We start from the raw sequence: 118,535 nt of genomic DNA, 5'->3' as shown, positions 1-118,535 counted from the left end.
CTTCATGCATAAGTACTTAATGCTCGTGGCTACCTCGAAATCATACAAAACCGATCGACCTAGGATGACATTGTATGCTAGTGGTAACTTGACTATGAAAAACTGGACATACTGGGTCCAGGTGGTCAGTGGCGTTCCCAGGGTCATTAGCAGCTTAATTTCTCCTTCTACAGGTACGCGCACTCCGCTTATGCCTTTGACTGGTGCTTGGTCTTTGACCATGTTTTCATCTGCTATCTTCATGGTTTTAAAAACTCAATGTGGAAGGAGATTTACCTTTCTCCCATCATCCACCAAAACCTTCTGGACCCTGAAATTATGGATAGTGGCTTCTACCACCAGAGCATCATTATGCGGCATCTCGACCCCTTCTCCATCAGTTGCTGAAAAACTCACTACCTCTGGAATATGTTGAATGACTTCCATGACTTCCACTTCTTTTAGCTTGCCAACCCATCTTCTTTTTTTGTTAGCTCGAAGGGGTGGCTCTGTCTCTTCCCTCACTATCATATTTATGGTCCTACTAGATCCATCATTGATGGGTCTTACTGCCCTTTCCTTGATAGATTCCCTTCTCTCCTCTAACCTATTTTCGGGTGCTCCTTTTTTTTTTATAAACTTCTTCAAATGACCTATTTTAATCAACTTTTCTATTTCATTCCTTAACTAGTACCAGTTATTCATGTCGTGACCATTAGTTTTGTGGAATTGGCAATACTAGTTGGGGTCTTTGGTTTTGGGGTCCGACCACAGAGGTTGTGGCCATGTGATCAGTTTCTTGTCTTGCTGATCAGTCCAAATTTATACCATTTTATCATGAGGTTATTAATGTTAATTTGCACTTTTTCTGCCTAATTTTGTGGTTTTGATCTTATTTTGCATAAAATGGTGTAAAGAGGTAATTTGAAGAAAATACTCTTAAAACTGCCTAAAAGAGGATAAAAGAGAACAAGTAGTTTGCCTAAGCGAAGTTACAGCTGAAGTGAAGCCACTTGCACAGCCACCAATACTTCTGTCATGGAGACATTGAAAGGAGTAATGTCTCGATAGGGAGGGAGCCTAGATCGGTGCTCAACTTCTCTACTATCTCGGTATCTATTTAAGGCCCCGATGCTTTAATCAGGCCTCTGATCTACCTGCTCTTTCCTTCAATCTTTCGATTGGCCTTTCATCTGGTCTCTTTCTTGGGGTTCTCTGGCAAATCGATTGGTCATGAGGGCATCATCCTGCTTGATGTACTTTTCCTCTTTTTACATGAGTTCGGCTAATGTGGATGGTGGTTTTCTGCTCAGGGACCCAGAGAACCCCATCGAGGTAGTCCCCTTCTGCATGGCCTCCACTACTCAAAGTTAGTCCAGGTTAAGAATTTGGAGGGCTTCTGCATTAAAACGGGTAACATACTCCCGTAGAGTCTCGTCCTTCTTTTGTCTAATCATCTTCAAATAACTGGTTTTTCTCTGAGCTGGGATGCTGGCTATGAATCTCCCCATAAACGAGCTAGTAAGGCCATAGAAAGTCTTGATACTTTCTGCTTCTAGGTTATTAAACTAGGTTAGGACTGCGTGGTAAGGGTAGTGGAGAATACTTTGCAGAATAAGGCGTCAGAGTGAGTCTGTAACTCCGTGAAGGTTTTATAGTTGATTACATAGTCCCTGGGGTTACTTGTGCTATTATACGCACCCATGATGGGCATTTGAAACTTCTTGGGAATAGTCTCTTTCCGGATAGGGCTACAAACGGAAAAGTTTTTCTTAGGCTTATGGGGGCTCCTGCTTGGTTCTTTAACTCCACCAACAATTGTTCCTTTAGTTTTTTTAGCTTCTATGCTACTCCTTCATCTTCACTAATCGTGGGAGCTTTCGAACTGGTGCTCTCGTCCTCACTTTTTACTTCATACCCCTCCAACCTGTCGGTTTCTTCCTCTACCTGATTTCTTACCGCACGGCTTCTGGACTTAGCTGGAGGTTCTTTAGCGGGCTCGCCCTCTCTTCTCTTCTGTGTTAAGTATATTAGGGTGATTTGGTCAATGATTTTTGGATTCTGGGACAAAGGTCAGTGTAGATGCTTGATTAGGGATTGTGATGGATGTTAGGTTTGTAGGCATGAGCCGGGTGAGGCCTCTTTGCTGCACTATTTGGTTCATCCACATCATAGTTTGTTGCAGCTGAGCAGACCTCGCTTGCAGGTCCTGGTTGGACATATGTGTTTGCAGGGCGGTGTTTGCTAGAATGGGGTTGCTGTGGATGGTGTGTGTGGTAATGTTTGAGTGGGGGAAAATGGAAACAGCATCATAGAAAAGCTTTAAAGATTTGGGATTTTAAGGGTTGGATTTTTGTCTCCGATGGGTGTTGATGGGTTGTTTTTTTGATTTGACATGGTTTATCTCAGTGGGTTTATGTTTAAAAAACTCCGATTGATTGGATAATCTTCCGTTGATTCCTATAGACGGCACCAATTGATAAATCTGAGATTCGATGGGATAAGGAGATGATGGCACATAGGCAAGGATTTAATTTATAGGGAAGTTAATGGATCTGATTGGGTGATTGAGAAATAGATAAGGGATCGAACTGGTTTTACGGCTTTAAGAATGTTGAGAATTGTTGGAGCCATTTTTTAGCTTCTAGAATCTAGGTTTTGTTTTTTTTGTTTTTTGTTTTAATCTGTTCCTCTGCATAATCGGTTTAGAGGTATTAATACTTTGATCATTCTGGTGCGCTATGATAGATCGTCCTATCTGATGCGACGATAGAGTATTGAGGTAGAAGTGTCATACAGTTCATTTATGGTGGACAGTTGGTTAATAAATATTGAACCGCTTCTGTCATACCCTGTCTTATCATTCACGTCTCGTTTGTCAATTCTACTTACACGTACAATAATAACTCCATTGCAGATCTGCGTGCTTTAATAAAATCGGTTTACCTGCTTCGTGCATGGATGAGGTTGGACTTGCATTTCATAACAGGTAATCCTCGAACGGATACTATTATTTTCTCTTTCATGCACACGAGTCGCGATTTTAAGAGATTCATCGATATTATGTTATCAATTTCTCCATTTCTGTCTTTCTATTCTTCCATTGGTTTTGTTTTTTTGATTTTATTTTTTTTATTTAATTTGCTTTTGCTTTAGTTTGTTGGTGTTGAAGACGGACTTTAATTTCTTTAGTGACCATCATCTTTGTAGTCATCAGCCTTCTGGGCTTTTTAATGCAGCTGTCATATGTATGGATAAAAGGAAAAAATATATATATATTAAGTAATTCATAAATATTTTGAACACTCTTTTTTAAATGAAATAAATTTAATTTAATTTTAATAAATATATCATATTTTAAGTTTTAAATAATATTATAATATGTGAGATAAATTAAGAAATATCTTCTCTGTTACTCAAAACAAGTAAAAAAAATTGGAATATGGTTTTTTAAATAAAAAAAATTAAATATGAACATTGTGGGTTTGATGGCCAAAGTTTATTTTCACATTGGTTATATTTGGTAGGATGAAGATTATTTGTTAAGTTTATGGTGGGGTACACTTCATATATTTCCCACTGGGACAATGTCACATTATTAACTTTATTCTAAGGTTTTCAATCCCATCAAATATAGTTTCTTTCTATTTCAGAACTTCAAAATTCATGTTTTTAGCATTTTTTTTTTTAAAACTTAAATGTTTAGCTATTTTTACATGCTATAGTTAATTCTGTACTTTTATATATTTAAAATTTTCATGTTTTTTATATTTAAAGAATTTATGCTATAGGGTATTGCAAGAATTATTATCAATAAAAGTCACATTATGCCTTAAAGATATTTTGTCAACATATTGGTGTACTTATGACTAATCCCTTTATTGTAAAATATATATTTTTGCTATATTTTGCAATATCGTAAAAAAATTATATAAAAATGATATTATATAAAAATTTAACGTTTGTTGAAAAATATTTTTTTTTTCATTTTTAGACATTTTGAATACTTAATAAATATTATTTTTAAATTAATGAAATTGAAACTATAAAGTCATTTTTTGGACTTAAAAAATTTATTTAAATTACTGTAAATAAATTTATTCATATCTTTTATTTTTAAATGGCAACTAAAGAATAGAAAATAAATTATTTTTAGAAAAATATTTTATATAAAAAATGTTTTACTTATAAAATATTTCTTATGAAAAATATTTTTAAATATATATTTTTTTATAAGCAGTATTAGTGCGGAAAATGAAGGCTCACCTAATATAAATTTAATAGATAATGATCTCAAATAATAATTAGTTAAAGAATGAAGTATCAATAAATAAAATCAAGAAACGAAGAGATTTACAATGAATTTTCCCAAACATAAGCAATGGGTTCAACTGGAAAATTCACGGGCTTGGTCCAGAGTCAGTGTGGCTTGCTTAGTTCTACAAATCAGCCCAACCGCGTGTTACAAGGCACAGGCCCTGGCAGAGGAGCGAGTAGAGTGGTTTGTGGATCGAGCTGATACTGTTCACGGTTCCACGCGACTTGGCCAACTTCTCTTTCACTGGAAACTGGTTTCTCAATAAGCCTCAAAGCTGCTACTGCGTCACGCTCGCGGCAATCCAAACAAGCAATTTCGGATTCCTTTATGCGCCAAGCTCGATCTGTAGAATCATTTCATCCACTAGTGTATATTTTTGTGAGAAGAGAAGTGTTAAGCAGAGATCAAGTGAAAAAATGGGGGTAGATGATGTGCCTTTGGATGACAAGGCGAAGAGAATGAGAGATCTGCTATCGAGTTTTTACTCTCCAGATCATGCAATGTCATCAAGCAATTCTTCGAAATTCGCTTCCTTAGATGCTATCAACACCATCTCCTTTGACGCTGATCAGTACATGAATCTCTTGGCACGCCCTTGTTCATTTTTATCCCACTTAATTGAATTTTATTTAGTTTTGTTTTTGAGGTTTGAAACTTGGAAGCATGGGGAATTACAAGTTTGCTTGTTAATTTCAATTATTTGATGAAGCAGAGTGTTAATAGATAGATTAGTGCAGGTGCGGAAATCAAACTTGGAAGGGCTCTTGCAGAAGCATGTTGAAATGGCGGCCGAGATAAAAAATTTGGACACTGATTTGCAAATGCTAGTATATGAAAATTACAATAAGTTCATCAGTGCGACTGAGACGATCAAGAGGTATTGCTTTCCGTTCTTTGTTTTTTTTTTTTCTTTTTTTTTTTTTGAACCATTGCTGACAATTATATTATTCTTGGACATTTGGATTTGTTCTGTTTGACATTGCCAAATGTGAAGGAACCATATTATCTTTTCAGAACATCTGGTAAGTTGCTAGTATGATTTTGATGTATGTACAGGATGAAAAATAATATTGTGGGCATGGAGGCAAATATGGAGCAGCTCCTTCAGAAAGTATGTAACTTTCATCTCAATCTTGTTTGAGTCTGTGCTCTTTTTTGTGCATGCATATGAAAAAGTAAAATGGCAAGGAATAACATAGACTCCCAACCACTGCAGATAATGTCAGTGCAATCTAGAAGTGATGGTGTAAACACATCTCTTTTTGAAAAGAGGGAACACATAGAGAAATTGCATCGCACACGCAACCTTCTTCGTAAACTTCAGGTACCCAGATTATTGGCATGCCTTTTCATGATTTACATGCACTCTATGACCCTTGCAAACAATACTATGGCGCGAGGTTGAGGAAATGAATCATGAAAATCTTCTTATAATGTTTGGCTAATCACTATTAGAACAACTATGAGCTGCTAAAATAGCTAACAACTGCTAAACAATTAGTATTGTTAACCAGAGCCTACATGTGCATATTTTCTTTCATGTTATTTAGCCAACATTTTTCAGGAGTTGTCAAAGTTGTTTGTCTTGGAACTGTTTTGCAGCTAGTCCTTTTGTTTGAACTCTTAAGTCTCTAAGCTTATTGTAGCTGTTAGTTCTCACTTTCTTGTTGAATCTTGAAAGTGATGTTTATATAGGTCTCATAGTTGAAGATACTGTAGAAATTCGAATTTTACTTGAATTTTGCTGTACTTATTCTCCAAAATTCAAGCGTTGGTTTTTAGCAATGTATCAATCACACAGATTTCTTCTTATATGGAAAAGAGCAGTTCATATATGATCTACCTGCTAGACTTGTTTTTAGCAATGTATTAATCACACAGATTTCTTCTTATATGGAAAAGAGCAGTTCATATATGATCTACCTGCTAGACTTGGGAAGTGTATTAAATCAGATGCATATGCTGATGCAGTCAGGTTCTACACTGGAGCAATGCCAATTTTTAAGGTTACTTATGCTTTTCCTTCTCCACTGATGGGTTGATCAAGAATTTTGCTACTATTTTGTTTTTAGTTGCTTTTGGTGTTATTCATCTTGCTTTTGCTAGTCATATACTTCAAAATTCTAATTGTTTTAGTACTATTATTACTAGGCATATGGGGATTCATCATTTCAGGACTGTAGGCGAGCATCTGAAGAAGCTATGACCACAATTATAAAAAATTTGCAGGTACTTTCTTCTGTTTACCAAGTCAGGTTTGGCCTCAAGTCACAGTACATTTATGGAGGGGGGATTAGTAAATTTTTCTTTTTCTGTTGTTAAAAATTCCACCTCAAAGATTAAAACGTCATGGCAATTTAATGCTTATTGTGAAGAAAGTTCTGTTAACTTGTATCAGTGTTAAGGTTGCAAGACAAGTGTTGTATTTTCGTTTATGCTAAATCTACTGCATGTGTTGGCATTCAGGGAAAGCTCTTTTCAGATACTGAATCCATACAAGCAAGGGCTGAAGCTGCAATGCTTCTTAAACAGTTGGATTTTCCGGTTTGTACTGGTTTTCCATTTGTCATTATCTATTTCCCGCATGCTATAGTTTTATGAAAGCAGGGAGTACATTTCGTAGTTTTGCTTTTGGATTCTTCTTATGCCTACATATTGAGTTGTCCACATTATCATGTAATTGTTAGACATGGTGTGCATTTAATGACAAATGTCCCAATTTTTTGACAGGTGGACAGCTTAAAGGCTAAACTTTTTGAAAAGTTAGAACAATCGCTTCAGGACATTCATCTCAATACAGAAGACATAATCAATGTTTTGGAGGACTCTAATGATACTTCAATTCCTACTACTGCAAATGATGTGAGTAGGAGAAAGAATTATTGCTTCTAATTTATTCTTTATGGTGAATCTCTAGCTCAGTACATGTTCATGTAAGGTGTGTTTATTTTCTGTCTATTTCTCTCTCTAAGAACCTTCCTTTATCTTTAATAATCAAATCTTAGGCTTCTGTTCATGAGTTTGTGAATGCTGTCCAAGCTTATCAAGTAATATTTCCTGACTCGGAAAAGCAACTAGTTAAACTCTCTCAAGACCTGATTACCAAGTAAGTCAGGATCTGCATTAGATCTTGTCAAATGTTCTATAATGCCTTTTGTTTATGTGCCTTCCTTGATTGCAGCTGGCTTGACCTTAAATTCATGACAGCAGTTTTCCTATGTAACTGATTAATACATTTGTTTCTTTAGGCACTTTGAAATCACAGAAAAAAGCATCAAGGAACAGATTTCTGTTGCAAAGTTTTTGGGTATTCTCCGTAAGTACTATCAATCTCTCAACATTTAATCTTGAGATTCATAATTTTTGCTCTACAAAGTACAAATGCTAGTTAGCTATTCAGTTTGTCTTCTATAATCTTTCATCCTGCCGACTTTTTCATTCAAGTCACTTTACTTGTGGACATGCATTTGGGGTATTTTGTTGCCACTAGCTGTTGTAAGATCTGAGCTTAACTTTCTTTATGCAACTAATATGTGTGTAGTATTCTTCTATGTGATGTAAATAACCTGCAATGTAATGGTCTGCTAATGCAAGAAACTTCTTTGACATTGCTTTTACTTATTGTCTTTGTTGCTTGGTTTCACCGTCCTTGCAAGTATCAGGGATCTTTTTTTATCTGATTTCTGTGAAGAGGAGCTTCCTCACCATAAAGTATAGTGGGGGAACTGAAGTTCTTGACTGGTTTGCATCTGGATAAAAATATTTAATAGGCAATGCTGTTATGATGTCAAAAGGATGTCTTCTTAGGGTAGGCCTTATAGTGGATGCCCAAATCATGTTAAACTTATTTTGCATTTGCAGAATTGCATTTAACGTTACTGGTCTGTTCGTCTAATGAATTAAACTTTTTCCATTTGGATTGTTCTTGAAAGTGTTTCTCCTCAAGCTTCCTAAAGATGACTTAATCTTTTGTTTGGTAAATGTTATTTGTTGATCTTTCTTAATTGGTTGCTTCCCATCTTATTTTTTGAAATCCCTTGCCAAAAGCAGGAGTCATATGGAGAGATGTGCTTCTGATGAATGAAGTGTTAAATGAGTCGTTTCTCCCCGATTACTCACTGGAGGTTGTCCTCTAATCTTGTTTTTGTACTCTATAACAATCTCCATCTGCATTTCAGCCTTTATCTGAAATGAGAGAAAATCTATTGTTATGTCCAAGAAAGGAACTTGATATGCTCATAGTCCTAGTTGGTTTCAGGCTGCCCAGCAGGTTGTCAAGCAATTTGTTTCGATCACATTTTCTCACCTTGTGCGTGATATCTCAGGTTACTATTACAATCTTAGTGAAGCTTTATTTCTATATTTACATTTCTATAACTAAAAGTGCACTTTATCAGTGGCTAATTTGTGTTGTTGTGGTAGTTATTTTAGGTGTTTGGAAATGGATAATGGCTGTATAAAGGATCTTGGAGTGGCATAAACACATACTAACTGGATTTTGTGGGATGATGTGTGTTTGTTTTACCAAAAAGCAAAGGCTGTTACCTTTTTATCATTATATAGCCTTAATGGTCTAAGTTGCATTCTGTTCAAACCTGCAGATGCCCTCATTGTCAGCATTCGTACGAAACAAAAGGAGGGAGGGGAAGAGAATGCCTTGCAGGTTGCCCTGGAAACCAGCAAAAATGCTGTGCTTAAAGGAAGCATGGATGTCTTAGTGGTAATATTGGTGTCATATGGGCATTTTAATTTCCTTTATGTACTGAATATGTGTATATACATGTTCATTTTAATGTCTATAATATTTACCTATTGAAAATTTCTGTGTGCTTTGTGCGCATGCTGGCTATTTGGTGAGTTCCTAATTGATATTAGGGATGATACTGTGTAGTATACCTGCGAAAATCACCATATTCGAACTCAAGTCCTTTCTGAAACCAATAAGAATTTATTTGAGTTACCTAAACTTGTCCCAAACCCGATTATTCAAATTCTATTTATTTCATATATGATATGTGTAAAAAGTATAAGTTAATATAAAAATATATAAAATACATTTACTTATTTCTTTATATAAATGAGTTGGGGTAATGGATGGCAAGAACGGTGACCATTTGCTTATTGGCCTGTGACTTGTGACCTTTTGCCCTACTTCATAGTTCTCTTCCTTTTTTCTCTTTGATATTTCCTTTGTATGTGTAATTAATATTCATAGTTTTGCATTTCCATCACTCTTAAGAACTTTTGGTGTTTTAATATAGGTTTTTGATGGTTTATTGGGTTTTATTCATTACAGGACCTGCACCATCTTCTTGATGACAACTTAGGGTTACTTCAAAAATTGAGAGACTCAATTGTTGATTGGGTGCAAGAAGGATTTCAGGAATTCTTCAGGGCTCTGTATAATCGTTTCCTCTTACTTTCTGGAAGAAATAAATCAGTCGGCCAGACACAAGGTTTGACAGAGGGATTGGTAGTTGACAAAGTGCTTGCTGGTCTTGTCTTGGTGTTGGTTCAACTTTCTGCTTTTATTGAACAGACTGCTATCCCAAAAATTACTGAGGCAAGGAACTAGATGATAGATTTATATCATTTTTTATGGAATATCCATAATTATAGCATTCTCCATATTCTCTAGGGCTTGCCTCAAAGTTATGTTCTAATTGCCAGGAAATAGCTACTTCTTTCTCTGGCAGTGGTGTTCGGGGCTATGAAAGTGGGCCTGCTTTTGTTCCTGGTGAAATTTGTCGAATCTTTCGGTCAGCTGGTGAAGAGTTTCTACATCACGTATGAGATCCTTTCTATGTTTTGAATTTTATTTATACACCCTGTATATCATTATTAATTTATTAAAACAATATTAGAAACTTGATCATGTCTGATTGGAGTTGTCATTCAGTTCAAAACACCTGTTGCACTAATGTTGGGGTGATCAAAGCTCAGCCTGTTTGCAACCATTAGTTATTGCTGTATTGTTTACAGAAACTGCCAACAGGATAATATTATCTATTCCACATGCTATCCATACTTCACTGAAACTCCTGATTATGTTGTATCATGAATTTTCCCATTACATTTTATGAATTTATTCTTATAGCTGTGGATCATTGCTGCATCAGACAGATATGATAACCTTAGTGTTAAATTTGGGTCAGGCCTAACTCACCCCAAAAGCTAGCTCAAGGGGGAGGATTGCCTATGTCCCATATAAGGGGCACATTACCCCTTTCTACTACCGATGTGGGATTCAATACACCCCAAAAGTTAGCTCAAGGGGGAGGATTGCCTATGTCCAATATAAGGGCACATTACCCCTTTGTACAACTGATGTGGGATTCAACACGCCCCCTCACGCTTAGAATTTTACTGGTGCGTGACATATTTATAGGAGGCCCAACATCGGATGGGAGGCTCTGATACCATGTTTAATTTGGGTCAGGCCTAACTCACCCCAAAAGCTAGCTCAAGGGGGAGGATTGCCTATGTCCCATATAAGGGGCACATGACCCCCTTCTACAACCGATGTGGGATTCAACACTTAGCAATGGCAAGTCTGTTAAGAAATAAAGAGGAATATCTTTGTAGGGGAACCTCTGCTTGTATGTTACCTTTTGATTTTGGTATCATCAGAAGGAAATAGCTTTCACAAAGTACATGCTGTTTTGGCTTTTGAAGGTTTACCATGCATGTGTACGTTACTGCATTTTGTCAATTTTCCTTCTTGTTCTTTATCAATGCTCGTGGCTTCTGTTAGTTTTAAGGAAATTTGAAACATCAGTCACTGATGTGATATCATTTGCTCTGCATGCTATTTGGCTTTTAAGGTTTAACATGCATGCATACCTTTTTCTTTTGGTTATGTAGCAATGCTGGTGGCCTTCTCTTAGTTGCAGGGAAATTTTAAAAATAATTCACTGTGATATGCATTTGCTCTCTTGGATGAGTCTGCACGTCTAATGATTGCTATATAATTTTTTTGGTAGTAGCTCTGGATCATTTGATCATCTATATCTGAAACTTGGGATAGAACCTAATTCCATGTTTTTGTCCAGTATATAACTATGAGAACTCAGAGAGTATCACTTCTTTTGAAGAAGAGGTTTAAAGCTCCAAACTGGGTCAAGGTTAGTATATGACTACCCATATTCCATAGACTTGAGAGAACATGCTGAAATGGGATATTTTGACATTGATTATCTAATATTTTTGAACTTTTTTACAGCACAAGGAACCAAGAGAAGTTCATATGTTTGTTGATTTATTTCTTCAAGAGGTTTGCCTATTGTTCCTTCCCCTTTCAATTATCTCAATTCTCAAGTAATAACTTAGAGATGGTTTTAAGATGCCAATTTTATTTAAGCTTTTATATTTACAATTATGAAACCTTTATCATGAACACATACCTCTCTTTTTGGGGAAAAGTCCAACTTCGATCTGTTCTTACAGTTGGAAGCAGTAGGTTCTGAAGTGAAGCAGCTTCTACCACAAGGAGTTCTTCGCAAGCATCGTCGCTCTGAAAGCAATGGTAGCACCACGTCCTCTCGCAGCAATCCATTACGAGATGATAAAATGAGTAGGACAAATATAAATACCCAGAGGGCCAGGAGCCAGCTTCTGGAAACCCACCTAGCAAAATTGTTCAAGCAAAAAGTTGAGATTTTTACAAAAACTGAATTTACACAGGTATTGGACTGACTTTGTCAGAGGATTAGCTACCAGTGGTAATGAATTAACATGTCTGCTTGTGGTTGCAGGAATCTGTGGTAACCACTATAGTAAAACTTTGCCTTAAGAGTTTGCTAGAATTTGTCAGACTCAAGACTTTCAATCGGAGTGGGTTTCAGCAAATTCAGTTGGATATTCAGTTCCTAAGAGCACCTGTAAGGGAAACTGTTGAAGATGAAGCAGTCATTGACTTTTTACTTGATGAGGTAGTAAAAGTGAGCTTGATCTAGATTTTTGCCCTTGTCATAGAAGCTACCATCAATTTTCACGGTTAGTTTTGACATTTTTTGTCTAGAAATGATAGGCATGTGTTTTCCATGGAGCAGGTGACTGTTGGTGCTTCAGAACGTTGTCTTGATCCTACTCCTCTGGAGCCTCCCATCTTGGACAAACTAATACAAGCAAAGTTGGCCAAAAAGAGAGAACAGAATGCAATTGCTCCATAATTAGGGAGGTTCAAATTTGTGATTACATTGTTTTTATCATCAAGAAGTGTCAAAAGAATCCGACTGAAATTATAAAAAAGTAAGAAGCTTCACCGGTATCCTTGGTCATCTTTTGTGTATTAAGATGATCTGATTCAATCAAGAGGCTGCTAATAAGTTTGCCAAATCCTGGATATATAGCCGGGAAATTTTGTGTCTAGTGTTTCAAGCCTGTGGTTTGACCCGTTGTAGCTCCTGATCCCGAGAAGTGTGCTCTTGACAGTTCTCTCTCTGGCCCCTGGGGGGCCTGACTTAATTTGCTTCATTTTTGTGTCGTGAAGCGTATACTAGTTTGTATAAAGGTTATTACGTTTAGTAAACAGAAAGGGTTTGTTCTGGTAATTTAATGTTCCAGGAGGATAGTGGGAGCTTGAAATTTGTGGTTCTCGATCTTGCTATTTTAGCCTTTTGTTTCCATTTGAAATCAAACAACCTTTATTTTACTGTTGGTGTTAGAAAGGCATTACTCTGGTAGATTTGTCCCTTTTTTTCCTGGTATGCTTTTCTTGAAGAGAATAACGTGATAGTTCTGAGTGGTCAAATTTGTAATTTTCTTTTTTCGTTTTTTAGGATTTCTTATGGGAAAGAAAAAAGAGGGAAAGGAGAAAAACCCTAGGGCCGAACGCAGCGTGGGCATTTCTGGTGCTTGTGAATTAACTATTTCGGTTAATTAGTATGGACAGATCGCATTTGATTTTAACAAAGAAAACGACAACATAAGTGGCTTGATCCTTTGTATATGATGAAGCAATCGTGTTCCTTGAAGGAAAACTAAATAGGAAGAAATCAGGAGAAATGAAGGGAGAATTATGACAAATATGATCCTGTTGCCAAATGCAACCTGGCATCCGGTAGCTCCAGTCCTTCGAAATTTTTACTTTTAGAGGTGAAAAGGGCTGGTAGGAAAGTGAAATAACTCTAAAATAAGCAAATATAAGATGGAATACGTATTAGAGACCAATAAAATATATAGTTATTATATACTAACACAACGTTACTAAATATCAGTTTCATATAGGAAAATGCAAGATATGATATGTAACTTTTTAATGAAATATAAACAAATATTTGATTTATTTTAATTTTATATGAAAAGAAAATATAATTAATTGAAGAACACATTATGTGTGTCTCCATAATAACTAGTTAGTTTAAAATCATGGAATTACTTAACAGAATTACTTAAAAGAGTTTTATTTTGAAATTATCACGAATATTTCAATTGAAATTTAGAATTATAAATACCAAATGATTAATTTCATTAAGACTCAGAATTTCATAATGATTTTTCATTGATTAAAGCTTACCAAGTGGATTCTTATTTGTTTTGTAATAGATTGTGGGCACTGAGGATCAAATCTTGAGGTGTTCAACTATGGAAGTCAGGATCTAGTATTCGATCCAACTCCAGAAACTCTCATAAAAGAAAAAACCCAGACGAAATATTGTGCTTCTTGTTTATGATTTTTAAAACATAAACGAACAATTATCAACAAGTGGCTGTAGTTTAGTGGTAAGAATTCTACGTTGTGGCCGTAGAGACCTGGGCTCGAATCCCAGCAGCCACACATTCCTCTTTTTAGCTTATCATTCATGCCTTTTGGAGTTCAGATCCTGAACGTACGTCATCAAGTTGCAAGATATTAAAATACACCTACCCGTTTTCTATAAGTTACGCCGTCCTCGTTATTTCCCGCCAAAAAAACATCCTTCCCTCGCATCATTTCGCGCCAAACCCCTGCTCTCATCCTCTTTCAGTCTTCCTCGCCGTCCTACCCCTGCCCCTCTCTCTCTCTCGTACTCCTCGTCGCTGAACCATGAAGGACTTCGACTTCAACGCGGACAAAGGTAGGATCTACTTCTCCGGCTTTATTTCTTTCTTTCTTATAGATTTGTCTAATGATGTTTTCTTTTTCGTTAGTTCTCGCAAAGGATTTCCTTTCCAATTTCGCCGATGCAAATGGCGAAGCCAAATACATCAACATTCTTGTAAGTTTCCTCCAATTTGTTCTCTTAACATTTCCCCATTTTGGTCTCCAAATTTTGATATGCGTGAAGAAACCACTGCGAATCAGCTCTAATTGTTCTTTTCTCTTCTCTTCAGCAAGATGTTGCAAATCATAAGAGTCGTGCAGTCCAGATCGATCTCGAGGACCTCCTTAATGTGAATTCATTTTCTTCCCTTTCTGCATCTTATATCACTATCTTATTTCCAGTTCTCACATTTGGTTTTTAGCTTGGAAACGGAAAACTAACCCTAATTTCATTGATTGACATGTTGCAGTACAAGGACTTGGATGAAGAGTTCTTTAGACGGGTGACTGAGAACACCCGTCGATATATTGGAATTTTTGCATCTGCAATTGATGACGTCATGCCAGAGCCCACCGAGCCTTTTCCAGATGATGACCATGATATATTAATGACTCAAAGAACTGAGGATGCGACTGAGAATACTGATGATTCTGATCCGCAGCAGAAGATGCCTGCTGAGATCAAGCGTTACTAGTGAGTTTCTCCTAGGAAAAACTCATTTGCTTGAAATGCTATTGATTTGTGCTAGACTTGTTGTCTAGGGATGATTTTTTAAATTTAATCTGCGGCTGATTGCTGGATTTTCTTAATTTAAGCATATCTGTATCTTCCAGTGTTATGTTGCTAGATTGTTTTGCAAGCTTGAAAGAATTTGGAGATTCGAATTTTGTGAAATTAAAAATATCAGTTAAATTTAGCATTACAAACTCTGAACAACTCTGGTACTTCTAACCATTATCATCACCAATCCCATTTTTTAACCTGGTTATTTGGCTTGATTGTTTGTAACTGCTTGATTTTCTGAATGCTGGGTGCACATTTTAGCAGTTTTTGCATTGACTATAAAAGGTTAATCCTGGCTGTTCATTTCTGCATGATTTATTGTCAGCTCAAACAGACAAACACTCTTTTATCAGCTATTAGATTTTGGTTTTTGAGTACATCATCCTATGTAAATACAATTTACTATGGCGTTTTTCTGAGTAATTTGTCTGCTTCCTATTATAGTTCTGGGCATGATGTGCTGTGACTTATTGAGATGGACTTACTTTGTTGATCTAAACTCATTCTCCATGGATTCAGTGAAGTTTATATTAGAGCACCTTCAAAGGGACGGCCATTTACTATTAGAGAGGTTAAGGCTTCATATATTGGCCAGCTTGTAAGGATATCTGGTATTGTGACCCGATGCTCGGATGTTAAGCCACTAATGCAGGTAGCTGTGTATACATGTGAAGACTGCGGTTTTGAAATTTACCAGGTAATGAATACTACTATCTAGACATTGCTGAAACTACTGATGTCAGATTTTGCTGGCCAATATATTCTTAGCAGGGATTAGATGAAGATCTTTATTCTCATTGTCAAATATATCTGACTTGAATATTGGCCATTGATGATATTGTCCTAATCCCCCCTCCCCTCTTTCCCACTCAATTGAATGTGAGTTGGAAATTTTGGGAATCTATGCTTAATTCCATTACTGTTGATTCACGTTTTCTCTCCTGCATCAAACAGGAAGTAACTGCTAGAGTGTTCATGCCCTTGTTTGAGTGCCCAAGTAAACGTTGTAAAACAAATAAAGCAAACGGAAACCTTATTCTTCAACTCAGAGCATCAAAATTTCTTAAGTTTCAGGAGGTAATTATGTAATTTAGTTTTCAGTTATAAATAAATTTCAAAAGCAAACAACAGTTCTTTGTGTTTGGATTTTCAAAAAGCTATATAAAGCTGGTTTATGCAGGCGAAGATTCAAGAGTTGGCAGAGCATGTTCCAAAGGGTCATATTCCACGGTCAATGACTGTTCATTTTAGAGGGGAACTCACAAGAAAGGTTTGTGAGTTCATGAATTTTGCAGAGGCAAATTTGCTTATGATAAATTGCATTAGATCTCAGCGGCTTGTTTTATTGAAATGGCATAGCTGAACTGTTTTGGATATCCTTTTTCCTATATAAATACTTGACTACCTTTATTTCAGCCTTATTCAGAAATACCACTCAAAGAAAAGAAAAAAAATGTTGAGATTGTCACGTTTGGTACTTGTACATTTAGTTTGTACCTGATTTTTTCCTTTTTGTTCATCTCAGGTAGCTCCAGGTGATGTTGTTGAATTATCAGGGATCTTTCTCCCAATTCCTTACACTGGTTTCAGAGCACTTCGTGCTGGCTTAGTTGCTGATACATACTTGGAGGCCATGTCTGTCACTCATTTCAAGAAAAAATATGAAGAGTAAGGAAGTTTCTAGTTTTCCATTATCAGAAGGCATTAATGTCACTTTAATTTTCAAAATTACTTGTCTCAACTTTGCCAATATCAAAATCATATTTTCTTATCGATAGTTGTCCTCTTTTAATTACTGAACTCGGAAAGGCAATTTGTTCAGTAACTTGAGTTCCTTCATTCCAAAAATAAAACCATTTTTTGATGTTATTCTTTCAATAGTAAAACTTGTATTCATATCTCATACAGAGCAACAGAATGGTGAAATTTATAGGAAGATGGAAAAGAATTGGGGATATAGAAAGCAATCATAAACTTTATTTGACTATTTGACAATTTGGTCATGATAATATGGGGAAAATTTATTACATGTGGATGTGCAATTGCGAAAATATAAGTGAAGTAAGCACTGAGATTTTCTCATCTTTGCTCCTTTCTGTACTTGTCCTTGTGAATCTAGAATAGAAGTTAACATTTTAGAAATTTCTCATTATCCAAACTTATTAATACTTGTCAGTCTGCTTGCCAATCTTGGGAAATTGACAATCTGTAATGGATAAGTTTATAACTCTACGTACTGGTATATGTTATTTTCCTCTTAGCGGCTTGTTATTGGAGACTGGAAAGTAAAATATCTTTGCATGAGAATTTGTCTTAAATAACTTGCTAGCATCACTATTTGAGGAAACACATTCATCTTGGGTTAATTCACATTTAGGCGAAGGCTCTTTTGTTATTGTTTTGGCAAGCATTACCTGAATGGCACAAAAAAGTCTTTGGCAGATGTACTCAGTTGTGCTTTATTGCAGGTATGAACTCAGAGGTGATGAGGAAGAACAGATTGCACGTCTTGCTGAGGATGGTGATATTTATAATAAGTTGGCGAGATCATTAGCACCTGAAATTTATGGACATGAAGATATTAAAAAGGCATTACTTCTTCTTCTTGTGGGTGCTCCTCACCGGAAGCTGAAGGATGGAATGAAGGTAATGCACATCTTACTGCATGGTGTTTGTATGCTTGTCAGAAGATCTATTTATGCTTATTATTGATTCAAGCGATAAAGTTAAAACAGATGTCTTCTGATCTGCTGTGTGATATAGTGGGTCTCTAGGCTTCTCTATAGGCTTATGCTTCTTATTCAGTTTACTGGAGAGCACTATTGTTCTCAGCCTAATTTTTTGTGTATTTTTTTGTATAATGTTGTTTCGAATAGGTATCCTCTTTGTAAATATTCATTCCTTCTCTATTAATAAAAGTTCTCTTCTAATAAAATAAGTAGTTTAATGAAATGAGTCAGTCTTTGTAGTTTTATCTGCTTTATTCCTGAAGAATGCAACTGCAAACAAATTGCAGTTCTGTATTTTTTCTTTCTTTCCCTTTTTGGTGGTTGTGGGTGGATAGTTGCCTGTTACCAGCTTACCTTTGTGGTTAGCATATACAAGTAGTTTTTGTCAATTCAGAGATTTGCCTCATTTCTGCTATCAATGATAAGGTTTTTGTAGCATTTGTATATGATTGTGATGATACTAGTCAGTGCAATCTGTGTTATAGTTCTTTTCATGATACTGCTAAAGAATATGTAATTCAATGAAATTTCAGATTAGAGGAGATCTGCACTTATGTTTGATGGGTGATCCTGGGGTTGCCAAAAGTCAACTTCTGAAGCACATAATAAATGTAGCGCCCAGGGCAGTGTATACTACTGGCAGAGGAAGCAGTGGGGTTGGCCTGACTGCTGCTGTCCAGAAGGATCCGGTCACAAACGAGATGGTCCTAGAAGGGGGAGCTTTGGTGAGAGTTGTACTTCTTTCTGTTGTGCAATAGTTGAACTTTCTTAAAAAGGATGGTGATCTCTACTTAGATGTCTGAGATGACAGAAAAATTTGGATTCATTTCATGCAGGCATAAAATGATATACAACCAAGCAATCAATTATATTGGCCTTGTTCAGATGAAATGATCTAATCTTTTAATGTTCTGATTATAATTATTTAAGATTTAATAGTGGTCAACTGGTTATCAGGAAATTTGCGATTTGTTTTAAGAACTTTTAATCTGTTTCAGGTTCTAGCTGATATGGGTATATGTGCTATTGATGAGTTCGACAAGATGGATGAATCAGATCGTACAGCGATTCATGAAGTCATGGAGCAGCAGACTGTAAGCATTGCAAAAGCTGGGATCACCACGTCTCTGAATGCAAGAACTGCTGTACTTGCTGCTGCTAATCCAGCCTGGTACAACAACCTTCCTGATGTTACCAATTGTAATTTGACAAGCTGAAATCATGTTGCTTTTGCTACTTGTGGCTTCTGACAACATGCGGCAGTCTCCCTTTCTTTTCCCTTTCCTTTTTTCCATCTAATAAACAAAAGAATCCTTCTGTTTTCTTTGCATGAATCTTTGTAAAACCCTTGTTGACTATAGAGATCACATATATTTTGTTGTAGGGGAAGATATGACCTAAGGAGAACTCCAGCTGAAAATATCAATTTGCCCCCCGCTCTTCTATCGAGATTTGACCTTCTGTGGTTGATCCTTGATCGAGCAGATATGGATAGTGATCTTGAAATGGCTAGGCATGTTGTTTATGTGCACCAGAATAAAGAATCTCCTGCTCTTGGTTTCACTCCACTTGAACCATCTATTCTTCGGTAAATACCAAAATTTCACTGAGACATCAATATTAAATATTCTTCGGCATTTTCTGCTAAATTATCTTTTATTTTTCACACCTTGGATCATTATTTTGTAGCAGGCAACTAATGCCAATAGAAATCATGTGTGTGTATACATATATATATAAGTGTCAAGATACTTGGTCACTGTCTCACTGATCAAGCAATATATCATGCTATATCTTGGATTTTATACTACTGCTTGTATAATCACATGTGCACCGCATTTCAAAGCTTCATTTGTTTTTGCAAATTTACACTGTTACGTTGTGCATCAATAGTGGGGAGTACTTCTCTTTGGTTCTCTGACTTAATTTTATATAAATTATTTCTACTGTTTATTATTTTTTCTGCAAGTGAAAAATTTGGAATGAAATGAACTCGTTCTAAGTGACTATCGTTTAAATGCATTAAATTGACTACTTTTCCTTGTAATGCTTTGCAGAGCATACATTTCAGCTGCTAGGAGATTGTCACCTTACGTCCCCAAGGAGCTGGAGGAGTATATTGCTACTGCATATTCCAGCATTCGACAGGAAGAAGCAAAGTCAAATGCCCCACATTCCTACACAACTGTTAGAACTCTTCTTAGCATCCTTCGCATATCAGCTGTAAGTCCCAATTTTCATTTAATTCTTATTCATAATAGACTATGTAAATTGAGGTGTTTAAGGCAATCAGTTCAGTCCAGGTGAGGCAAAGGGTAGGGCTGCTACCTTGAATGATTGCAGACCGGAAATAGTAGCTCTTGACCCACTTATTCTGGTTAAAGAAGCGTAAGAAGCAAAAGGTTTCAGATGCTGGTCTTATGCTGTCAAATGGATTGGATATAAGATGCCAGTTCAACCCACATATAAAAACAACTATATAAATTCATAATGAATCTTTCCGATTTGATTATGCCGAGACTATGATGAAACTCATCTCATTTGGTTACAGGCTTTAGCAAGACTACATTTGTGATGAAATCGATCTCATATTGTTTCAGGCTTTAGCAAGACTACGATTCTCAGAAACTGTGGCTCAGAGTGATGTGGATGAAGCACTAAGGTTAATGCAGATGTCGAAGTTCTCTTTATATTCTGATGATCGTCAGAGATCTGGTCTGGATGCTATCTCTGATATATATTCAATCTTGAGGGATGAAGCTGCAAGGACCAATACACTGGATGTCAGCTATGCCCATGCGCTCAACTGGATCTCTAGAAAGGTGAGTGAATTTTATTTGTCTTTTCTTCATTATCTGAAAACCTAAAAAATGTACTGGGGCTTGGGGTCTGGGGTCACAACATGCATATGAGCTTTCTTCCAAAAGTAGTAACTTGAGCTGGAAAATTGTCCACAATTCTGGAATTAGGAAATGCCTGTTAGGATTGTCAAATCCGGTTCCTTGGTTTGTTATTCACCACCAATTATGTGGAACATGTGCTACGCTTTATGGCTCCATCAGGAGTGCATTATCGCGAGGTCATATTCCAATACTTGGATCATTTGATCCGAACAAACCTGATGGGATGATAATGTTCTGGAAATGTATAGGATAAAAATAAAATTTTATGAAATCATTATCTCGACGCATAATTATGTTGGGCAGCCTTATTTATTTTTTCTTTCACCTTTAATTTAAGCTTAATGTGCATTAAGTAAGCCATTAGGGGTCGCTGGTGCTCAAATTTGACATTCTTATTTTTATTGTTTATGCTGGGTTGACTTTTGTTTTGAGATTCTTCTACTTCAGACCAAAATTTGCAATTTTGTCCCTCAATTACATGAAGTCTTCTGATTGCATGAGATGGGTGTTTGTGAACAGGGATACAGTGAAGCTCAGTTGAAAGAATGTTTAGAGGAATATGCAGCCTTAAATGTGTGGCAGATACATCCCCACACCTTTGATATCCGGTTTATTGATGCTTGACCTCTTATTGTAAATTATTATGGTAGTTGCTTTTCCTTTTATGAATTTAGTTGTCTGGATTAATCAGCATTGAAAAGATTTAGTGAGAGATCTTTGGTAACATACACTGCTTTAATGTGGATTCTAATTTTCAAATGACAAACGTTAATTATTAGTGTTGTAGCTTGAGCATTTTGGTAATAACTGGCACTGTTGAGATGGAAAGTAAAGATGGTAGGATAATGTATGGAAAAGTTCGTATTTTTTTAAATCAGAAAATTAATAAACATAATTCCATGTACAATAAGTTACTATAGTTGTTTAGTCTTCGAACCGTAAAACCATTGTATACCGAGCAATTCTCTTTCGCGCTATTTTTGGCTGCAAAGGTCAAACTCCATGGCCAAGAAAGAGAAGCAAAAGACGACACAAGAAAGAGAAGCAAAAGACGACACGAGTTATTGAATTTAGTTTGTTTCGCTTCGAATATAAAGATTTATTGGTTGAGAAATTTGCAAATCATCATTTATTTTTCTCAATGAATGGAGAAATTATCATAAATGAAAATTTACAAAAAGTAAAGAGTTTTTGTTTGAAAGTTTTGCTAAGTTTTTGTTGGAATATAAAATTTATTGGATAAGAAATTTGGTTGAATATCTTAATCTCCGTCTTTCACCTGTATTTAGAAATTTATTTTTGCCATTTGCAATTCTGATTTTTTTTAGAATGAAATATTGGTTAAGATTTGTTATGAGTTGGATAATTAATTTTTGAGTGACCGAATCGAATCGAATTGATTTATTTTAATTTGATTCAGTTAAATTAATTTTTATTTTTGGTTTAATTTAATTCTCTAAAATATATATTTTGATTTTTTGAATTCAGTTCAGAATGAATCGACCGACTGTTCGCCGATCAAGGAAGGGACTAGATTTGAGATAAAGGGATTGTCGGATTATATGCATCACTTTTTTAAATTCTTTTACTTTTTGAGAGACTAAACATTTAAGACGAAAGATATCGGTAATGTCACTAGAAATTTTTTATCCCTAAAAATAAATCCGATTTATTTAAAGAAAGAACACTGTCTTATAAACTGCAGATCGACGAGGAGTAGCCAGAAACTAAATCTGAAAAAAAAAAAGTAAACAAAGTAAATATAAGAACAAGCAGTTTTTAAACTCAAAACAAAACTCTCTCACGATTAAAGCTCGCAAATCTAAAGGAAGAAAATAAAAGAAAAAATAAAAATATTTACATCTCACTCAGTGAGAGAAGAGAACAGACTCATCACCGGGCGAGGAGATGAAGCCTCTCCTGTCCGAAGGAGCAGGAAAAGCCACACTGATCGTCAGAGAAAAGGGCTTAGCCTAGAAACCAGAAACATCCAACAAGAGAAAAAACTCTCCTTTTGGAAGAGAGAGGTACAAGCTGCTATACAGATAAAATTGGCGAAATGCATAATTTATCAATTTATTTTCATATGAAAAATCATTTTATTCTTTTAATTTTAATTTAATTTAATTTATTTATTTAACTTTAAATGGTAAAATAATTTAATTTTTATAATTGGCATGTGATATTTATGAACTATTATATCATAGAAATTAAATTATTCAATAATTAAAAGTTAAAAGAGGTAATTCATATATTATTTCAGTTTGTAAGGATTAAATTATTTAAAATTTAAAAATTAAATGTGTAAAATGAAAAAAAATAAAATTTACGGGTAAAATATTTTTTTATGATAAGTTGAGTGTACATTTGGCCAATAAAATTACTGGGTCATGGTTGAAGTTGCTTAAAGTTTAAATATGGCATTTAAGGAAGTTCAGAGAACCTAAGATGAGTGTCCAGTTCTGTTAAGGAGCAATTTTTGAAAAAGTCATGGTGTTTCTTTCCTTTTTATCATTGAATGACGCAGTCTTGTCTTACGAGCACTTTTTGTGGATCAGAATTCGTAAACCCAATTTCGATTCTCTTTCCCAATTTTTGAGTTACTTGTATTTCTCTTATTAAATCCAAAATAAGATTGAGAAAAATTACAAGGTATTTGTGATTTTCATTAAATTCAATTTTTTTTTCTGAGTTTAAAATAATGTTTTAATAAAAAAATTATTTTTTAATTCCATAAAATAACATAATTAATGAATTTATCCTTTTATTTTCAAAACTCTAACACTTTCATTCTCGATATTTAACTTCGTCAAAATTTAAGATATCTCTGTCAAAATTCAAGATCCCTTCGTAAAAAATTTTGTTAAGTCAATGATTTCTACTTGATCAAAGGAAAGAGAATAAATATAATTCTAAAATGTACCTTTATCAATAATAAAATAAAAAATTACTATTTAGTTTTTATAATATGAAAAAACGTGCTATTTAGCCTTTCAATTTTAAAAAATATATTAAAATGTCTCTGAAATTTTAAAAAATCTATTAGTTAGTTTTTCTATTAATTTTATCACTAAATATTTTATTATTTAGTCCCTATAGTTTAGAAAAAATTATTAGTTGATCTCTCAAATTATTAAAAAATTTACTAATTAGTCCCTCTATATCAGAGATATTTTAGATTTTTTTTTATAATATTTAATAACTAAAATTAACGGAAAGACTAACTCATAAATTTTTTAAAATGTCAAAAACGTTTTAATGAATTTTTAAATGGCAAGAGTGATCAACCGCAAACGTCATTACAAAATCAATTTTAGTTTTAATTTTTTATTTTTAATAATTTAAATTTTATATATTTTAATTTTTATTATCTTTGCTAAATTTGAATATTAAATTTATTGAAATTTTTATTTATTTATGGAGATTGAGTTTGAAATTTTTTTTTCTTAAATTTTGTTGAAATTAAATTTCAGGAACTAAAATATTGAATTCAAAATATAGAGAGATAAATCTGTTAATTATGTAATATCTTAAGGATGAAAATATATTTTTTTCTTCAATTATTTGAGAGAATCTATAAATTTGTAGATATTTCAAAGACTAAAGTATTCGACTCTAGAAAGGATAGTTCAATCATTTTTCCAATCACTAACGGTATTTTTGATGGAGACACCTCTAATTTTAATAGAATTAAATTTCAGGGATGAAAGTATTGGATTCTAAAAATAAAGAGACAAATTTATTAAATATACTATATTTCAGAGACTAAAAAATAATTTTTTCTTTAATAAATTATAACAACTCTGTTGGCTTAGTGTAGGCATGATGTATCCGTTCCATATAGAATAAAAGGGGTATATCCTAAAATTGATAAAATAAAATAAAAAAATTAAAGCTCAGTAATTAATATGATTTTCCAGTATTATATATATAATTAAAAATATTCCTAAATCAACTTTCTTATATGAGATTATTTTGCTTTTTAGCTTAAATTAACATCATAAATTTTGAATAACAATAAAAATATATAACTATCTTAAAAAAATAAAAATATATAATACTGAAGGATGAAGTGATGTATAAATATATAAGGTGAGGATTTTAAGTTTTTAAATTTAAGAAGTCATCAACAAACTAATAGTTCTGTTAATAAAATAATTTAATTTAAAATAGTAAAGATGTTTCAAGAATATTCAGGGATTTTTTTGTAATTGCAATGTAAATGAGGGAGGAAAAGAAAATGGAAATAAGTAAAACATCCCGTTGTAATCCGCCGTCCTGCTTCTCAAACACCCAAGTACAGAACCGCAGAACGCCTCAGCCTTGAGCCTGCTTGAGTCCCCGATTATCCCAGGTCAATTCGCTTCCTTTTTTTTTTTTTTGTTTGGAAATCGTTATCCATTCCTCGGTTAGCATGTTGTACGGGGCTCTTCGTCGTAATCATTTGTATATTGCTTTTCTTTCCCCTTTCTAAAGAATGGTGTACGAGGCTTGGAGCTAAGTTTTGTCTTAGCTTAATGATCTTGAAATTTCTTTAATTGATTTGCTGGGCACCGTCAGTTTTTTCTTGGGCTTTATTTCAAGTCTCTACTAGTTGTTTACCGAATTTATTTTGTCTCATTAGATCCTTGTTTTGCTCTCTGTTAATTTTCAATTTAGGTAGCTTTTCCTTTTCTGTATATAAATACCTTGTGGAATTTGAAGATAATCCGGAAACTAGTGTTATTACTGGTAGAGTATAAATTTGTGTGGATTTCATGGTAGATGACAGTCTCTTTTAACTAATTCATTTACAAGACTGGCAATAGGATGTTACATTTAGTTTGAAGCTTTTGGAAGTAAAGATGTAAGCATTTTGGGGAAAAACTGTTCACTTATCTGATATTTCATATGTCAGTTCTATGCCAAATCTCTGCCTTACTGCAAAGGTATAAAGTGTTTTTCTCTTCCCCTATCATTATTATTATTATTATTTTTTGCCATAACTATATTTCATGATCTTCTGACCCACCCTTTTCCTCTGGGAATGTATCTTAACAACCTTATTCCTTCTCTCTGTCTCTTGAGCATTTGAGTTGTTGCATTCTTCATTTTGAAAGCCGTGATCACAATTGTATAGTTCTTTCAAGTTTATGGTGAGTGAAGGTAGTCCAGGATAAATTGGAGCTTGGGCCTCTGATGAAGATATTAAAATCCAGTTATATGGAACAAAGAAATAAGGTTGTACATATCATGACTTATTAAAAGCTGATGTTTTAACTGTTGAAATTTCACAGATTTCCAAAGGCCACAATGGAGGCTCAAGCTCATGATGCAATTACTCGTGGGCCTTATGTTAAAGCCACACTTAAACTTGGGTCGGAAACATACACTGTTGATGCAAGCAAGGGTAGTACCATCTCTGAGGAATTGGTTTCTATGAAAGAAAAAAGCATGAGCATATTGAAGGAATTCATTACCAAACATAATGTTCCTAATGATGTCCCTGATGACCTGGTTGAAAGCTCTTCTGAAGATGAAGAAGAAATCCCTGAGAAGCCTCATGTCAAGTCAAAGAAAACAAAACTTACTTGAGTTTCCTTGTTATCGGCTCAAATTTGGTAATATCCATGGAAAGCTTCTTTATTTTCTAACTGCCTCGAGAAAGATAACAGAGGTACTAAGAGTTGGGTTGTTTCTCCTTTAGTTTTTATATCAATGTGTTTACCAGGCTATGCCTTCATTTTGTTGTGAGTTTGCGGTGTAAAGTTTGGATATTTACTCTCTGGATTCCTAGAATAGACAGTGGCTAGATTTTCTTGTGTTAAGATTGTGTGATTACTGATTTGTCTTTTTAACTTAAATGGGTAAAGTGAAGTTGAATATCGAACAAAAAGAAAATTTCTTAAATATAAATAGTATTGGAGATTACCCCAGTTGTTTATATCATGCCATGGGCTGTTTTTTCTCTTGAAATTAATAAAATATAAGCAGTGAAAGAACAAATTATTGAGCTCATAATAAATAAATTAATCCTTTAAACCTTGGAATGTACGAATTTTGCTTTTAAAAAAATTAGTAACAGGGTAACTTGTATGAACATAAATTTTACAAAGGCTTCTCTTACGAACCTAAAAGAGAAGCATAAAGGAGAAATGCAGCAACAGGTACATCTTCATTTGTTATGAATGTGTCTAATAGCTTCATCCCATATAATTGCTCTTGATATAAGCCTCCTCTGCGACATGGCAAGTCAGATCAGAACTGGGGTCAATGAAGTGGAATAAGTTACATTTCTTTAGGTTGACACTTGGCGCATGCCGTAATCAAGGCGTTTTTAGTGATTGTTTAATAACTATTTTTTCATCATTGCAAAGTTGTGGGACACTGAACAGTGAAGCGAACTCCGTCCTCTGTTTGAAAACTGAGGTAGCAACAACACATTGCTGATATTTTATTTTGGCGATCATGTAATGATGAGGGATAAATTTTGTAGATACCCCATTTAGGATTTGACGTAGCGAATTGCTTTTAAGCTGGTTTAACCAATACCAACTTCTTTGTATAGTAATATCTGTAAGGAAATAGTGGAGGTGTAGTTTTGTCTGAATCAGAAAGTGATGAATGATGATTCTTTCACCACATTACATTACACATATTGTTGAAATGTCAAAGTGGTGGGTTCAGCCAACAAAGTGAAAAGGCTGTTGGTGCCCAAATATTCTGTAAAAATGTCCTAATCATGCAATTTAGACTTGTATTGAAAGTGATTGCAAATTAGTTAGTATGGGTGGTTCATCTCACTAACCATTTTTGATGTCATTTTAGTTATTTGGTGATTGGATGTTTCTTTTTCTTTTCATTTGTGCCCATTAAAAAGGGAAGAATAAAATTTACAGGATGAGAGCACTAATAGAATAGAATGCTCTCATACAATTGGAAATAACGTAAAGTAAGCTCAGGATTAGGAGAGTTTGCATTTATACTAGATGTTGCTCTTCATTTTCATCTCCTTGGATATTTGTTGATGTGTCATTTTCATCTAATCCCTGACAATTAATATAAAACCAAATAAAATAATTAGCCCAAGGAATATTTTCTTTTTCTGTATCTCAAGTTCACAAGGACTTCAGTTACTGAATATTTTCATTTATAAGACAAATCTAAGCTGAATACCTGATATCGTGTCCGAATGCATTTCTGAAAGGCGGCAATTGTTCGAAAGACTATGTACATGGGAAGAAGAATTCCGCTAGTCCTTAAGACAAGTATCTGAAGAAAGTGACAGAAAATCTTAATTTTCACGTACAAGAATTGCAAATACACGGCAAGGTTACGAAACTATAATGACTTACCGTTACAAGCGTAAAGGGGTAATCTTGTGTTCCTCCTGTGAGTGTAGCGCAGAAATGCTTTAAAAGCAACAGTGCCGTAAACTGCTTATGGGGGGGAGAGAAAGAAAGGAAGAAATTTATTTATTTATTTAAGGACAAACTTAAATTATTTACTTCCCAAATTACAATTTTCAAACAATTTGACTATCGGTTGCCATTTATAAACTGGACCCCTGTTAAACAGACGGGTATAATTGACGGATAGGGTAGTTAATAATAGTTATATTCTACATTATTTAGAATACAATAATGTTATTTAACACTTAAACTAATGAAACTATAATAATCAAACATAAATTAGCTATTTATCAAAGAATATCTAAAATAAAAGATTCAGATGATTTTTTATTTTACTCAAAACATTATATAAATAGTAATTATAGTATATAATCTTGATTCCATATAAATAAATAGAATGAAAAATCAATAACATAACTATTTTTACGCCATATCTCTCCTAGTGATACAGAATAATTACTGGGTCAAAAAAAGTAGTAGCTCCCTATCCCTATCTTTGACCAAAACAGAGATTAATGACATTGTCTGTTGATGCATATGATAAGCTACGAAGTTTGATAATAATAAAAATAATAAAAAAATAAAGCTACTAATATTTCAAATACTCTTGATACAGCGGTTCTTTTATAAAAAAATAAAAAAAAAAATGATGAAAAAAAATCTACAAACTGAACTTACTATTATGGCCAGTGACCGGCAGTAAGAGGCGCTTCTATCCGCGGCAGACGTCCACTCAATGTCAGAGTAGGCCGCTTCATCAACTGTTACCATCCCTTGGATTTCAGGCTCATATCCTCTTCTTGGTATTTCCAAGCTTTCTCTATTTTTTTTTTTTTTTATAAAAAAAACACCCACTTGAGCAGACAGAATGTATAATCCTAGGAACTATATAACATCAGCAAACTGCCGCTACTCCATATGTTTAATTAGCCAAAGATGGAGAAACAGTTGTTTTATAATGTTAGCTTTTATGAGTTATCACTTGTACATCTACATTGCTAAAATTTACGAATGTACCTAATTGTCATAGCATCCATTTCCATTTGCTGACACTTCTTTGAAGTTGCGGTGTATCCTGATTCATATTTCTGCATAAATTTCAAGCACCAGGATTATCATCTCCCCTCTTTCAAACCCTCGTCAGAAATTTTCATTAATAAATTAAATTGACTATTTTTCCCTCCTCAACTACAGAAACATAGAAATATATTATACGAAAAAGACGAAGAAAGGGATGAAACTTTAACTTAAAAGAAAATATGACAACAGAAACAACAAAGGAGACGCAGAATTCAAACCCAAAGGCAGAGCCAGAGTCGATGTTTGGGAGTTTGAATGAAACACAAAAATAAACCCAACTCCAACCAGAACAAGATAACGGCATCCAGACTACAGAAGACATAGCTAAATGGATGAATAATATGAGAAGTATCTGAAACGATATAGAACAGGAAAACCAAGATGTAGATTTATAGACCACGCACAACCATACCCTGCAAATTCATACCTGTAGACATATTTCACAAGTTGTATTCCCCTTCTCGTTACACCATCTCTGTATGCAGTCTCTGTGAGCAAACTGAATGAAGAAACCCAGTTTGGAAAAGAAAGAAAACTATTATTAACAGAGATGAAAGTTGAAACCGAGAGACATCATCCACAAGAACAGAACAGAACAGAACTGAACATCCATAATTCTACCTTAACAGTTCCTGAACAAGCACAAGGAGCTTCTAAGCTCTTGCAACTTTCAAATTCTGCTTCGTGACATATTCTACAGTGAGAAACTGCACAACTCGACTGCAAATCATCCACGAACAATACAACGTCTCCCATTTTCTCTAATGCTTCTTTTTTCCTTTCTGCTTTTCAAAATTCCCTGCATCGTCTCTCTTTCTCTCTCTTCTAGACTTTAAAAGAAAATGAATTGGACACGAGTTTCCTAAACTGCCCCTGTAATTTAAAAAAAAATGCCAATATATGAACTGGAAGTCCACTTCATCAGCTTAATCCGATTTTATCAGTTACCTAAACTAGCCTGGATTTTTTTTTTTTTTTTCAAATTAACTAGCCTGGATTTTGATTATTATTGGTCTGTTGATATTTATGATATGTTTGGACTAGTCTTTTGCTTATTAGTATTAAATTATTTTTCTAAACGATTTTTATTTGCATTTATTTTATGCATTTTAAAAATAAATGATTTTAAAATTTTATTATTAATTGTGATTTTTTTTTTTGGATGGACATGGACTCCAATCAAGGACACGGTTTCATTGGAAGCTGGAATTGTTTTAAGAAATTGAAGTGGAATCTGGAATTGGAAGTATTTGACCTGAAAATTTGTAGGGGAGACTTGTGATTGATGGTGAAGCAAGCTGTGATTACTTGGAGAATGATTTGAACCATATGACTTTGTTCCATTTGTAGGATTCTTTGCTTCTCTATATCATTCTTTCCATCTCTATTTTAAATCCCACAAATTATTGATTTCACTCTTAAATTATTAATTAATTTAAATCCAATCTAAATAAATATTCTTTCAATTAATACAATAATAGACGAAGAGCATAAAAGGGCATTATTGTATTTCTGTTTTGTCAGTGTTTTGAGGTTTGAATCAAAAGCGTCCGATCTGCCATTAACGGCTCTAAACCATCTATCTCCGTCTACCTGAAATTTAAAATGTGGGCCCCTACACCACCTTTGCAAAAAAAAAAAAATCCCGAACTAAACGCGTCCACCGAAAATAAAAACATCTGCACCGGTGATTCACTGGGGCCACTTTTCCACGCTCCACGAACCATGATGCGCGCTTTCGGTTTTAAAGATTCTACAATTTACTCGGTAATTAATAAATGAAACATGTTTTAACATAATTTATTTATATAAAATATAAATAAAAAATTATTAAATAAGTGATAAGAAAGAAAATTTGTTAAGAAAAGGAATGGGATGCTGACGTATGTGCTTATCCCGAGTTCGACCTTATCTATTAAAAAAAAAAAAAAAATTCTCTCTCTCTCTAAAATTGAAGTAGGCTATTTTCCAAAAGAATAAAAGAGGGAGGAGGATGTTTGGTGAAATTGGTAAGCCAAACAATTGGGGATAAGAGAAGGCTTAGCAAAAGCAAGTGGTGAGCAAATTGTGGCTTGGTGTTGGTGGTAGGGACAATAACGATGCTTTTGGATGGTCTCCACGTCTCTTCCTATGCTTCAAATTACTCACTAAACACTCTTAACTGCAATATTTATGTCCATTTTTTTTCCTCAAAATTGCTCAAGCTGCGCCTGCGGTGTCACTTTCAAGTTAAGTGCTCACCACTTCTAAATTACAATATTTCATTTTCAGAATTTACCTGCAAACACCTTGTTTAGTTCTATTATTAGCATCCATGCCCATGTGATTGCTTGATGTTAATTATAGCTATAAATAATTATTCTATGAATCTAGTACATATAGTATCTAATATAAAAATGAGTGGTTTTACTGTGGATTTTATCATATCATTGATCTCTTGGTCCACAATGAACTACTCTAGGTAAAAATTTTCTTATAATTAGATAATCAATTGGAGTAAAGCAGATGATTTGGGTGAAAATTAGCCAAACTCGGTTACCACAAGAAACAAATAGGAGAAAGAGAATGGCAGTTGAAGGAATCTTTGCTTCAAATTCAAACGTTATAAGAGACAGTTTGTTGGGTTTTAGATTGTTTTGAGTCTGGCCCATGCCATTGTCTACCTCCTAAATTCAAAATCAGGCACTCCTAAATTCAGAGTAGGAATCAAGCGGGCCCAGGAGTTAAGTCGTCCATAGCAGATAAAAAGGAAATACAGAAAAGCATATAAATTATGAGCTCTTAAATGTCAACTAGAACAAAGAAATAAGCGACTATATTTATTTTTGAAAAAATAATTTATATTTAAAAAATATTTTTTTATAGAAAATAGTTTTTAATAAAATAATTTATTTTTTATTATTTAATTTTAATTTAAAATATAAAATATAATAATAAATTTATATATATATATAGCGGTATTAATAAAATTTTTAAAATATAAAAAATAATTTTTTTTAAAAGAAATTATTTTTATTTTAATAATTTATTTTTTTAATAAAAAATATTTTTTATTAATTAAAATTTTTGATTGATTTAAATATAAAAAATATTTTACTGAAAAATATTTTTTATAAAATAAATTAAATCTAAATACGAATAAATATAGAGTATTAAAAAATTAGACTTATTACTATCCAATTTCACTATTAAGAAATTGAAATTTTTAATTTTTGAATTAAATTAAAACATAACAAATTTAGTGTGTGATTTGATATTCTAAATTTATTCATACCATTAATTGAAAAAAAAGTCATCATATCCGTAGAAATTTTAAGTATTTTGATTAAATATAAAGCTACTTTATTGTATCTTAATAATGAAGGCTGAGGTCATCCAAATGACAGCTAAGAAGCTTCTGTTTATTAAATATCTTGAAAACCTGTGATCAACTGGATAAGCTAATGATTATAACCCCTTTGGTGTCTGAGCTTCCACCTGGCTGCTCAGATATTTAGCTCAATAATCTTAGTACAAATTACTATAATTTTATTTTTATTTTTATTTTTTCTCGCTTGGATTTGGACAGCCGAATTGTCACTTGCTCCTTTTCAATCTCAGCTGGTCCTACCCATGATCCATGCCATGTTATACAAGTTATGTAAAATCCTATCATTATTGATCAGCTAATAGTAACAGCCAAATTCTACTAGTTTTCCCAAGTAATATTGGAATGGCATATGGGTATAATATTTACCTTGATGCAGAATCTACCCAGCCGCCGTTTTCATCATTTCGCAAACCTCAAGTAGTCAAGAATCAACCCAAATGCACAACCCAAACCGGAAAACTAAGAAAACCTCGGCCAGAACCACCTATAAATGCAGTGTATCATTGTTTGTAAATTATCTACATTTTAAGGCCCAGAAATTTCTTGCTTCTGTATATTAGCTAGCAGCAGCAGCCTTTGGACAAGAAGAAGGCAAAAAAATTATTGGGGTTTCAAAAATGGAAGGAGGGAACACCAGTAGAGGCCGAAAGATAGTGGTGGCTGTGGATGAGAGCAGGGAGAGCATGCACGCTCTCTCTTGGTGTCTCGCTAACCTTGTCTCTCCCACTTCTAATGGCACTCTAGTCCTCCTCTACGTTAAGCCCCCAACTCCTATCCACTCTGCCTTTGACGCTGCAGGTTTTTCCATTTCTAGCTCTGTTAGACTGCTCCGTGTACTTGGTTAATTAGCTAGAATCGCAAAAACAAATGTGTGAAAAGTTTATATTTCATTGCAGGGTACATGTTTTCTGGTGATGTTGTTTCTGCCGTGGAAAGTTATAGCAAGAATTTGGTGAACTCCGTGATGGAACGAGCAGAAGCTGTCTACAGTAAATTCAACGTAAAATATCATTTTGCTTCTTTTCTGAATATTTCTTCCATTCCATTTACTTTTGGTCATGGATTTGAGGGTCTGTGCAGGTAAAAGTAGAGAGAGTAGTAGGGAGCGGAGAGGCAAAGGATGTGATCTGTAATACAGTAGAGAAACTTCGAGCTGACATGCTTGTTATGGGAAGCCATGGTTATGGTTTCTTGAAGAGGTAATGGCAAAATTTTCCACTCAGTAATTGAATCAGTTCATTTTTATAAATTCTTTTCTTAAGGATCTCATCCAATTTCGCATTGATTATTGCTGCAGAGCTATCCTTGGAAGTGTAAGCGACCATTGTGCCAAGCATGCAAAATGTCCAGTGGTGATCGTGAAGCATCCAGACGAAAATTGACTTGATTCCTGCCACAAAACTTTCTTGTACCATCATATGTATTGTGTATATGTATTCTCTCTTTATAACACTACTCGGATCATGAAGTGAAAAGTTGGTGCAGCTGTTATGGCTGGGGGCCTGGATGCTGGCTATTGTATAATAAATCCATTTTATTAGTAGCAGGAACGATCAAGAGAGAAACTATTTAGTGCAAATTCTCATTAAAAAATTAGTGCATTGATTTATAATACTCATACCAAATTCAAGTGATTGGAGTACATGATGTTAGCCTTATCATCTACTCTGCCCGTGTGTGTTTTCCAAGAGAAATCTTATGTAGCCATCTCAGTCACCCATCAACATACAATCAAAGGTGTCGGTCCCACCAGTTAACTTTTAACAGAAATGACACATAAAAGCAAATTATCAGTTTCCCTAATCCACTTGGGCTTAACACATTTACTAGCAGGAGATCACTTCATATTATACAAATACAACGGCAAATAGCCAATGGAAACAGAGGATGCATTGTTGAAGTTTTGCAAACAGCTTTTTAACCACAGTGGCTCAGGGTTTCTCATAGCGAAATAACAAAAGAGGAATGGTGGCACCCAAAAGTTCTGCGTTTCAATCACAGTAGGTTCCCTAAAGCCTTCACAACAAATTAAGAAGACCACCTGACAACTTTTGGCAAGCTAAAGTCACAAATGAAACCCTAATATATTCCAGAGAGTAATAGAAGAATTCTACCCAGATTAGAAGCTTAACAATACACCACTTAACTACCGGCAGGACAGCCTCACAAGTTCAGACACAACTGAAGATATTAAGTTCTATATGACAGTACACTGCTGCATTTCACTGACTGAACAGTGTCTTGATCTAAAACTCTTTTCATCAATCAAGATCAAGGAATATGCTTTCTGATCCACTTTCTTTCCTAGTTGAACGAGAAACATGAAAAAGCTTAGTGCATCAAATCATCTCCTAATCTAGACATCAAAGAGGAACATCAACCAAGTAAGCATTCAATCATGAGTATCAGTATAGTAGAAGTGCCAAAATCAAGTCAGTGACTAAACCTTCCAGCAAAAAACCATTGTTACTTTAAGAATCACTAAATTAATGGCAATCAATTTCCAAGACATTTCAATCAGAGTAAAAACCGAACAGATTAGAAAAATAAAAAAAATTACTAGAAACAATCAAAATACAGTCACAACATTTACTCTTCCTCGGTTGCAGATTCGCAACTCTTTTTGCTGTGCTTCCTCGCATATCTCTGATTCCTCAGAAACTTGGGATCCACCTATACGTAAATAAAAAAAAAAAGATCAAATAAAGAAGTAAAGGATCAGCAGCAGTTCATATCAGAAGGATGAAGGGTAAAAATGCACACATAGAAAATGATGAAAATGGGAAAAAATACAAAGCCCTTCAGTGGAGGTGTGCCTCTGTCTTCTGGGTTTATTGATCCCGTTCTTGCGAGCCTTTAACACTGGTTATGAGCTGTGTGGTTCTTTGACTTGGCCATTTCAATCTAACTGTATAATCAAGATATAATAATCATAAAATTTTTGAAATCAATTGCGTGAATTCGAGTATTTTTGGAAATTTATTGAATTAAAAAAAAAGTTAATGAAATGCAGCTTATGTAAGGACCTGAAATGTAAATTACCATTTGTACTTAAAACCGTAATTACAAATTTACGATACTAAAAAGAAAAGCAAAAGAAAAGGCAAAGCAGCGGCGAGTTATTGTCCGTAATTGAGAAATGACGTCATATTTTAGACTTTAGCGGGCCCCACTGGCAAAGCAGGTCCAGCTCATCAAAATGTCCATTTTCTGCCAAAGAAAATTATTCTTCTATGGTGTTGTACTTGTATCTTATTCTCAACGAGACGCCCTGAAATCGAAGTATCTGGTTCCTTCCCAGGCTCGGAAGGGTCCCTTACAGAATCCACCTCTCGCTTAGGGATCTGATATTCTTACCATCATCAGCCATGTTTCTCCTTGATTGGTTCTATGGCATCCTGGCCTCTCTCGGTCTCTGGCAGAAAGAGGCTAAGATCTTGTTTCTAGGGCTCGATAATGCTGGCAAAACAACCTTGCTTCACATGTTGAAAGATGAGGTTCGTTTTTCTTTGTTCCTGCGGTCATTTTTCATTGAATAATTTGGTTGATTACTGTCTTCGATTTTATATTTAAAAAACATTAGGAAACGGAACGCAAGTTTGACATCTGTGATTTGTTTGTTCAGTAAAATCTTTCTTGTAACTCCGAACGCGCGAAAATTTAGCCTAGGCATTTGATTTTCTCTATCTATTGGCATTAGGTAGACATAATTGATAAGACCCCGTTTGGGTTGAGGTTAAGAAGCCAAAAGAAAACAGAATTTTTGAAAATGCTACAGCAATTTGTGTTACATATGTTTAACTTTAATGTCTTATTATTATTATTGTTATTTTAATTTTGGAAAAACTTATGGAACAATTCAGTTGAAATTCTCTGTGTATTTGTGCATGCTGCCGATCTCTTATTAGCTACACTACATACTGGTTTTACTTAACTGAGTAGTACTTATTTCAGAGATTGGCTCAACATCAGCCTACTCAATATCCCACTTCCGAAGAGCTCAGTATTGGGAAAATTAAGTTTAAGGCTTTTGATTTGGGTGGTCATCAGATTGCTCGCAGAGTCTGGAAAGATTACTATGCCAAGGTGAGATATTCATAATAGGCTAGCTAGTTTTCAGCTATATATGTTATGAAGTGCGATAACGACATTTTCTTTAACGCTTTTCCATTGTTTGCTTAGTTGTAATCCTCTGGATGCGAACTGGCTTAACCAGTGAGGTACTTTGACATGGTTCAAGGAGACCATGGATCAAATTCTACTTATGCCTGAGATTTTAATCTTCTGCATGTGTTCTTTTGCTCCATATTTCAATATTTTTGTTTGTTAGCACAACGAATTAGATAAACTGTTAGTATCTTTAGTGCTATATTTACGTTGCTCTCTTCTAACTATATATTTCAATCCTTTTTTATTTTTGATTCTTCCCTTTTAATACATGCTGATTTCCTATTTTTAAGTATTTGGTACTCAGTCATGTGTGTTATGTGTATATTCCTCTTTATCTAACCTTGTTTAGTTCTATATTTGGCCTTATCTCTTGTATTCTGCTTGAGATTATTGCATCTTCATGAATACTCTTATCATAACCACATCATTGCTGTACTGGGCATCTTATGCTTTCCAATCTGTTTTGGTAGTCACAATCCATTTATGTATGTACGTAGTTTCTTGAGCATTGTGGACTAACATTTTTAGTCTTGGTAACTATTTGCATGGTATTGCTAAGGACCTCTAAGGTAGTGCTTCTTCTGAAGCGCATCAGTTAATCACAAGTTGAAGTGACTTAGGATTGGGATTAGTTTGATGTGCCACCATCCGCAGCCTATTGTTGATTTCATCGTCGTGCCTCTGTCCCATGTATGGCCAATCAATATATGAATGGCCAAAATGGGTAATTTCATCGGATTGAATTTCTTGAACATTCTTTATCAGTTTTTGCAAGTGTTTTGCATGCTCATGATATTGACTTCCTCTTCTATTTTCTTTCATGATGAACTTGCATGGTTCGGCTATTCCAATTTTACATTGGAAGACTGGAGCATCAATATGTGAATGCTTGTAAAGAGCAATTCTCTGCCAATTTGAACCACCACTTAAAGCAGAATGCTTTTGGCTTTTTTAGAAAAAAAAAAAAAGAAGTTATTCCTTTCTACACTTGGCAATTCCCATTTATTGATGTGTGGTTCTCCTATTTCTCTTCTGAGGTTGGGAAATTAACAACTATGTCACTGAGTTGTCGTTGTTGTTATAGTGCTGTGGAAATTAATGGTTGAACCTCATCATTATGATTGTGGCATCCAGATTTTTTCTTGCCAAATGGTCTTACATTGGACTTTTTGCGACATATTCTTTTATGAAAATGATTAATAGAAGTTGGTCAATGAATTTCAATCTCTGTATTTCTGGTGTTTATATCTTGCAAAATTTTTAATATTCCATGTATCCATTAGTTATACTTTGAACCTTGATATTGCTGGTACTTACTTTAGTTGCACCTTTTTGTGTTTAGAATTGCATTTCACGAGTTAAATAGCTCTAATGTTTCAATGTAATGTGGTTTTATGTGATAAAGGTGGATGCTGTGGTGTACTTGGTTGATGCCTATGACAAAGAGAGGTTTGCAGAATCGAAAAAGGAACTGGATGGTCTTCTCTCTGATGAGGCTTTGACTGATGTTCCATTTCTCATTTTGGGAAACAAGATTGACATACCTTATGCTGCTTCAGAGGATGAGTTGCGATACCACCTTGGCCTGACTAACTTCACCACAGGAAAAGGAAAGGTAAACCTAGCTGACTCAAATGTGCGTCCTTTGGAGGTTTTCATGTGCAGCATTGTGCGCAAAATGGGATATGGTGATGGATTCAAGTGGCTCTCACAATACATCAAGTAAGGTACTGCTTCGGAAGATGTTTGGCCTAACAATCAAAGCCCCCACCCCAGCACGCCCTGTCCTACCAAAAGAAGGTTGTATTCATCCCCCTGTTTAAATTGGATATATTGTGATCTTGATCTGTGTGGAAGGAGGTATTAATATACTGCTTTGTAAAAATTAGTTGTGGCAGCAAGTTATTTGCTCTTCTAGTTTGTCAATTGACTATGCCATCTCTTGCTGTAGTCTTATTACGGTAGAGCCAGAAAATTGAAATTTCAGTTATAGTTATGTTTTTATCTGCAACGACGTATTTTGGAATGTATTTATTTCTTATGTTTCTGCAATGACACACTGTTGAATGTATTTAATTTAGCTACTTTGTGCTGATTGAAGTTCGTTTACTGTTACAGACAAATTATCTTCACAGGAAATGAGTTCTAATGGTAGAAGAATTTTGGTTACTGGCTGTGGCCGTCACAACAAATTAACAACCCATCTTACGCTTTGCTGCTCAGTGCCACTTAATATTTGCAATATTCAATCCTAAACACCCACTTTATCTATAAATGAAACCGTTGCGCACTCACGTTTTCATTTAGAACTTTAATTAGCTAATTTCTTATCTGTTCCATCTCACTTAATTGGCGGAATAAATAATATATTTCACAAGCACTAATTTTGGTGTTGGATGAATACTGCTCCAAATCATACGTAGCAGCTGCAATTAAAAAAAAAAAGAGAGAGAGAAAGAGATGAATATGAGAACAAGATGCTAATATTATAAAAGAAGAGAAAGTCCTATCAAGTCCATCAACGTGGAATGAGTAATTAACCATTTCATTCTTCATCAACTCAAGAGAACAGTCCATGATTTTGGATTAATTTCGGTGAAAGGAACGCTTATCTCATTTTCTTAAACATGCGCTAATTTCAGGTTCAGTCCATCATGAGAGTAATTATAACATCTTCTCTGGTGATGTCTGAAATTTCAGAATGGATTAAGATCCAGAATGGTTTTAGCCTAAACTTGATTTTTATTTCTCCTTTATATTCTTATATTCTTTCTTTTTGTCCTTTTATGACGTATAACTACCATTATATATATATATTCTTTTATTATATTTACACTGATAGTATGTATGTACGTGTTCATCTGGCGTCATTTGGAGTTAAAATTCCACGGATAGACTAATCTGTAGTCATTTGGAGTTAAAATTCCACGGATAGACTAATCTGTCTAGACAGATTTTGAACTAATACGAGACTTAGAGCTGCATATTGAATCCTTATTGAGTTCAGACTTAGTTGTTCTCGTTTAGGCTGTTCATACTCAAGTTTTTAATAAATTAAAGATGTATTTATGTGCTAATTTCTTACCACTTATTCTATTTGGTGTGTAAAATCTATCTGCAATTTCACTATATACCTTTGAATTCACCTGTAAAGAAAAAAAACAAAAAACAAAAAACAAATGCACTGATGTAAATATAGAGGAAAATAGCCATCTTTATGTCAATGCAACTTGATTCAGCTTCTTTCCACTTCAGGTATATGCTTGCAAAACCCTTTGCAGAGGAGGCTGCTTGGAAATTTGCAAAAGAGAAATTCAATTGACATGATTACTTTGGGTCTCCCCTTACAGCTAACTCTCAATTCCACTTTGGTAATGCTTCTCAACTTATAGTAGTGTAAAATTGTGCCTCTAGTGGAAGATGCAGCAAATATAGTAAAACACTTACTTAACTGAAGAAAGTCTCACTCGAGCATCAATGACTGGAATGCTAGCCGATTAGATAATTACATTTCTCCATATAGATAGAAAACAAAATTGCTTGAAATTAGAAGATTTTGAAATTGAAAGCATTGACCCAAATTACACTCTAATTTATTGGTCACAATAACATAATGAATGTAGGATCATATAACGGGCTAGATATAGACATCCCCATATGTTTGCATAGTGTGGTTGCCCGTGGCCTAGTTTATAAACCCGTGAGACATATAGATGCATGGACGGTCCAATTTTAACTCTTTCATTACGTTATCTCTATAGTTTAAGGATATTAGTGATAGTGAATGCAGTTATAGTTGAACCGTTCCTTGACTTTTCTTTATCATGGTTAGGTGAACGCAAGTACAGGGGCAATGGGGCCCCACAAGTCTTGAATCTTCCACTACCACCGTTGGATTGGAATGGACCGAGTCCAAGATTTGTGTAATCAGACATGCAGCTCAGAGGACCAACGAACTAACCTTTTGTAGAGTTTTTGTTCTAACAAGTCCACTTTTATTTATATCCGTCACATGATGGAGCGGTTTAACAAACACTTGCTACAATTCTCTCAATAAAATGCCTTGATAATTAACGCAAGAATGCATGCGCTCTCTTCTCTGTTAGTGATGGGAAATTATCTCACAAACCCGTCGTCGAAGGCGACTGGAAGAGTAATTCTGTCGGATGGTAGAGTTCATGAATTTGAGAAACCACTGACTGTGGCTGAGCTGATGCTCGAGTACCCACAACAAGTTGTGGTGGAGTTCCGGCCTGATTTGTCTGAAAAGAGGCCAATTCCATTGCCAGCTGATAACAAACTAGACATGAAGAAGGTGTATGTAATGTTGCCCATGAAGAGGGGGAAGCCTGCGTCATTATCTTCAGAGCAAGCTAGGCATGTTGTTTCAGTTTTAGGATCGCGATCTCTTTTGTCTTCGTCGAGGTTTCTGCCTTTGTTTGCTAGAATTTGCCCTGCTGGAGGTATTGAAGAGGGACAGACGACGACCAAGTTTGTTTCAGAAAGGAAGGAAAATGATTCGGAGTTAATGTTGGCGGAGATGTTGGAGAATAGACCACCGGAGTATTTGAGCAGGCAACTTTCAGGGAAAGGGTGGAAACCTAGCTTGGATACCATTAAAGAAAAGAAGGTAGAGAAAAAGATACCTCACTGGTTGTTTAATTTCCAAGCTTAATTGAATAATTAGATAGGCTATATTGTGTGAATTGAGGGGTTTGTTATCCTGTCGATTTTCTGTCGCAATTCGCAATCCCATGTGAAATTATATCTGATCAGTCAGTTGGATAATTAAGAAATCTATCTAATAGTTTGATTTTCTTATTTATTTATTTATTTTTCTTTTTTATTTAACTACTAATATAATTATGAGTAATTATTTGCATGTAAATGGTATTATACAAATGATTTAAGATCATATGCTCAATAGTAGATTAAACCCATGAAATAATTGGTAATTATAATCAAAATAAAATCTTTAAAATGTCGATATTCATAAATTACTAAATATTTTCACCTGTGAATGTAAAAAAACTAAGTTTAAGAATAATATTATAACACCAATTAAATTGGTTGAAATTTAATGGCCAAAATGAGTTTGTGGAAAAATAAGAGGACTTTTTTTTTTTCAATGCAACATGCAAGATCTCTCATATACTTGTAATTAATTACAAAAGGAATATTAGTCAACTCTTTTTTCCTTCCTTCCTTCCTTCCTTCCTTCCTTCCTTCCTTCATTTTAAATTCAAGATTGCATTAAAAGGTCAATTAAAAGAAGATACAAGATCAAATGTAGTGTCAGACTCAATCCAACAGACACAGCCGTCCAAACCCATAAAAATATATTTATTATTTTTAATTATACAATTATTTATTAAAAATAATAATTATGATTAATTATTAAATTATATTTTTTATAAATTTATTCATATATTTTTAATTAAAAAAATATTTACTAATTTTATAAAAAATACTTACAATTTACTCACTTAAATATAAAAAATATATAAATATTATAAAATGTGAAAGGTGTAGCAAGTATTATATAAAGACAATTTAAATTAATTTATTTTTTTTAAATTTGATGTGATTAAAGAAAATTAAAAAGAAATATACGTCTATAAATTTTTTTTAAAAAAATAAAATAAAAAATTATATTAATAAAATTGAGGGGAGTTCAATGGCAATGATTATTATAGCTTCTTTTACTTTAGATAATTTTTATTATTAAGGTAATATTAAAATTATTTAAAATAATTTTAAATGGGTAGTTTTTAGTATTTTTAATGAATTAAATTTTAATTAATAAAAATAAAACTATATTTTAGTTTTTTCGTTAAAAAATAAATAAAAAAATTTAGATTGAATAGTTTAAAAAACAAACAAACAGACTTATTTTTCACATTTTTTATGCTTCATTATTTGAATTTTTTTGAGAAATTTTAATTTTAGTAAGTTTTTTATGATTTTGGATGAATAATCATAAGAGATATGATTTTTAAGTGGCAAAAAAAATATTTATTTCTCCTCGTATTTTATATGGTAAATGATTTTTTTTATTATTTTAAGTTATATAAAATAATCCATATATGTATTTTATCGAAAACCGTACCAAAATCTCACATGAATGACTATTTCAACTTAAATATTAATGATTTATATGAAATAAATTAAAATTTAGTAATTATAAATAAATTAATAATTAAATTTTAATGATTATTAGTAAAAGTTACCTATATATAAAGGCATGAAGAATTTTGAAATAGATTTACCTTGATTAAAAAGATACCGATTTAAAGTCTCTCTGCTAATAAATAATATAAAAAAAATTTATTTCAATAAAGAAAGAGAAAGAGCAAGAGAAAAAATAGAAAGAGACCAGCAAAAGGGCAAGTGGCGTGAGCCATAATTTGTCTCAACTTTAGAAGTTTTTGGATTTTCATTTTTGCCTCTCTTTGCTTTGAGAAGAGATTTTCTTTTTTAGTGCTATATTTTCGAAGTTGGTTTCCTCACCAACATCTGTATGATTTTTTCAGGTTTTTTGTTTCGTTTTACTTTGTCTCCTTCTCATTGTGTTTGTAAAGATGAAAGTTTTTTTATATCAGTTGGATGATGGAGGCATATGGAGTTTGAGAATTTCTTTTGCATCTCTAGGAGGGTCTTGCATGTTGACAGTAGAATATTGGAGAGTCACCGCTATGCCCAGTGATCTAACTCCCTTTGGCTAGTGTTGTTTGAGCTCTTCTTCGATCCTCTTCTTGTTTTGAGTTTTTTTTAGAGATTTACCTGATATTTTGAATCATGGATACTTGCGGCAGATTGAATTTTGAGCTATTGATGTGATATTATTTGATTTAGTTTAATTCAATTCAATTGGTGGTGAATCAATATTTTTTGATATACTCTCGTATAGTGGTGGTGTTTCGGAGGTTTTTTGATTTCTAGATAAAGACACTGTTGTTTGACAGAGTTTTGATTTGATTTTTTTTTAACGAATTGATTACTTATGATTTAAGTTGGATTATATATATTTTTTTGGTTTTGCTTTAACTCTCTTCGGTTTTGCTTTGACTCTCTTCTCTCACGCGGGTGTTTTGCTTTGACTCTTTTCTCTCACGTGGGTTTGCCACTGAACCTCAAATTCATGCTACTTCTTTTCCATTTTTTTAAAAAAATAGATTAATAAATAAATTTGTGAAATTTATATATAAAATATGGCGAAAATTCCTTTAAAATACAAAGGGTTACATCTACAACTTATTAAATAATAAAGATTAGGAGGGTTTTTTTTTGGTAAAATATATGGATGATTTGAAAAGGAAGAGGAAGCCCAAATGAAAGGGTGGAGAAAGAAATGGTGGGCTCCTAAGGCCCAAAAGCACCAATTTTCAATCCTCAAGCGTTTGATTTTTGTGATGAATATGGCAGATTGGCAGGGGACCAGCAGATAGGATAAGAAAGAAAAAAAAGAAGATTGGTTTTAGTTTGAAGGAAAAAACAAGGATGAGTTGATGAAACTGAGGTAGTTAGTTAGATTCATAATGTGCAACTCACCAATGATTCTTAATATAGACCCACCCCCACATCAATGCTGTTTATATCAACCTTTACTCTTTTCTTTCAAAAACCTTTCTTTAATCTCATCAATAATCATTCCGGTAGGTAGGTACATCCCAGTACAGCTTTGCATTCATTATTACTCTTTTCTCTTTACTGCAGCATCCTTCTCATATGGATTTTGAAAATTTCAAAAATAGTATTAATTGATATTTTCATATGTACTCTTATACTAACATATATATAAAAAAAATATGATTATCTAAATTATATAAAAAAATTTTAAAATAAAAATTATTAATTAGTCTTATTGATTCTGGAAATGCATAATCATTATTATGCAAATAAATTCTTTTTGATGGGCTCCAAAAAGAGTTGCTTTTATATTTTTCTGAGAAAATTAAGAAACAAGTAATCTTTATGTTTATCTTCCATCAGCTGGTAATGCAATCATTAATATAAATTTCACCGTCCCCTTTGCATTGTCTTCTCAGTTCATACCAGAGAGATAACCTCTCTTTCAAGCCAAGCTACTTTCAACTCTATGAGGAATCAGGATCCCCGTGATTCTTTTGTGTAATCAAGTATTCTTCAGACCACAAAAGCTCAACTGGGTCCTCTCTGTTACTCCAATCACACTGCTGCGCTCTGCACTCTAGCTCTTCTTAGAATCAATAAATTTATTTTTTAATTTTTACATTTGACATGAATTTTTTTTTATATATATATATAGTTTACAAATTTCATTTTGAAAGAAATAAATATATGTTAAATGATAGTTTACAGATCAAAAACCAATGATTCCTGGAACAATTTACTCCACCTGAGCTGAGCTTAGCTTATCTCCCAAAGAAGTAAACTTTTATGCTTGCCAGCCACTAGAAGAAAGATTTCAGATTAAGCAAATCTGAGAAAATAATATATTATTAGTAGTGCCGCATTTCGTGAATTGGATGATCTAACCTCCAACTGATCGATCGTAGGGACCTACGTTTTTTTGGTTAACGAGTACCCAATAAAAACATGCCACCTTTCACTTCACATTACCCCACTCTGCACATATCCTGGGCCCCAGCGCAGGACAGAGTCTCGCTATTCAAAATGGCAGGTAAGGTCCCTAACAAGTTCATTTGTATAAAATGTACCGAACCTATTGCCCACCATCCAAAAACAAGAAAAAGCTTAATATATTCTTCACTGTATAATTACTCAGCAAATTGGCAACATGGATGTCTAATCATCAAAGTCCTTCTCTTACATCATCACTTGGGGGTGTGCGCCTATATATACTACAATTTCACCTCCCTTATCCTTCATCCTCACCATTTATTGCTTCCGCAGCATGGCCTCCACAACCCTCATTGTTTTCTCGCTTCTCTTCTTGGGTTTTTCGACGGCCCTGGAACCATTTGCCTGCGACCCAAAACATGAAGCGACGAGGAACTTGCCCTTTTGCCAAGTAAAGCTGCCGATACAGGATAGAGTTAAGGACCTTATTGGCAGGTTGACATTGTCAGAGAAGGTTGGATTGCTGGTTAACAATGCTGCTGCAGTTTCCAGGCTTGGGATTAACGGGTATGAATGGTGGTCCGAGGCCCTTCATGGGGTTTCCAATGTGGGTCCAGGGACTAAGTTCGGTGAAGGCTTCCCCGGGGCCACTAGCTTCCCTCAAGTGATCACTACCGCTGCTTCTTTTAATGCTACACTGTGGGAGGCTATAGGACGGGTGAGATTTTGAACTCAATCATATAATAAATATAGTTACTATATATAATATTCTTTTATATATATAAGCTCTCTGCTGTTTTCTTCTTGTTATAATGTGGTGTGAGTTATGGAACAGTTTGTTCCTTAGGAAAGAAAGCTTATTAAACTTTTCTTTTTTGGGTCTTGTAAATCACACTTATCCTCATCCAGCTTTATGCAGCACGTTTATGCTTGGTAGGTCATTTAAAAAATCAAGGGACGAATCTCATCTTACAATAAACAAAAGGAACCCCACTTTTCCTTTTTTTTTTTAAAAAAAAAAAAAAAAAACAACACAATGTTATTGTATTGTGGGCCAAAAACATTATTCCCTAAAAATCGTATTATTTACAGCAAAATTATCTTGCAATCCATAAATTTCTTCCATAATTAAATTATATTATATACTTTAGTAATTAAGGTGCCCAACTTTGTAAATGATATTGTATTTCATAACCACTGCAAATTAAGTCAAGTTATGTCTTTAATTATCTCTTTACAAAGCCTGAAGCTTTTTACTTTATCTAATGGGGTCATTAAACGATATGGGACATAATTATTTTTTATATTAGGATTATTAAAAAAAATATTGATACAAATGACACTGGACAAGTTGCTGATTTGATTTATTATAAGATATATAGATGCTAAAGTAGAGGCATGTGTGTGCAGGTTGTGTCAGATGAAGCAAGAGCAATGTACAACGGAGGAATGGGTGGGCTCACATACTGGAGCCCAAACGTCAACATTTTTAGAGACCCAAGATGGGGCCGTGGACAAGAGACTCCAGGTGAAGATCCTTTAGTAGTGGGTACATATGCAGCTAACTATGTCAAAGGGCTGCAGGGAAACGACGGTGATCGATTGAAGGTAGCTGCTTGTTGTAAGCACTTCACAGCCTACGACCTCGATAATTGGAACGGAGTGGATCGCTTCCACTTTAATGCTCAGGTACATTTTCATGTTGCCTCTACAATTCTTCATTTTGGAGAGTAATTGCTTCAACAGTTTGGACTTTGGGCAATCAGCAGGAATGTGGGTGGAGAATTCAATTTTATATATAGATAGTGCTGACATCATGTGATGCCCTCAACAGGTAAGTAAGCAGGACATCGAGGACACATTTGATGTGCCATTCAGGATGTGTGTAACAGAAGGAAAGGTGGCGAGTGTGATGTGCTCTTATAACCAAGTAAATGGCATCCCCACTTGTGCTGACCCCAATTTGCTGCGGAAAACCGTACGCAGTGAATGGGGCCTCAATGGGTAACTACCATGTGATTCTCATATACGTCATTGTTAATTGGCCATTTTGATCAAATCAGTTATTCCAATGTTACCCCGCAGGTACATCGTTTCAGATTGTGATTCCGTTGGAGTTTATTACGATAAGCAGCATTATACATCTACTCCTGAAGAGGCTGCTGCTGATGCCATCAAAGCAGGCTAGTCATCTTATCTTTAAAAAGTTAGATCTCTGATTGAGTTGGCCACTGATAACTTCGGTTATCTTCTGCAGGTTTGGATTTGGACTGTGGTCCATTCCTTGGGGCACACACGGAGGATGCAGTTAAAAGAGGCCTTGTAAGTGAGGCTGACATAAATGGTGCTTTGGTTAATACGCTAGCCGTTCAGATGAGGCTGGGGATGTTTGATGGTGAGCCATCAGCGCATCCATATGGAAACCTGGGTACGAAAGACGTGTGCACCCCGGCTCATCAAGGGCTAGCCCTCGAAGCCGCCAGACAAGGCATTGTTCTTTTGAATAATCATGGTCCTACATTGCCATTATCCGCTCGCCGTCATCGCACCATTGCCATAATTGGGCCCAATTCTAATGTCACTGTTACTATGATTGGGAATTATGCTGGTAAGTTTTAACTAACCTGGACCCTGGTCCTTGATATATAGAGGCAATACAAAACTAATGAACATTTTTCAATTTTTTTGGGCTCATTAGGCATTGCCTGTGGATATACTACGCCTCTACAAGGAATAGGGAGCTATGCCAGGACAATTTACCAGCAGGGTTGTGAAGATGTAAGCTGTGCAAGTGATCGCCTATTTGGTGGAGCTATTAATGCTGCAAGCCAAGCGGATGCAACAGTTCTCGTGATGGGGCTTGACCAATCCATCGAGGCAGAGTTCAGAGACAGGGCCGGCCTTCTTCTTCCTGGACGCCAACAGGAGCTTGTATCAAAGGTTGCAATGGCTTCTAGGGGTCCAACCATTTTGGTCTTGATGTCTGGTGGGCCTATTGATGTGTCTTTCGCTATGAATGATCCAAAAATCTCTGCCATCTTATGGGCTGGTTATCCTGGTCAATCTGGTGGAGCTGCCATCGCAGATGTGTTGTTTGGAACAACGAACCCAGGTTTGCTTCAAGTCCTATTGACATTGAGCTGACTGAATTGTGGCTGACTAGCTGTGATGTTGAGTGACGTTTACCTGGTGCCTTTTCAGGAGGCAAACTGCCCATGACATGGTATCCACAAGATTATATCACAGATTTGCCAATGACAGAGATGGCCATGAGGTCAAGCCGATCGAAAGGATATCCCGGCAGAAGCTATAGATTCTATAAAGGTAAAGTGGTGTACCCATTTGGGCATGGATTGAGCTACACAGTCTTCGTTCACACCATAGCTACAGCACCCACCACAGTTTCAGTGCCCCTTGATGGTCATCGCCGTGGCTCTGCAAACACAACCATCTCAAGGAAGGCAATTAGAGTGACACATACAAGATGTAACAAGCTCACGCTAGGAATTGAAGTAGACGTGAAAAATGTTGGCTCCAAGGACGGGACTGACACATTGCTAGTCTACTCTAAACCACCGGCAAGACATTGGGCTCCGCACAAGCAATTGGTAGGCTTTGAGAAGGTTCATGTAGCTGCAGGAACACAGCAGAGAGTGAGAATTAATATACATGTGTGCAAGTATCTAAGTGTTGTGGATAAGTCAGGAATTCGAAGGATTCCAATGGGTGAACATAGTCTTCACATTGGTGATATTAAGCACCAAGTTTCACTTCAACCCACAGTTCTTGGGGTGATAAAGTCCTAGTTTCCTCCTGTCTTCTGGTTTTTTGTTGGCTAGAGATGCCACAATCTTTCTAAATCAAAACTATAGGCATACTCCTCCATTTTTAGTATAATTAGTGGAGTATCATAGTACCATTACATGATTTGTTCTTTTTGTTCCGTGAAAATTCAATCTAAGTTTTTTGGTTTTGATGGGAATATGGGTACTATTCACCAACAAACAAAGCATAATTATTACTTAGCACCTATCAAAATGTGAAAATTAGATTATGATTTCTGGAATAACTTACAAATGCAAAAGTAAAAAAGGAAAAGAGAGAAGAATGAAATTAGCTGGACAGCTTTCCACTTAATATTACTGTAATTTTTCATATATATCAATTTGGTTATGCGATAATGATCTTAAATATTATAATGAATTAGTTCTTTTATCTAATTAATAATAAAAAATCACTATATGTAACTCAAATTAATAACTATATATGTACCGATTAAATAGTAAATTTGAACTCATCTGCCCAAGGAAATTATCTTTGCAATTTTTTTTTTTTTTATAGCAAATGGCACGAACACGTGCATTACTTTTTCAACTCTGAACTGCTTAAAAATTTTATAAAAATGGCTTGTATCATCTTGTTCATGGTTTCTAATTCTATAGCAGTTTGTTTTTCTGCAAACCACTTGCGTGCGACCCAAAAGTTGAAACGAGGAAGAATGTGCCGTTTTGCAAAACATTATTGCCAATACAGGCTAGGCTAAAAGAACTCAAAGCCAAAGGGTATATTCTTTTAGATTGTGACTTCCTCAGCGTCTTTAATGACCACCAACACTACACAAATTAACCCAGAAGCAGCAGCTGCTCTTTCTAATTGGAGCAAGATATGCTAATCTTCTCATAAATTTGTTCCTCTTTTTTGGAACATTTATTTCATTCTCCAATGCAAACTCACTACAACTGATAAAATTAATGATCAATTATTTAATAGGTATGTGGCCTTTTCTGAGATAAAATTTGCAGAGCGATGCTGATGTTATAGGCTTGGATTTTGAGTGTGGCCCATTTCTTGCTGTACATTCTACAGAAGCATTAAAAGCAAGCTTGCTTAAAGAGGCTGACACTGGTGATACTTAAGGTCCAAACGTGGCCGAGGATGTTTTGTGGAGAGCCATCAAAACAATCTTTATGGGAACCTAGTTCCAAAAGGCGAAGTGGCTTCATAAAGCATTGTTCTTTTGAAGAATCAAGGTCCAAAAGACGTTTGCACGGCAACGATGCTAGTAACTGGTATGGATCAATCAGTTCAGGCAGATGAGGGACAAATGGGCTTCTTCCACTGGGACGCCACAGGAGCTTATATCTAAGGGTTGCCACAGCCTCTAGAGGTCCAATTGTATTGGTCTTGACGCTGGTGGTAGGCCTACCAATGTGGCTTTCAACAAAAGGGATCCTTAAATTACTGCTATTTTATGGGCTGGTGTAGCTGCTAACTGCTGTGGCTATTTGGAACGGTTTATCCTGGTGTGGTACCCACCTTCTGACGACCTCTTACTGCGTTTTAAACGAATTTTGGTGAGTAAATGACCTTTGATATGTATTGTACGCTACAGGAGGCAAGCTGCAAATGACAAACATGGGTATGCGACCATCAAGACTGCGCCCTGGGCGAAAATACTGATTCTATACAGATCCAGTAGTGTTTTGGCCACCAATTAAGCTACACAAAATTTGAAACACACATCAGCTAAGGCCCCAGAAGTTGTTAGGGTTTCTTTCTACGGACAGTTCCACCACGAATGCATCAATTTCAGAAAAGCAAAATAAATAAATAAAGTGTTAAATGCAACAAGCATTGATTAGGTGCAGAGGTAGACGTAAAAAATGTTGGGTGCAGGGGATTGCTCTGAGACTGTGCTCCTCTTATCGAGGACACCTACCTACTGTACAGTTTTGGGCGCCACAGAAGCAATTGCCCGACGAAAAAGTGGGAGTTGCAGCTGGAAGTCGAAAACAGTTAAATTAAATAGTAGATATTTGGAAGCACATGAGCATTGTGGAAATGTTATAGCTTAAAAATGTTGTCGTCGGAGTTAGTTAAAGGTCCTGAAAAATTTTGGTCATGTCATATAATTTTGGGGATTAGACATCGATTCTTGACTGAACCTGAAGGTGATATATGATACATGCGATGCGACTCTCTATGCTTCATTAGATTTGACTAGTTTTTGGAGACTCGACTTTTCATGTGGCTCTCAGGTTTTTCTGTGTCCCGACGATCACCTGGATGTAGACTTCACATACTCGACCATGTAATTGTGACTGAAATGTTTCAGCAATCATCAGGACCAGAGATTCCTTATTTACTACTGCTCCTATTTCATAGCTAGCTATGTTAATTACTTGTAGACAAGCACTTCAACTTTGAAACAAATAATTTCTATTTATATTTATAAATTAACAATTGTTTGACATAAAAAATGAAAATTAATAATAATTTAATTTAAATGTTTAATCTTATATATCTTGAAACCAGCACTTCTGAAATGGTGGAACAGAAAAAACATCAAATTTAAAGGTAGTGGGCGAATGTCAAATCTAAAAATGAGTGGGCATTTGCACATTTGGCTAGTACTTTGACACATCATTGCTAAAAAAAAAAAATAATGCTTCAACTGCTTAAATGTGTCAGAATACAAAGAAAATAACAATCCCCATCTCTGCCAATTACATATCTTGCAGGGTTTCACAAGTCACAAACCCCAAAGATAGGATCCAAAGACATTCAAGTTACGAACAGATAAAATGTGGGGGGGGGGGGGGGGGAGGAATTATTGAGAATACTATCAGCATAATCATTTAAAAAAAAATATATATATATATATATAAGAGAAAAGAAACAGATACAAACTTAAATGGGTACTAATAGAATATTAGGCCCAGGTCATCCACTTCCAAGGTTTAAAGATAGGATGCAGAATTCAATCATACAATAATTAACATTTCCGAGATTGGATAGAGTAGCCAAAACAAGGCATTGAAAAGTAGAAAGCCAAATAGGCAATAGGCTATATTTAGACATGGGTGGTTGCATGTGGGATTGGGCAATTGTTGATGGGGTGGTGGTCTGAAAATGATGATCCCATGAGCTAATAGCTGAGGGTTTGGCATGTGCAGTTGCTAAGCCAAGACAAAAACATCATCTAAGCAGTATGGCACTGATTTTGACATATACTGCCAATAGAATGATAATAGCTGCACCCAATCAGAGAATCCAATCTCTAAAGCCTTGGCCACTAGCCACTGCTACCATCCTGATGATAATCCAAGTACCACTTGCTAGTACTTTTGCCTCACACAATTTTATGATCATCTCACTCCCACCCATTTTAACCTTCACTTTTGCTTCTTAATTATTAAAGGGAAGAGATAAAAAGCCCAATTGGGTAGACCCAGCATTGTGCCCTAATCTGCCTGCCATAATAATGTTCTTGCGGGGAAGGACTGAGAGTAAAAAATCCTAATGGGGAATTTTATTTTTCCTTTCTTTTAATCTTGAGACTTTTGATGTGCCTGTAGATTTTTGGCAAGCAAAGGGAATGTGAAGGGTAGAGTGAACTATCTGAAAAGAATTTTCTTTTTTTTTTATTTTACCTTTAATCATGTAGGTTTCCTTTATTCTGAGCATCATTTAAGGAGAAAAAAGTTTTAACAAAGGCTGACTCAGTGGGGATGGTTAAAAAAGATTCCCAGAACTGAGCAAAGCTCCACGAGCACAATCCCCCCTCTTTTCACATGTTCCCAATAATTGCAAGACTCTCTTCTCCATTTTAGCTTTTGCCATCTCATCATCACTTGTCTTTTCTCATTGCTTTAGTCAAGTCCTAATATAGTATTTAATTTTTCTTCTTAGGTATATGTATTTCCAACAAAAAGATAGCAAATTAAAGAGCTGCTCAGTGAAGAAGCATATGGATTTCATCTTAACTTTTACAAAGAAAAATTCAAAATAAATTAATTTAATCGATTAGAATGCAGCATTGATTATTTGTTAACCAAGGAATTAGAGGAAGAAAAATGGTAAAATTAGAATAGCAGAGTGTGAAAGGACAATGATATAGATGTTTGTGACTGTCAATGCTCCAGAGAATTATATATGAGGCGTCCTGTTGTGTGGATCTGCAAAATTTGCTTGACTTTGTGCTTGGTGGGAAGGGGGCTAGCTGCCTGCTTCATTTTCTTTGCTCGGGGTAGACTTATTCTCAAACCTGTCTGCTAACACATGTGGCAACTGCCAAGTTTCTCAGTCATAAATTTTTCTTTTTCATAAAGAATAAAAGTGTTATAAAATTGTAGTTAAGTTGTACAAATCAACAAACCCTCCATTTTTTTTTTCTTTAAAGAAAAACTCAAATTATTATTATTTCTTCAAATACGAGATGTTTTAACTAATAAAGTAGAAAATTAAGCACATAATAATAAATAGTAAAGTGTTTGAAATGGGAAGCGTGAGATGAATTTAAAGGCAGAGGGCAAGGTGATGGTTTAACGTACGGTTGGATTCATGAATTGTTAACATTTAATATGAAGCTGCTGCGATGTTCTCTATTTAAGTTTGAAATTATATATAAGGGCATTTGTTTTGATTTGATTCTGGCACTAATCCCTTTTACTATTAGAAAGATGATTCTTTTTTCTTTGGCCACACAGCGTTTTTCACCATTTCTTCGCAATTTATATTATTTGTGCATTTTCACGCTTTTCATGCATGCCCTCCTTCTATTAATTAAAAAACTCATTTATTTTTTCATTTTCATACAATTTATCTATTCATATTAAACACAAGTTATTGCTTTTATAAATAAAAAAAATATATATCTATTGGAGGGAAATTTTCATATATATGTGAGATTTACATCTAAGATCAAATATCTATAAATAGTCATAATTTGACTTGAATATTATATTTGAATCAATTTTCATAAAAAAAAATATCTTATATATGCATGAGATAGTCAATGCATAAGCAAAATATTTTTTGAATACTCAATTAATGTGAAACTTGACACAAAAATGTGTATTATAATTCGTATTGATGGATTTTTCTAAAAGACCTCATTTGACACCCTGTTTAATTCATGAAAGGTTATTAATTTAAAGAATTTATCTATATATTTTAAAGAAAAAGGAAAATTTTTGGGAATTAGGTTGGCCGGCCATTTTAAGACTTACAAGCCAAGCACTAACTCGCAGAGAGAGAGAGGAGCACATGGGGTCTCCAGCAGCACGTGAAATTTAATCCAGAGACACGTGCAGGAGGAGGGTTTTGAAAAGAGAGTTTTTTTACATACCAATAAACTGATGAGTAAACATAACATGATTGGGTGATCCAATTATACTAAGCCGTCAAAACACAACCTCTTATTCACTAACTTCTTTTGTAAGAATCTTACCCTTATCTAATTGTGTGTGTTGTTTTATTTATTTTATTTAAAAAAAAAAAAGGAATCTTTTGGAGTTCACGTCACATTTGCCTCCTTTTATGCATGCATGTCTAGATGATGGGAGCGTCTCCCATAAATCTGTATTTTTAATCACTCCCATTAATTAATTGGATTGGGTATAGAGATCCCATGAATATGATGCTGCCCTTTAAATATGGTTCTTGCTTTAAGCATTGCCCACTTTATTATATGCTGCTTATTAAACTCATATCATCTTTTTCTTTTAATTTCTTTTCTTTTTTTTAATTTCAATCCTTCTTTATTTTTCATTGTAATCTGGTTGGCTTCAAGTTGATTATGTGTTTTTAATTAATTAAATCTTCTCACCATTTTCTCTTATTAGTTAAGCATCCTTTTTTCCCATGCTCAATAATACTCATTTTACTATTATTGAATTAAATCCTACTATTTTTTTTAAAAAAAAATTACAATAATTAAGGGCTGAAATTTATTGGGCAATGTAAATAAAGTCAATTCAGGTTGTAAAGGAAGGCATAGACAGAGCATGTGTTATCCACAGAAGCCTCCTTATTGGATGCATGATATGTTGGTCACTTGTTTTGCATGTGCACTTTTAATTGCTAAGCATTTTAAAGGACACCCAATCCCTTTAAATTACTTATTGCCCCATTTTTTTTATTCAAAATAATAACAATATAAGACACCTGCCCTGCCCTAGAAGTAATTACATGCTCTCTCCCAGCAATGAAAGTGAGAAACGCATTGATAAAGAAGAAATAACATAGGAAATTGAGAAATGATATATATATGAAGTATTGAAAAAATGAAAATGTTCAAAATTTTTATCACAGATTGGGATGTGTCTTTGTCAAGACATGAGCCCCCCCTTCTCCTCTTCTCTACAAGTTGGAATCCTTAGCTGTAGAAGAGGTGTAGCTATGTTAATACAAGAAACCAATCCTGACTGGTCCATGGGGTCCAATGGTCCCAAGTTCATGGGAACATAAACAACAACCCAAGTAAGTTGTAGGCCAACCCTCCTCAATCATATTATACAAAAGAATACCAAAATTTTTAATTTCTTAAATGAGTGTTGAATTGGTAGATTAATTGTTAACAATGTGTCTTCTACTGATTATGAGTTTGTTAGATGGTAATAGGAGGGAAATGGGCACATTAATTGGGTGAATCTCATATTTCTCTTGCTACTGTTGTTTTTGACCCAGCAATTAATGTGTCAACGAGTAGAATAAAGACCATTTTCATCTTCATTAATTCATTCTTGGCATAAAAGAAAAGAATGTGAGGCTATCATTGCAGTGCTACGTACCTTTTACTTTGTGGATTACCCAAAGTGGAGAAGATGATTACCTTCAATCATTAACAAAAACAAATTTTAATTCTGTAATAATTTGCAGCTTGCAATGGTAAAAAAAAAAAAACAAAACAAATTTTAATTCTTTTGATTAAAAAATATATATATATACTCTGTATATATATAGATGTGTAGCATGGTAATGTCTGCAATAAATTATATTTTATTATTCTCACTTCATTTTTTTTTATAAAAAGATTGTTGTGCTAAACAAAGTAATACAAGGTAGAAAATCGACAAATATATATATAATAATGTCAAAATATAAGTTCAATATATATATATATAAAGAGAATAATAAAATATAAATAAATAATATTCATATTATATTTGATTTCTTTTATTTTGGTAAGGTAGGATAAAAAGGTAAATTTTTATATATTAAAAATAAATAAAAAGGACAAATTGTTGGCATTATCCATAGATGGAGAAATTGCCAACAAAGTATAATGACAAATAAAATATAATTGACATCATGCCAACGCATACGATATGAAGATAAAAATATAAATTATTATTTCATTAATAAAAAATGTAAAAATATTTTATTGTTGTTATAATATATATATATATTAAAATCAAAATAACAATAATATATTATTAAAATTAAGATAAGAATGTACTATAAATAGAAACTATAAATGAAGGAAATAAACGTTAAGGTATAATTAAATTAAAATGCAATGAGTAGAAGAAAAATAGTAATAAATTTAGATATTTTGATAATATCCAATTTTTTATTTATGGGGTTAGGATTATAAAACTATAGAATTCATTTTTTTTGTACAAGTAATATTATTTTTAAAACATAATTTCTTTGAAATAATTATTAGAAAATAGATATATCTTTGAAATAATTTCAGTTATTAGAAATGTAAAAAATCAAAAATTTCTTTAGATAAGTCATAGTATGATAAAAGGAGAATCTGTAAAAAAAATTAAAAAATAAAATTTATATAGAAAAATTCATAACATAATTAGAAAATAAAAAATTAAAGGCAAATAATGAGGTACTCCCTATATATATATATAAAACTTGATTCTTTATTTGGTTGGCCATATATATACAAATTTGATCATTTACAGTAGAAATCATTGATCATATGATGGTGTATACAATAATATGAGGTCCCCAAATGGAAGTACAGGACAATAGCATTTCCCAAAACCTAAAGGCTGATCTGGACATGGCAGGAGTCCATATTGTAAGATGGGGCCTACAATGAAGTCAAGCCACGTGGAGACAAGCGAAGCAGGATTGATGATGTGGCAAGGGAATTAGAGGCTGTAGGTGTGCACAAGATTGTAGGAAGTGTCCTACAGTGAGAGAAGGAGGAGGGCTGTGGGGGTGGGGTCGGAAGAAAAGGAAGTTAGATGGAGGCTTTAAGACAAACCCATCTGGCTGCTATCCACATTCATGTGCCTTCATTAATCAATTGTGGGTGAAACATAAAGGAAACCAATCCCCTCCCTCCCACCCAAAAGGAAAAAGCATGATTCCTGTGCTGTGCTGTGCGTTGCCTTGAGAGAGAAGAGTCACTTTCTTTCCTTTCATTTAAATATATTACTAATTCCTCCTCCATCTTTTTCCTTTTTCACCCCACTATTTTTAATTGCCTCTTTTAGTTTTTGGATATTGTATTTGTAGCCCTTTGGACCAAAGATTTTGAATCATGTGATGGGTTTGACTAGACGATTGGATAATTGATATAATGAATGAATAGTTTGGAATAATAAACGTCCTAATCAAGATGTCTGACTATAAACGTTGTATAATTACTGAATTAGTCGGAGTGGAGTTTACTTGGGAGGTGAAAAATCATTTCAAGCAATAATGCGAAGAATGAGGAGAGAATTGTAATATGGGGATCAGTCCCGGATTGTAGAAGGGCAAATTGGTAATTTGAAGGTGATCGGAAATTAATAACTGGAGACTTTTCTTCCACCATCCTCGTCAGTCTTTACTTTGCTTTTGGGGCAATTTGTTGGCGTCTTATCTTTTCTCCGGTAGTTGAACCCGGCACCCGTGATGGGTGATCGCTAATATCCGGTCACAATCATGAAATTTACCGGATACACCCGGTGACAGAATTTTAAAGCTCTGTGTAATTTTTGTTTTTTTAAGTATTTATGTAGGGAGGGGTTAGGGTCGTGGTCTTCTACTTCCATAGGCCACATAGTAGTAGAGAGAGAATCTAAGTGCCAGCTATGAAGTTGAAGGATCAAAGGTTGCTCTCAGGTCAAAGCTGGCAAATTTATTTTTATTTTTATTTTTTACATATGTATTTCTGGGCTTTGTTTTCTCTCTCCACAACCTCCCTTATTTACTCTACAAATCTATACAGATTGTAAATCAACATTCAACCTACCCTCTCAACAATTTCTCTCTGTTCCTATTTTCCTCACCATCTTATTCTTTTCCCTATATATTTTTTCTTCTTCAGGACTCTTTTGTTACAGAAGCTGAAAATGTGTGTTCTTTGACATAGACACAGAGCGAGAGGGGTTAATGGTTGATTCTTCTTCCGCCACCACAAAAATAGCAACCATGGCTACTTCTCCATGTCTCAGTGGTATTGAAAAGAAATACTGGTGGCTTAGCAACCGAAAGGTTTTGATCCCTTTCTACTTTCATCTCTGATTCAGTCTGCTCCTTGGTTTGATCTCTTTAATGGGCATTGCTTATTTTAGTTTTTCTTTTCGTATAGAAGCATTAATAAAAGTTTCTGCATTGATATCTACAGATTGTGGATAAGTACATTAAAGACGCTAGAAACCTCATTGCAACACAAGAACCTAGTGATATTGCTTCTGCTCTAAACCTTCTAGACGCGGCTCTTTCTCTCTCTCCTCGCTTTGAAGTCGCTCTTGAACTGAAGGCAAGATCTTTGCTCTACCTCAGGCGATTCAAGGACGTGGCTGATATGCTTCAAGACTATATCCCCAGCCTAAAAATTGGAAATGACGAGTCGGGTTCTGTATCTTCTGAAAACTCGTCGCAGCAGCTATCGAGGGAGCGAGTTAAGCTGTTGCCATCTGATAACTCCTCCTCGGACACTGCAGAAAAGGATCCAAGTTTCAAGTGTTTTTCCGTGTCGGACTTGAAGAAGAAAGTGATGGCGGGGCTTTGTAAAAACTGCGACAAGGAAGGGCAATGGAGGTAATTTAATTTCTTGTTTTCTTGCAGTTCGCTAGATGTCTTTTGTATTTTCCTGCACTAGGTTAATGAGTTGTATTAATTGTTTAGATCAGTAACATGTTTGTATTGGGTTGAGTAAATGTAGAAACAGTCTGTTCTTTTGACATCTGTATTGGGACATGAGGTGGTGCCCATGATTGGATTTCCAACTTTTGTTCTTCAGGAAAAAAAATGCGAAAATGAAAAATGTCATTTGCTCCCAAAGGTGTTTTTGGCAATTCTGATATCAGAGGGCTACTGTTTCTCATAAAGGGAAATAGCACATGAACTTACTCTGATTTTTACATAATTTTTCTATCTTTTTTTTGGGGGGGAGGGGGGATGGTTGGTGTGGGTCAAAAGTTGAAAACCCATTACCCTTTAGCTGTGTTTGCTATATCAAGTTCCATTGGCTTTTTTTGAAAAAAAAAAAAAAAAGTCTAATTTAGATGGTCAAATAAATATTTGGTGGATGTTGTATTAGTCTCCTCTCTTAATATACTAAGATCAACTATATTCTATATTTAATTGTAAATAAAATTCATATCTTGGATAGTTGCTAAGATTATTATTCAAAAAGCTAATAAGGGGAAAAAAAATTCACTGGAACTAATCTATTTACTGTTCAATTGTAACAGGTACTTAGTTTTAGGCCAAGCTTGTTGCCGTCTGGGCCTGATGGAGGACGCCATGGCCCTCCTCCAAACCGGGAAACGCCTCTCAACGGCTGCACTCCGCCGTGAAAGCATTTCTTGGTCCGACGATAGCTTTTCCATTTCCAACTTCCCACTCTCTGGCGACATTAGCACCTCATCAGCTCCACCAACCCCACCTCGAACTTTGACCGAATCTGAGAGCGTTTCCCAACTCTTATCACATATCAAGCTTCTCCTGCGCCGTCGTGCTGCAGCTATTGCCGCCCTCGACGCAGGATTATACTCTGAGGCCATCCGCCACTTTACCAAAATTGTAGAAGGTCGCCGCGGGGCCCCTCAGGGATTCCTGGCGGAATGTTACATGCACAGAGCCGTGGCATACAAGTCTTCGGGTCGAATTGCGGAGTCCATTGGTGACTGCAACAAGACCTTAGCTCTTGACCCTATGTGCATTCAGGCGCTTGAGGCCAGAGCCTCGCTTTTAGAAACCATCCGCTGCTTGCCTGATTGTTTACACGATCTTGAACACTTGAAACTCCTATACAATTCAATCTTGCGGGATAGGAAGCTCCCAGGTCCTGCCTGGAAACGGCACAACGTGAGATACAGAGAGATTCCAGGGAAACTTTGTGCATTGGCCACCAAGATTCAGGAATTAAAGCAGAGGGTTGCTTCCGGGGAGACTGGAAATGTTGATTACTATGCTTTGATCGGTCTGAGACGTGGCTGTTCAAGATCTGAGCTAGAGAGAGCTCATTTGTTGCTTTGTCTAAGACACAAGCCAGACAAGGCCACAAATTTTATGGAGAGGTGTGAGTTTGCGGATGATAGGGATCTTGATTCAGTTAAGGATCGAGCAAAAATGTCTGCATTACTGCTCTATAGATTGCTTCAAAAGGGTTACTCTAGTGTCATGGCCACAATTATGGATGATGAGGCCGCAGAGAAGCAAAGGAAGAAAGCAGCAGCTGCCTGTAAAGCAGCTGCAGCAATTCAAGTGCAGCAAACGACTCAGAATGAGAAAACTGAACCAAATGTATCTAAAATGGAGAAACCGTGTCCGAAGAGAATCAATGCAACTGAAAATAAATTGGCAACATCTTCAGGGACCTCCAATCCATCTGTTTTTCAAGGGGTATTTTGCAGAGATCTCGCAGCAGTTGGAAATTTATTATCTCAGGTTGGCTTTAACCGTCCAATTCCAGTGAAATACGAGGCATTGAGCTGCTAAAGTAAACAAGTTTGGGAGATGTTACCGGCGGTAGAATCTCTGGTTCATTTTGTACAAAAGTATATAATTTATGCTGCCGGAAAATTTTGTCACCTTGTCATTTTCTTTTAATTCCATCATCTCCCACATGTACAGAATTTTCAAAATTTCAGTACCCAGATCCAGTTTCTACTTTTTCTTTGATTTGCTTAGCTTAAATTTGGAGTTATATTCTATTATATTTATTTTAAAAATTTTCCATTCAGTTTATATAGATGAGATATTAATGGTTGGTGTTTGCAAACAGATGAGTACTTCGGGTACTCCCTAGTCTCTATTCCAAGAGGTGTGTACAGAGAAGGTGATAAAGAAGCTGGTTTTGTCTTTCTCTGATGTCCTTATCTATTTTTTCCTTGCTTAGCCTATCCATGAACTGACACATCTGACATTCCACTAGATTTTTTTTTCTTTTTTCTGCTAATTCCAACCTAAGGTTTTTCTTTATCCACTTCAGCTCGCAAGACCTCTAACTATTGGCATCGGAGCACTCACCCTATCCCTGCTGTGGTTATGAGTGTCCCTTGTTACAGTCCTTTTTTAATGGCGGAAACTGGAGAGCATGCCAGAGAAAAAGAGAAAAAAAAAGGGTTTGTCAGGTTTCTTGTTTTTCTCCATTTTTCTTTATTTTCTTTCAAACTCTGGGTAATGCAACAATAGAAATGGTGTAATCAAGCACTCACTACAAGAAAACAAATAGAGTTGGAAAGGAGGCATCAACTGAGGTTACACATTAGCCATCATTGGAGTCTTGGGCATTTGGGTATTGGTTCTATATATGGATCACTGTTCATTATTGCACTGTACACATGACACAGTTGTAAGTGCACAAAATGATGACTAAACGGCTGAGGAGAGGGGAATCGTCATGATTCTGATTTTTGGACTTTTAAGACGGTGGTTGGGGAAATTTATCAAATAGGTTTCCAACCTCTCCAACCTAATTATTTGTGTTTATCGGTTTGTGGCTATATGGTTTCTGTCCAAACGAAAAGCCTATGATTTTTGCTCCATGAAAAGGCTGCTAACTCATTATGCTACTGTTCATATTTCCACCTATTTCATGCAAAGCAGGAAAGTTGGTTTCAACTTTTTTCTTTCTTTTTGAAGAATAAGCTTATCCAGAGAAATTTGGTGCTTTGCTTTAAGTAATCTAATACTCTTATGCAAATCATTTGAGTGAAAAATAATTTTTCTGCATAGAACATGCATTATAAAAAAAAGTCACTAAAATTGTGGATATCTTGTTAAAAATGCTCTCTTTTTTCTTTCCTTGCAAGTGATTTGAGGCGGCTTTGTCTTCTGTCCTTTATCCTTCCAAGCTACTCAACAACTTTGTTTGCTTTCTCCACCACTCTAATGTAAAAATGTTTTTTTTTTTTTTTTTTTTTTTTTTTTTCCTTTTTAAATTTGATTTTCCACTGCAACCGGGATCAGGGTTGGCATGATATGAAGAAAAAATTAATGATTTAAAATCCATATAGAATCACGTCTACTATAAAATAGTAAAAAATGTTGATGGTGACTTACAGACTAGGGATAGATCTGGTCGATCTCTCTCTCTTGATACCCCAATTACATGGTTTCAATTTGAGCTCTGACATTGTTGTTACAATGTATGGGTATTGGTGTTTTTAATATTAATTAATGATTTAGTAATTTAATAAAGTGTAGTTTTATTATCTTGTGGCGAAAGAAAAGGTGGCTGCACGAATTCTCACGAGGGAGGGAGGGAGTGCCAACTTTGTTTTGGTTTAGAGAGTATGGTGCTTCTCTCCCATTTTATAATTTATTTTTAGTTTTACAATGTTAGTTCTAATCTTTTTTTATTGTGGTTGGCAACTTTGTAAGGAATATATTTTATTATAGTGCCGATTAGAAACTAATTTAATTTATTTTTTCACATTTAAAATGTAAGGAATATAAAAAATATCAAGTTTGAGTATTTCTAATTACTTATTGAAGAAACGAGTAAAAGATGTAATTTAAGTATTTTTTTTAAAAATATTGTATCATAATTGAAAAAAATAAAAGAAAGTGAACGTTATTTAATATGAGTTGGTTAAAAGTACCATGCTTAATATGATTTGATTTAATGGTTAGAAATATGTAATTCGTTTTAATTTTAATTTTTTTAAAGATATCTTATTAATGCCAATAAAAAAGTAACTTAGTTAAATTGAATATTTTAAGTTACTTAGTTCTAAAATTTATCATATTTTCAAGAGAACGTTGTAACTTGTAAGAGGGAGAAGATTTGCATGGGGTTGAAATGGGATTAAGAAGGAAAAGAGGGGTTTAAGGAAAATAAACACGTGATGTTTGAATGTTGGGAACATCGGAAAGAGGAGAAGTCGTGGCCAGATACGATGATGTCAGTAGCACCATGTGATGCTGAATGATAGTGCTCTCATTCTTATTCTTTGATGGCTTAATTACAGCATTATATTAATTATGTATCATAATAATAGCAATTAATTCTGAAAATTATTCAGAGGATAGCCTGCCTGCCTGTCACCCTATTTATTCTCACCCAAAACAACAAAAAGATGTCTTGTTCCCATTTCAAATGATTTGCTATTATGTTGGAATTGAGATGTGGGAACCTAATTTCACATTCCATTTTGCGTTGACAGAAATTCAAAAAAGTCAAGTGTAGTTGTTGAGACAATCATTATTAATTATTATTATTATTTTGATTAACTTTACAGCTTTATTACCTTACAATGTGAATATGAACTGAATGGGACGTAAGTAAATAAGAGAATATTAAAAAGGAAACTAACTGGAAAAACAAAAACTAATTTTTTAAAAAATATATAAAAAAAAAATGAATGAACCTTTAAATTGGTGCAGTGCTCCCAAAGCTAAGTAGCTAAGCTGGCTTTGCTTTTGGGCTCAAAAACTAGAAAAAGTGGGTTCCCATTTGTCCAAAGCAGAGAAAGACAAAACCCAATTCCCTCGTCAAGCTGAAGACCGAAGATGCTTTTGGGTTCAGTGGGGTTCACGCTATGTGTTGTTTCCACTGTGACTGTCCGAGTTAAACAAGTAACCACGCTCCATCCAAATATTTGGCCATCTTCATCTAATAATGCTCAAAATTACAGAACGTAACCGAGCCAATCTGACATCAACGACCAGAGAGGATGCTGGCCCACATATCTTAGGTTCTCTTCTTCCGTTTATGCGAATAGGACGCCGTCGGCTCCTCTTTTGATCTTCGTTCTAACGCCGATCTGGTGGCGTAGCCGTAGCGTAGGTTAGAGTTTGATATTGGGCCTAGATTGTATTGGACCTTTACTCTAAGCTAAGCTGGCCTTCTTCCTTTGGGCCATAGACTGAAATGTGACTGCGTGTGTTGTATTTCTGGATGAAAAAGAAGAAAAAACAAATCTAGGAGTGGGTAAAAATTTGATTCACTTGAAAATTTTAATAAGATTATCCAATAAATTAGATTAGTTTAATTATAAATTTATTTTCTCAGTAATATAATTTCTATCAAATTATATTATTTTAAGCCACATAAAACATATTTTTAGCTGACTTGACAGGATATGGAAATTAAGTTTTTTTTTTTTTGTTGATGAAATTATAATTTAATAATTAAAAATATTTCAGAAAAAAACTACTTTAAAGATAAAAAAAAAAAGAAAAGAAAACCCTCTTTCTTTTACTTCTTCCTCATTGTTTTTTTCTTTTTATTGATGGAGTTACCAATACTGATAATCATCTTAAATCGGACTAATTAAAATAGAATAAATCAATTTTGTTCGTTATTTAAATATAATTTTATGTTAATATTTAAAATTTTGTAAAATAACCATTTTATTAAATATTCTTAATAAAAATAAAAGTTTTTGAGCTATTAAAAATAAAATGAAAGTAAAGAAAAGGTTTTTCCGCTAGCGAGGGCCGCGCCAGTCCATATTATCCTCGTGGCGACCTTTTATTTGCCGCCTACTAAAAATTAGTATTTATTATAAAGAAACTAAGGTTCGTAGAGCCGACACCGGCTGATTTCATCGTTGTCTACTCGCCTGGCAGAGACAGGGAGAGAGAGAGAGAGAGAGAGATGGGCTGGCTAAGTCGATTTCTGGCGGCCGTGGCTTTCTTAGCCATTGGGGTGATATTTTCACCGGAAACGTTTGGATCAAATTCCATCGTTCAGCTACCGACTTGTCTGAAACTGGCCCACCTCCTCAGCTTTTCCACGGCTTTTGGTGCCGCGCTTTGGGTAACCTTCATCGGTGGCATCATCATGTTCAAGTACGTCTATGTCCTTTTTAATATCATGTACCTAGTTAACTGTGATTACTTTAGCTTATGCTTTGTAACTTGAATTCAAGAATCAGCATTAAAAATGGAAAGCTTTTACTTTTGTTTGGTTTCTTCCAATGAAATATCAGAATTTCATACAGTTTAACTAACTTCAAATTTAAAACTTATATTTTCTATTTTTTTTAGAATTGTAATAGAGAAACAATAAATTTGTATGGAGATCAGGAATCTACCAAGGCATCAGTTTGGCAATTTGCAAAGTAAGATGTTCCATGCATATTTTTGGTTGGTGAGTGTGTGCTGTGCGATATCTGTGGCGTCATTTGGTTATTTGCATCCATGGAAATCAGCATCCACTGCAGAGAAGTACCAGCTAGGCTTCCTGCTGTCTTCTTTGTCTTTCAATCTCGCCAATTTGTTTGTCTTTACGCCCATGACTATTGAGGTATTAGCCTTGTGATTTGGGAATCCAGTGTTTGTTTCAAATATTTACATAACCTGCTGAGTCAATATGTATCGTCGGAATTGAGTTCCTAATGCTTTTAGAATGTTGAACTATAATTTCATTTGAGTATATCTTTTGCTGTTGCGCCTATCTTTTGCTTGGTTGTTGAGGGAACTGAGAGAAAAGGTAGGAATGAGTTTCCCCCCACTTTTTTAATCTAAGTTTGTTTTTTGGACTTGTTGGAAGACATTGATACATTCTTGGTTAAATCTTTGAACTGTATATAATTGAACGGAAAGTTGGGTACTAAGTCACATCCATTTCATCGTGAATAAAAAAATTGTTTTCCTCAACTTCTACTAGAGGACATACATGGTTATCAGTCAATGCTAAATAGTGGCATTAGCTTCAGCTGATGTTGGTGCTTTTTTTTTTTAATGGTTCCAATTAGAATAATTCTCTGAAAAATACAGCGAGTTTTTCTTTTTCTTAAACTTGTGATTTTTTTGCTTTGACTTGGCGATTTAGATGATGAGGCAAAGGCACAAGGTGGAGAGAGAACAGAACATTGGAAATGAAGTTGGGTGGTCAAAGAATCAGGAAGTTGCAAAGGTTAATCCAAAGCTTGCTGCGATGAACAAGAAATTTGGGATGATCCATGGTTTTTCATCCCTTGCTAATATTATGTCTTTTGGAAGCCTAGCCATACACTCATGGTACTTAGCAGGAAAGCTGAATCCGTAGTTTATACTTGAGGTGAATCTTGTTTCTGGAATAAGATAAAGTGCTTCCTGATTGATTCCTAGCCAAGCTATGAGTCCTGAACAATGTGTTAAATATAAGAAGTTGATCATTCTCACACACAAGTCAGATTTACGCATATTTTTCCTTTTGGCTCTATTAGTATGGGAGAGGTGCTGCAGATACATTATGAATTTTGGCATAAAATGATGGTCGTCTTCATATAAACTGCTGTTTTTGTTGGGAATGAAATGAATAACGATGAAAGGAGGGTGAATACAGTTGTTGGGTATGGTTTCTTTTAATTTTTAGTTTGTTTTAAGTTTTGATAATAGTTGAATTTTCATTATTAATTTATAATTAATAATCAGACCGGTCGGTTTTAAGATAAATTTTCATTTATTTGGTTTATCGCTTATAATTTCAAGTTGGGTCAATCTAGTTTCAATTTTGAACTTGACCATGTCAGAATTAGTTCAACCTGCAATATAGAAATAGAGTGTTTATCAAAGTAGATCCTTAATTTGCATGAGGCATTGTTCAACGTTCGTGAAGTTTTCGAAAGAAAATTGGGTGGCATTCTTAAAGACTCCAAAGAATAGCAAAGCATGTTTCCCCAAGGAAAATTGTAACATCGTGTACTTTTACTTCAATAGCATGTCGTGCCACATTATCATCCATCGGCAGATTCAAGCTGCTGCAGAATCCATGATAGATCTTGTCAAACAGTACGCAATTCCTAAGGGTTAGATTAATCAATCCTCTGCTTTAATTTAATCACAGCTGAGTTGCCAGTTCCTGTGAAGGAATGGATGGACTGTATCCCCAGGGGCATGTTTTGTAGAGAGTAATATTCTATTTGAGAGTAGATGGGATAAAGTGTAAAGTTTTTTAAAGTAGAATTCTATAAGGTAAGATTTTTTATGGTTTTTAAATTTTAATAATATTTTGTTGTTTGGAAAGAAAATATTATTTTTAATGGTATTTAGAGATTTTTAAAAATAAATCTTTCCAAACACACCAATTTGATGAGTTAAAATTGAAGGATTTTGAAAGTTATTAAAAACCTTAAAAATCTTTCAAACACAGGTGGAAAGTGTTTGAACCTTAAAAAACCCTTCATTATTTTATAAGACCTGAGGCCCGAACTTTGTGTTGTTGGATCTAGCCCTCTATGCAGGTGGGTGGTGTCCATTAGAGCTGCTCTCCTCTCCTCTCCTCTCCTCTCCATAATAATGGGCTATCAACTGAATAATCCAACAGAAGCCTATTGGACTCCCTTCCCCGCCTGCCTCCACCTTCTCCCTCCTTTTATAAAATTTATTTCATTCTTCTTGTAATTTTTTTATTTATTTTTTTCATTGTTTTAATATCTAAATTAATTATTATAATTTTATTTTTTTAATTAAATATTTAAAATATTTCTTAAAATTTAATATTTTTTAAAATGAATATAATTAAAAATTAATAAAATTATATAATAAAAATTATGAAATAGGGAGAATAAAATAATTTATTGATTATATTCAAATTTAAAGGTAATTTGATAGATTGCACCTTGTAAATGAAATCATGAAAAGGATTAGTATATATAAATGAAGGTAATATTGTTGATTGCTGCCATGATAGCAAATATTAATTGTATCAAAGAATTCTTGATTATTCCCTTTTGTTCAAAAAAAAAAAAAAACTTTAATTTAGAAAAAGAAAAAAAAATATTCACAAGAAATATGTTGTTTAGTTTGGTTAAACTTTTAGTTTGCTTTCAATTTGGACCAAATTTTAATAATTAAATTAAATAATATTAATTAATCTTGAATTAAATTAAGAGTCATATTATTTAAAATTTTATAAAAAAAAATCACTAAAATATCATATATTAGTTAAATTGATTTATTTAATGAAAATAATAAAATAATGATTTAATTTAATTTTTAAAAACTTATAATATAAATTTGTCCAGCTAATTAAACCCCACACGTGCTAATAAATATCTATCTCATACCTTCTTTTTCAATTCCAACCATAAATCAACTGTCCCTTCTTCTGGTCCACCTCTTGCTTCCTTCCTTAACTTGGCCAACGCTTCCATACATTAATTCAACGATATAAGCAACCTTTTTTTTTTTTTATTTTCTCCCAAAAGACATCAAAATTATGGATAACAACAGCTAAGTGTATTTAATATTTCTCTTAAATTTGATTAAAAAATATCTTTAAGTTCAGCTCAAACTCCATTATCCTTATTTTAATAATATCTAGCTTTATGTATTTTTTTTTAATAAACATTTTACATAATTTTAAAGATATTTCAAATTCTTTAATAAATTATTGAATTTAAAATAAATATTATCTATTTCGTTCCAGACTTAATAAATATTACCCAAATTCAACTGGGAAGAATTCGAGAATATACATAATAGAAAAAATAAAATAAAATCAGTCCATCCCTGCATGAACGCTGCTCCAACACGCACGTTCATCACAATCACATCTGCGGTGAATTGGCTGAGTAAGCATGCCTGGTTGGATGGATAGGCCCGCACGAAGAGCAGCACCACCAGCCAATATGGACCTATTCAGCCTTTTATTTATGCCGACCACGACTTTTAGCCTCGTGCCTTGTCTATTTTGCTTCTGTCTTACTCCTCAGTTTCCATGTGCTTAATATCTAAATAAATCCAAATGCCACATTCATATTCCTCCTTGTTTCTTTGAATTTTAATTTTCCCTTTCGACAGAGAGAGAGAGAGAGAGAGAGAGAGATGAATGTTGCACACGTTCCATTAACATGGCAAAAGACTAACGGCAACTAAATCAAGCAAAGAGCTTCAGGAGCTGGGCAACTTCACTAGACGCTGGCTTGCTTCGTGCATGGCTCAATTATTGGACTGATTTTGATACGTTTGGATAGTTTAAGGGCTGATCCAGATATATATTTTTTTTTATGGTTGAGCAATATTGTATACATATTCCAAAGTTCCGACTAATTCATAACATGTCGGCTGTCATATCTGTAGATGCATTTTAATAATGGACCAAGTTTATCTCTACATACAGAGCATTTCAACATTCCAAATCCTATACAGGAGGACCAAGAGAATTTTAATATCCTTTTCTTCAAAGCAATGAATAAAGAATCACCTAATGATCTAGCTGGCCATGTGCCCACGACCTATTCAATATTCATTCACAGCAATTCAATAAACCTAAATTAACTGCCTGGTCAATTCACATTGATCACGCTATATGCTCCCAGAAATAACAATTTTGCAGGAAACAACAGAACCACAAGCAAATGCATGTGTTGTGATGCAACAAGCCTGCTGAACCGTTTCAATGATTCCCTCCCAGTCTGTATGACGCCGGAGAAATTGAATTGGTTCTGTCCCATTTCCATAGATACCGCAGGCCTCTCCATGAGGACACCACCACTGATGCCATGTGTTGCCAGAAGGGACCACCAGAACTTGCGCCGGTGCTCTCTTCTCACTTTCCTTATGCGATTTAGTTCTTGCCGAATCACACTGCGAACAGACTTCAAGTAAGAATCCATATCGTGATCCCTTTGAATGGTTCCTTCAGAACCATACGCTGAGCGATCACTTAGAATCTCAAGTGGGTGTGGTGAGTTCAAGAACAAAGTCCGTGCAGTCCTGAGCAGATTCTCTGCTTCATTAGTGTCAGCCAGTGGACAGCTTAGGGTATATAGACCAGTGCCTGGTGGAAGGAGATGATGGTTAGGTGAGAATTTCTCATCTGGCTGTAGAATTAAAAGTTCCCCCATTGGAGCATATAGTAGCTTCTGCAGTAACAAGGCAGAACATTCAGTTGATACTTCATGGACAACTCCTACAAAGTTTATATTGGTTTAATAGTGGAAAGTACCTGGTTATTAAGACAAGGATGATTTCTGAAGTTCCCATTAACAGCCTTCAGAAGCTCTGCAACATGATTAGGGTAATTACAAGAGAAGGCTCGGGGCACAATGTCTCTGTGCATTGTAATTGCCTGCACATGACTTCGTGGCAGCCCAAGCTTACGAAGTAGATAGTCACCTCCACACATGATTGAAGGTGCACCAAATGTTATCACTGGAAGTAAGGACAAGGCTGGCACTTCTCCTTTTATCAGCAACATGAGATTTAAAAGTAGAGCCAAGCTCCCACCAAGAGAATGCCCTGTGAAACGAAGGGTCGCCTGTCTCCCATAAGACTTTAGATGAGCATGGACTTCAGGCAGCATCTGTTCATAAATGCCTTTCGCAGCCTCATAAATACCTCTATGCACAAGCACATCCAGTCCCTGGAACAAGAAGATAGAACATTTATTTAATCACATCCAGTCCCTGGATCGTCTACACAAGACAGCCTTCCCTTGATCTTTCACAAGACAATTTTATGTGAAATCACTCTTGAACATTTTGTAAAAAATCCATCACATTATGAAGTAGTCACAGATATAAATATCTTTAGAAAAATGTTAACCAGTATTTAGAAACTATAGAATGAATTTACCTCAAACTGAACAGGCTCGAAAAGTAGATTTGCTTGCCAAGATGCCAGTGACTCAGATCCCTGCAAAACAGAAATACAACGATGACTAAGAGTAACACAAGATACAGAAGAAACCAGTAATAAATAATAAAAAAGTAATCTGTGGTAAGTGGGAATCATAATTATCTATGAAACACCAAAAAGAAATTGTTGTATGGATATTACAAGCCACCTAACAACCTTAGCAGTATTAAGGGGAAAAACCAACTATTTAAAGAACTAATTGATTTTACCTGAATCACAAAGAATCTTGTACCCTGATCATCATCACATATAAACCAATCACATGGTGAAGAATGTGTTGAACTCAAATCATCTGCAACAGCCTGCTTTACTTCCTCTTTTGCAGCAACCACAGCTGTCACTGAGTCAGTGGTTGCCATGAGGGAAGCCACCTCTGCATTTAGCATATTGAGATTCTCATTTTCCCCATGGTCTCCTTCAGGCAAAGCTTTATCAGTCTTAGCTTTTGATGATTTGAATGGAAGTATGCTTTTGGTATGAGAGTGAAGATAAGAAGCTGCAGAGGCAGCTATCTGATAAGCAGTAGAGGCAGTTATGGGATGACCATTATTTTTCTGTTCTGTACACTTTGCCTCGTCTGCAAGCCCTTTCTCTGCTTCTTGACCTTCAGCTGACACCTGAACTTTTTCTGCTTTCATTGCCAATTCCCTTTTCTCTATTGACGAAGTCACAAAATGGAGGCCACGGTATTTCAAGAGATTTCCTGCCTGATTTACCATGGAAAAGTTTTCTTTCCAATTAATTCTAACTAATATTCAAATTGTAAGGAACATAGAATAAAAAACAATGAAACTAAGTTCTGTGAAGACAACAAATTATAGAATACAATCCTTGTAACAAGTTCAGTAATGAACAGCTAATTCAAGGGCATCAAAAACAGGACATCCTACAAAATCAAAAACCTGCCTAACATGATATCCATCCTTCTGGTTGAATCACGATAGCTGCTGCATTATTAGCGAATCAATTCAGGAGCTAAAGGAACTATGGTGCCTAAGACATCCATGGTAAAGACATGGTACAAAACCAAAAAATTTCCTCGCATTCCATTCCATTAAAGCAGAGGATAAAAGAAAAACAGCAAACTTGGAGGTCTCAATTGTTTTTCTGTTTACTAATTATTGAGCTCATCCTCACTAACAACCATATGATTCAGACTATCCCACAAGAACGATAATTGATTTAATCACTATCTAAAAAAGAAACGAGAATTTTAGCTAGATCTAAGAATGTATAAACCCATCAATCAAATGCCGAGCCATCCCACTCCCTTCCTAATCACCAAGATAAAATGAGTTCCAACAGATTTATTCATTTTAAACAGAAACAGAATATAAGAAACGTCAAACAAATGAATTTCTCAAAATAATTGATTGAAAAGAAAACAAACCAGCACAATTAGTACCTTGATTTTGGGTATGGAATAGGCCAAGCTTCCCAGATACGACATTTGCGAGTAAAGCTTGGCTTCAGCTAACGACACCTTCCGTAGCAACCTCGAAAACGAATCCCTATCAAATTCAGTTTGTTTTTCGTCATCATACTCAACTCTACAAACATCACACTCTTTCTCTTCCTCGTTATTAACGCCATCATTCAATGCAACATCATTTTCTTCAATTGATCCTTCACCGCCACTGCTCCTGTGTTCCTTCTCCTCCTCCTTCCAGAGCGACCTCACGTGCAGAATCTTCAACACCCAGTTCTCATTTTGCCCTTCGGACGAGCGCATTGATCTAGAGTCTGCATCCTCTCCAGCAGCGTTTCTCGTCTCTCCATTATCAACCAAGACGGCATCATCAACTGCTATCCCTTTATGCCTATTACTTTGACCGCCGCCGGGCCACAAAGACCGCAAAGGGTATCTAAAAGAAAACCTGGACGCGGCTTTCTGATGTGGCGCGGCAGCAACGGTGGTGGATTTCTCCCGAGCCACCGCACTCACCTGAGATGCGTTGGAACGGGCGTCCAAGGCCCCAGTGACTGAGATCGAGGGAGCAATACCGTGGATTCCTGTTTTTAAACAAAGAGTATCCATTTCCAAGAGGTCTGAGTAGTTAACAACGATCCTTTCTTCTTTGCTTGGTTTGCTTGGTTGATAAATTATATATATATATATGAATGTATATGGAAAGCCACGGAAAGGGGATGAGAGGGCTATTAAATAACGCCAGCGGACAACCCCCAAAGTTTAAGGAGCTTACGTGCACCCACAATCTTTTCAACTTTTCAAGATTTCTTCTTCTTTTTCTTCTGCTTCTTCTCCTTCTTCTTCTTGCTGTGTGTGTTGTATAAGATAAGAGCAAGAAACGTTTTGGAACGCGTTTGTAAACAAAACTGTTCACCAACCTGCACGCTCTTTTTAACTTCTTTTCTCTCCCTTAAAAAACAGCCCTTTTTTATTTTTATAGTTTTTTTTTTTTTTAAATTCCTATCTGATTTTTCTGCTTGACTAGATTTGGGCCAACGCCGATCCTTGAGTTCAAAAAGGGCCTGGTTAGGTTACCACTGCAGCTGCATCGGAGAGCCGACGTCGTTTTGGCAGCAGCATTCCTAATTGTGGGGCGTTTCGATTCCCTGTGTCAGGGACCGTGGTTTGCAGCTTGCAGCTTGAAGAAGCTTTGAACTAGTATGAAGACGCGTGTGATGAAGGGTCCCACTGCGAGGCAGAGATTGTCACGTCAGAAGATGCAGGTGAACTGCAAAACACAGCATGACTTGCAACTGACTGACGTGTGAGGAAAGGTCTCTGCCTTGTTTGTTTCCTTTGGGAAGAAAGATAGGAAGTTCCTCCCGGTTGTAGAGATAAGGCCTTACACGTCTCCGTAGATAAGTATTTATACGGACACCACCTGTCTTGCTTTCCATCATTTCTTTTATTTATTTGAATTGGTTAAAATTTTAGTTTGACAAAAGAAATTATTAATACAATCATGTTACTAGTTCTAATTTTTAAAAAAGTAATTAGCAAAAAAGAATGAGAAAACCGAGAATTTCGTGTGATAGATATTCTTATTAAAAGAAAAAAGGAGGAAAAATTTTCCTGCAGAGAGACTCATCCAAAGAGCAGAGTATCCACCAACACTCCTTTTCCCTTTCCGTTGATTCAATTTGTTTTCAAACTTCCCATTAATGTTAATTATTGATTTTGAAGTATTGGAATCCGATCATTCTGGGAACAACAATAAGGGTTTTTCTCTCAACTAACCATCATGGTTACACTTATCTTAGCTGATGAATGATTAATGTATAAGAATAGAGTTCAATTTTTTCCAGCTCCTCTCATCTCATTTAGTATTATAGATACATAATAAAAGGAAAATAACTCAATAGTTTAGATTTACATGATAAGAATTTTAGTATTAAGTCTCGTTTTGTACAAGAATTAATTAGAAAAAACAAAAAAGAATTATTAAATTTCATAAAAGATATAGAGATAAAAAGATTATATACCTTTTAATTGAAATCTCTATACAAATAACATGAATCTAATTAATAACCCACTTGTGAAGGAGTACATTAAAATCATAAAACGATACTTAGAAACTAAAAAAAACTCCTAAAACCACATTTAAATATATATATATATATCTGAATTGTAATTGCATTAATTGAACTGTCTATATATATATATATATAATTAATTCAAAACATGAATGTATATATATGATTAATTTAGTTTCGAATTGAAAATAATATTCAAATTAAGTCCTCTAATAATGCTGATTTTAGGATTTGAATCTAAAGTAAAGTTCAAATGAGATCAGCTCCACGCTACTGATCCAAATACGTTTTTTGTGATTATAAAGTAGTTTAATTAGTTATTTCCTTCTATTTGAATCTTTTGAATGAATAAAGTAGATGACACCATTTTGACTAGTTAACAGAAATATAGCCATAATTATCATAATATATATTTTTTACTATTAAAATAAAAGGATTTTGTTTGTGTAAATTAGGTAAGAGTTGGATGGACTAGGAAGAAGGACTCCAGAACTGGTAAAATAACTAAACAACCTAAACTAAAGCAAACATGTCAATTACGGATTAATTACCTTAGGATACGTAGAGTCTATAGATTTTACATAAAACGGTGACCGGCTCTATAATTTGACATACTATTTTTGAGTTCTCCTCTGTCACTTACTGGACTTTTCTGCTACCTTCACTGCTTTTCAGGTTTTATATCTATTTTTTGATATCAATATTACACGTAATGAGAAAAATGATGGCGTAATTTCTGCGTATTATTATTAGCTTATTTATTTTAGTTTGTATGAGTTTCTTGTGCTACCTCCAATATGTAACCAATTAAATAAGCATTTTTATACCGGCTTTAAGCAAGTTAATACGGAAGAGGTTATGACTTTCTGTTAACTCTTTACAGGCACATGTATAAAAAGGGGGGCTATCCATGGAAGACTTTTTCATACCTAATTCTCTAGGTATTTTTACTGAATCCCATATCACCTTGTGCAAGTTATTGGCTATATGACTTAGGTTAGATGCCGCCCTATTTCTGTACCGCAAATAAGCTAACATTTCCCTCTAGATTAATGTACGAGGAAGATGGGGTGTTGGGAACCATGGCTTAATCAAATCTTGCAGTGTGAATGAATGCCATATTAAATCGTAACTTTAGGTAATGTTACATATTTGGTAAAGCATGTTCAATCCAATTCATATCTAATTATAATGCAACAGAGCACTGATGAATGTGGATAGGGAGGGATTTAAGACCGTTATTCAATCGAACTAATTTGAACTGTGTAGACATTTATCACCTACTTTTTGTCTCTCATCCAATCATATCTACTTATAAGACATGTTTTATGTTGATTAAGAGATGTATGTATTTCGTTGCCCCGGTATCCATTTAAGATATGTCAATGTGGAACATCAGATAGAGAGATGTCAACCATCTCCATAAAAGCTTGCAAAATTTTAAAATTTGAATGAGAATGAAGCAATCAAAGCACAAAAGTCCCACGAAACATTTCAACTCCCAGGATTCAAGCAGCTGACCGTTAATGAATGAATGCATGCATTTAACTCTCAAGTGTTTTAAAAATAGTTATTAAAAAAAAATAAACTGTACACTGCTGTGAACTGGATTCCTTGTTGATTTCAGTTTCTACCTCCTAATACACTTCTAAGAGAAAGTTAATTTAAAACATGGAAAAATTATACCTCGACTCGGCCAAAAGGAGTTGCATTAATTTGTCCGCTGCTGCTACTTAACCAGGAAAGAGAACCAAAGCCTCGTGGCTTCCTGGATTTCTATATAATCTCGTGTTACAATGGAACATTTTGGAACCTAAGAAAAGAATATTACTAATATACCCTAGCCAAGAATTTCCTTGATCTTCGTCTTTTGGTCTTCAGTTAGTGATGTGGGGAAAAGAACCTCAAATGTGACATACAGATCACCTTTCTTTGTGCTAAAATGCAGTGGCATCCCTTCCCCTTTGAACTTCCTCACTTCTGTGGGCTTAGTTATTCCCTGTACAAGATTTACAAGTGTCATTGTTTTCTAGAATTACAATGACACGTCATTGTTGTCCTAAACTTCACTAAATTACAGAAATTTTATCGAGAATATGTTCCAAATTCACCTTTGTGCTAATGTCCAATAGATGTCCATCCAGGTGTTTAATGGTCTTCTCAAAACCTACAAGCGCTTGAACCTGAAAAAGAAAAAAGGTCAAGGACATTACTTACAGCTTTTGTCACAATATTTACACAACAAAAAGCAAAGAAGGTCACAAGAAATGTGCCATGTGCATGACATTTACCAGTCTAATGGTCACAGATGTGTGCAAGTCATTGCCTTCCCTTCTGAAGCGATCATGGGGTGCTGTACGAATACGGAACTGCCCAGATTGTGATGGTTATGATTCAATTAATTAGAAAAAAAACATGGTAACAACTAACAATTAGCAACTTCAAAAGTGATAGTTAAAGTCTAACCTTCAAATCTCCAGCCTCCCCATCTATTTTTGGCTCACCATCTTCGTAGAAAATCACCTCCTGCGACATTTCAAAATGCATTTATTTTAGATATCTGCAATGACAACAAAAGCGATGACACTCAAGCCACCATAACCAGTGCTCTCTTATAAATGTTCTTGGAAAAAAATCAGGCAACATAATATCTCTCAAGTCCACAGGTTCAAACTCTGTCATTTGGCACCAATAATATTTTTTTTTTCAGAAAATATATGTAAATACATACAGTGATGAGTTGGTATTATCCAAGCTCAGATGATTAAGGCTGTGATATCCTAACCAAATTGGCGGATGAGTTAACATAAAGGTTGGGAATGTAGCAAGTACTTTGTTAATTTGGAATTCATTTTTCAAGGGGAAAAGTTGCAAAATTTGCAGAGTTTCAATGGTGAGTTTTATATGGGGAAATGTGAATACAGCATAAAGCTGCATACCAAACATTTGACAACAATGTTGCAAACAGCAGCCAGAGAATATAGCTATTTATCTGAATTGCTCAGAGAGGCAAGCCACAAAAATTATTCATAAGCACTCCTAAACAAGGAAGCACACAAAAATACATCAGTGTACTAAAAATGAAAAATAGAAGCTATAAAAAACCAAACCCTTCACATCAACTCTAAGGGTCATTCACACACCATTTAACATGTGTCACAAACATTTCTAAGTAAGAAACTTTTACTATCACACAACATAAAAGATAAGACTTACATAGTAGATAGGTCAGCAATAGGTGTAAGACAGTAAACAGGTAATTCAAAAGGAAAAAGCAAAGGAATAACAATTTTCATATGTGTTGAGTGAGAAATGTCAAGTTCTCCATCACAATGTGATTATTAGCAAGTTAAATAAGATGGGATTGAAAGCTCACTTGTCCATCTTGCATGCCTTTCTCAATATCAACTGTAACAAAATATCCCTCCCGTTCATATTTGACATTTGGGCATTGGTCACAGACCTGAAAGAAAAAAATATAAATGTTGTAAGTCTAGAAATAATCCTGAGAATTAATGGCAGTTGGCACAGTGTTGGCAATAAACAAACGAACCCAAGCAAAAAGGTCAACATACTCTCACTAATGCAGCGAATGAGAACAAATTACTCCAAGGATCCAAGTAAATGTGGGAGTCAATTACAGATTTCCATATTTATTTATTTTTTCTTCTTATATGATAAAATGCATAGAGAAGTTTCATCAGATTATCAACAAATTTATTGAGGCATTATATACCTGCTCTGTCATCTGCTGAAACATCCCTGGACCAATTTGCCGATGATAGACTTGATTTCTGCAGTTACAGCGTCTTTTGCCAGGGGCTGGTTTTATAATATTTTTCTCCCTCCAAACCTGATGAATCCACGTGAATATTACACATCAACAGACAAAGCTAAAACAGATTACTTTCTGTTTTCCCCTAGTCAACTACTGAAATTGAAAAAGAAACACTTACACATGCATGCAATGACATATAATCAAAACTACGCATTTCAATATTTTTACTTAAGATTTTGATCCTCCTAGCTAGGTGACCATATCCTAAAAGCCCCCTAAAGTGAGCTTCTTCAGTTTGTAAATTGTAACTGGTTGTTCAATTGAGAGCTAGTCTTGGTGCAAGCATAAGATTGCTTCTCTATGACCAGAATGTCTTGAGTTCAAGTTGAGAAAACAGTGTTTTGAAACAGGAAAGAATTTAAAGGCACGCCTCAAACTCAAGGTTCATCAAGCTCCAAAGCTAACACCTTAAGCACCTAGGGTTGCCTTGTCCCAGGTTCAAGGCTCTAGGAAGGCACATCTTTATTTCAACCTTTGACAAGTACTTTCCTTGACCAAAAAACCCAAAACCTTCTTGACTTGAAATTTGCCAACCTATCAGAATTCAATATCGAGGACTAAGAAGTTTTCATACTTAATATCACTAGTGAATAGTGATAATGAGTCGCTTTTAATATCTTTTCTCATACATTGTTTTCAACATTCTCTTATAATCTTCCTCATCTAATTGTTTTTTGTACACCATTATTTCCATTTTATTTGAAATTATCCTTTTCAAGTACTATTGACAACGCTATACAAATATAAAAGTATTGGGATATTGCTTCTTTTTTTTTTTTTTCAAAAAAAGACATTAACACGCTATCTAAGTAATATCTTTCTTGATTATATGCCATATATGTCTAAAGAAAATGAAAAATTAGCATGTTATTTACGTCTTATGCTTCTTGGTTATGTAAAATTGCTTTTTTGCTAAATTTTATTTTTTATGAAAAATAATCAATAATAGATATCCTCTGATACTCACCTTCAGTGAACCACCCATGTATAAGTCTTCTAGTGTCGCTTCCAATTCGACAATTACATCATCACCCTTTACAATTGTCTCTTCCTCTTCCATTTCACCTCCTCCACTAAAGAAACTATAAAGCTCATTTTGTTAAAGTAACGAACTTTCAGTAACTTGTTACAAAAAGGACACCATGTTAAAATGAATATTAGATGGAATCATAATGCACGCAATAAAGACCCACAAATTCCCAGAGGAAAACATCTTTATCATATTGCTTATATACTTTTTGTGAACTTACAAAGAAATGTCTGATCAAAATGAGTAAGAACTACAAAGTGGATTAGGTGTGCATGACAGGAAATGAGTACATGAAAGTGTCCGTATTAAGCACATAGGCAGCGAAAAGTTTCACAAGTAAAAAAATGCATACTACAACGTTGTAACCTGAAGCTAAAGTTGGTAGGATTTCTTCACGAGACAAAATTATGTGGAGAAAGGAAGCATGCTGTAACAGTAGCTATACGCGGTAAAAAGTAGAAAATTACTCTCTGAAAATGTCGTTAATGTTCATCCCCATTCCTCCACCTCTCCCTCCACTAGCCATGTGTTGCTTAAGCCCTTCCTCCCCGTACTTGTCGTATATATCCCTCTTTTGGCTGTCTGATAACACCTCATACGCTAAAAAGAAAACGATGATTAACTTATACTAATCCTAAATTCATAATTACTGGTTAAAACTATTAAAATAAGTCATTATTACCATTATTTATCTCCGCAAATCGCTTATTGGCTTCTTCATTTCCCGGATTCTTGTCAGGATGGTACTTCAATGCCAACTTTCTATAAGCTCTCTTGATCTGTTCATCGGATGCGCTCCTCGGCACTTGCAATGTATCGTAATAGCTCTTCCTGCATTAGATAATTATTATTCAGCAAAAACACACTCAAAATGTTACTAATAGCTCGACTAAAGACATTTGCGTACCCTGCAATGGCGGCGAGGGCGTACGACAGAACGCATAATATAAACAGAAGTTTTGCTCTTCCAAGCGCCATTGAAGATTTAAATCAGGAGAGAGTTTGATCTCTCCAAATCTGAAAACCTAACTGGTTGTTAGATCTTTTTACAACTCCTTTACAGTTTCCGAGTTCCTAGATGAAACTTACTCTCTCTTGTTCCTGGCTTTGCAATTTCTGGGAGACTAGAGACCGTGAAAGAGGATGGCTGGCCACGGTAACGGAGTTAAGCACCAATACGGAAGGAACCGATGACTTGACCAATTTCAGTCACCACCTTTCCCACGTGTTATTGTTGAAACTAACCAATCACCGCAAGCTTGAGGTTCTCACGACCAATCAGTATTAGCCACGTAAGTAACCTCTTTAATTGGGGTTCTCTATTAATCGCTTATACTTACGATGTCGTATGCTTATGGTAAACATTACTCTGTCCTCTTTAAGTGGACTTTATATTGGACCGACCCAACCCACTAATCACTAACCCATAGTCTCGGGGTCAGAGCCTGCTAATCCAATCTGCTTCTCTCTTGCTGTAGGGGGTGGAAAATTTTACGACGAACTTTTTTTTTTAATCAAAATTTTATGACAAACTAATAACAGTATATTATAACATTTGATACGATATTAGATAAGTCAACCCTAATCTATTGACATGTGTCCACAATGATATATGTCGAACCAAAGCTGAGTCCATAAAAACTGTATAGTTAATCCACCTGACTCTTGGTTACAAATTAATAATTGGATAAATATGGCGAGATATACAATCCCATAACTTACTTTAATTTTCAGATTGATTCAATCAACAAGTCTCTTTAGCCTACTAATCTTAAATAGCTTATTGCAAATCATTAATAGCATTAGCCTACTTTTTTTACACAAGAAAGATCTATCAATTTCAGAGTAGCAGTTACGATTAACTTTGACATATTAGATCACTCTAGTTTGACAAATAAGCAAACTGTAAAGTTGCCATTATTATGAACATTTAAGATGGGCCGAGTTTTAGCCTTGCTAATACAAGTATGGTCTTAGCTCAGCCCATGTACAGTGGCCCATTCCTCATTTGAGCCACGAGCCCTCCCCTCCCCCACCCCAATTTTCATTTTATATGGTAAACCAACGTGGAACCTCCTTGCTTTTCAGAAGGATGGACCTCTTACAGCTCGCCACATCATCACAAACACGTCAAGGGAGCCCGTAATAATACCAAGGAGCAGGTAAATTATAAGTGATGCCAGGTCCACGATTCCCACAAATCAAATAATGCCACGTTAGAAAATTGACCGTAGAGCCTATGTTATAAACTGTACTGTTCTTCCTCTAACCTTTCGCATCTCAAAGTTCGACTCCTGGGAAGAAAGCAAAACAGGTGAAACAAAGATGGAGAAGTACCAGCAGATCTGGCTAGTCTTAGGTATCTTTATCCTGTTCGCTGTATCAGCCTTAGCTGACGACGTCGTTGTGCTAACAGAAGATAACTTCGAGAAGGAGGTCGGTCAAGACAGGGGCGCTCTCGTTGAATTCTACGCTCCTTGGTAAAAAAATTTCATCCATTCCGATTACATTTCTTCGTTTCTAATTTCTCTTGTTCAATTTGAGTCGATGTTAATGCCTTAATGGTTTGCGTATCGATAGTGATTAGTTGATCCATAGATCTTTCAATCAATGCGTTATAGTTAGTTCGTATTGATTTATCCATAGCCATGAAAAATCTAGGCATTTCAAATCATAATTTGCCCCTTTGATAAAGGAGAAACAGAGGGAGAAATAGCAACGGAATTATATAGATCGTCATTTAGGCAGCGTGATCTTATTGGTTTCTTGAGCTCTCTAATTCAACGTGTTTGTGAAATGGACTATGCTTAAATCACAAGGAGTGGTGATCGATAAGCGGGATTATGGGTAAGAAGATGTCGTTATCATGTGTTCCACTTTAGCTTTCTAAGGCCTATAGGATGTTGCTAACCGTGCTAAGTCGGCTTGTAGTGCGATATTTGCAATGCGCTGTGGATACTTCCACGATGTCCAGTTTGTCTTGGAGTTTTCCCATAATTTATCTACAATTTCAGTCAATAATTCTAATAACATGAAATTGAACAGTACTCCTCAAATCCCTAATTTTAACCACTATATGTTTATTATATCACATTAAAACAATAAATAGTTGATTGAATGTGGGATTATCTCTGAGTTGATAATTGATACCAGAAATACGTACTAGAAAAATTTATAAGCCTCTTAGTTTTATTAGATGGATTGCATAAGTGGGAGAGCTTTTGTTTTTTTTTCTAATAAAACATGCTATCTACATGCATATATTTTCTTAGCATTTTTTTTAAGAAAAAAGTGGTAAAAAAGACAGGCTGTAGCAAAATATTAGTTAGTAGTTGGAAGTTTAATTATCAATTCATACTATTACCAAGTGAAAGTTAAGCACAAATTATAATGCAGTAGTTAATTCATAATTTATAATGGACTACAAATTTGATAACTTATCATGGACTGCACTTGCACTTTTTTGGATGGAACAGGTGTGGGCATTGTAAAAAGCTTGCTCCTGAATATGAGAAACTTGGAACAAGCTTTAAGAAGGCAAAGTCCGTTTTGATTGGGAAGGTACACTCTATTATTGATACTTATTGATTTTTTCTTTCTTTGTCCAGGATGGTTTTACTATGCTTTTTCTGAGTATTGGCTTTTTATGTTATTATACCTTGATGGGAGCTTCGAAATTTGTACTTCCTTGTGACATGTTCTGGATGCTTGCAGGTAGATTGTGATGAGCATAAGAGCTTATGCAGTAAATATGGGGTTTCTGGATATCCAACAATTCAATGGTTTCCTAAAGGATCTCTGGAGCCCAAAAAGTGAGAAACTACATACGTGCTCATAATATATGTGAACACTTCAAAAGTCATTGCCTTTATTTCTATTTGCATGGAGCACATGAAAAGTTATTTGGTGGTATTCATAGGTATGAAGGGCCAAGGACAACAGAATTGCTTGCAGAGTTTGTGAATAATGAAGGAGGTAATAGTCTTTCTTCTAGTTGATTTATACAAATTTGTTAACCAAATACTTACAAAGTGGAAAATGAATTAGAAGTTCCTAATCAGATAAGTTGTTTACAGGGACCAATGTAAAGATAGCTACCATGGCATCCAATGTAGTGGTGCTGACGGCCGAAAATTTTAATGAGGTTGTCTTGGATGAAACCAAAGATGTTTTGGTTGAGTTTTATGCACCATGGTAAGCATGTGTGTCCTTTCGTACAATTGATATTCTTATTTGTGAAACATATATACAAGTTATTGTTTGATTCTTTTTTTTTTCCTATCTTAATTTTGGCTGTTTAGTTTGTAAGTTGATTTTCTATTTGTGCTTCTTCCAGGTGTGGCCATTGCAAAAATCTTGCTCCTGTATGTGATGCATCTTCTTGGTTTTCCTCAAACATCTTATAATTTAATTCATTATTATACCTTGTGCCACGAGTGATGGGTTTGTGTTTTTATTTGGGTGGGAGCGGGATCTACCCATCAAGGATTTACCCGTATTGGTTTTCTATTGGCAGACATATGAAAAGGTGGCCACAGTATTTAAATCAGAGGAACATGTAGTGATTGCCAATCTAGATGCTGACAGATATAGGGGCCTAGCTGATAAGTAAGGGCAAAAACAACTTATGAGCTCATTTAGCTAATGAAAAAGGATCTTAAAGTTTCTAGTCTCTATTAAATAAGAATCTGTTTTAACGATCTGTGTCATATGCAGGTTTGGAATAAGTGGATTCCCAACTCTTAAATTCTTTCCAAAAGGCAACAAAGCTGGGGAAGAATATGAGGGTGATAGAGATTTAGAAGACTTTGTCAATTTCATCAATGAAAAGTGTGGAACCAGTCGTGATGGAAAGGGACAACTTACTTCAAAAGTTAGTTACTAAACTTAAGACTGGAAATTGAACTTCTTGTTGTTGTTTACTTAATTATTTAATCTTTTGTTCTTTGACAGGCTGGTATAGTTGAATCTTTGGATGCCTTAGTAAAAGAGTTTGTTGCTGCCAGTAATGATGAAAAGAAAGCAGTGGTTTCTCGGATAGAAGAGGAAGTTGAGAAACTTGAGGGTTCCACTGCAAGGTACCTTTGTAGGATAAATGGTTCTTTTTAAGTTTAATTATTTTCAATTAATCAATACATATTCTTATGCTGTCATAAACTTCAGTTTAATGCATATTATGCTTATAGTTATGATAGGTTTTGTGCATTTGAATTTTCTTATTAAAGTTCTTCTGAACTAAGAATATGATCACATATATTCCCGGTTTTGTTAGGCACGGAAAGATTTATTTGAAAGCTGCTAAGAACAGTATGGCCAAAGGTCCTGATTATGCCAAAAATGAAATTGAGCGGCTGCAGCGCTTGCTTGACAAGGTAATATAAATGGATTGAATTGTCCCAGTTGAAGCATATTTTGAATTAGAAGTTTATCCGTAACACTTCTTTAGTGAAATCTTCCAACATTTTGAGATGACAGCACTGAGCTTTTTTCTTTTCTTTTTTTTTTTTTTTGGGGGGGCGGTGGGGTTGAATCTCTAATTGAGAATGGAGATGACAATTAATCTTACAATATTCTTTTTGGTGATTTCAATTAAATAGATGTCTTTTTGATTTGGGCTTTGATATCTTTATCAGACAGTACAAGTGAAGAAATTTTGAATTTAAGAAGCATGTAATAGTTGTGCTGACCGATTGTTCATCTGTTGTTATGCAGTCAATCAGCCCAGCCAAGGCAGATGAATTCACTCTTAAGAAGAATATCCTGTCAACATTTGCTTGATCTTGTGGACTATTTCATTTTAGTTATAAATACTTTTGGGGTTAGTCATCATTGGGTTTTGTGGCGATTGGTTCCTTGCACCAGAATATCAAAAAGAGAAAGAAGTTATGCCCACATCAAATGTTCACTTAGAAATTCATAGGGGGAAGGTTACTTCTCGCTCTTGCGGTAGCAAAAACCATTTTGAGAACCTCTAGCGAGTGGAGTTATTTTATGTTTCCTTTATATATTTACTTATATGAACAATGACAGTAGATTTAATTTCTGAGATGAAATTAGAGAAGCTAGTCTTACTACTTAAACGTTGTTAATCTACAACCGGATGAGTTTTTCTTTAATTGTTGCATCTTGCATGAAATGTATGGGTAAGCTATTTCGTGAATCGTGAGCCCTTCCCTGCCCCTACCCTCTTGCCATTGGTCACAGCCCTCTTATGCTTGCCGACGCTTTTTATTTTTTGGCATGTTTTTCTCTCATGGCGGTCTAGGCACAAAATATTTTAGGATAAATTATTATCATTTCAATGGCTTGATATGAACTCCACTGTGGAATTAATTACTAGGAATTGAAACGTGATGGCTATGTTGTGGGGTTTTAGTTCAGAACCGCGGCTAATTCCTTTGGTGCCATAGAGCGAAACCATATACACTCGCTGCATAAGATGCATACTGATTAGCATGGTGGTAGACAAACAAATGTACTTAAGGATGAAGCTCGTAAAGAGTGACATTGAAAAGCTGCGATTTTTATCTAATAGCCAGATTATCAGAATATCAAATCTTTATACATCCGAGAGAGAGCGATAAAAACTGAAAGACGAGTAGGTAGATAAACAATACTGGCTGATACTTATTAGACCGTGATGCCAGCTCCTAAATTCTCAGCATGTCACCAAAACCTCCAATCCATTTCAGAACTAAGAGAGAATATGTAAGTTTATCAAAAAAAAAAAAAAAGAGAATATGTAAGTAGTCCTAAATGTGCATTCTGATTAACAAAGATCACTAAACTTTGCTCAGATTTGGCCACCAATATCAAGAGATGGATTGATTAAGCAGGCGACAATATATAGTCATATCCTCAAAACCTCCTTATGGGTGCATGAAATGGCCAGGATTAGGACTGTATAGGCATGCAATAGGAAGAAAAAAAAAAAAAACACTCACAAAGGGAGTGATCTCAATGAAAAGGAAAAAAAAATAAAAATAAAAACTGTTGGGTCAGGCAAATTGCTCGAACTGCTGCAGACTATAGCAATCTTACAAGATATGGTCAGGTTCAGTTTGATAATATCCAAAAGTGTTTAACCACCAGATTCATCCCCTTTTACATTCATATTCAACACTCTGCATGATTTTCCATCATTTAATTCAGGTCCCGGGGCAATCCTAGAAGAACACTCCTCAATCTGATAATCTCTCTCATCAACTAAAGACTTCATATATGAGCACGGCCGCTCATCCACTTCTATATTAGATGCAGGCTCCTGCCCTGAACCAAAAGGCAATTCAAAAGATGATCCAGGAGGCTGTGTCCTCATCTGCACAGATCTCAAGAGTGCAGCCCTCCTCAAGTCAGCTGAGTGGCAAATGTCACTAGGTGATGATGGAAACCGGCCCTCTGAATCTGAACCTCGTTGGCGAGGTTGTGAGCAAGTGACACTAGTGGCAGTGTAGCCATGTGCTGGGTATGAGCTGGTAGAAGAAGCAGGAGAGAACCCACCAAATGACCTTTGGTACCTATAAGGAGAAACTGGACTGGTGGGCAGGCTCTCAGGTTGTGATGAGCAAGTATTTATGGGGGTCTCACAAAATCTAGAGTCATCCGAATCTTCTGACATTGGTGAATATTGCAAGGACATATCATCCCTGAAATAATAAATTTGTGAAAACAAAACGGAAATGAGCATTGAACAAAAAGAATTGAAGCTTTCAGAGAACTATCACAATGAGGTGCTTACCAAAATGCAATTGTACAATTTAAGACCAATGGGTTGGGTCTAGGCAAGTTTGTTCCTAAGACTAATAACCTTTAGAACAATCATATTTACCAAAAAGAATGTTGAGTCATGCTTACAATTGGTGCCAAAATTTATGACAGAGAACTATCAGCATGGACACATATACGAGTGCACATATACAAAGCTGAGGCACATTTTATGACTTCTCAATTTTATTAAGATCTTTTTGTTTGCAATTCAATCAGCAATAGTTTTCCCACTGTGGAAAGAAAAGAATGGTTTTGGTTAGTCAATATTCATAGTACAGATGCTACTAATTTCTAGCAAGAAGAAAATAAGACAAAATAGAAGTTAATATAGATTGAGGGCAAAATTTTCACATCAGATTAAAAGCCAGTGTGTATTCAGATGGCAACATCTTGTTTGAGCTATATATATATTGAAAACAACATGAAAACAATTTTCCTAGTTGTCAAATTAATTCATTAATCCCTTGTTTGTGATCAAGAAAATTTGCAAGAGTTCAATTCAATGATTTCTTTTTTGTTAATTTCATGTTTGGAATAAGACAATTCAGTTCTCTTTTAACTTAAAAAATTCATTTTAAAATAAGTAAAAAATCATGCATAATTGTGTAAGAATTTGAATTGAATTCTTTTTCTTTTAAATGACCTGTTCCAAGCGAAGAGCAAATAAAATATACGTGAGCAACTAGCCCCTCAGACTACATTTTGCTTGCAGCACACAGCAAAATGATGTACTGAGCACGGGAATTTCCTAAGACTACATTTAACATTCTAATGTAAAAGACATCAAACCCACATTTCAACAATTTGAACTTTGAAGCCTTTCTCTGACTTCAAAGGTTTGCTTGATTTAAGCAAGCATAGATAATTTGCAAAATACTAGGATTCTAATGGTTCACTGCAAACCTTGTCTTGATACCTATGGTGATTATGCAAGCAGTAAACTCACTACGCTCCGCTTTGTGATGGAAACTGCATTCCTGATGAGGATTGGACAAGACCCAGACGAGTAAACTATTACCCACATTATGCTATCATAATCAGATCGCTGTTCCTTTCATCATAGGAAGATATGTGAAAGTAGCTCTTACAGTGATGAGATATACAGTACAACATGGAGTCCACTGGTCACTGATGGGAGCACTAACAATCCAAGTGCTCTGTATCCATCACATAATTGATGAGATAGCCCATGATTCAAATCCAACGATTACAATTGTGCAGCTGTGCTTCAAATTACAACACTACAAATTAATATATGCTTTCCAATAACGCCTCCAAATATTCCTACTTCCAGAAAATATTTGGCCACTAATTAATCCAAGTACATTGCATAGCATGATTCACCGATTAATAGAATAAACTTCTAATATAGGAGAAGTGCAGAAGGTTATAAAACCGAAAAGAATACAAAAACTCAAGCAGTTATCTTCGAGTGTAAACCAAGAAATTCACCTGGCATAGAACATTCCTTCAGACCTTGCTGGAGATTCCATAAGATTTTCAGAAAGTGTTTCTCCAACAGTTAACCCATTTAAGCTAGATGCCATTATCTGCAGAAAACAAAAAAATTTCGAGAAATTAAAGACCTAACTAAAAATAAGCATGCAAAATACACTTGATAATTAAATGTTCATCTGCTTGAGATAACCATCCCCAGAAAAACTTCATTACTTATTTTCGTAGCCAGTTGATAAAGAAACAAAACAAACAAGCTATTGTGTCTTTCAGGAAACAAACTTCATAACGAGACACAATAAAGTAAATTCCCATAAACCAACAGACGAGCATTTGAAGAAAAGCCAGTTCAAGTATCGCGACTAGTGCCAAAAAAGGCCATCTGCGAAAAAACAACTGAGAAATGCGAAAGAGAATGCCACAGAATGGAAGAATATCACTACAAATGGAAACACTCATGCAAAATTTCTTTTAAAGGACAAACCTCGCTGAGGTAACGCTTGTGAGAATGAAGATTGTCGAGATAGACCTCGTCTTCGGGATCTCTACTTCGCTTCCCATTGGGCGAAGCCGTCGGGGTGGATGTTGATGCCGGTGGGGTGGAGGTCGAATCGGAGCCCATGGGTACTTTCTCATAATCCCATTTGATTAAATTTGATAAAATTACAATAGAAAAAGTGAATTCCCAGTTCTTGCAAATTGGGAATTTAGGAGCAGGAAATGTTCTTCTGCTGCCGTTGGTTTCTGTCGTGTAGGATGCGAAAAAGCCACTGCTTTGGCTCAGAGCGATCGCTACAACTGAGACGTTCGTTTTCCCCTGAAACTCTGAAAAGATAAAAAGTACACAGACAACCAGTTCTCGGCACGTGCTTGAGAGGGGCATTTAAGTGATTTCACTATTTTGGGTAACGTTTAGTTTAGTTTTCTTTTGTGCATTAAATTATTAAATTAATAGTTAGTTTTTAAGTTTAATATTAGAAGCTTATATATTGATTTTATGTATTTTAAAAATTTTAATATAAATTATTAATTTTGGTGCACGTTATTTTTTAATTGGATAATTAAATTAATCTGATAAACTTAGTAAATTTGACAAAAGATCATTTATTTTCAATTTAATTCAGTTAATAGTTTTTAATTTTATTATCAATTAATATACACTTTTTATTAATTAATTATATTTTATTAGTAATCTTTTATTAAAAACTATCATATAAATATGTATTTTTATAATGTTAATTGACTTGATTATTACTAATAAATAAATAATCCAATATTTGATATCTATACTTTTTCTACTTGTTATTACAATTTTTTAAGAAAAAGAAACAAAGATAATATAATAAATCTAAAATTAATGGTAGAAAAGATAAGTCATAGGTTAAAATGAATTGCAAAATTGCAAAAATATGTTTTTACAAAGGAGAGTTTTTTTTTAATTATTATTTTAAGTATCCAGTAGATTTTGATTATTATTTAGATATTTAATAAATTAATATAAAATAATAAAGATTAAAATTCACGTCTAAAATTTATTTTTTATATATAACATGCTAACTTGAATTTAGATATTAATTTCTAAAATTATACAATAAAAAAAATTTAAACTGCAAAATTAGAGGCCTTCTCATTAAAGGTATTTTTGATATTTTTTAACTGTTAATACTAAATAAATACAAGTACATTTAACACAATTAAAATTAGTGGACGTTTTGATAAGTTTAGGAAAATAAGAAATTTTGATTTATGAATAATAATATTAGTTAGGGATGATTTTGTAATTCATCCAAAATATATGTGCAGTTGCAAATACAGCCGGATACGGTATACAACTGAAGCCTTCACTCTCCTCACCTGCTTCACTGCTGCTCATTCCCGCCCCTCTGCCGTCTATCTCCCACACCCCTCGCCTCTATTCTCAGTCCTGGGCAGAGATGACCACCAGCTTCGCAGCAAACGTAGAGATATCGCGTGTTTTTGCAGCCTCGATCAGACCCTCTTTTGTAAAACCCAGACCCAGCCCACCACCTATACTTGGTTGCACATTTAACAGCTTATCCTATAGATTTCCGCTTCTCTCTGCCGCCACTAGCAAGGGCGGCGTATTTTCCATGTCCCAGGGAACTAACAGTATTATCGCTGATGAGGCTGGAGGCCTCACTTATAAGGACGCTGGTGTTGATATAGATGCTGGGTCTGAGCTTGTTAGGAGAATTGCAAAGATGGCACCTGGAATTGGAGGATTTGGAGGTCTTTTCCCTCTGGGTAATGATTTGCCGTTATCTTTTTTTGATTTATTCTTTCATGGCGTTCAATTCTTTAAGGCAGCTTTTATTAATGAATTGTGGTTATGGCTACTCTAGCAATTGTGTATTGTTACAATCTTCAAAAAAAAAAAAAAAAATCTTTAGTTAAAAGCGCCTGAATTTGCTTTTTATTGCCTGTTTTTTTTTTTTTTTTTTTTTTGGTAGTATTTGTTTGACAAATTATTCGGGAAACATTTGATCGAAGCTATTCTCAGTAAGTCAAAACTTAGGATACTTGTAACTAAAGATAGTGTAATTAAACTTAAGGAAACTTTTGAGGGGGAGGATGGGATTAATTGCTGGTGATTATTATCTTAGTTTGGATACTTCTTAAGACTGGTTTATCTTTTGGTTTTTGCTGGCTGAGACAGCTTCATTGTTATGCTAATCATGGCATTACGAACAGGTGATTCCTACCTTGTTGCTGGCACAGATGGTGTGGGAACTAAACTTAAACTTGCATTTGAAACTGGAATCCATGAAACTATTGGGATTGATCTGGTAACTTTTAAATTGGATATTATTATATGTTCATTGTTTCTAGTGATCTCATTTCTAATTCATTTCCATTACAGGTTGCCATGAGTGTCAATGACATTATTACTTCTGGTGCAAAACCACTCTTTTTCTTGGATTATTTTGCTACAAGCCACCTTGATGTTGACCTTGCTGAGAAGGTATGGAACATGGCTTGTGCATATGGTTTATTTGGGTTACATAGTGCGCATGGTTATATATATATATATATATATGAAAAAGCAAACTGTAGCTGACTTAAATTTTCTTTACATTCTGTTTAGGTTATAAAAGGCATTGTTGATGGCTGCCAACAATCTGACTGCACTCTTTTAGGGGGAGAGGTATACTGAAAATTTTCTCTTTACTTCGTACTAGTTGAATATTGATTGATGCTACTCTTCAATAATTTATGTCGTGCAGAACCTTTTACATTTGATACATGTAGATCACATTTGTAATTTTTATTGCAAATGGAAAGAGAGATGAACCTTGGATTGTCATGCAAATAGACATTGATATTGCCATGTTCCTGCAATCTGTAAAATGGACCTACAGAGGCATGACTTAAAGTGAATTTCTCCACATAGAAAGCTATTCTTGTTTCTTCTTCCCTTCCTTTTTTTCTATATATGCACTTAAAATTTATCTCAAAAAATTATATATTTTTTCACATTAATGGTTTATGAATTACTTTCAGACCGCGGAGATGCCAGATTTCTATGCAGATGGCGAGTATGATCTTAGTGGTTTTGCAGTTGGCATAGTTAAAAAGGACTCGGTAATTGATGGGAAAAACATTAAGGTTGGGGACGTTCTCATTGGTTTGCCATCTAGTGGGGTCCATTCTAATGGCTTCTCTCTTGTAAGAAGGTTTGAAAACATCATCTAATTTGGATGTTGGATGAATGTTTACTTCACTTTGAAGTTTTGTTACTCTCAAATACTATTCCTTTTCATGGATATATGCATGTTTTTTGTAGGATTTTGGCTCGAAGTGGCCTTTCCTTGACGGACAAACTTCCTGGTGAAGGCATTACATTAGGAGAAGCTCTTATGGCCCCAACTGTGATATATGTCAAGCAGGTTAACTGTCAAGCATTTCACATTATTATGGGCAATGTTATCATATTCACAAGATTCTAGGTTATGTTTAAAGTAATTATTTTCTTTTCTGAGCAGGTGCTAGACATAATTAGCAAGGGAGGTGTAAAGGGCATAGCCCACATCACTGGAGGTGGTTTTACAGATAACATACCTCGAGTTTTTCCAGAAGGTCTTGGAGCTGTTATTTATGATAACTCCTGGGAAGTCCCAGCTGTCTTCAAATGGCTGCAAGAGGTAAATGCACTTTACATGGAATCCTTGGTTATGATATTAGTTTCAATTACCATTGCAATAATTTGCATTTTCACTTTTTGTATAGAAGACCTTATTATGTAGTTTTTATATTAATTTTATTTTTATGGATAAGGGTTATCAAAAGAATAGCGTTTATAGCTTACAATTTCCTGCATGTGTTATGAGAACATTATAGGATATAAATTTTCTAATTGTTTATTTTTTCGGCATCAGGCTGCAAGAATAGAAGAGGCTGAGATGAGGCGGACTTTTAACATGGGTATTGGCATGGTTCTAATCGTATCAGAGGAAGCATCCCGTGTAATACTTGAGGATGGACATTATACAGCACATCGCATTGGTGAAGTTGTAATGGGTGAAGGGGTGAGCTATCATTAGTTTTGACCTGTTCTATTCTGAGTGTGTTTCCTGAGATGAGAAATATGGCGAATTGTAATTTTCTGAATGTAACTTGAAATGTTGCATCTTGATTTTGGTCTATGGCTATCTTTCCCATCAGAGTTTTTCATTATAAGGCAACTTTTGGAACATTACCTCAAAAGAAGTGAACTGGAGTTGAAAAGTTGAGAGAAACTGAGTGCCGCCCCCCACTCTTTTCCTTCTGAATGCGTTTTTTGTGGTAAGCAGCCAAACTCCAGCAATTAGCGGCGGTATTATCGTCAGCGGTACGAGTTTTATATCCGAGTAAAACTGTTTACTTGTTTCTAGTCTCTATTTCCTGAATGTAATTCTATCAAAAGGTTCCTGAATGTGAGCGCGGCCATGGGTCCAGGCCTCCATCTGAACTCTTATTTATTTTGGGATAAAAAGTTAACACAGCTCATTGACAATAATATACAACATATAAGCATTTATTAAAATTAATATATTCTTTTTTATTTAAATATTATATTATCAAAATTATTCAATAAATTTATATTATATAATAATAAATTAAAATAATGTAAAAAAAAAAAAGTCCGCATAGAGAAACTAGATTGCCTCGCTCTCCTTAAATGAACTGAGGTCCTTATTGGGTCTAGGACACGAATGGTTTATCAGATAGAGCTTACTGACTTGGAGGCTCTCTGAATGGGTGACAAACGCACTCTATCCTCTACTGGAGGTCTCCTAAGAAGTGAAGCCATCATATTCCTTCCATTCCCTTTGAATTTCACGTTGAATGGTCTGAATCTGAAAATGCTGCAATTACTGTGGATTGCTGGTTGTCCCCATTGAAATTTGCTGCCCTTCTTCTTGAATTTGCGCCCCTGTTTAGTGCAATATTTGCTCATGACAGTGAATATTTTGTAATCCTTTGCTTCGAATGGTATCATTTTTCTGACGCTTCAATTCACTCCTAAGCTGAAAAACATGCTGCCCACTTCCCAAGCTCTGGAGAAGGAAATTGAGAAACTGGCGACGATGTTTCTTGATGGATATCGTAGTGGGGGAACAACTATACATCACCTTGTGGCTTGTAGCCTTTGCCTCGCGGGCTCTCAAGTTGGTAGCCGAAAATGATGAGGCAGGAATGTTTTCCTTGTAAGTATCTCACTGAGGGCTCTTGTCTGTATATTGAGTCCGTGCAACAGGAAAAGAACAAGCATGAACTATAAAGTATGCCACAACAGACGCCAAAGCCCTTACAGTTAATGGTAATATTGGTTAACTTCTTATTACGTAAGAATAGCATTTATCCAAACAATTCCCTTCTCCTGGTCTGACCGACTCAAAAGTGATTTGATTTCTGCATTTGCTGCGATTGAGCTGGCTCTCGAGCTTCTTCTTCTTCTTCATCTTCTTTCTTTACCTCACCTGCCCATGATGAACGACCGAGCTTTGTCTTCACATTCAACGGTTCATCTCTTCTCTCCCAAGCCCAACCCAACGGCTCTTTTAAAACAGCGAAGGGTAATCCACATTGGATTATTGCATTTATCTCCCTTACTTGTCATTGACCCACTTTGTTTTCTGTAAATAAAATAAAAATCCTCCAAATTATATTGATTATCAGGGCTCCAGAGACACTACCATGATGTTCTCTCTCTCTATATATATAGACTGTTCACATTACAAGTTTTGTCTTATGTGTGTAGGACGAAATGTGCAAAACATGGCAGACAAAGAAAAAGGTTGATGGCTACCGGGTCTTGGATACCCAAGTTATGACCGAGTCCACACTGGAAGGCCAGGTCATAACCCATCAAAACCCAATACATAGGTCTGTACATCAAAACCCAATACACAGGTCTGTTCTCCGGTATGCAGTCTAGGCCTCGCTCGGACAGGACAGATAGGGCAGGGCTCAGACCCAAATGAAGGAGGTTTGGTCTAATCGACTTGATGGATCTATGGAGCAACAGACCCCTAAATATCTGGGATCATATCCACATGGCGCCGTAGGGAATTAAATAGCCGTCTGACAATGAAAAAGGACACAGTATGCCTGTACGTATAACTCCACGTGACAATGACAGAGCGTACAGGCGTAAGATAGCGATTATACGTCATTAGAGAATAAAAGGAAAAAAGATAAAAGAAGAAAGGCATGAACTAACCAAACCAAACTTACCAAACTACATCTGAAACCTACCCTTTATTAGATCTTAGGACATCAATTGGTGCCGTCTATGGAAATGAAGGAAATCTTCGTCACCGGAGTTCTAATCCTCATCACACCCGCTGAGATCCACATGGCCAATCATGGCGAAAATTATACCGAAAAGATCCCAAATGATCTGAGCTCTGCTCAGGATGGACTACAATTCTCATTCTCTAACCCTACCGCCCCATTGAATTAATTACTTGTGTTGTTTAACCCTTCTACAAGCTCGGCATGGACCATATACCCCGAACAACCCTATCTGACTAAGAGCTGTAGAACATGGCTCTCCAGCTACAAAATACTGCTCACTAGCTAGGCCAGATGTTATAGTAGAGAGGACTCAGCACTTCGTTGAGTGTACCACCCATAACCGAAGGGTTCACGTCAATGAACCCCAACCTACCTTAAACCATCAAATCCCTCAACAGAGCAACAGGAGGATGGGTGATTGAGATGGAGAAGCCAGTAGAAGGAACAAGCCCATGGCCAGAGCAAGAGGCACCTAGTAAGGGAGCTTATCGAGAATGACGGGGTTGAAAGCTATTTCTCCAAACTAGTAGAGAGGTCGGAGAGCGAGGAGCTAGAAAGAGACTACCACCTGGAGAAGAGGCCCAGGAGAGAGGAGGCAGATGTGAATCAAAAGTTAGAAAGGTTGAAAGAGCAACTGCTGGTAGAGTTAGGGGCATGAGACAACAACAGTCTCTTGTTGCCAACCTCATCCCCATTTGCAAGATGGATACAGCAAGAAACTATCCCCAAGAAGTTCATGATGCTGACGATGGCCGCCTATGATGGGACGAGGAATTCTTAGGAGCACGTCTTGAACTATAAGATGTTCATGGAGCTGCAAACCCACTCAGATGCCTTGATGTGCAAAGTTTTTCTCACCACCTTAACCGAACTAGCCCGAGTGTGGTTTAACAGCTTGGAGGCGGGGAGTATTAAGAGCTTCATAGACCTGACCAGCTTGTTCATCAGCAGGTTCATTGCCGGGGTCCCAGCTGAAAGAAAAATAAGCTACTTGGAGACGGTTCGATTGATAAGAAATGAGTCTCTAAGAGAGTATGTGGCCAGGTTCAACTCGGAAGCATTGCAAATACCCGAGTTCAATGAAGCGAGAGCTGTGGAAGTCATGCAGAAAGACACCACCTCCCTAGAGTTCTTCGGATTACTGTGTAGAAAACCACCCACCACCTTAGCAAAACTAATAAAAAGAGCGAAAAAGTATATACGGTAGGTTGACGCCTTAACCACGAGCAGATTCCCTAAGAAGGCGGGAGATAGAGGAAGGGCTAGGAAAGATAAGAGGCCAGATAGGCTGGAGAGGAGGTAGGACCGGGGACCTGAAGCACTGAACAGACATCGGTGGGAGAGGAAAAGAAGAGATCCTACCAACCCCAGATCCCCGTGGAGATCACTCCTCTGAATGTGTCCAAAGCCGAGGTACTCGTGGCGGTCCAAGATAAGGATTTCATATAGTGGCCTAAGCCGATGAAGGTAGAAGCAAATAGAAGAGACCCGGATAAGTACTGCCAGTACCACCATACTCATGGTCATAATATAAATGATTATTACCAGTTGATAAATGAGATAGAGAGGCTCATCAAGAGGGGACACCTCAGGAACTTTGTGAAAAAGCCGGAAGGCTAGAGACCACAACAGAACACAGTAGGGGAAAGGCCTAGGAGATAGATCGGGACACTGGTGAACAACGGCTCTAGTGGGATGATCAATATGATTGTAGGAAGGACTGGAGGCCATATGAGTTGAAGGGGAAAGAAGAGAAGCAAAAATGGGAGGGGAGTAAAGCTGAAGTAATGTAGATCATGGAACATTCCCCAGTAACCATCTCTTTTTCTTTAAAGGATGCCCAGGGAGTGCAGATGCCTCATGATGATGCTTTGGTCATAGAGGCCATCATCCATAACTTTCGTGTTTGAAAGGTTCTAGTAGATGGCGGTAGCAAGGTGAACCTACTGCCCTATCGGGTCTTCCAGCAGATGAATATACCTGAAGAGCAGCTGGCAAGGGATCAGGCTTCAGTCAAGGGAATAGGGGGAACCCTAGTGGCAGTGGAAGAGAAAGTAAAAGTGGCTCTCACCTTAGGTGTAATACCCGGCTAGACTCCGGTATCGGAATCCCTACCGTCCGGTGGGACCTCGGATGTCGGAAGCCTCTAGAAGGGTAAAACTATGATTTTATGAAATGTTTTCATGTTTTTAAGTAAGAAATTAAATAAGTTTTGCATGAAAAAGTCTTTGGAGGAAAACCCAGGTTCGGCCGCCGAAAGTCAAGTTCGGCCGCCGAACATGCATGCGTTTTGGAGGCACGTTAGGCCCCCGAAAGCATGAGTGAGGGAAGTCCAGGTTCGGCCGCCGAACCTCATGTTCGGCCGCCGAACATTTGCATGGATGCGGAGGCACATTCGGCCCCCGAACGTGGTCTGGCCAGCCACTATAAAAGGGTCCCTTAGCCGAAAACGGGCGAGCTTTTTCCCCTATTTTCGGCCAAGGTGAGCTTTCCGCCGTCCCTCACCCATTTTCAATGTTCTTCCTCTAAATCTTTCAGTATTTTCACTTGTTTTCACTTGGTTTCGAAGATTTAAGCTTTTGAAACAAGTTTTGGAGCTTTGGGAACTCAGGAGCTCATTTTCGTGGATCTCCAAGTTTAGGTCGTCTCCCTCTCGATCTTCAAGAGGTAAGAGCCGATCTTAAGCTCCTTATGTGTTTTAAGTAAGTTTTATGCAAGATCTATGGGTAGAAATGCATGTTAGGGTATATGTTGAGTTATGGATATATATTGATGTTTTGAACAATGTAGCTTGTTTGTGTGTGATTGAAATGTTGTAGATGGGGTATATGGATGTTTGAGGCCCCTAGGAACTTGTATGCTTGTTTTGGTTGAGATATATGCATGTTTGGAAGGTTTGGAGGCGAAATGTGCAAAGGGAGCCAAGTTTCTGCCCTTTGGCAGAAACCAGGTTCGGCAGCCGAAGGTACTTTCGGCCGCCGAACATGGCTGGGGAGGCAGGCCTTTCGGCTGCCGAAGTTGCCCCCGAAAAGAGACTTTCGTCTCTGACTGGCACTTTCGGCCGCCGAAGGTGCCGCCGAACCTAGCTGAGTTTCGTCTCTGTCCAGGACTTTCGGCCGCCGAAGGTGCCGCCGAAAGTGCCCTGTTCAGCCATTTCATGCATATTTTCTGTGATGTTTTCATGATGTTTTAGGGGGTTTTTGGGGAGTAGTTTATAGTTATGTTCAGGTATGTTTGGTCCCTCATTTGAGTCCACCTGTGTAGGTTCGGACCCGAGGAACCGAGGACCCCAGCAGTGAGTTCAGCTGCTTCGGTGTTGTCAGAGTCAGCCAGAGGTGAGTGGAACTAAACTGAATCTTTTAAATTAAATGTTTTATCATGTTTCATGCATCATGATTATGCAATAGGATGATTGCATTAGTTTTCACGAATATGCCGCATTGCATAAATTGTTGTTGATGTGGGTGAATGTTGGATGACCCAATTAGTCCAAGACAGGAAGTCCAGGACCCCATGCTACGGCCTGGCACAGAGTAAGAAAGACCAGGCCCCATTCTACAGGCCTGGCACAGAGTAAGGTACGGTTATGGGACTCGAAGACCAGGAGCCAGAGGAGGCCCTGGGAAAATGGTAAGTAATGTATGTATGACAGGAAGACCAGGACCCCATGCTACGGCCTGGCACAGAGTTAACTTGGACTATTTGGTGACAAGTTCACCCAACCCTTATGTGAATTGTCTGTGTTATGATGCATTCCATTTGAGCATAGTGTTAATGTGTTTTACTAGCTCTACTCACTGGGCTTTTAGCTCACCCCTCTCCCTTTACCCCCAGGCTTGCAGGTACAGGATATAGTGCGGGAGTCCGGTTAAAGTATTGAAGTCATGCTTATGTAATAGCTAGCAATGGACATGATCAAATTGTAATGTAAAAGTACAGCATAGTTATGTAATGAGTTTTATGGATGTTAGTGTGTGTGCTTGACCATAGATTGTTGTATCCCTTTTATACATGATCTTAGAGATTCATATGATGTTTATGTAAACCAGCTCAACACAGGTTATGTTACCCCTTGAGGGCACAGATGAGATCCCACAGAGGGATCAATGTTATATTAATGTTTATGCACAGGTTGAGTTTGGTTTATGTTTATGAAAAGAAAAATTTTAATTTTTATGCATGTTGTTGATCATGTATGGGATTATACAGGTTCACAGGTTTTATGTCAGGCTTGCTACGGGTCCCGGCGGCCTTAAGTCGACCCGGATCCTAGCGCCGGTAGCGGTCCGATTTTCGGGTCGTTACAGAATGGTATCAGAGCCCTAGGTTCATATGGTCGGACCTAGAGTGTCGGGCTCATAGAGGTTATAGAAGGTCAAGCACAATAGGAAAAGATCATGTCCACTAGGATAGGATGTGGAGTCCTGTCTTGCATGATGATGTGAATGCCATGACTTTATGCATGTGCGTATGTGATGAGGGTTCATGTGTGCCCACATGAACCATATGATGCTAATGCTTGCTTGATGTGTACTGTTTTTCAGAAAACAGGATGAGAGGAACTCGTCGATCAGCAAGATTGACTGGAGTACCACCTGAGGATGAGGGCATGAGCGCCCGTCCTCCAGCATTGCCTAGGGCAATGTCTAGCAGGTCCAACAGGGACAGAGTAGCAAGAGACCCTAGAAGGTCTTTGGATCTGGGTAGAAGCAGGTCAGTCAGAGGAACAGTTCAGGGAGGAGCGTCAGAGGATATGGGAGATGATATGGACGTGGAACAGAGGAGGGATGGCAGTTTGGGAGTCAGTATGCCAGAAGAAGGAATGGGAGAGTCCCAAGGAGGCACTCAGGCCTCGGGATTTGTACAGCCACCTCACTACCCACATTTCTCACAACATCCCGGGTATTCGATGGGAGGTACATCGGATTACCCTAGTTTCACCCCTTATCCCACACAGATGCCATACCCACCATACTACCCACCGTACTCTCAGTACCCAATGTATCCACCTCCACCCTATTATCCAAATCCAGCAAACCCTACCTCAGAAAATGTTGCACCATCTCCACCACCTGCAGAACCAGCAGCCCCAGTTGTTCAGCCACCTAGACCTAGCTCAGCCAGTGGGAGCAAGGTTAAGATGACAGACTATATGAAGCTGGGTGCTCCCCAGTTTGAAACCGGTAATGATCCGTTCGTGTACTTGGAGCGGGTCAAGGCAATTACAAACGAGATAGGGGCGGATGACAGTAGAGCCATTCAAATGGCTGGGTTCACACTTAAGTGCAAAAAGGCACGGGAGTGGTTCAAAAATTATGTGAACTCGAGAGTGGACAGCATGACTTGGGAAGAATTTGCAAACGAGTTTTCAGGATGGGCTTTCCCTGATAGTTCAAGGGAATTGAAGATGATAGAATTCGAGCAGCTGAGGCAAACTGATGACATGAGTGTAGACGAATATACTGACAGGTTTATGGAGTTGCTGCCATTTGCAGGGCAAGACCTTAGCACAGACCAGAAGAAGTCGAGGAGGTATATCATGAAGCTCCATCCCAGGTATTCCTCCTTGGTACAGTCAGCAGATAGAGAAAGTTTTCACGCCATAGTAGATATGGCTAGGAGAATGGAGGCTAGTGCCATTATTCAGGGGACAGTTAAGCAGACAGTGGCACAAGCTTCTGGTTCTAAAACTCCGGGAGGGGGAAGGGTAGATCCCTCTACTTTGAGTGCAGCAGCTTCAGGCAGTAAGAGATGGAGTAAACCCAAGGGTAAGAAGAATAAGTTCTGGAACAAGGTCAAATCTAGTCTGGGATTTGGGAGTGGCTCAAGCTCTGGTGCGGAAAATGCAGTATGTGCGAGGTGTGGTAGGCCACACAAGGGAGTATGTCGGTTTGGGACAAACAATTGCTTCAGATGTGGTCAGGAGGGGCATATAGCTCGAGATTGTCCAAGAGCGGCCCCGATGGCTCAGTCCCAGCAGACAGCTTCAGGCAGTGTAGCGCAGCCAGCAGCTCCAGCCATGACTCAGGCCAGTGGCAGAGGCAGAGGGAGAGGAGCAGCCTCTTCTTCAGCGGGTTTCAGAGGTGAAGGTCCATCAGCCCCAGCACGGATCTTCACAATGACACAGCAGGAGGCAGACGCATCCAACACCGTGGTGGCAGGTAATCTCGTCATTGGATGTTCGGATGTATATGCTTTGATGGACCCTGATGCATCTCATTCTTTTATTGCTCCGAGGGCCGTAGCGAGGTTGGGATTGATGATCTCTGGGTTAGAGTGTCCTCTTTGGGTCAGTGGACCCAAGTGTGATCCATCAGTGGCAGAGTCAGTCTGTCAGTGTAGTCCTGTGTTTGTTGAGGGGAGATGCATGTCCGCCGACCTTGTGGTTCTAGATCTGACAGATTTTGACGTCATTCTAGGGATGGACTGGTTATCTACCCATGGTGCTACCTTGGACTGCAGGGACAAGGTAGTCAGGTTCAGAGGTCAGGATGGATCAGAGGTTGTCTTCAGAGGAGACAGGAGGGGTACACCTAGAGGTATGATCTCGGCTCTTCAGGCTCGTAGGTTGCTTAGGAGGGGATGTCAGGGGTATTTGGCTCATGTGAGAGAGCTAAATAGTCAAGTTAGAGAGCCCGCCTCAGTGCCAGTGGTTAGAGAGTTCTTAGATGTGTTCCCAGACGAGCTGCCAGGTTTACCACCTGCTAGGGAGATAGAGTTCGAAATAGAACTGATGCCTGGAACCCGACCGATCTCTATCCCTCCCTACAGGATGGCGCCAGCAGAATTGAAAGAGTTGAAGGAGCAGTTACAGGAGCTGGTAGACAAGGGCTTCATCCGACCGAGTACCTCACCCTGGGGTGCTCCAGTTTTGTTTGTGAGAAAAAAGGATGGATCCCTTAGACTTTGTATCGACTACAGGCAGTTGAACAAAGTCACTACCAAGAATAAGTACCCATTGCCAAGGATCGACGATCTATTCGACCAGCTAGCAGGAGCGGGTTGTTTCTCCAAAATAGATCTGAGATCGGGGTACCATCAATTGAGGATCAGGGAAGAGGACGTACCAAAGACAGCTTTCAGGACCAGATATGGGCATTTTGAGTTCCTTGTGATGCCGTTCGGGTTAACTAACGCCCCTGCAGCATTCATGGACCTCATGAATAGAGTGTTTAGCCAATACCTGGATCACTTTGTTATTGTCTTCATAGATGATATCTTAGTGTATTCCAGGAATGCAGAGGAGCATGCCCATCATCTGAGGTTGGTTCTACAGACTTTGAGGGAACATGGCTTGTATGCCAAGTTCTCTAAATGTGAGTTCTGGCTGAGGAGTATTTCATTCTTGGGGCATGTAGTGTCAGAGAATGGAATAGAGGTAGACCCCAAGAAGACAGAGACTGTGGCTAACTGGCCTAGACCCACTTCAGTGACAGAGATCAGGAGTTTCTTGGGTTTGGCAGGTTACTACAGGAGGTTCGTTCAGGACTTCTCAAAGATAGCAGCTCCTCTAACCAGACTAACCAAGAAGAATCAGAAATTTCTGTGGACCGACCAGTGCGAGGAGAGTTTTGAAGAGCTCAAGAAGAGATTGACTTCAGCACCAGTTTTAGCTCTGCCATCTAGTGGAGAGGACTTTACAGTCTTTTGTGATGCGTCCCGTGTGGGACTGGGTTGTGTGCTTATGCAGAACGATCGGGTGATTGCTTATGCTTCTAGGCAGCTAAAGAAGCATGAGTTGAATTACCCCACACATGACCTTGAGATGGCAGCAGTAATCTTTGCACTCAAGATATGGAGGCACTACCTCTATGGGGTTAACTGTGAGATCTTTACAGATCATAAGAGCCTGCAATACATCCTGAGTCAAAGAGACTTAAATTTGAGACAGAGGAGATGGGTGGAGTTGCTGAGTGACTATGATTGCAAGATTCAGTATCATCCGGGTAAGGCGAATGTCGTGGCAGACGCCCTAAGCCGGAAGTCACTAGGCAGTCTATCCCATATCACGGCAGAAAGAAGACCGGTGGTGAAGGAGTTTTACAAGCTCATTGAGGAAGGTCTACAGATGGAGTTATCTGGTACGGGTGCCTTGGTCGCTCAGATGAAAGTGACACCCGTGTTTCTAGAGCAGGTGGCTCAGAAACAGCATGAGGACCCAGAGTTAGTGAAGATTGCCAGGACTGTTCAGTCAGGCAAGGACAGTGAGTTCAGATTTGACAATAAGGGGATCCTCCGCTACGGGAGTCGATTGTGTGTACCAGATGACATTGGGCTAAAAGGAGACATTATGAGAGAGGCTCATAATGCAAGATACAGCATTCACCCCGGAGCCACCAAAATGTATCAGGATCTGAAGAAAGTTTATTGGTGGCCAGCTAGGAAAAGAGAAGTGGCACAGTTCGTGTCAGCCTGCGAAGTATGTCAGAGGGTGAAGCTGGAACATCAGAAGCCGGCTGGGATGCTTAACCCGCTACCTATTCCAGAGTGGAAATGGGAAAATATAGCTATGGACTTCGTAGTGGGGTTACCGGCGACGTCCAACAGATTGGACTCCATATGGGTGATTGTGGACAGACTCACCAAATCTGCTCACTTCATCCCTGTCAGGAGTGGCTATTCTGTGGACAAGTTGGCGCAGGTGTACGTTGATGAGATAGTCAGACTGCATGGGGTTCCTGTTTCTATAGTGTCAGATAGAGGGCCCCAATTCACCTCCAGGTTTTGGCGGAGTCTGCAGAATGCCATGGGTACTAGGTTGGATTTCAGTACTGCCTTCCACCCCCAGACTGATGGACAGTCAGAAAGGACCATCCAGACTATCGAGGATATGCTCAGAATGTGTGTGCTGGACTTTGGCGGTTCTTGGCGGCAGCATCTACCTTTGGTGGAGTTTGCCTACAATAACAGTCATCATGCTAGCATCGGGATGGCCCCATATGAAGCTTTATATGGAAGGAAGTGCAGATCACCTGTTTGCTGGGAAGAAGTAGGAGAGAGGTCCTTAGCAGGACCCGAGCTAGTAGAGATCACCAGCAGGGTGGTGCCCATGATCAGAGAAAGAATCAAAACAGCTGCAAGCAGACAGAAGAGTTATGCAGACATCCGCAGAAGGCTAGTAGAGTTTCAGGAGGGGGATCTGGTATTGCTCAAGGTGTCTCCAATGAAAGGAGTGGTTCGGTTCGGGAAGAAGGGTAAGCTGGCTCCGCGGTACATCGGACCCTTTGAAGTCCTGCAGAGGATTGGGAATGTATCGTACAAGCTGGATTTGCCTGCTTCGATGGAGAGAATCCATCCGATTTTCCATGTTTCTATGTTGAGAAAGTTCGTGTCAGATCCGGGCAAGGTTCTTAGTGAGCCTGATGTGGAGATCCAAGAGGATCTCACCTATGTTGAGCAGCCAGTACGGATCTTAGACACCCAGATCAGGAAGCTGAGAAACAAGGAAATCCCGATGGTGAAAGTCCTGTGGAACCACCACAATATAGAAGAATGCACTTGGGAGACACGGGAGTCTATGCTTCGGCAATATCCTCATCTCTTTTAAGGTTAGTCTCTATGCGTTTATGTGTGTATGTTATGTTGTTTGGTATGCATGTACTAGTTGAGGAACATTCGGGGACGAATGTTCTTAAGGGGGGGAGAATGTAATACCCGGCTAGACTCCGGTATCGGAATCCCTACCGTCCGGTGGGACCTCGGATGTCGGAAGCCTCTAGAAGGGTAAAACTATGATTTTATGAAATGTTTTCATGTTTTTAAGTAAGAAATTAAATAAGTTTTGCATGAAAAAGTCTTTGGAGGAAAACCCAGGTTCGGCCGCCGAAAGTCAAGTTCGGCCGCCGAACATGCATGCGTTTTGGAGGCACGTTAGGCCCCCGAAAGCATGAGTGAGGGAAGTCCAGGTTCGGCCGCCGAACCTCATGTTCGGCCGCCGAACATTTGCATGGATGCGGAGGCACATTCGGCCCCCGAACGTGGTCTGGCCAGCCACTATAAAAGGGTCCCTTAGCCGAAAACGGGCGAGCTTTTTCCCCTATTTTCGGCCAAGGTGAGCTTTCCGCCGTCCCTCACCCATTTTCAATGTTCTTCCTCTAAATCTTTCAGTATTTTCACTTGTTTTCACTTGGTTTCGAAGATTTAAGCTTTTGAAACAAGTTTTGGAGCTTTGGGAACTCAGGAGCTCATTTTCGTGGATCTCCAAGTTTAGGTCGTCTCCCTCTCGATCTTCAAGAGGTAAGAGCCGATCTTAAGCTCCTTATGTGTTTTAAGTAAGTTTTATGCAAGATCTATGGGTAGAAATGCATGTTAGGGTATATGTTGAGTTATGGATATATATTGATGTTTTGAACAATGTAGCTTGTTTGTGTGTGATTGAAATGTTGTAGATGGGGTATATGGATGTTTGAGGCCCCTAGGAACTTGTATGCTTGTTTTGGTTGAGATATATGCATGTTTGGAAGGTTTGGAGGCGAAATGTGCAAAGGGAGCCAAGTTTCTGCCCTTTGGCAGAAACCAGGTTCGGCAGCCGAAGGTACTTTCGGCCGCCGAACATGGCTGGGGAGGCAGGCCTTTCGGCTGCCGAAGTTGCCCCCGAAAAGAGACTTTCGTCTCTGACTGGCACTTTCGGCCGCCGAAGGTGCCGCCGAACCTAGCTGAGTTTCGTCTCTGTCCAGGACTTTCGGCCGCCGAAGGTGCCGCCGAAAGTGCCCTGTTCAGCCATTTCATGCATATTTTCTGTGATGTTTTCATGATGTTTTAGGGGGTTTTTGGGGAGTAGTTTATAGTTATGTTCAGGTATGTTTGGTCCCTCATTTGAGTCCACCTGTGTAGGTTCGGACCCGAGGAACCGAGGACCCCAGCAGTGAGTTCAGCTGCTTCGGTGTTGTCAGAGTCAGCCAGAGGTGAGTGGAACTAAACTGAATCTTTTAAATTAAATGTTTTATCATGTTTCATGCATCATGATTATGCAATAGGATGATTGCATTAGTTTTCACGAATATGCCGCATTGCATAAATTGTTGTTGATGTGGGTGAATGTTGGATGACCCAATTAGTCCAAGACAGGAAGTCCAGGACCCCATGCTACGGCCTGGCACAGAGTAAGAAAGACCAGGCCCCATTCTACAGGCCTGGCACAGAGTAAGGTACGGTTATGGGACTCGAAGACCAGGAGCCAGAGGAGGCCCTGGGAAAATGGTAAGTAATGTATGTATGACAGGAAGACCAGGACCCCATGCTACGGCCTGGCACAGAGTTAACTTGGACTATTTGGTGACAAGTTCACCCAACCCTTATGTGAATTGTCTGTGTTATGATGCATTCCATTTGAGCATAGTGTTAATGTGTTTTACTAGCTCTACTCACTGGGCTTTTAGCTCACCCCTCTCCCTTTACCCCCAGGCTTGCAGGTACAGGATATAGTGCGGGAGTCCGGTTAAAGTATTGAAGTCATGCTTATGTAATAGCTAGCAATGGACATGATCAAATTGTAATGTAAAAGTACAGCATAGTTATGTAATGAGTTTTATGGATGTTAGTGTGTGTGCTTGACCATAGATTGTTGTATCCCTTTTATACATGATCTTAGAGATTCATATGATGTTTATGTAAACCAGCTCAACACAGGTTATGTTACCCCTTGAGGGCACAGATGAGATCCCACAGAGGGATCAATGTTATATTAATGTTTATGCACAGGTTGAGTTTGGTTTATGTTTATGAAAAGAAAAGTTTTAATTTTTATGCATGTTGTTGATCATGTATGGGATTATACAGGTTCACAGGTTTTATGTCAGGCTTGCTACGGGTCCCGGCGGCCTTAAGTCGACCCGGATCCTAGCGCCGGTAGCGGTCCGATTTTCAGGTCGTTACATTAGGGGAGCCACCCCTATCACAAACTCACTATGTGGTGTTCTTCGTGTTAAAGCTACCACTGAACTACAACGCCATTTTGGGGAGACCGATGTTATATGACTTTGTAGCGGTGACTAGCATCCGGTATCTGACCCTGAAATTTTCAACAGAGGCAGGGGTGGGCGTAGTCCGAGGAATATAGGAGGAGGCTAGAGCTATGTACCTAGCTACAGTGGAGGAACCAAACGCCCAGTCGGAAGAGATAAACCCCGAAGTTATGGAGGTCCGGGATGAAAAGAAAGAGGGCAGAATTGAACTTGTAGACAACCTGGAGACCTTCCCATTATTCAAAGAAGAAAGTGACTAGGTCTTTAGCATCAACTCAAGCTTGAAAAAAGAGTCAAAAGGAAGCTGTAATAGCTTTAGTCAGGAGGCATACTTCAAGTTTTGCCTGAAAACCCTCAGATATGCTAGGGATTGATCCTAAAGTAATAACTTACAAACTAAATATCCTCTTCGGAGCCAAACCGATGAAGTAGAAGAAGAGGGTCTTTGGGAGGGAAAAACAACAGGCCATAAGAGAAGAAATGAAGAAGTTAGAGGATGTCAGGTTTATTAGGAAAGTAATGTACCCACAATGGTTAACTAACCCTATATTAGTGAAAAAAGCCAATGGGAAATATAAAATGTATATAGACTTCACTTATTTAAATTAGGCGTGCTCAAAAAATTGTTATCCCCTTCCATATATTAATAAAATGGTCAACTCTACTATTGGTTTTGACTACTTATCGTCTTTAGATGCTATGTTAGGGTATCCTCAGATCCCTATGGATAGGTCTAACAAAGAGAAGACCTCCTTCATAACCGAAGATGGAACATATTGCTACAAGACTATGCCTTTCGGGTTGAAAAATGTCGGGACAACATATCAGCGGTTGATGAATAAAATCTTCAAGAATCAAATAGGGAGAAACATGGATGTCTACGTCGATGACATGGTAGTTAAAAGTCATACCTTCCAGCAATATCTGACCTACTTGAAAGAGGTCTTCAGGGTACTGCAACAATACAAAATAAGGTTAAACCTAGCAAAGTGCGCTTTCTTCATCAGAGGAGGGAAATTTTTAGGCTACATGGTCAATGGGAAGGGCATAGAGCCAAACCTGGAGAAGGCAGAGGCCATACTGGCTATATTTGAGCCAACTTGTGTAAGGGATGTACAGAGGCTTACAGAAAGAGTAGTAGCACTCAACAGGTTCATATCCAAGTCAGCAGAGATATGCCAACCTTTCTTTAAGAAGCTAAGAAAGGTCCCAAACTTTGAATGGTTAAAAGATTTCTAGGAAGCCTTCAAAAACCTTAAAGAATATCTCAGTTTCCCTCATGTACTTAGCAATCCCCTAGCAAGAGAGGGACTGTTGATTTACTTGGTTGCATCCGAACAGGCAGTGAGTGTCGTACTGGTAAGGGAAGAAGCAGGAATCCATAAGCTTATCTTCTATGTTAGTAATGTGCTCAGAGACGCCGAGTTCAGATACATGAATATTGAAAAGCTGGCATTCGTTTTGTTGTTGGCAGTGAGGAAGTTTAGGATGTACCTCGAATGCCACCCGGGAGTAGTAATGACTAACCAACCCTTGAAAAAGATCTTACACAGGCCCAAGACTTCAAGATGAATGCTAGTCTGATCCGTAGAAATCAGTCCATATTGCCTTATTTACCGACCTCAAATGGCCATCAAAGCCCAGGCCTTATCTGACTTTATAGCTGAGTGCTCCTTCAACTCGGATAAAAAAGAGCAGGGCGACACATTGCCGAGTTCAGTAGAAAAAAAAGAGAGGAACCAACAACCACATGAATTCAGATGAAATCTATTCGTAAATGAGGTATCGAGTTCCACATGTAGTGGGACAGGAATTCTATTAAAAGGGCTAGATGAATTCAGAGTGTGCTATGCCCTATGCTTTGGATTTTCAGTGTCTAACAACATGACGGAATATGAAACTCTCCTGAATGGGATGCAGATAGCCTTGGGAGTGGGGGCAACCAATCTCAGAATAAACAATGATTCTCAGCTTGTAGTGAATCAAATAACAGGAGTATACCAAGCAAAAAACCCCATTATGCAGAAGTATCTAGCCAAAGTACGAGCTCTAGAAGCCGAGCTCGATGAGCAAGGAATTATTGTCCATGTATCAGAGAATACCCTAAGAAGAGAATAAGGAAGCAAATTCGCCCAGTAAATTGTCAGTGAAGGAACTAGAACAACTCTTAGATGAAATGTATGTGCAGCAAATGCCCCACCTTTGAAAAGCCAACCCCCGTCATGTACATCGATGAAGCATGAAGCTAGATGACCCCATACCTAGAGTACCTTGAAATAGAGAAATTGCCCGAGAATAAAGCAAAAGCCTAAAAAATTGCAACTAAGGCTGCCAATTATTAAGCAGTAAGAGGAACCCTCTATCAGAGAGGTAAATCCAGTCCGTTGCTAAGATGTGTAGGACCGAAAGAAACAGTCAGGGTGATCCAAGAGATACATCAAAAAGTATGTGGAGTTCATGAGGAGGCAACCACATTAGCGAACAAGATTTTTCGGCAAGGATATTACTAGCCTACAGTCAAGAAAGAAGCGGGGGAGTTTGTGAAAAGGTGCGATATGATGCGGAACCTAGGATCAACATGTGATTAAAAACCCCGTTACACAACTTGATAAAGAACAAAGCAAAAAAATCTTTCAGAAGGTTGTTCTACTACACCCCTAACCAACAAATATAATTAGAAACATAGATAATGAAGCGAAGGTTACTCTACTACACCCTTAACCAAGCAATATGATTAGAAACATAGATCATGGAGCGAAGGTTGCTCAACTAAACCCCTAACCAACCAATGTGATTAGAAATATAGATAATCAAGCGATTCCATCTTCGAGAACGCCATGATAAATTCTTGATGGAGGAGATCCATATTAGAATGCCACAAGGTTAAACCTTGATAAATTATTAAATAATGGAGAAGAACCAAATATTGTTCATAACATTATCTTTTATTCATTGGCTAATTGTGGCCGCCACCTTAAGGGTGTTTTATAGCCTCCAAATCCTAATTCTGTTATAGAAAGATGTAATTACAATATAGAAAGAGTATCTAGTTAAATAGTCAAACCTATATTACATTAAAAATCATTTTCTTAAATTGTCTTGGAGAAATCTCCTTCCTAAATGGGTTGCATGAATTTGGCTTCTAATATAGGCTAAATTAATTTAAAACAAATCTCACAAAATACTAAAATACCAAAATAACAAAATTGGTCTAAGTACAATTTGGTCATACATGCATTACGCTATCTGAAATTGTATTGCATGTCCACATGTATTGAAACTGTGTTGCTTATTTTCTTATTCTCTCATTCTTCCCAAATATATTTCTCATCTTGTAAGTCTTGAATTAAGCAATGGTAGTTTGATTTGTCATAATTTGGAATTTACCATTTTAAATCTTTGAAGCATCATGCCATTTTCTTGATTCCCGAGCTCTTCTTTAACTCAACTGCCACAAAAGGCATCAGTCCAACCTTTTATTGAGTCCTTAAATCTGATAAAGAAGGACAACCCTACATGAGGACCAAAATAGTAGAATCCATGGGTGGACTTGACGAGACAGAAGAAGGTACAGAACAACGCAACGAAGGGGGCAAAATTTTGGCACAAACAAACGGCTCAAAATAACACATGAATAGGATGAAATTGAGAGACAACATACAGGGAGTCACCTTAAAGTGACGGAAGACTTCAATGAAGAAAAGGGTAAAAGGCATATGGGGAGTCACCCTAAAGTGACGGAAGACTTCAATGAAGAAAGGGGTACAATGGAAGGTCAGCTCAAAATCGTGCTGTTTGATAAAGAAGACTAGGTTGTGCCTTTACTGGATGTCTATTAGGCTTGCCGGAGGAGGGTTGGTAAAGACAATCCTCTCATTAGGAAGGGGAGCTCTAATCCTATAAATGGTGGTATCAGCACAGTCGCTGGAGAAATAATTAAAAATGGAAGAAGGAGTGATAGAAGACATCAGACCCAAATATCGAAAAATTCTAACGAAAGCCATTGAAAGAGTAGAACGTACCTCAAATTGAAAAAGCATAAATTATAGGGAAGAAAGAGAGCAAGATAGTAAAGTAGCGTAAAAGGCAGAGCAACGAGTGAAATCAAAAGTATAAATTTAAAATGGGTAAAGGCAAACAGAAGACGTTTTGATAAAAGCGCTCCTAGAGCTGCGCAGTAATAATTAGAGTTTCGAGATTTACTCCATCATTAATCATGGAATAGTTAATGAGTGAGTACAGGGGCACTTGATAACTGCATGACTTTAGACACCCAGGCTATGACTGAGCTCACGCTAGAAGGCCAGGCCATAACCCCATTAAAGCCTAATACACAAATCTGTCCTCCAGTTGCAACCCAGGCCTCGCTTGGACAGGCCAGACGGGACAGAGCTCAAGCCCAAGTGAAGGAGGTTCGGTCCAATCGACTTGATGGATCCGTGGAGCAACAAACCCCTAGACATCTGGGATCATGTCCACATGACATCAGAGGAAATTCAATGGATTTCTGATGATGGAAAAGGATACAGTATGTCCATATGTACAATCCCGCATGATAATGACAGGGCGTACAGGCGTATGACAGCGGTTATGCGTCATTAGAGGACAAAACGGAAAAAGATAAAAGAAGAAAGGCATGAGCCAACCAGACTAATTTTATCAAAATACACATTGAGCCTACTTTCTATTGGATCTTAGAATATCAAAGGTGATACTTTTTTCTTTTAGTTGAGAATGCTGGTACGGTGGTACTTGGAAAAGAATAATAGAAAAATGGAGGGCAAAGTGACGAGGGTGGTGTGGTATGCTCTTTCTCAATGTCTATGGTGGAGAAAGATACCGTCCAAATTTTTTACTTTTTTTTTTCAATGGTGATATGATTCATTCCCAAAAACATAGAATCCAAAGGTTATGTGCTTAAAATTATTTGTACGAGCCTCCAAATTCACTATACTCACCATCATCTAATTAACTTGAATGTTCCTATAGCTTTCTTCTAGATCATCTTAGGCAGGCAACTCCCCTGCCCGTCAAGAGTTGCCAATTCTTGAATAGAAGAAAAAAAAAAATTTCAAGCTTAGATGAGAATTTTTTTTTCTGTACTCTTTTAAATATAAATGAGTTTTGATTTAAACCTACTGAACGGAAAATAACTAATGCAAGGGTATAAAACTGAAATAAAATGCTATTAACTCGATTTTTTTTTTTTTTTTTGAGTTTTGAGGATTTGGGCTTTATCCTTGTTGTTTTCTCAACTTTTGACACTGTTTAGGAGAGACCATAAAAAGAAAGAATGCATAAATACCTACTTACCACCAAGTCAAAAAAAAAAAAAATAAAACTTACCGCCAAGTCTTTGAGCGCAGTCCCTTCTTCTCTTTTAGGTTTGTTAAATTTGGAAAAGCAAGTTCATAAGAAACAAACCGTGCAACTGCAGCTTTCCCGCTCGGACATTAATCCAAACACTTTGCCTACACACGGGGACACAAGGGTACCGCCGCAGAAACCAAAGTCAAAAGACATTCAGATAGAGAAATGAAATACGTGCTAGTGACAGGTGGAGTCGTCAGTGGGCTCGGCAAGGGCGTCACTGCCAGCAGTATAGGAGTCGTCCTTAAGGCTTGCGGCCTTCGAATCACTTCCATCAAAATAGGTTTTCTTTTAGCTGTATTTACCTGTAGCTCTTTATTTACTTTTGTTTTGTCTTATTTTGGCTTGTTCTATTATATGTTGGTTTCTTTTTGGGTAATGTGTATCGCTTGAAGTACTTGAATTATTGGCATCTTTAAATTTCTAAGTTTTCCTGTTTAATTTTATTAATATTGCTCTTTTAGCATTGGAATTTTTTATTGTTTCTTCGGAATTTAATAGTTCGATGTTTTTTTTTATTACTCTTTTGGTGGGTACTGTAGCGTTGAGTGTGCACCACCTTCTTCTCCTTCTTGTTAATCCACTTGTTGATTTATATTCCCCTTATCTCTTTTTTGATGCAGCTAAATAATTTGAGCAACTGCCTTTCAATTTTCACTGTCTTATATTTGTGCATATGTCTGGCAGATCCTTACCTGAATACTGATGCTGGTACCATGTCCCCCTTTGAGCATGGGGAGGTCTTTGTTCTTGATGATGGCGGAGAGGTCTAACCCTTTCAACTTCCTTTCTCTTTTCCTATATATACTTCTTGGAATCATTCCATTTTTTTCCCTCAAGAGATCAGAGACAGACAAGACTTTGTTTTTGTTGCTTGTGCATATATATATGTTCAGATAGGTAAATGTTGTGCTAATCAATAAATAACAGGTTTGTACCTTGGTTTCTCTTAAAAGGTTGATTTAGATTTAGGTAACTATGAGAGGTTCCTGGATGTGACACTTACGAGGGATAACAACATTACCACAGGAAAGATATTTCAGGTATTTGAACGTAACCAGTAGATCAATATATCAGGTTATTTGTATTGTAGCTGTTCTGAACCATTAATTTTGTTTGAATTTAATCAGTCTGTGATTGAAAAGGAGAGGAGAGGTGATTATCTTGGAAAGACTGTTCAGGTGATGCTCTGTAGCTAACTAGTTATCTTTGTTAATTTCAACTGGATTATGCATGTGCAGAATTATATTGGTAACTGAGCTTTGACTGAATTCCAGGTAGTTCCACATATCACTGATGCCATTAAAAATTGGATCGAGTCAGTTGCTGTCATTCCTGTGGATGGAAAGGAGGGCGCTGCAGATGTATGTGTGATAGAATTGGGTGGAACAGTAGGTGAGAGCAGTGGGATATGAAGATAGATCATTAAAATAATTTTATCCACCCTCGTTGATTTTCAATGGAGGGGTAGTTTATGCTTTGTCTTTCTCCTTTAGGTGACATTGAATCGATGCCATTCATTGAGGCTTTGCGTCAACTGTCATTTTCAGTTGGTAAGGTTATGCTTTATGTTATATCTTCTAGGACATTGTTGTGGTACCTGTGTTGATTTATGTGTCTGATTTGATTGGTAGTTCTTAACATGCCATAAAGTGGTGTGTATTGAAATCTCTAGGGAGTTCCCCATGAGATTTATTAAGTATTTAACTGTTTTGGCCAGATACTTTATGAGAATTATGGGTTAACTGATTTTTTTTAATTGTTCATTCTGAATTATTCTCGCTTCCTTTGCGTGATTAGATGTTAAGTGAATTAATTAGCTGAGTACCTCAGATATAAGGGGGAATTTAGATCTGTTGTCAAGCTAACAGAAATTAATGTTTGAGAGTAGTAAATTTCTTCTCTTGTATACCTGTAAATGATCCTAAATTAGATTATTTCATTACCAAAGTAATTATTATTGCTATTATTAATTTCACTGTGCAGGACAAGATAACTTCTGTCTTATTCATGTGAGCCTGATACCTGTGCTAGGAGTTGTTGGCGAGCAAGTAATAATTCAAGTGCATTTTGGAGTCAAAGTTCATTATTCCATTTGAATGCTCATTCTTCTGTGTTTCTCAATGCAGAAAACAAAGCCTACACAGCACAGTGTCCGTGAATTGAGAGCATTAGGCTTGACTCCACACCTATTGGCATGTAGGTCTGCTCAGGTAAGTTAATTCCCCCTGGTTGACATCTACACATTTGCAAGAGGATTACTGAGCAGAATTATCTAGCCAAGAATCTTTGCAATTTCACTGGGAATTGCTTGAACACTGATTTTTGAGACCAGAATCGGCTTTGTCATTTTAGTTCCTGTGTATACTATTTTATCATGGCTGATCTCCTGAAAATAGCAAAACTGATTATCTTTAGATGTGTGGCCATGTTCCTTTTGCTGATTGCATAGTGGAATTAGTTTGTGTTACCCAAGTTACCAAAATTTCTGCTAATGAATATTTGAAGTCCTTGTGCATTTCTTTTGTGTGCCAAAACATGAATGTCAAGTGTTATTTGACATCAACAGCTTTGCTTTTACAAACATTTTCTTTAAGTCTAAATTTGATAATTTAGGCAAATAATGAATTTTGCTAATTGCATTGCAGCCTTTGTTGGAAAATACAAAGGAGAAACTGTCTCAGTTTTGTCATGTTGCGGTAAGCTTGAAAAACTTTTTTCTGTAACATAGTGATGTTTATGTATCTTTTATTTATCTTGTATTGTCTATTTTTAATATCTGCAGGCTGCTAATATTCTCAATATCCATGATGTTCCAAACATTTGGCATATCCCTCTACTACTTATGGTAGGTGGTGTTTACCCTTTTTTTTTAATGCTTGGAAGCTTAATATCTTCAGATTTTTTTTTTCAATTCATATACGTGTTTTAATTTTGTTTGACATTCTTTTCATTTACAGAACCAAAACAGCCATTATGCAATTCTAAAACAGCTTAACTTGCTTAGGTAAATTTTCTTTATAGCACTAATGAAACTCACCACATCCAAAATTTTCTTGTATGATGGAATAAAGCTAGTTGTAAAGTAGATTCTAGCTTTACATTTCTTTATATTATAATTATTGTGGGTATAGCTAATGATTGAACTTGTTGGATACTAAGCAAAACAAAATGTGTGGAATAAACTATGAATGAAATACTGAGTGCGGGAAGATTGATCATGTTAGCTAACTGCGTATAATGTTCTATGTCAGCATTGCAACACCTCCTGATTTACAAGATTGGACAAAGATGGCTGAGACTTATGATAATCTCACTAATTCTGTATGTATTATACTCAGTTAGCTTGTAATTGTCTTGTTTGATTAATTCTTCCTTGTTCCTTAGACAAGCTGAGAGTAATATGTGCAGGTTAGGATTGCAATGGTTGGGAAGTATGTTGGCCTGACAGACTCATATCTGTCTGTTGTGAAGGTATGCTATCATTTATCATGGTTTTTCAGTTTGAAGAAGAAAAATATATCCTGTAAAGGGCAACTTGGTTTCCTACTCCTTTTGGTGTGTGATTTGACCAATTAAAATACATTAGGAAGAAATATCCTTTCAGATATTAGATGCTAATAGAGTACAGGATATATAAGTGTTGGTTTGTACTTGTGTAACATTGTCGCCCTATGAGCTATCATTTTTTTAACTATGATCTAGTTGATATTTTTATTTGTACAACATTGTGCAACTATTGACTATCATTTTTTTTTAACTATGATCTAGATGATTCTGAAGGGAATTAGTGATGTGCTATATACATTTCAATCAGATTCTGTTTTAGGGAAGAATTATGCAATTTTTTTGTTAGCATAATGCTTTGTTTCACTATCATTTAAGAAGTAAATAAAATGAAAATAGAAAATAAAGTTAGAATTCTCCTTATTGTTTTCTCGCTTATTTGGATGAGAGAAAAATAAAGGGAGGAATATGCGAATGAAATGAAGATGAAAGTATTTATCTAGTTTGAAAGAGAGGAAAATAAGAGAAAGAAAACAACATATTAATTTTACAATTTTGCTTTCTATATATTTACAAGTCTTCACAAATTTCAATAAAGTTAATAGGTTTGGAAATGTAATTTTATAATAAAAAGTGACTTTTCTCTCCATTTTGTGCTATATGCTCTCCAAATTGGAGAGATTGATTGAAGGGGATTATAAGGATTATTTTCATTCCCCTTGTTATTTACATCTCTGATCAATGAGGGGAAAGTTCCTCTCTTCATCTTGTATCCTCCCTTATTTTCCCTCAAACCAAACAGGTGATGGAAGTATACATCTACCAATTATTTATTTCTATATAAATATTCATTAAGATAGGCTGTATGAACAGTCAAGCTGTGTTACTTAAATATAGACGTCGTTGTGTAAACCTCTTACTAACATGCTTTGTCATGCTTGCAGGCCCTTCTACATGCCTGTATTGCATGTTCATTGAAGCCATCAATTGATTGGATTGCAGCTTCAGATCTTGAAGATGATACTGCAAAATTGGTATTGAAACTATCTAGTTTCATGTAGATTTATGTTATTTATCTTTATGTTGCCCTCTATTAACATTTTTCTATTACACAGACACCAGAAGCTCATGCTGCTGCATGGGAGACTTTGAGGGTAGGTATTAAGCCTCTTTATGAATAACTTTTTTGCTACCTTTTCCCTTTTTTTCATAGTTTTCCTATTTGCCTTTAGCTAATATGCAGATACCTAATGACTTTGGCTTCCTCAATCATCCTTCTCTCGGGAATGATATTGAGTACTGACATTCATAATTCTCATGGGTGCTATCATTTTCATTTTAATTGCTCCGCTTTTTCCTATTGTGGAATTTCAACATAGCGACTTTATAGTTTTCCCTTCCCATCCTTTTATCATCCTATGATGTTTATATTGTCACATCTGCCTGACTTCCTCAAGGACAATGAGTTTGAAGTTTGCACTTCTTCCTTCATTTGTTTCCTGATGTCTCAAGCATTGGGTTTTATAATCACTGATCAAATAATTTACTTATTTATTTTTAAACTAGATTGATAATGCCATTCCAGCAACTTCTCATGGATAAGTAGAGTAATTTTTTGACGGGTTTGGAGGGGATTAGGAAGGAAGGTTCCCCACCCCCCCCCACCCCCCGGGCGGTTGTGTAGCCTAGGCTTGGTTTTTTAAATAGACTGGAGGAAAGAGAGAAAAAGTAGCAAAGTAGATTGTAACGAGGGTATGCTCAAGACTTTCTGTTGCAACTCTCCCTTTCTCTCTTTACAGGCTTTTTTTTTAGTCTCTGCCCATACTTTTGGTGGTTCAGCAGAAACAGATGTTTTCTTAATAGAATGGAAAAGGGCTACTGATTCTCCCCCCTCCTACCATTCTTTTTCCTTCATAATCTGTTTTTGACAAAATCCTCATTTGCAGAATGCAGCATGTGTCTTAGTGCCAGGAGGTTTTGGAGATCGTGGTGTAAGAGGAATGATGCTGGCTGCCAAGTTTGCCAGAGAGAACAATATTCCTTACCTTGGAATTTGCTTAGGCATGCAGATTTCTGTAATTGAGTTTGCTAGATCTGTAAGTGATTTCTTCCTAAGAATTTCCCTATTTTTTCAACCATACATCCTTCGCTAATTATTTGTTTTAGGTTTTGAGTATGGAAAGAGCAAATAGTGAGGAGTTTGATGCCCAAACATCTGAAAATGTT

General features: G+C 36.5%; 16 protein-coding genes, 1 long non-coding RNA gene and 1 other non-coding gene across 23 annotated transcripts in view; 13 read left to right on the top strand and 5 right to left on the bottom strand.

Annotated features, from left to right (window-relative positions):
* The first annotated feature begins 4,343 nt into the window (after positions 1–4,343).
* Positions 4,344–12,950, top strand: LOC110615565 (vacuolar protein sorting-associated protein 51 homolog). Of its 2 annotated transcripts, XM_021757495.2 has the most exons (20): positions 4,344–4,884; positions 5,035–5,174; positions 5,354–5,408; positions 5,514–5,621; positions 6,205–6,303; positions 6,449–6,526; positions 6,764–6,841; positions 7,028–7,159; positions 7,303–7,403; positions 7,546–7,613; positions 8,348–8,421; positions 8,556–8,622; positions 8,899–9,017; positions 9,594–9,860; positions 9,968–10,084; positions 11,350–11,421; positions 11,520–11,570; positions 11,744–11,980; positions 12,052–12,228; positions 12,349–12,950. In XM_021757495.2, exons 1-20 carry the CDS (start codon positions 4,714–4,716, stop codon positions 12,466–12,468), a joined length of 2,331 nt encoding a protein of 776 aa, XP_021613187.1. In that variant the 5' UTR covers positions 4,344–4,713; the 3' UTR covers positions 12,469–12,950. The 2 variants fall into 2 exon arrangements, with proteins under 2 accessions (XP_021613187.1, XP_021613188.1); XM_021757496.2 differs by lacking the exon at positions 4,344–4,884 and having other exon boundaries at positions 5,292–5,408.
* Positions 12,951–14,003: 1,053 nt separating this feature from the next.
* On the top strand, positions 14,004–14,075 carry TRNAH-GUG. The gene has a single exon. It is a non-coding gene; the product is annotated as a tRNA-His (tRNA).
* Positions 14,076–14,190: 115 nt separating this feature from the next.
* LOC110614731 (DNA replication licensing factor MCM7) lies at positions 14,191–21,523 on the top strand. 2 transcript variants are annotated; one of them, XM_021756368.2, is made up of 15 exons: positions 14,191–14,355; positions 14,429–14,496; positions 14,612–14,671; positions 14,792–15,015; positions 15,625–15,802; positions 16,060–16,182; positions 16,286–16,375; positions 16,631–16,773; positions 17,574–17,751; positions 18,368–18,559; positions 18,833–19,005; positions 19,219–19,422; positions 19,892–20,057; positions 20,435–20,656; positions 21,257–21,523. In XM_021756368.2, exons 1-15 carry the CDS (start codon positions 14,325–14,327, stop codon positions 21,359–21,361), a joined length of 2,157 nt encoding a protein of 718 aa, XP_021612060.1. In that variant the 5' UTR covers positions 14,191–14,324; the 3' UTR covers positions 21,362–21,523. The 2 variants fall into 2 exon arrangements, with proteins under 2 accessions (XP_021612060.1, XP_021612061.1); XM_021756369.2 differs by lacking the exon at positions 21,257–21,523 and having other exon boundaries at positions 20,386–20,510.
* A 4,490-nt stretch (positions 21,524–26,013) lies between these two features.
* Positions 26,014–26,544, top strand: LOC110615302. Its single transcript, XM_021757110.1, has one exon. It carries the CDS (start codon positions 26,030–26,032, stop codon positions 26,309–26,311), a length of 282 nt encoding a protein of 93 aa, XP_021612802.1. The 5' UTR covers positions 26,014–26,029; the 3' UTR covers positions 26,312–26,544.
* A 994-nt stretch (positions 26,545–27,538) lies between these two features.
* LOC110615300 (E3 ubiquitin-protein ligase MARCHF8) lies at positions 27,539–30,045 on the bottom strand. Of its 2 annotated transcripts, none has more exons than XM_043956505.1 (7): positions 29,830–30,045; positions 29,636–29,743; positions 29,146–29,216; positions 28,807–28,948; positions 28,072–28,152; positions 27,893–27,988; positions 27,539–27,765 (listed from the first exon to the last, which is right to left on the bottom strand). In XM_043956505.1, exons 1-7 carry the CDS (start codon positions 29,962–29,964, stop codon positions 27,697–27,699), a joined length of 702 nt encoding a protein of 233 aa, XP_043812440.1. In that variant the 5' UTR covers positions 29,965–30,045; the 3' UTR covers positions 27,539–27,696. The 2 variants fall into 2 exon arrangements, with proteins under 2 accessions (XP_043812440.1, XP_021612800.1); XM_021757108.2 differs by having other exon boundaries at positions 29,636–29,707; positions 29,830–30,035.
* A 2,896-nt stretch (positions 30,046–32,941) lies between these two features.
* LOC110615301 (universal stress protein PHOS34) lies at positions 32,942–34,220 on the top strand. Its single transcript, XM_021757109.2, has 4 exons — positions 32,942–33,376; positions 33,475–33,578; positions 33,659–33,777; positions 33,876–34,220. Exons 1-4 carry the CDS (start codon positions 33,196–33,198, stop codon positions 33,958–33,960), a joined length of 489 nt encoding a protein of 162 aa, XP_021612801.1. The 5' UTR covers positions 32,942–33,195; the 3' UTR covers positions 33,961–34,220.
* A 153-nt stretch (positions 34,221–34,373) lies between these two features.
* On the bottom strand, positions 34,374–35,756 carry LOC110615303. Its single transcript, XR_002487945.2, has 2 exons — positions 35,342–35,756; positions 34,374–35,251 (listed from the first exon to the last, which is right to left on the bottom strand). It is a non-coding gene; the product is annotated as an uncharacterized LOC110615303 (long non-coding RNA).
* Positions 35,757–35,805: 49 nt separating this feature from the next.
* On the top strand, positions 35,806–38,800 carry LOC110616219 (GTP-binding protein SAR1A). The gene is made up of 3 exons (XM_021758567.2): positions 35,806–36,075; positions 36,533–36,664; positions 38,154–38,800. The coding sequence occupies exons 1-3, from the start codon at positions 35,947–35,949 to the stop codon at positions 38,472–38,474; spliced, it is 582 nt and encodes a 193-aa protein (XP_021614259.1). The 5' UTR covers positions 35,806–35,946; the 3' UTR covers positions 38,475–38,800.
* A 141-nt stretch (positions 38,801–38,941) lies between these two features.
* Positions 38,942–41,571, top strand: LOC110614583. Its single transcript, XM_021756148.2, has 2 exons — positions 38,942–40,119; positions 40,581–41,571. Exon 2 carries the CDS (start codon positions 40,830–40,832, stop codon positions 41,421–41,423), a length of 594 nt encoding a protein of 197 aa, XP_021611840.1. The 5' UTR covers positions 38,942–40,119; positions 40,581–40,829; the 3' UTR covers positions 41,424–41,571.
* Positions 41,572–45,495: 3,924 nt separating this feature from the next.
* On the top strand, positions 45,496–49,292 carry LOC110614582 (probable beta-D-xylosidase 2). The gene is made up of 7 exons (XM_021756147.2): positions 45,496–46,028; positions 46,721–46,999; positions 47,145–47,314; positions 47,396–47,493; positions 47,568–47,918; positions 48,009–48,422; positions 48,512–49,292. Exons 1-7 carry the CDS (start codon positions 45,645–45,647, stop codon positions 49,114–49,116), a joined length of 2,301 nt encoding a protein of 766 aa, XP_021611839.1. The 5' UTR covers positions 45,496–45,644; the 3' UTR covers positions 49,117–49,292.
* Positions 49,293–58,060: 8,768 nt separating this feature from the next.
* On the top strand, positions 58,061–61,177 carry LOC110614671. 2 transcript variants are annotated; one of them, XM_021756281.2, is made up of 4 exons: positions 58,061–58,168; positions 58,374–58,540; positions 58,674–59,089; positions 59,746–61,177. In XM_021756281.2, exons 2-4 carry the CDS (start codon positions 58,439–58,441, stop codon positions 60,992–60,994), a joined length of 1,767 nt encoding a protein of 588 aa, XP_021611973.1. In that variant the 5' UTR covers positions 58,061–58,168; positions 58,374–58,438; the 3' UTR covers positions 60,995–61,177. The 2 variants fall into 2 exon arrangements, with proteins under 2 accessions (XP_021611973.1, XP_043812281.1); XM_043956346.1 differs by having other exon boundaries at positions 58,141–58,157.
* Positions 61,178–65,012: 3,835 nt separating this feature from the next.
* LOC110614496 (transmembrane protein 205) lies at positions 65,013–66,799 on the top strand. The gene is made up of 3 exons (XM_021756047.2): positions 65,013–65,296; positions 65,534–65,753; positions 66,282–66,799. The coding sequence occupies exons 1-3, from the start codon at positions 65,103–65,105 to the stop codon at positions 66,495–66,497; spliced, it is 630 nt and encodes a 209-aa protein (XP_021611739.1). The 5' UTR covers positions 65,013–65,102; the 3' UTR covers positions 66,498–66,799.
* A 2,674-nt stretch (positions 66,800–69,473) lies between these two features.
* Positions 69,474–73,813, bottom strand: LOC110615879 (phospholipase A1 PLIP2, chloroplastic). Its single transcript, XM_021758065.2, has 5 exons — positions 72,480–73,813; positions 71,284–71,781; positions 71,012–71,071; positions 70,383–70,799; positions 69,474–70,299 (listed from the first exon to the last, which is right to left on the bottom strand). Exons 1-5 carry the CDS (start codon positions 73,110–73,112, stop codon positions 69,721–69,723), a joined length of 2,187 nt encoding a protein of 728 aa, XP_021613757.1. The 5' UTR covers positions 73,113–73,813; the 3' UTR covers positions 69,474–69,720.
* A 2,282-nt stretch (positions 73,814–76,095) lies between these two features.
* On the bottom strand, positions 76,096–80,646 carry LOC110614343 (dnaJ protein ERDJ3B). Its single transcript, XM_021755861.2, has 10 exons — positions 80,354–80,646; positions 80,129–80,277; positions 79,914–80,046; positions 79,384–79,498; positions 78,315–78,431; positions 77,955–78,041; positions 77,045–77,104; positions 76,870–76,947; positions 76,690–76,761; positions 76,096–76,577 (listed from the first exon to the last, which is right to left on the bottom strand). The coding sequence occupies exons 1-10, from the start codon at positions 80,422–80,424 to the stop codon at positions 76,419–76,421; spliced, it is 1,041 nt and encodes a 346-aa protein (XP_021611553.1). The 5' UTR covers positions 80,425–80,646; the 3' UTR covers positions 76,096–76,418.
* A 1,062-nt stretch (positions 80,647–81,708) lies between these two features.
* On the top strand, positions 81,709–85,562 carry LOC110614747 (probable protein disulfide-isomerase A6). Its single transcript, XM_021756398.2, has 11 exons — positions 81,709–81,926; positions 82,923–83,007; positions 83,161–83,258; positions 83,366–83,421; positions 83,523–83,640; positions 83,783–83,810; positions 83,963–84,054; positions 84,163–84,319; positions 84,400–84,524; positions 84,719–84,818; positions 85,159–85,562. The coding sequence occupies exons 1-11, from the start codon at positions 81,772–81,774 to the stop codon at positions 85,222–85,224; spliced, it is 1,080 nt and encodes a 359-aa protein (XP_021612090.1). The 5' UTR covers positions 81,709–81,771; the 3' UTR covers positions 85,225–85,562.
* Positions 85,563–85,955: 393 nt separating this feature from the next.
* LOC110614748 lies at positions 85,956–89,566 on the bottom strand. Its single transcript, XM_021756399.2, has 3 exons — positions 89,153–89,566; positions 88,666–88,763; positions 85,956–87,092 (listed from the first exon to the last, which is right to left on the bottom strand). Exons 1-3 carry the CDS (start codon positions 89,549–89,551, stop codon positions 86,528–86,530), a joined length of 1,062 nt encoding a protein of 353 aa, XP_021612091.2. The 5' UTR covers positions 89,552–89,566; the 3' UTR covers positions 85,956–86,527.
* A 915-nt stretch (positions 89,567–90,481) lies between these two features.
* On the top strand, positions 90,482–93,360 carry LOC110614746 (phosphoribosylformylglycinamidine cyclo-ligase, chloroplastic/mitochondrial). The gene is made up of 8 exons (XM_021756397.2): positions 90,482–90,933; positions 91,381–91,475; positions 91,550–91,651; positions 91,775–91,834; positions 92,191–92,363; positions 92,474–92,576; positions 92,673–92,831; positions 93,066–93,360. Exons 1-8 carry the CDS (start codon positions 90,603–90,605, stop codon positions 93,228–93,230), a joined length of 1,188 nt encoding a protein of 395 aa, XP_021612089.1. The 5' UTR covers positions 90,482–90,602; the 3' UTR covers positions 93,231–93,360.
* A 19,385-nt stretch (positions 93,361–112,745) lies between these two features.
* LOC110616280 (CTP synthase) overlaps positions 112,746–118,535 on the top strand; it is a 7,649-nt gene continuing 1,859 nt past the window's right edge. The window contains exons 1-17 of one of the 2 annotated variants that reach the window (XM_043956847.1): positions 112,746–113,085; positions 113,490–113,569; positions 113,759–113,845; positions 113,933–113,983; positions 114,080–114,197; positions 114,299–114,355; positions 114,789–114,853; positions 114,932–115,015; positions 115,451–115,501; positions 115,588–115,650; positions 115,763–115,809; positions 116,057–116,126; positions 116,214–116,276; positions 117,254–117,343; positions 117,425–117,463; positions 118,256–118,405; positions 118,476–118,535. The exon at positions 118,476–118,535 is cut by the window's right edge and continues 18 nt beyond it. In XM_043956847.1, coding sequence (XP_043812782.1) covers positions 112,968–113,085; positions 113,490–113,569; positions 113,759–113,845; positions 113,933–113,983; positions 114,080–114,197; positions 114,299–114,355; positions 114,789–114,853; positions 114,932–115,015; positions 115,451–115,501; positions 115,588–115,650; positions 115,763–115,809; positions 116,057–116,126; positions 116,214–116,276; positions 117,254–117,343; positions 117,425–117,463; positions 118,256–118,405; positions 118,476–118,535 — 1,293 coding nt within the window. In that variant the 5' untranslated portion in view covers positions 112,746–112,967. The remainder of the gene's footprint in view (positions 113,086–113,489; positions 113,570–113,758; positions 113,846–113,932; positions 113,984–114,079; positions 114,198–114,298; positions 114,356–114,788; positions 114,854–114,931; positions 115,016–115,450; positions 115,502–115,587; positions 115,651–115,762; positions 115,810–116,056; positions 116,127–116,213; positions 116,277–117,253; positions 117,344–117,424; positions 117,464–118,255; positions 118,406–118,475) is intronic. The other variant, XM_021758655.2, reaches the window with a different exon arrangement.

Source organism: Manihot esculenta, chromosome 5 (assembly GCF_001659605.2).
Source record: "Manihot esculenta cultivar AM560-2 chromosome 5, M.esculenta_v8, whole genome shotgun sequence".
In the NCBI taxonomy this organism is placed as follows: Eukaryota; Viridiplantae; Streptophyta; class Magnoliopsida; order Malpighiales; family Euphorbiaceae; genus Manihot; species Manihot esculenta.
The sequence above is the reverse complement of the archived record's forward strand: the minus strand, read 5'-3'. Positions and strand labels throughout refer to the sequence as shown.

Excerpts from the sequence above, each read along its gene's own strand:
- LOC110615565 (XM_021757495.2), top strand. The coding sequence starts at position 4,714 with ATGGGGGTAGATGATGTGCCTTTGGATGACAAGGCGAAGAGAATGAGA. Across the intron at positions 4,885-5,034 it reads ATCAGTACATGAATCTCTTG|GTGCGGAAATCAAACTTGGA; the intron begins GCACGCCCTTGT and ends AGATTAGTGCAG. Across the intron at positions 8,422-8,555 it reads TCCCCGATTACTCACTGGAG|GCTGCCCAGCAGGTTGTCAA; the intron begins GTTGTCCTCTAA and ends AGTTGGTTTCAG.
- LOC110614731 (XM_021756368.2), top strand. The coding sequence starts at position 14,325 with ATGAAGGACTTCGACTTCAACGCGGACAAAG. Across the intron at positions 15,016-15,624 it reads GCTGAGATCAAGCGTTACTA|TGAAGTTTATATTAGAGCAC; the intron begins GTGAGTTTCTCC and ends CCATGGATTCAG. Across the intron at positions 16,774-17,573 it reads TTCAAGAAAAAATATGAAGA|GTATGAACTCAGAGGTGATG; the intron begins GTAAGGAAGTTT and ends GCTTTATTGCAG.
- LOC110615302 (XM_021757110.1), top strand. The coding sequence starts at position 26,030 with ATGGAGGCTCAAGCTCATGATGCAATTACTCGTGGGCCTTATGTTAAA.
- LOC110615300 (XM_043956505.1), bottom strand. The coding sequence starts at position 29,964 with ATGGGAGACGTTGTATTGTTCGTGGATGATTTGCAGTCGAGTTGTGCA. Across the intron at positions 29,217-29,635 it reads CTTGTGAAATATGTCTACAG|AAATATGAATCAGGATACAC; the intron begins GTATGAATTTGC and ends AAATTTATGCAG. Across the intron at positions 28,153-28,806 it reads GCCGGTCACTGGCCATAATA|TTTACGGCACTGTTGCTTTT; the intron begins GTAAGTTCAGTT and ends CCCCATAAGCAG.
- LOC110615301 (XM_021757109.2), top strand. The coding sequence starts at position 33,196 with ATGGAAGGAGGGAACACCAGTAGAGGCCGAAAGATAGTGGTGGCTGTG. Across the intron at positions 33,377-33,474 it reads CTCTGCCTTTGACGCTGCAG|GGTACATGTTTTCTGGTGAT; the intron begins GTTTTTCCATTT and ends ATTTCATTGCAG. Across the intron at positions 33,579-33,658 it reads CTGTCTACAGTAAATTCAAC|GTAAAAGTAGAGAGAGTAGT; the intron begins GTAAAATATCAT and ends GGGTCTGTGCAG.
- LOC110616219 (XM_021758567.2), top strand. The coding sequence starts at position 35,947 with ATGTTTCTCCTTGATTGGTTCTATGGCATCCTGGCCTCTCTCGGTCTC. Across the intron at positions 36,076-36,532 it reads TTCACATGTTGAAAGATGAG|AGATTGGCTCAACATCAGCC; the intron begins GTTCGTTTTTCT and ends TACTTATTTCAG. Across the intron at positions 36,665-38,153 it reads GGAAAGATTACTATGCCAAG|GTGGATGCTGTGGTGTACTT; the intron begins GTGAGATATTCA and ends TATGTGATAAAG.
- LOC110614583 (XM_021756148.2), top strand. The coding sequence starts at position 40,830 with ATGCATGCGCTCTCTTCTCTGTTAGTGATGGGAAATTATCTCACAAAC.
- LOC110614582 (XM_021756147.2), top strand. The coding sequence starts at position 45,645 with ATGGCCTCCACAACCCTCATTGTTTTCTCGCTTCTCTTCTTGGGTTTT. Across the intron at positions 47,000-47,144 it reads GCTTCCACTTTAATGCTCAG|GTAAGTAAGCAGGACATCGA; the intron begins GTACATTTTCAT and ends TGCCCTCAACAG. Across the intron at positions 47,315-47,395 it reads AGTGAATGGGGCCTCAATGG|GTACATCGTTTCAGATTGTG; the intron begins GTAACTACCATG and ends GTTACCCCGCAG.
- LOC110614671 (XM_021756281.2), top strand. The coding sequence starts at position 58,439 with ATGGTTGATTCTTCTTCCGCCACCACAAAAATAGCAACCATGGCTACT. Across the intron at positions 58,541-58,673 it reads GGTGGCTTAGCAACCGAAAG|ATTGTGGATAAGTACATTAA; the intron begins GTTTTGATCCCT and ends TGATATCTACAG. Across the intron at positions 59,090-59,745 it reads GACAAGGAAGGGCAATGGAG|GTACTTAGTTTTAGGCCAAG; the intron begins GTAATTTAATTT and ends CAATTGTAACAG.
- LOC110614496 (XM_021756047.2), top strand. The coding sequence starts at position 65,103 with ATGGGCTGGCTAAGTCGATTTCTGGCGGCCGTGGCTTTCTTAGCCATT. Across the intron at positions 65,297-65,533 it reads GGTGGCATCATCATGTTCAA|GAATCTACCAAGGCATCAGT; the intron begins GTACGTCTATGT and ends TATGGAGATCAG. Across the intron at positions 65,754-66,281 it reads TTACGCCCATGACTATTGAG|ATGATGAGGCAAAGGCACAA; the intron begins GTATTAGCCTTG and ends TTGGCGATTTAG.
- LOC110615879 (XM_021758065.2), bottom strand. The coding sequence starts at position 73,112 with ATGGATACTCTTTGTTTAAAAACAGGAATCCACGGTATTGCTCCCTCG. Across the intron at positions 71,782-72,479 it reads ATTCCATACCCAAAATCAAG|GCAGGAAATCTCTTGAAATA; the intron begins GTACTAATTGTG and ends ATGGTAAATCAG. Across the intron at positions 70,300-70,382 it reads ATCCTTGTCTTAATAACCAG|AAGCTACTATATGCTCCAAT; the intron begins GTACTTTCCACT and ends TTGTTACTGCAG.
- LOC110614343 (XM_021755861.2), bottom strand. The coding sequence starts at position 80,424 with ATGGCGCTTGGAAGAGCAAAACTTCTGTTTATATTATGCGTTCTGTCG. Across the intron at positions 78,042-78,314 it reads TTCAGCAGATGACAGAGCAG|GTCTGTGACCAATGCCCAAA; the intron begins GTATATAATGCC and ends TTTTTCTTTCAG. Across the intron at positions 76,948-77,044 it reads GGGAGGCTGGAGATTTGAAG|TTCCGTATTCGTACAGCACC; the intron begins GTTAGACTTTAA and ends CAATCTGGGCAG.
- LOC110614747 (XM_021756398.2), top strand. The coding sequence starts at position 81,772 with ATGGAGAAGTACCAGCAGATCTGGCTAGTCTTAGGTATCTTTATCCTG. Across the intron at positions 83,422-83,522 it reads GTTTGTGAATAATGAAGGAG|GGACCAATGTAAAGATAGCT; the intron begins GTAATAGTCTTT and ends AGTTGTTTACAG. Across the intron at positions 83,811-83,962 it reads ATTGCAAAAATCTTGCTCCT|ACATATGAAAAGGTGGCCAC; the intron begins GTATGTGATGCA and ends TTCTATTGGCAG.
- LOC110614748 (XM_021756399.2), bottom strand. The coding sequence starts at position 89,551 with ATGCCCCTCTCAAGCACGTGCCGAGAACTGGTTGTCTGTGTACTTTTT. Across the intron at positions 88,764-89,152 it reads ACAAGCGTTACCTCAGCGAG|ATAATGGCATCTAGCTTAAA; the intron begins GTTTGTCCTTTA and ends TGTTTTCTGCAG. Across the intron at positions 87,093-88,665 it reads GAAGGAATGTTCTATGCCAG|GGATGATATGTCCTTGCAAT; the intron begins GTGAATTTCTTG and ends TTATTATTTCAG.
- LOC110614746 (XM_021756397.2), top strand. The coding sequence starts at position 90,603 with ATGACCACCAGCTTCGCAGCAAACGTAGAGATATCGCGTGTTTTTGCA. Across the intron at positions 91,476-91,549 it reads AAACTATTGGGATTGATCTG|GTTGCCATGAGTGTCAATGA; the intron begins GTAACTTTTAAA and ends TTTCCATTACAG. Across the intron at positions 91,652-91,774 it reads ATGTTGACCTTGCTGAGAAG|GTTATAAAAGGCATTGTTGA; the intron begins GTATGGAACATG and ends CATTCTGTTTAG.